Below are 144,179 nucleotides of genomic sequence, written 5' to 3' on the forward strand. Positions count from 1 at the left end.
AGCAGTATCCACCTGAGAGTTAAGCTGACTCTGCCATCAACTCAAGTCAACACCGGCTTATGCTATTCAGAGAAACGAAATGAAACAAACGAAACGAAACGAAACGAAACGAAACGAAACGAAACAGGGAGGTGAACCAGTCCTGGCTGGACTTACTTTTTCAGTTTTAATCTTACTATTTTTAGTTTTTGTTCTAACTTTATTATTGATTTACTGGCATTCAGGTATTTGCTGAAAACAAATGCATAAAAGACAATGTTACCAGTTGAGTCAAATGCTTAGTTACATGGCTAATACCCACATGGCTATTACTATTTGGCGAAACGAAACGAAACGAAGAAAAAAATGCTGACTAGTTGGCTGTGTTCCTACCTGTTCATTGGACATGTTGGCAAAATGATTTACGTTATTGAATTTCACTTCTAGTAAACAAAAACACTATTTATTTGATTATGAGTCAAAACCTGTGTACAAGTATATGGCACCCACTATCAGCACATTGTGAAAAATTAGTTACATCATGTAAAAGCAACTTCCAGGGACAAACCCATGACATGTTCCCGACTTTGATCACAGGGGAAGAAAAAAGTCCCCTGGGGTGGGGAGGGAGGGTTTTTTGGTGCAACGGTTTACCTTATTGATTTTATGATTAATTTTGACTGTGATATTTCAAATAAAGAGTTCAACTCCACACCGTCTGACTGCTTTATAAATTAATAGTCTAGATTCTATTCGTCCGCTTGCCTCCGTACCTCCGACCGGTCGGAGGTAGGGAGGCAAGCGAACAAATAGAATCTAGGCTATATATTACCGACAAGTCCTCATCTCCTCTCCAACTTGTGCATACCACCACTATAATTGCTCTAGACTTGGTTCAAGTCTGTGATTTATGAATGTTCAATTGAGTGGAGTGAACGCAATGATTTGTATTTTGCTTTCATGTGAAACGCGCGCGTGATTGGAGTGGACGCGATGAGTCTGGTGAACACCTTTACAGGTGAGTTTCACCCGGAATCCGGCAGAAACTAACTCACAACACTGCGCAGACTCGAAGGTAATACATTCAATGGTGGGGAAAACCTCGCATGGGCTGCCAAATTCCGAATATGTTTGTACGAAATAGGAGCGACACAAGAGAAACTATTATAAATGATTTTTTTTTAATTCACCGACTTGAACCAAGTCTATAATTGCTCCGAAAACATTGCCAACTTGCTAATCCGCTGTTACTACGTGTGTGACCTGTGGTGTTGACTTAATCAATTAATCCGCTGATACGGACAGATACTTTCCCGAAATTTGGCTTATTTTATAACAAGAGTAGAGCAAAACCAAATGTGTTGAAGATAATCTTCAGATGCTTGAATCGCAAGTTTGCTAAAGATAGATTATACTTACAGAAAATAGTCGCTGTACTCTTCTGTTCAAAGACATGTGTTTTACAACACCACGTTTCTAATGATCGGTGATGTTACATTTTATAATTATTTCTGTAAATAAGCTTATAGATTAATGTACCACGGTGTTAATTTCGGATTTATTCAACGATTTCAAACCGTAATTATTTTTTTAGTGAGAGGGTTTTTAGTAGTTCTAGGTCTATAGACGAAACGATCGGAAATAGCAGAGTATCTATCTTGGCAATGGCAGGACGTCTACGCTACGCTATCGTTTAGCTGCAACGATTGTACAGTTGCAGCCCGCGCCCGGGCCCCGGGTAGGCCTAATTCGGAACGTAATAATGCCGTCAGTTGCAGCGGCGTCGTGCTGTACCTTTGTCATTACTGTTGAAAGACACCTGTTATTGCTACAAGCACCGCGGACCGCTTCATGAAACGTTTCTCAGTGTACTGGTGTCGCCGTTATATTCAGTTACGTATAATCTGTTGTTTGCATGTCAACACATTGGCCTGTTTACAACCTCCTGTGCACACTAATCATGACCGTAATTTACAAAGACATAAATATTCGATCCCGCCCGTGAATGTCAAAGGTGAACGGGATTAAGAAGTCGCGTCAAGAAACCTTGGGTACCAGTGCCTACCGGTGCCCTTATGCTGGAACCTTTACTCTCGTCTGAGGGACTGGTCAGTTTCTTCAGCCTGGGGCCGATGGATCCATGGGGGTCACCCTGGTTTTGACTTTGGTGATGGGGGATCACCATGTATTTCAAATGCTCAATGAGGGGGGATGAGGGTGTCGATCAGTGTTTTTATAAAATGCATTATACCAACCACAAATTCAGAGGGCTCTGATGTAAATTACAATTTGATTTGTAACGCAGATTACCCTCTTTAAATAAAGTCTAATAATAGTAATAATAATAATAAATTGCATCATTCAGTTACATACAGTTTTCTGGTGCATAACTTTATATGCAGAGATATCTGGATTTGTGCGAAAGTCTCTTTTGCAAGGCATCAAGCTAGCCACGAAAGTACATCATCATTTTAGTTAAAGTTTTCGGCGTGCCCTTTCGGCGCGTAAATTATATATATATATATATATATATATATATATATATATATATATATATATATATATATATATATATATATTATATATATATACATACATAAAAGGGATATCCAGATGTTTGCAAATTGAAAGTATATTGCAATGAAGGTAAAAAATTCCATACATTGTTCATATCTTGGATGTTTGCGTTCAGTTTATTTTTGGTGTATTTTGTAAGTGTCTTTTCTGTTTCCCTGTTTTGTTTTTAGAACTGCTTGGCCTGCTTATGTATAGGCAAAAGGGAATTTTCAGTGAAGACCAAAATAACTGTATTTGCAATTTATTTATCCCGACCGATACTGATTATTTGACATGTCTTGGTGTCTATTTTATACATATGTAAGCTATATTGAAAAACTGAAGTCTGGACATTTCTATCGTTAAGATACAGAATATAAATGATGACAAATTGTCAAATTATAGTTTTTGTCCCGTAAGTATGTTAAGCTTTACCTACAAATGAGCAAAAACCAGTGTGCAAAGCATTGGTTCATTGACACGTAACGTGATGGCTGGTAACATTCTGATTACCCACTTAAGTTTTTGATTTACTGGTTTCTCCTTGATATTCTTGATTGGTATCAATATAGGCCTGTGTACAATAGTTCTGGACATCTGGTTGTATTCTTCAATTTGAGGCTTGAAGGACTTTGTGTGCATTACTCGTGTGTCCGTTGAAAACAGAGACAGAAAGAGACTACTTCCTAATCAGTGCCAAAAATTTGTTAGCCATTCATTCGAGCAAGTCTTTCGTAAAAATGATAAACTCGGTCTTTATCAAGCGACGCGTTTTCTATGAGAGTCACCCCCGGGGAATAAGCGTCTATCAACCGGACCTCTGGACTGTCCCTTCAAGTTCACACATGGAAGGGACGAACTCGCTATTTTCTGGACCCCATAGTGGCAACTTCCCTCCAATCACGAACAATTGGCAAACGACTCAACAATTGGCATTTCATAAACAAATCAGTGTCTGTTGACAATACAAGAGGTGTGTTCCAGATTACGGGGTCTGTCAACCTAGCAAGCAAAAACACAACAATAGATTGAAACAGAGTTGAGCGCCGGTCGGGCGATTGGGAAGGGGATGGAGCTGTAGGTAAGGTTCAGCTCTATTGGAGAAGTAAAAAACAAGAAAGATTGAAAGATTGTCAGTAGTCGACCATCGAGCCATTCGGTGAAAATACTTTAAATATTTCACACTTTTGTTAAATAGCCATCAACCAATGTTGTCGTAGTGTCCGAATCATGCAAGGCAGGCAGCCGTGAGTTAGCCCACGGATCTCTGCACTGAAAGTTCGCAGGTGTTCTGCGAACTCGTTTGAACAAAGGCAAAACAAACCGAAAATCTGTAATGTAGTTTGTAGTGTGAAGAAAGAACTTGGTGGAATGAAATCTAAAACAAATTCAAATCGCCTGTAACTTTCTGTCAACAGAGGGGCTCTACCAAGTATTGACCTGCGTGAAGTGTAAACACAATCACGTTCATAGCCTTTTACAATGATGAAGCGGGCTTCCCCGTGATTAAGAAGTTGCTGGTTCATCCCCGACATGTCCATTCTGAAAATCAGGTGAGGAGGCCTCTCTGTCGAAAAAAAACAATGTCATTCTTTACAATAATGATGACAATCAAGAAAAACTCTGTTTATAAAAAGGTATTAGTAAGGAGAAATTGTTAAAATTACACCTTCAGATTCATGTTACGCTAGTGCCACCCAAACATAACGGACACCACCCCTATTGTAATTGGTTTAGTCCAGTACTTCCGGATTATCATTTCCTGAACTGCATGTGCAAATTTGTTGCAACATGACGTCGCCAAAAAAAGCGAAAATGGCGTCTGCTTTGGACCAGCTGAAAACCTTTACGACTGTAGTAGCCGATACTGGTGACTTCGCGGGTAAGATCGACCGATTTGTTTTAGATTTCATTCCACCAAAACAGGCATCGACAATGTGCGACCACATGGGTCACTGCCGACCGCCATTTTTGATAAGCAGGGGGTCCAGTTTTCGACAAACTTTGGTAACCGGTACATTCGGACGTACGCTGAAAATGACACAGTAATACGCTATTGATTCATGTTTGGATGGGTTTCGTCGCATAACACCATATAGCTTGTTACATTTCGCGGATAAAAGCTAGTTTTTATTGATCGACAATTCTTTTACCAGTACCATGTGCATATTCAAGAACACTTTTCTCGTCGAGGAAGTCCCCGGGAACTTGGGAACATAAATAACCGACGGTGCAAGGACACTTTTGCTCGACCGAAAATGACTCCACAGCCAGTGAAAGTTAAAATACAATCACGTGAACACGCCTATTTTCATAGCACGGTGTCCGAACATGGTCTCTATATGATGTTATCGCTCTCCGTTTGAACTAAGCTCAGAATGAAATGATTTTACTAGTATGCACCTCGAAAGTGAAAGTCTTAAACTTTTGCTCAAACTTTCCTGAATGATACTTTCAGCCATCCTCTTATAAAATCCGGAGTAAAAAATCAGGGGTCACCCTGTAAATTTGGTACTAATCGCCCAACATTTATCGATATTTGAAATTCTACCTGGCTGCCATCCTTGTGTTAAAGTCTATGTGAAAAATAAAATTTTCGGTTTTCGAAAAACTAAGATGGTAAAAATATTTCTTCCTCCAAGAGCTTTAAAATGAACCTCCACAAGTGGTACTGGTAGATCAGAAAAGAATTGTAAAAGTTTGGGAGTCTTGACTATCTGTCCTTGTTGAACATTTTTATAGGCTTAATTGAGTTGAACTGCTCAAGGCCAAATTGCTGCAGTGCCATCAAATGTCGTTTTCAATTGAAGGGGTACCTCGCAGCAGGAGACAATTTGCCCTCCTGGCGTCTGGCAAATTGTCACCTGCTCTTGGTACATAAATCCATGTATTCAGGCTTGCTAACTCCCCAAATGTTCAATCAATGCACTGATTTGCACTCACATCGTGGCATGTCTTGCTGCAATTTCCTCAGCCCTTTGATTTTTTCTGGTAGGGAGTGTGTTTATGGGATATCTCTGACCCTGACTTTGCAAGCAATAATGCCGGACTTGCCAATAGGTTATCTTTAGCCATATATTCTTAGGTTATCTTTGGAAAAAAAACCCACTTATGTTTTCTGTATACGAAAATGCTGTTCTCCACTGAAAAATCAGTATCAGCTGTACTATTTACAAACATGTACTGGAGTGACTAATACCTCTGAGAAGAAAACCTAGGCGTAATTTGAAAATTTTGAGAATTGTCAAACAAGTTGCAGTGTTTCATCCAGACAGGGGGATGGGGATTCCCCCTCTGTTGACATGTTGGTACCCCCAGTGATTTGTCATGGGGGGGGGGACCAAATGGTGTCAATCACACCTTAGTGATACAAGTAGAATATATGAACTGGTGAAATCCCCCTAAATTTTCTGGTAAAGGAGGAAAATCCCCGTGTTGATGCAATTCTAGATGAAACACTGAGTTGAGAACAGACAGAACCACTAACCACTAATGAGCTTTTGCTGCTCATCATTGATTAATGTCGAAAATGATAAAAAGCCATAGTCATGGATAAGCTGATAGTAATACAGTGTTTATATTTCCTAAAAAATCTGTAGACTTGAATAAAATAACTCTCTGATATTTAGGATTGAGTATGGAGGCATGGTACAACATTGATGTTGTGAAGATATGCACAATTGGAGAGAAGTAATCAGGGATTGAATTATCAGGGGACAACTTAAGTGTCACTGTAGTTTCCCCATTGTCTTCTTACTCTATAAAAAAATACTGAAATATCAAACGGTTGTGATGATGAGCATACGTCACACAAAGAAATAATTCTTATGATATAGCCAGGCTTTTAAAATCATCCTGTAATGGCCTGTGTCAATAATAACAATGTGTTGAATTTGTAATGAACATTATATTCTGACTATTTATATGTATTTTGTTTCCTAAACATGACTTGTAAATTATGTTAGAGCATCATGATATTAGATGATGCGAGTATGATAATGATGATATTCATTGGTTTGTTAGTAATGATATAATTAAAAATATGGGCTTGATAAAAACAGACTATCATATGTTTTTGTAGGACAACCAGTTTTCAGAAATGGTTGTCCACTTGGACTACCATGGAAAGAAGTTAATTTTAAACTGGTTTCTTGATTGGTGAATTTATGTTTTGAAAAAGTTTGCTGAAAGTTCCTTCATACAATCCAGGTGGCCTGCTAGAGCTTAAAGTGTATTAAATTGTTTAATTTTTGACAGTTTTCATACTTGCCTCTACTCATCTAGTACATTGTAATTTGTATAGATATAGATGCTACAAGATTTTGAGTAAAATTTGCCAGACGGAAGACTGTCACTGTGTACCAGAAAAGTCAGTGGCATGAACTCTTCATACAGGCTGTAAAGACTTTTTAGCACCAATTCTGTTCATTACTTCCAATCTGCAAAAAATAGAAACTGATTCAGAACAATTAGAGTCACTTTTTGTTGCCAGTAAATCATGTCAACAACCTGTCTACTGCATCGATCCTCTTCATCTCATGTGATCCTCTTGATGGTCCAAACCCATTGATATCAATGGTGACTGTGGATCTCTTTACAGGGAATGGAGGGTGAAAGATTAAGGTAGCTAAATACCTTTTAGACACTTTCAGGTTTTTATTTTTTTCTCAATTGAACACGTCCCAAACCCCAATAAAGTATACATTTTCTGAAAGCCCTGATATAGAGCTATCCGACCAAGCACAGTACACGGTCATTATTTGCATAAGAGTCACATGACAAGCGTTTTGCTGAAGCTTAAAAAAAAGGTTTTTTCCCGCCTTATGCAAACATGCTGCAAGATTTCCGGTTAGAATTTCTTCATTGACAAGCCTTGACAATATCCTTCAAAACCGTGTCTTGGATTTTTTCCCGGAGGCTCCATTCAAATTATATGGCGTGATAATTAAAATTCCTTGAAAAGCACCTTCATCTAACACCTTTAAGAGCCCATTACAAAAAAAACAAAGGCATATAAAGAATCCCAGAACGGTTTTGAAGAGATATAATCAAGGCTTGTCTGAAAGTGTCTAAAGGTATGTAGCTACCTTAAAAGGATTTCATTAGCATCCTCCCTCTACAGACCTTACTGAACAATACACAACAGGTCATAGGTGAATTTACCTCCCCAGGAAAATATTCACAAAAAATGTTTGAAATACTGTATTGGTATGGCTTATAATTGCCTTGACAGTTTTACTTTTTTTTTTTTTTCACACAGCTATTGAGAAATACAAGCCCACTGATGCCACTACTAATCCATCTCTGCTGCTTGCAGCCAGTAAGATGCCACAGTATGAACACCTCTTAAAAGATGCAGTCAAATATGGAAAGAGCCAAAAAAGGTTAGCTTTGTCTGTTGTGTCTAGTTTTTACTGTCCAGCAGAAAGCCACAAACCAATGCAAGGTTGCTATTCTTGTAGTCAATTGAACTACAGTGTCATTGAGTGTGAACACCTTAGCAGCTTACAGCAAATCTTACTTTGTACGGTTCCCAGTTTGTTAGATGATCTTCTAGCTCATCATCCTCCATTTCTTGTAGATACCAGATAGTATTTTTCTTGATCCATGATGATCATATGTGGGATTGAGTGTGTTTTGATGTCACACTTCCTTTGCATTTGAAAGATCCAGACATGATGTGCGACTGACTTCTCAAATAATAACGCTTCCAGACACATACCAAAAGATATCCACAGACAGTGATCTGTAAAATCCAAAGTAATATTCTACTGTATGAATTCTTTATTAGAGAAACTCATCATAGTTTTATGTGAATTAAGTTTCTATTTTCTCATAAGTAAGGACGATTGCAGTTTTTAGGAACACTAGGGAACAAAAGGGCAAGGTGGGCATTTTTGTAAAAATTTTGTAATATTTATGTAAAACTATTTTCTTCTGAGGAGTTAAAAATTGGCAATATCCAAGGTGAATTGAGATACAAGTATGTCCAATTTTCACGCTATTTGTTATCTAATTTACTGAGCTGAGAGGTCAGAATCCTAAAAGATTTCTAGATTATAAACTGAATTGTAACCTGAACTGTGCAGTAAGAACAGAGGCCAGATGGCGATGTGTTAAAGTAAGGTTATTTACGCAAGCAGTGATATTTTTGGTTAGCTACACTATAATCCTTGATCTGCAGGCCTTGGGAGATTTTGCGTAACCTCTGTGATGAGTTTATGAGTGACAGAAGGCAAAGTGAGATGCCGAATTTAAGTTGCAAGTTGTTCAATGATGTTGTACAACAATCAGCATCAAAGGAACAGAGCATGTATGACTGTTTGCTAGCTTTTCTTATGAACGTCTGTCCTAGAAATCCAAAACCACTTTCCTTTGATCTGGCAGACTATATTTATTTCTGTGACCTTTTCACCCATGACCTTTTCATATATGACCTTTTCACCCATGACCTTTTCACCTATGACCCTTTCACCCATGACCAAAACAGTCGCAATACTCCTTCTCTTCTCTCTGATGTCATCATGATATCAAAATGGAAACGACCGTACTCTGTCAAACAACAACCATGTATGACTTTGCAAATATGGAAATTGTTAACTACTGAATGACATGCAATTCATAGCAGCCAACTGATCTCTTCATAGGCATTGAAATTTAGTGTCAGCTGTGCTATTTCCTTCAACAATGTGAAAATGCAATTGTGTTTCAAAGACTTGAAAATTCAGCATTGATTGTGTATATGGAAAAAGTGACTGTTTAAAAATCTTTGCATAGAATACATAAGTTGACCTAGGTTACAAAGATCACATGTCTTATCATGTCAGTATTTACATAAGTATGATACATATCTATTGAGAGAAGTCTGTATTACTAAATGGCATGTAACGTGACTTAACACCTCAAGTGAAAAAATAATAATGTCAATTTACGATTACTTGTCATTTTAATAATTATTTCAACAAGCTCTGGTATTAGTGAACAATGTAATTGTACATATACAATATGAATATCATTTTTCACATTGTTCCCAATCAGAGCTTTCCTCTTATGATTGTTCTCACTGCAAAGAATTACAATATCCTTTATGCATTGTATTTGAATCCCTGGCAGGTCATGCTTGTGTTTTTGTACAAGACTGTCAGCCTATAAATATAACTAGGGTTTCCCAGTCATTTTACCATGGCTATGTTTGTACCAGTGTATTAAACCCTCTATCTGTGTGCAGCAACAATGATACCAACTTGTGGTTTTCACAAGGCACAGTGAAACAAAAATAAAGCATGATCTTGTGAGAATAGTTTGCAAGTCCTAGCAGTCATCCCGGAAACAACACTGGATTTCTCTGGTCACTTGACCATAATCCCAACCCTGGCAAAAATACTGACAATGAAGTGGTTCAAGTTGTGCAGTTTTATTCATGATAGCAGAGTCGGAGAATAAATATGTATAGATATATTTGCCTGTCCAGTGTTGTTGGTATTCATACTGTGAGTTAGGAATTCTTTGTGTTTGATGCAAAGACGTGTAACAAATTATTTATAATGTGATTTCCACTTTGTTTTCTTTGTTTATAGTGATATTGATGAACAGGTAGAGGCGGCTATGGACAAACTGTTTGTGTTGTTTGGTACTGAAATCCTGAAGATTGTACCTGGTAGAGTGTCAACAGAAGTTGATGCTAGGTAAGCTTGCCATTAAATCTATCACATCACAGTTTCTGAACTGTGAGTGCAGGTTACTAATAATTGTAAATTTATGTAAAGTTACAGTGCATGAAGTGTTTGACAAGATGATATCAACTTGATTTTAAGTTTTTCCATTCCTCAGTCTGCATTGAACAACTCCTACTTGATGTACTCTTCATTTGATGTATTGTACAGTACACGTATATGTCATGTGTAAATAAATTTGTGTGTGTGTGTGCAAACCCATTGATACATGCATGCCAAAGATACTGATACATGAACTACACGGTGACATATGTACCATGTGTGTGTCTCTTTTAGTGAACATTTTTTCTATCCTCTAGCAAAAAGTTATGCCTGTACATGTAATTATAAAGAAGTGTAACATGAATTTCCTCAGTATTTTACACATGAGGTAAGTTGCATATAGAAACACTGTGCAATTCACTTTACCGTGAAAGTTATCTTTTAACAAACATGAATAGCTTCAGGTATGAAGATGAATTGTATTGATGCTTAGATTGAGCCATGGTGCAATGCTGTTAATCCCAAAGGTTGTCCTTTGACAAGGATGCAATGGTGAAGAAGGCAATACAGTTCATTGACCTCTACAAGGAAGTTGGAATTGGTAAAGATCGCATTCTTATTAAACTGAGTACAACCTGGGAAGGTGTTCAGGCTGCAAAGTAAGTACTAATAGCTATGTTGGATGTGCTGAAAACTCAGAATACATAGCAGTATAGGAATGTGTACTTTGATAGAATGAAAGTAATCAATTTTTTGTCAGTCATTTGCTACTGTTGTGGCATAGAATAAACTGATTAGTGATATAGGATTTACCCACAGTTGCTTCATTGTACCTCTGCACATCCCCCCTCCACCCACACAGTATGCTTCATCGTACCTCTGCACATCCCCCCTCCACCCACACAGTATGCTTCATCGTACCTCTGCACATCCCCCTCCACCCACACAGTATGCTTCATTGTACCTCTGCACATCCCCCCTCCACCCACACAGTTGCTTCATTGTACCTCTGCACATCCCCCCTCCACCCACACAGTATGCTTCATTGTACCTCTGCACATCCCCCTCCACCCACACAGTATGCTTCATTGTACCTCTGCACATCCGCCCTCCACCCACAGTTGCTTCATTGTACCCCTGCACATCCCCCTCCACCCACACAGTATGCTTCATCGTACCTCTGCACATCCCCCCTCCACCCACACAGTATGCTTCATTGTACCTCTGCACATCCTCCCTCCACCCACACAGTATGCTTCATTGTACCTCTGCACATCCCCCTCCACCCACACAGTATGCTTCATCGTACCTCTGCACATTCCCCTCCACCCACACAGTATGCTTCATTGTACCTCTGCACATCCGCCCTCCACCCACAGTTGCTTCATTGTACCCTGCACATCCCCCCTCCACCCACACAGTTGCTTCATTGTACCTCTGCACATCACCTCCATCCACACAGTTAATCCTTTAAAAGTGCCTCTTTTCTGAAAACTACTAATGGAGAAGTTTAAGTAAAATCGCACACTAATTGACGCATACCAGGTGCATGTGTTTCTGATTGTAAGCAGAAAAAATCTTGATTGGCTGGCCAAGCATTTACTATGTAAGGTTACATAAAATATTGGTCATTTTGATTGGAATGCTATCCAGGGTCCAGCTAAGATGGGGATTCAAGTCATTAGAAACAAAATGCCCAAAGCAAGACACACTGTAGCGTGGATTTAACAAAGGCATATGACAAGTACATATCTTATCAGTGAATCACAAATACCAATAAATCAATTTCTTCTAAGTCAATACACTTGTAGATTAAGTCCAATCAATGGAATTTATCTTTGACTAGAGTAATTTCTCAAAAATGCCTTCATGCACTTCTCAAGAGTTCAGCACAAAATCAATATTGAAAAAAATGATCTGTGTGAGATACTTGGACACGATGTTACAGCTGAAATACAACAATTTTCAAGGCAAAACTAAATGAAGCTTCCTACTATGTCAAGTTCTGGTTAAAATGTTATCAAGTTTTATTTGCTCACGTGTGAACACGTGAGCATATGTCGCAGCGATGTCTGTCTGTCTGTGTGTCTGTCTGTCTGTCTGTTGGTCCATTTTCTCAAAAACGGCTGAACGTATTTCAGTCAAATTGGTAGACACTTCAGAATTCAAATGGCTAGAACTGAAAAGGTTTTGGTGGGCGTGGCTTGGATATTAATGAAGTTATGAAAGTTTTAATTTTCTGTTACGCCGCGTATGACAAGTGAAAACAATCGACTGTTTGAGGGCGCTGTGAAATGTGCTTGTCCAGGTTGGCTACAGCTGGATAGCACTGGTTTCAACCACGGTCCCTCCGTGTTTCAACCTCGTATTGAACATTAAAAATATGATATTTTATTACTCATTCAACTCACTATTCAAGATAAAATATCGTTTAGCAAATTAGCTTTATCCTTGGTAATTGATTGTTTCCCTCGCTGCTCGATCGCCAGAAATGAGTACATACGTTCTTAGCCCTGCGTACGATGCTGTGTGTTCCGCTACAGCTAATAGCCCCGCTCACCACAGCCCTGCAAAGACCCGTACGTAGAGTTGGTGACTTCAAATCCATTTTTTGACTTGACGTAAAAAGCCAAATTACTGCCGAAATTCAGCGTTCTTGGGCCCAAGTCGTATCCCTGCCTACCTCAGCTACTCGATCGCTTCCAAAATGCCAGTCTTTTATTCTTTTTTCGTAAATAACCGTCGATGTCGGCAACTCTCTCGCTAGCCCTGCGTACGTACGCAGTGTACGCTGTGTGTTAGGAACGCACACAGGGAATGCACAGCGTACACTGCGTACGTACGCAGGGCTAGTGAGAGAGTTGCCGACATCGACGGTTATTTACGAAAAAAGAATAAAAGACTGGCATTTTGGAAGCGATCGAGTAGCTGAGGTAGGCAGGGATACGACTTGGGCCCAAGAACGCTGAATTTCGGCAGTAATTTGGCTTTTTACGTCAAGTCCAAAATGGATTTGAAGTCACCAACTCTACGTACGGGTCTTTGCAGGGCTGTGGTGAGCGGGGCTATTAGCTGCAGCGGAACACACAGCATCGTACGCAGGGCTAATACGTTCTCTACCTAGCCTCATGGCATGGAAGTGCTGATGAATAATAACTTTGGGTCAAAGGTATTGAAGTGTCCAATCAGGTTCGTGCTCAGAGTCCAAGGCCATGACCTACTTCATGTACTTCTGCACTGTTTTGATTTTGCTTCGCCAAGAAACGTATTCGTCATTGTCCATAGAAGTATGTTTGCTCTCCTTTGAGGTTGTTTGTGAAACAAATTCCGGGATAGGCCTTGGAATGCATACGATCGGCATCGCGGCAGTGCATGTAGCTAGCCCTACGAGTATGGCGAGAGTGTCCGGCTTTGGCTACGCCGCCTCCCACCTCCGGTAGGCGGCGTAGCCCCCGGCGTAGCCAAAGCCGGACACTGTCGCCATACTCGTAGGGCTATGCATGTAGCGTACCATGCTTGTGTAACTGCCGAGCTCAACGTGCATTCACGGTTGATACTCGTGTACAATCATGATGTGTTCAATTCTGATGAAGATTCATAAGTCTTACTTTTGCAGTCTTTTTTTCCGTACGATAATCCCGACAATACGTGTTACTGTTAGACGAGGTGGCCATTTTATGATAAGTTTCAATACTGCACAGCTACATAGCGTCACTATCGTGTGATCGAGGTACAGCGTTGTTGAACGGGATACAGAAACTCTGCAGAGGGAGAAACGATCGTTGACATGAACAGTCAATGTACTTCAGCACGTAGTCCGCAGATAGCGGATCGAGAAAATAAACGTGTCCCAGTAAATAACGGAATATTTATGTACATTAACTCGATATTAATCAAATTTCCAGCTCATCGCAAAAAAATGTATTGCAAAGATTAATTTGTCACTGACAAATACTGCACTGTATGGAAAAAACAGTCTGTAGAATTCTTGACCGCGGACATCCGGGAACTGGCGGATTTTTTACGTCATTTTTGCGTCACACTGCCGAGAGAACAAAATATTGAAGTGTGGATTTTTCAACATTTACAGCAGTATTCAAAGTTTCAACATCATGTCAATGATAAACACTAAGTTCTGTACTTTGTCACATAATTTCTGCATTGTTCATTGTCCTGTGAAGTCAAATCCCATTTCACCTCAATCGCGTGCGTGAGGTGAAAGTGACGTCACTCCGCGGTCAAGAATAGTTCAACTTCAAGTGGTATTACCCGAGACAAACACTTGTGTTGTCAATTTTGATTTCATTTCATAAACTTCATACTTCATCGAGTATCGTGTATTTCAGCCTTTGTGAAGCCATTTTATTGATATTTTCAATTTTTGTCTTGGCTTTGTTGTGGAACATGTTGAATCGTCTCCGTGGATATGTAGGCAAAAGTGTGACGGGGTCGAAGTGACTTGGGTACCTGGGGCCGACCAAAACCAGTGTGAATTACTGGGGTCAAAGCGGACAGCGGCCGGGATGACGTGTTCCCCAAGCGAGCTACCTTCAGAAGTCTGTTTCATCGCAAAAAACGTCAACTTTTAAAACCCGTCATTTATTTACTGATGTTATTCTCAGCATCACAAACATATACGCCTCTGCTATGTATCACAGCAAATAGTTATATTTGAGCGCCCCGTAAATGGGATCCTCGTTTTTTTGCGAACCCGGAAGTGTGTCTTGCTCAATGCATTTCCTACCCATAGCGAGGGAAACTGCCCGCGTTCCCATGCTCCCATGCACCCTTTTTCAATGCCAGTGCAACGCCATCTGTGCAAAATTTGTGGTGGTATGCTCCCGTGTGATGGAAAACCTCTCTTATTCTAACAATGACGTAGTTGACTTTGGCCTTCGATTTCGTAAATGTGATGTCCATGCAGTGAGTTTGGGTTGGCGCGCTTATAATGCAATCTTCGCCCGCCTGCGGTCCGATATCCCGCATTTATTAGCGATATTTATCTGTTTTGACTTGACCAAAGTTGGCAAAACTTGCTATGTACATTAAAGATACTATGATACAAGATTATTGAAAGTCATTTGACATTTTTTTCAGCCAATTCCCAATATGCATATTTAATGAACCTTCCAAATTAGGGATATACTGGCATTTACTTGATAAAATTTGGCGAAACATGCTGTGTACATTGATCATTATACCAGGTTATAACAGTATTGAAAGTCATTTTGCATTTTCATGTCAGCTAATTCATAATTTGCATAAATAGCTAACAAGCTTTCACGGTTTGGCATATAGAGCTTGAAGGACTTGACCAAAGGTAATTACACATGCTATATTGTGATACAATGACAGTACTCAAAGAAATTAATTATTTTATTTCAGCTAATTACATATTTGAATACTTAATGACCTTTAGAATTGATCTGTGGTGAAATTCATTGTGTTGATCATAACACTTTAAATGTAGCAAAGCATGTAGCAAAGGTTCAAACTTGCACATAAATGCAATATTATGAAACACGTGAGCATTTTCAGTTCATATCTGGTTTTAAAATTGATTAAACAGATAATGTATGCTGTCAAGTTCTCACATTTTTACTCATCATACTCATAAAAACCAATATTTTTATGAAAAGTTTTCTCAGTTTTGTTCATTCAACTCACACATGTCTATTTTGTCAATGCATGCTTTGCAGTCACTGCTATGATGTACTACACAGAGCCATTTCCTAGAAATGGAGTTTCACCTGAGGACATAAAATTTGAACCATGAGAATTGCACCCATTCCAAACTGATAAATATAGTCCTATGGTTGCCATTTTCACTGGATTTGCTTTTTGGAGACAGTAGTCTTCAAAACAGTTTGAAGAGTCCTCCTTCCATATTTTGAAATGTTCCATTTTCCAACCAGCATATTCAGTGTCAAGTACAAATGAAAGAGTGGTTCTGATTGGTCTATTCATGGGTAGCGAAAGACAGCCAAATTATTCAAATAAAGTTGGTACTGCGGCATGTCCTAGGGTAGTATACAAACACTGGCAGTGAATGGAGCAACATGTGCAAACTGACAGCATTTGCAGAAAATTGCTATTTCTGCTGCAAATATAAAAGAGAATTTTGCTGCGTGGCTCAGTGGCCTGGAAAAAACAAATGGCTCGTGTCATTTTTGCTTTTTATGCAAGAATGATTGGCACAGCAGAACGCTGCTCTTGAATTCATTTGAGCAAATTCTTGTCACAGTAAAACTCTAAAATAAAAGTACAAGCAAAGCAACAGTATTCTGTATTATGCGAATTCACATCCACAAGCTCTACCTTGTCAAGATTCTTTACTATTTTTATTTTGAAATTAATAATATTATATAGGGCTCAGCCCTTGGTGTCGCGCCAGGGGTATTAAAGATTGGCAATGTTATTTGTATTGATTCATGATAAACTGTAATTGTTACTTCATAAACGTTTATATGACAACTATGCCCAGTTTCTCTCTGATGAAAGCAGTTCACGGCCGTACACGACCATCAAACCTGCAGCAGGGCAGGTATAGATTTTCTGTAGCGTGTAAAAATTTTGGACAAAAATTTGCAATTTTTACAATGATAACAGCCTATTGCGATAAACAAGGGACGTATTATGCAATAATTATCATTGCAACGGTAACCGCACTGCCCACCTTCCACTTGCAAGCTGAAAACTATAGCGTTCCGTCTAAAAACTGGCAATTTTTGAATCTAATTATTGACACAGGGGGCGCTCTTCTATAATTCAATCCCAGCATTCTTTGCGTATGCCCCCGTTCATATGCACGACAGTTTTCTCCCTTTATCTATATTAACGATATTTTGTATCAGCGACAAGGTGCATAATAACATTTACTGGCTAATAAAAGAGGTATATTTTATAAAAGGCATGTTATATAATAGTAATTTGTTTCGTTTTTGTTTATTTACGAGTACTCAAAAAAAAAACATGGCGGCGCCCATGAAAGAAGGGTACACTTCCGGTTACTCGCATAGTATATTATGAATAAGCGCATGCGTAGTCAGTAAGCCGCTGGCGCAACTATTAACAGGCAGTTGTTCTTCTGCTTCCCAAAGCATGTTGAGATACAAAGTATTCAGTTTGTCAACTCAACCTTTTATGTGTAAACTGCATTGTTATTGTCGATAAAGTGAATTTTGGCTGGGATTAAAAATCTCATGTAAACCAAATAGCATTTTACAAGTATAGACGCCCTGTTGACAAGTTAAATAGTTGGTTTACACATGCTATAGGGAGCAAAACAAGAAACTGTAGTTGACTTTGAAAAAGGTGAAAAATCTTCAAATGTTAGAGCTACTGATGTAATTATGAAAGGAGGTAAATTTCCAAGTTACCCTCATAAACCCTCCATGATCAGCAAGTCACCCTCATAAACCCTCCATGATCAGCAAGTCACCCTCATAAACCCTCCATGATCAGCAAGTCACCCTCATAAACCCTCCAATTAACAATCTTGATGATTTAGTGGTAGTCTAGTCAATTATTCACAATCATTTCTGAAGTTTGAAATGTTTTTTGTGACCTTTCAAACATTTTTACGTATTTGGTTAAAATTCCAGGTAAATATCTTCATGATTGCAGGTCGTTGATTGGTCAATGACTGCCTGTTTTGACAAGATTTATCTTAACCTACCCAACCTCATGTAATGATGATTGTATCTTTGAAGAGATGCACTATAGATAACTCCGGTGCTTCTATCTTCATTTTTTTAGTGATAAGATGATCTGTTCAGACCTACTTACCTCCATGTCTATTTTTGGTGTTTCAGAATTCTTGAAGAAGAGCATGGTATTCACTGTAACATGACTCTGTTGTTCTCGTTTGCCCAGGTAAAGTTTATTTGCTGATAGCTTTCCTGTGTGGGGCATGTTATCGTTACTTTAGTGTGCCAAAAAGTGTTTTTACACACCGTGGGCTGGTGGTGTAAACTGTGTCCTATGTGGCCACGATGTCTGATCGTATGCGACTGTATATGTATAAGTGTGTGTATTTGAGTGTATGTCCAACCGTCTCTCATAAGGGTGATTTTGTTCCAGTCATAACGTAAAACCATTGGTCAGAATGTCATGCTACATACAATCAACGAGGGATGATCTACATCTGAGTAGATTTTTAGCTCACATTTGCTATACCAATGTGAGGTTATCATATAAGCTGAAGTCGGTGGCGTCTGTATGTATGTGTGTACAGTGTGTCCGTCAACATCAAAAACTCGCAAACCGCTGCACTTTTCAGCTTGGAATTTGGTGTGTTGATGCACCTGGGCTATAGATGGGATTTTGTTCAAATGAAGTCTGCATTGCCAAAATTATGCAAATGAGCTTATAAAATGTGAAAATGGTCAAGAATTAATGTTTTGATTGCTTTGAAAATTTGTGTGCAAGTACCTTAGGTGAACCTTATACAGTTTTATGAATATTGTGAAGAAATCCGTAATTTTGTATTTTTGCTGAATTTTTTGGTGATTTTTTTCATTTTCAGTAAAAATTCTTCTCAGAAACTGCCAGCCCAATCACTTTCAAATTTGGGTTGGATCTTTGCGCAGTTGTTACTCTTCTAATTTGTTGAAATTATGACAAAATTGGGAAAATTACTATTTTGGGGCAATTTTTGTCATTTTTGGTCAAAAAATCTTAAAAAGTATTTTCTTTTTAAAGCCCCTGGACAGAAAGCTTTTATATTTGGTACACAGATGTCAAGAGATGACAATAGTTAGATATGTGGAAATTGTCCTGAAATATACAAATTTGTATTTTTAAGACAATTTTGTCATTTTTGGTCAAGAAAACTTGTTCTCAAAATTACTTGTCTGATAGCTTTGTAATTTGGTATAAAAGTCCTGAGGGATGTTATTAGATAAATTTTCTGCTCAAAGTGTTGGGAAACTCCCAAATTTTTATATTTTAGGTAATTTTCTCAGTTTGTGACCTTAAATGACTTACACCAACCCAGGATATGTTGTGAGACATATTTGGTATCAATTTGTTGGAAAATTTAATCCAGAAAACAAAGCTGAGGTGAATTTTTTCATTGCGGACCAATTTTTGCAACTTTTCTATGTAAGACGTACAAGAACTGATGAGAAATTTGGATCCAGGATAATTCCAGATGTTGTAATCACCACCCACAGTGGAAGGCATTTCACTATCTGTAACTAACTTAAGTGCTGTTTACATTAGAATGATAACACTCATCGCATTAATTAAAAAGTTCCCAAGGTTGTAAATACATTTCCTGTCATTTGGCATTATGTAATACCAAGGGGTGGAACATTTGATATTCAGGAAAGGGTAATGTCTAGAAGATTGATGAGACAGAATGCAGCAAATTTGTCTGTACCTCTTCTGTACGTAGGTCATACATACCGTGTTTGTGATGCATTTGTCTTGGTAGACGCCGGCCATTGAACTCTTACTTTGATTTACTGGGTGAGTTACATAGGTAACAATCAAACACTCGGTGCACATGCGTCGAAAATTTATTTTTGAAGTCACTGATAGGCAAGTGGATATTCAGTTTCACATGTCCTGAAGAGAAAATGACTTGCCCCCGATTTCCCGTGACTCTGTGAGTAATGTGTTCCTTTTTAGTTTTCATGTTTTACACACGTGAGAGTTCGAGTTACAGGCACTATGTTCAAATAGCACACGTGACATGTGTGTTATATGATAATCATATCGTGTAGACCTGTACGAGGAATTTAACCCTTCGTAGCTCGTTTGTCTTACACGTGAGAGGTTAAATCACACATAATGACGGTTAAACTGTACACGTGACATCTTTGTCACATGATAATGAGAATTTCATTTAGCACAGCATAAATTCAAGTCTTTCACTTTTCCAGGCATATACTACATTAAATCTAACTAATTGTAGTTTACACCAAGTCCAATTGTGGTACCTGTAGGCTGTACTTTCCACAAATGATAAAAAGATTGTAATCTCTGTCTGGTTTGAGTGAACTCTTCATAATAGGTGTGTAGAAAAAAACCAAACTATTTGAAGGGCCAGTAGCAGTAACTTTTGACTTTCTTTACAAATTTTGTTATGTATGTCAACTTCAATTTCTTGTTCTATTTCACAAAGCGTGTTTAGATAAACAGTGTTGAGCTTGTCAACTTAGCCTGTACGTGTAATTACTGCAGTGTTGTTGACAAGTGAATTCTAGTTGGGGCTGGAATTTAGAGGTGAAAAATAACAGTGCATTTTACACACATAGACACTGTCTGCTGTCTCAACACAATAAATAGTATGTGTTTCAACATGTTTTGAAGAGTAGTACAAGATCTCGCAAGTGTCATGCAAAACAAAAATAGTGAAAAGGTTATCAAAAGTGATAGCTAGGGGCTGTTTAAGGATATGTTCATAGAATGGTCATAACACAGAGAAATTAGTTTTATAGAAAATCAAAAGAGTTTTGCATGTTTCCTAATGAGTCTGTTGCCAAAATCATCTGAAACACACAACTCAACAGCAAAGTCCATATATTATTAAGGATAAGTATATGCAATTATGCTACCACCAGACTAACACATAATTACATGTAACGAAACCTCTTTTGTTGTATCAATGTCCATCAGTCTTTCTGCCGTATGTGTGTGTGTGTGTTGCCTCATCACGTCCAAATCAAATCTGGTACATAGAGTTTGTTTGGCAATGACAAGAACTGATTAGTCTTTTGTTGGTGGGGCTTGCATATTTTAGGGTAATTCATGGTATCAGAAAATTGGATATAAAGCAAGAACAGTTACACAAAATTTGATGAGACTTGTTGCAAATATTGATCACACAAGGATGTAACAGCAGTGCAAGATATCATCAGGTGACATGAAAGTTAATTGACAGTGTGCATTTTTAATAAACTTTTGCAATTAGCATTTGAAATCAAGAATGACTGCATAGACCCAAGTAAAACCTAGTGCAAAGATTATGTTTTAAAATGGCAAGAACTGCTTACCCTTTGTTTGGCATTTCTTGAGTAATTAATGATAATTTGCATAATTACACATTCAGAAGTCAGATGGCTGCATCTGATTGGATGAATCTTGGTACAAGACTGATTACACTGAGACACATCAACGCAAAATGTTAATGACAATATTGGGAAATTAAACTCAGAAAATTACACACTTGTGAAACAAGCACAGGAGAAAGTTAGGTCGCTATGCCTTTTTTGCCTTACCTAAAGATCCTCTACCCACTGACAGCAGAGGAAATCAAAGGCTGAGAGACAAGCCTGCCTCAGGACCAAAAATATGTTATTGCACATGTCTAGCCTTTAGTATTGTCATACAGACTATGACAGAAAAACTGTGAGTAATGGTACTGTGCATCACTGATATGTGCACAGAGTATGGGATCCAAAAAGGCTCTACATTGTGCATTTCAACACTAGAGGGAGCAATTCAAGGGAACAATTCAAACACATTGTTCTAAAAGCTGATGTGCGCCACTTCGGCACTCTGTTTCAGTTATTGATACTATTTTTCTATTACGGCCATGGGAATCCACTGAACTTTGATGTGCTGTGCACCCAACCATGATGCAGATAGTTTCAATGGGTTAATCCAGGACTTTGAATGGGCCACGTTGCCAAAAAAATCCATGTGCACAAGTGCTCATAAAAATGCATGTATTTCTAGGTGTGTTTGTACACATGGGCTTGTTTGTGCAGCCATCAGGTGTTTTTTTTTGCGTGCTTAGTCTGGAGAAGACCATGCATTCTTTTCATTCCTGAGTAAAACCATTGTAATGAAATGGAAAAACGGAAGCACACCATGTTCACATCTGGCATTAATTAATATTGATTCACTTCTGCTGTGAAGAAATATGTATCCAGGTACATTTACACAGATATAAATGTGGTTTGAAGACCCACATTTTACGAAATTTTACTTGTAATTGTGCTTTTCCAGTTTGTAGCTGTCTTCTTTTTAAAATTTTGTATACACTATATACAGCACACTGAGACGTTTGTGGAGTGCGTTTCTTAAGAATTAAATATTATTATTTTTTGCTCACGTGTTCACATACGTAAGCATATGTCGCAGTGATATCTGTCTGTCTGTCTCTGTTGTGTGTCTCTGTCTGTCTGTTTGTGTGTCTGTCTGTCTGTGTGCTTGATATCTCAAAAACTGCTCATCAGATCAGAATCAAATCTGGTACATAGATTCAGTTAGCAAATGGCAAGAACTGATTAGTTTTTGGTGGGTGTGGCTTGCTTACTTTTTGCTCATTTGCATAAATAATGATTTTAGAAAAAAAACGGATATATATTGACAACGACTGCACACAATTTGATGATATTTGCTACAAATGTTGATCTTAGCAAGATATATCAGCTGTGAAACCAAATTTGACAAAACTTGCTATGTACATAAAAGATACTATGATACAACATTGAAAGTCATTGAGCATTTTTGCTTCAGCCAATTCCTTATTTGCAAATTTAATTAGCTTTCCTAATTAAGGATATTTATCTGTCTTGACTAGACCAAAGTTGACAAATTGCTTTGTACATTAAAGATGCTATGATACGATATTATTGAAAGTCATTTAACATTTTTACTTCAGCCAATTCCTAATTTGCATATTTAATGAGAACATTTCAGTCAATTCCTAATTTGCATATTTTAATGAACTTTCCTGATTGGGGATATATACTTGGATTTAGAATTAATCTGTGGTGAATATTATTCATTATGTTGATCATAACACTTTCAATGAAGTTGCAAACATGTGGCAAAGGTTCAAATTTACACATAACTGCAATAAATAATGAAACACGTGAGCATTTTCAGTTCATATCTGGTTATTAGAAGAGGGAAAGAGCCAGATGCAAATGAGCTAACAGTATTACACATATTTAGTTAATGTTCATTGATACATCATGGGTCTAATACACAGAGTTATGGCAATACAGTGAAGAAGGTTCTAAACTTTCCTATTCAACCAAGGGAATTGAATCTCAATATCTTTAAGTTTTCAGATGTGTCCCTCATCAGTGTTATTCCTCACAGTTTTCAGATAAAACTTTTCTCTAAAGTTGATAAGTTTCTCTGATATTGTAAACTTTTTCATGCATACTTTTGATATTTGCACCGCATTTTCATTTATCTCTTTTTCTTGTCCTGTTCAGGCTGCATTGAATCGTGTATTTTGGTTGATAGGGGAAGAGAGGGGTCAAACTGTGATATGGAGAAGGGGTTAAAAGTTGGTGAATGGGGATTTACAAGCCCAAGATGCATTTGGAAAAGAATGACACTCACTAAAGACATATTGTGGCTATGTTGTTCATATTAAATATTTCAGTGCATTCATCATACAGACACCAAACAACAATTTGTAATTGGTGCTTGGTTACTTGGAGTTTCACAATACAGTGCTTCTTTGATCTCTCAGGACAACTTCATATCTGCATTTAGTGTGTAGGATTTAGTTGTAGTAAGAGAATTTCAAATCAATTGCAAAGTGTCTTTTGTATGGAAGGTGGTAGGGGAGAATGGATGAATAACCTGTCTTTTTGTCTGACATCCAGCTGTACATAAATACACTGCATAATCCATTCATTGAAATATTAAATTTTTAAAAAAAGTAACACATATTGACTTAAAAGTATCAGCACCAAGCAGAATTAATTTGCATGTGTGAATGTTTTCTTTTCCAGGCAGTAGCATGTGCTGAAGCTGGTGTCACTTTGATTTCTCCTTTCGTTGGTCGTATCTATGATTGGTATGTGAAAAGTACCGGACAGAAGACATTTGAACCTTTAGAAGACCCTGGTATGTTGTATTTTGAGATGAAATTTACTGGCTCCCAAAGGTAGTAATTGCGCCTCATAAGTGAAAGACTTAAACTTTTGATCAAACTTTCCTCAAGGACTCTTTCAACCATTCGCTTTTCAAAATCAGATTTACAGATATTTGAATTCAAAATGGCAGCCATCCTTGTGTTAACTCTACGGAGAAAAATAAAAGTTCTCTTTTTCAAAAAACTAAGTGAAAGTTTTTTCTTACTCCAAGGGCTTTAAAATGAGGCCCCCCCCCCCAAGTAGTACTTCAGAAAAAAATTGGAAAAGTTTGGGAGTCCAAATATCTCTGCCGGAGGTGCATTCTACCTTTTAAGGCAATCTGATTAAAATGAGATTTAGAGATGGCGATGTTCTACATTTGTGTGTTTGTTGCTTTCTGTTCTGGTTAGGTGCTAGTCACTACACTACATCTAACCCACTGTCATAGGAGATTGTTTTCAAATCTTGCATATCAGCAAGAACAGCTGACCAATTGCAAAGTGGTTTACAACAACCACTTATTATGAATTGCATCATTATATTTAAAACACAACCTGATTGACTCCTGCAAAGCCGATATAAGAAGTATTTTCATGTCAATGATAATGAACTGGATGTGCCCGCTGGTGACCTCAACCGTGCATGATCACGTGTTCTAAGTTCGACCTCATCTTGACCTCAGGCGTTCAATGTTCTTTTCCTACAAATTACGGTCATTTTGCCAGCTGTCGATTGATTAGGCTATGGTCAAATTCAAAGGCCATATGATCCAGTGCATGCAAGCCAAGCCAGTCAAGTAGTATTTCAAAGTTTAGATGCGTACTTGTCCCATTAGCGGATACTGTCTGAGCTTCGATCTATATAATTTATTGGAAAGAGGCGGACATACAAGTGCCAAAAAGAGAACGACAGTTCCCTCAGTTTTTGAAATAAAGACACCTTTATAAATCAATACTTTTATTTTGAAGTAAATTTGAAAATTTTGTGTGTAATATTACTTTTATTTCATTATAAGTTTAAAAATGATGCAAATATTCCTCAATGTGCCATGAAATTTTGCACAGGTTGGTTGATGATATGTAATAATATGTACCGCACAGTCTCGGCTCTATGATGGTGCAAAAATTGCAAAATTAGAAAAACATTGATCTTCAAAATAACATCATGTAAAAAATGAAGAAACACACTCAAATGATGTGTATTATTTATTTTTATTTCATCTGGGACTTTTTACCTGAAAAGGAAAGTGTAAAACTGCACAATAAATCAGCTGCCAGCTTCATTCCGTGAGGAAAAGTGCAAGGAAAATTTTTTGAATTCCCCATACGCAATATATCATTGGAAAGGAAATTTCATACACTTTAAAGTAATTCCAGGTTGCTGTAGTCAGTTTTGAGCTACTTTTTTACAAATTTGGAATAAAAAATACACTGTTAATGATTACAGAAGATTTTAATTGTGAAGCGGGGAGTTCTGGTCGCCACTGTGCATTGTTATGCAAATGAGCTGGGCTGCAAAGGGTGAAGCAGATTAAAGCATTGATATGATGTTACATGACAGGCAGCAAGCATAGTAGGCATTGCCAAAATCAATACTCTGTCTACACTGATATCTCATGTGTTTGTGCTTACTTTAGGAAAGACTTTGTCTTAGTCAGAATTAACATAATTACACATTCCAGAGAAAATACTGCTCTAATATGGAGACATGATATGTTTATATTTCAAGTAATATTGTGTTTATGTCACAGAGTGTGTTTATTGCCAGCTATTGTGTTGATTCAAAAAGGGAACGATAAGTTTGTATTTTTCAGTTGTTTCTTCCCAACACTTAAAATAATGACATTTTTGTGTGTTTATAGTGTACCTGGAAAACATTGCATTGTGACAAAATTTTATTTTTCAGGAGTGAAGAGTGTTACCAAGATTTACAATTACTACAAGAAGTATGGCTACAAAACTGTTGTCATGGGTGCTAGTTTCAGAAATCCAGATCAAATCACAGCTTTATCTGGATGTGATCTTCTGACTATCAGGTAAAAAACCCTCCCAGTTCAGAAGGGAATAAAGCATGTGATTTTCAAAGTTATTTATTTCCTTGTTTGTCTTACTAATATATAACTTATCCCCCCACTAGAATCTGTGAAATTGTTTTCTATAGTAGTTCAATCTTTATGACAAGATTATTAGTCCCCGTGGACACCGTCCGGGGGGACTTATAGGTTTGGTCATCTGTGTGTGCGTGCATCCGTTCACACAGATATCTCAGAGTATCTCAGACATATTTCCACAAGTATCATTCAAAGTTGGTACAAGGACATTGACCTATTTCATACATATGCTCGTCAATTTGTTTCACAGCATGTAGCAGTATCATGTCAATCACTGAAGTTTCGAAATTAGTCTGATATGTCAAGAAATACTGCATCAAATTTCATGAAACTTGGTACAGATGTGAAGCTCACATTGCTTTAACAGTAAAAAAGACATTTATCAGTGTCGTTTTAATTAATTTGTCATTGCATATGTAATGAACTTTCCTAATTAGAATGATATATCCACAAATACAATGTCAAATTTGATGAAACTTGATACAGATGTTGATCTCATAGTGTTGTAAATACTGCATCAAACTTTATGAAATATGGTACCGGTGATAATCTATTAGTGTTAGGATAGTATGCAAAAATGTTTGGCAACATCCTGTTGATTAATTCCTAATTGACTCATTTAATGACCTTTTGTAATTAGGATGACGGCCTACATTGGTTTTATGTTTTCATCACCATGGAACTCATTCTTGGCCATTGAGTGCCATCTGTATCAAAGTATTTTTATCACAAACCTAATTAATGAAGAGGACTCTATCCTCTCTGAGGACTTGTAATCAAAGTACCCATTAACAAGTGGGGACTGTGTCATCAACGATGACTTGTTTGACTGTATAATATCTTTCTTGTAGCAGCCAAATTGTTAGTTTGTTGCACTCAAGTGTCTCAAGAAGGGATAGTTGCATATATTTGCCGTGATGACTGTTTGTTCAGTTGTGCAAAATCTAACAACTGTGGTTGAATGCCGCCAAGTTTTTGATCGATACACTCATTCTATATTCACAAAAATCATATTGACATTTGAATGCGGGCTAACTCTCCACCATGTGATTCATAAGACAGTTGTCCATCAAATCAAAATAGTAGGAAACATTACCAAACCCATCATGAAGCCATCAATATTTGTTAAAACTTGAAAATATCTGAGGACATGGTCAGTAGCATTTAGACAGACAGACAGACTGGCTAGAGTTGTGAAAATAAATTGAGCTAGGATGAACAGGTTAACTAGAACTGTATATATATTTGCAATGTATGTGGCAAGTTTATTTTTACTTTATCTCTTTCAAACTATTGCTAATTTTAGTACTTTAAGCCAAAGTAAGTAATTAAAGTTTTTGTTTTGCATATGAATTACACATAGCTTTCAAAGTTTTTAAAAAACCCCAAAACTTTCCTGACAGAATCTATCGGTATTGGTGATATTCTGTCAGAGAACAGAGCCATTGCTAGAAACTTCTTAATAGCAGTCATATTAAAATCATTGAACTGTCAGGTTCTGTAATACTGTAGCCTCAAGATGCGTATACTTACAATATTAATGTGAAGGTTTTTTGAGAAATCTGTCTTGTAAAGGCAATTTGATTTTTTTATTTTTAAGTGTGGCTTTTAACTGCTCACACGTCCATCTTTCAGAAGTGAGAGTGACCACAGAACAAAGAATTAATTTGCTTTGACCTTATCAATATGTTTTGAATTTTTGTAGGAAGAGAACATTCTGCTGTAACCACAGAATAGAAAGTGAAAGCATCTATGAACTTTACAACAGCATATCATTCTGTATAAGAACTGCTTGGACAACCAAGACACAGCCTCACATCCAAACTGTGGCTGCTCTGTTCAACTTGGTAGTTATGGCAACAGCATGTTCTCTGAAAATATTTGGTGAGGGAGTCAACAACTTCAGTGCATCTTGATTTTGTCATCCATTTTTTTCTTGTCTTTCTTCCACAGTCCTGGTCTTCTTGACAAACTGCAGACATCTTCAGACAGTGTCACTAAACATTTATCAGTTGAATCAGGTAAGAGTATCTCTGCTTGAAAATTTTTTATGACATTGTGATTTATTCTTGTTTCCCTTGTAGTATCAAACAAATGAAATAAAAAAATTCACTTGGAGGCTTGTATTTGAGTCTGAAAGAATTCCTCCATTCCATGAAAATGTTCCACTCAAACACCACACAGCTCATTGTATCTTGCAGGCAAGAACAGGTTATTTATGTGACGTCCAATCATGTGCCATTATGTTCTTGATCATGCAAAAATCTTTTTAGTTGTCAACAGCGCCCTCTACGGGTATGCAAAAGCAAATGACTATTTTGTAGTGTTGGCCATCAGGATGTACAATGTAGTCTTGCATGCCACGATATGTGTTATTCATTGACACACACATATTGACTATTTGTCTGTTCTTTAGCCAAGAATAGTGATGCAGAGAAGATTCACTTGGATGAAAAGACATTCCGTTGGATGCACAATGAAGATGCCATGGCAGTAGAGAAGTTAGCTGAAGGCATCCGGAAGTTTGCTGTAGATGCAGTCAAGCTGGAGAGTATGATCAGAGAGCATATCAAGTTAGATTAGATTCCAAAGTTAAGTTACATAGCAAAGTTAACTTAGATTGCAATTGCAAAGAAAAGTTAGATAGCCCCTACAAGTTATAATACTGAGCAATACCATGCATATGCATCATTCTTGCAAGGAAAATTTTCCTTTCTGTATTTTCGTAGCCACACTTGACGGTAAAACTTGGTTTGGGAATCATGTTATCTTATATTCATTGTTAATGTTCATTGTTAAAGGACAGTAGCTGTAACTTTTCAAAACATTTTCTCGTATTATTGACATGTAATTAATGAGATACCAAATGATACCATCTGTATGGAATGAACATGCCATTTTCTGGCACATAGAAATGAAGGAAGATACAAGTTGTGTAAATTTTCATATGATTTTAAATGACAAAGTAATTGGTAGCATATTCTTGAACAATTCAATCAACCAGATTTAGTTCTTTGAGTGACACTTCCCCAAAGTTTTACATTTTATCAGGAAAAAACTGCTGAACATTTCACACCTTAAAAACCAAGTGACTGACAAGTTGTACTTCATAGTTAGAAATTCAGAACAGCAATTCTGCTAAAGTCATTTTCTGAGTGACTGTTGTCTGTCTTAATCATACAGCTGTCATTTATGTGCTCTCTACTTGTACCAAAGTAACAGGCTTATAGCTGTCATGGTGATAGAAATTTATGTCAGTGTATTGAAACATAGACCTCCACCTATTTTATAAATTTGACAGGGTATGATAGCCATGTCCTGTAAGTATCGGTGTTGGTATTTCAACCAATTGTCTGAAATTTCTGAAAAGTTATCAGAGCTTGAGGATGCTACCTTGACAGGTTATGATTTAGACATGGTAAATGTGTTTGAAAGTTAAGTTGACCAAATTTGTAAGTTTTCCAATGTTATTTCTGTTGGTTTGTTTCATTTGCTCCTGTTTAAATTTTTCACATTGTCAGGTGAAGATCCTAGGTCAGCTTGATACTTTACAGTAACCACAGCAAAGTAGTCAAAATTCAAACTATTGTGAAATGACCATAGAAAGTGTTATAGTTATGGCAAATGTTATGATAAAATTTTTGTGTTCATATGTTCATTGACCATGATCGACAACAAATTGTTCTTTGAATTCAATTATTTCTTCAACATAATATTAGTATTGTAAAATCACTGTAAGCTTATCTGTGGTCTTGATTTTATGATTGTGCCGTATTTCTGTTGTAACATTTATTTACAAAAGAAAGAAGTTGGTCAGGTTGTGATAAACAACACACAACAGGCAGTTGCAGAGTACTTGATATTTCAAAGTACTGGATGAAATTCAAAGAGACCTGTATAACATGGCATTCTTTGGAAAGCAAGGTGTAACAATAAACCTGCTAGGGTCTATAGTGGTAGATTTTTGAAAGTCAATATCAATCCATGGTAGTAACATGATATTTGGTTTTCATTATGGTGAAATTGAAGTGAAGTGATTTCATCTCCAATAAAAACAAATGGTTATTACAAATGATCGTGAAGTTCATGATTTATTTTGAAGAATCAGATGCTCCTTTACAATGACAGCATGTCTTTCATTGCTGTTTCAGCTGCTAAACATTAACAAGCAACCTAGCGGGGGACATAGCTCCACTGTGTTATGCAGAGAAAAACTGTTTTTAACACGTGTTGCTCATTTCAGTAGCAGACACAAAATGGAAAAAATAACTGCAAAAATACACAATTGAAGATTTCAACATCATTATCATATGAACATATCGCATTAAGATTATCCCTAACCAAAGCTGTCAACCAAAGCTATCAGACGAGTAGTTTTTTGAGAATCAAATTTTTTGACCGAAAATGGCAAAAATTGCCCCCAAAAATCAAAATTGCAGATTTCATCATAACTTCAATATATCATATGAAAATAACCCCTTGGAACCTGTATACCAAATATCAAAGCTATCAGATGAGCAGTTTTTGAGAGAAATATTTTTGGACCAAAAATGGCAAAACTACCATGCACGAAAGTTGCCTATGACTGATGTAAACACTGTATCTAGGTTATGTTAGCGTTGACGAAAGTTAAAACATGTTTGTTAACAACTAATAGCGTAAATTTAAATGTTGCAGCTATGTTGATGTTGTGCATCTAGATATCGTGCGTAAAATACAATGTAAACAATGAAGTCGCACTTGCGCAGATCCGACGACCCTGTCCCTGTAACATTAGGAAGACTGTGCCTGAGTGCTCTTCAGATTTGCCTTATTTGAAAAAACTGAAAATATGGTTAAGTTTAGGGAAGCAATATGACATGTCATTCTTTTTATATGTGTGGCATTGCACATATCTCTACTCCAGTTCCAGTGTCATTGTGTGTCTGTACCATGAATGATGTCAGGATAAACAAATGCTAAGTCATGGAAGGGTTAGTTGTTGTAGTTCATCTGTAATGAACTATTGCTATCCGTCTGAAAACTCTTTGAAGGCTCTATGCGCAGTGTCCTACAATATGACGTTTCATTTTATTTCAGTTACATCCAAGCAGAAACCGCCATTTCAAACACTGAAAGCCAATAAATACTCAAAATGAAATGTACACCGCAAAACAGTTCTTGAATTAATTCACAAATTGACCATACTACAGAACACAAAATTGAATAGCCCATCTGTGGATCCGAGCCACTTCCCCTTTTTTGGCAGAGTATTCATGGAAACATTTGTGCCATACATTAATTATCTTCAATAGATTTACAGGTCAATCCAACTGAAATCTCTATCTTTCACAGCTTGTTGAAATCTGAAATCTGTTCATCACTCCTTGTTGGAAGTAGTTTTTTCTGTCAGTTATTGCTCTTAACATATTGCTGGTTATTATATCTCAAATTTTGATAATCTGCTTTGATGTTCCAAGTGTACCTAAGTTTATGTAAGCGGTTTAGCTTTTGCCATCACAACACTATTGGAATTACATGCACTCTACCCATTCAACACAGTCTGTTCAATCCTTTATTCAAGGAAGACAACATTAGTGATGTAGTCCTTCCATTTCGCAACATACTTTTGGAGCAGGTCTGGCTGTTGATTGGTCTTTTTCCTATCTCTATGATCTCATGCATATTGAGTTGAATACTCTGAACTACCTTTTCATATTGTTTTCATTATTTTAACAATGGAGGAATAAAGTATTATCATTCTTAATTATCCCATTTGATTTTCCTTAAAACAATTAATTTCCAACAACATTATGCAGCTTTTCTCCTGGATGCTAAAATACTAGAAAGCAACTGAACAACATGTTATACCTGACCTTCATTAGTGCATTGACACCAGCAGTACCACAGGGAAGCCTGGATAAACAAACAAACAATTAAATAAGAAAATGAATTGATTAAGAATTGGAATAATTGACTGAACAACACATGCAACATATTCAAGATGTGACGTCAATATTTAATGTCGTTCAATCAATTATTTAAATTCTTATTTAATTTATTGTTTTCTTTTGTTTATTTGTTTGTTTGTTTATCCTGGTTCCCTGTGGTTGAATATGAGGCCCCCCCCAGCTGTATAAAACTGAAAGAGAAATGCTATCACAGTGGTGACTGTAACTCTATAATGTGTTTTATTTTCACAACCTCTACTTTCCAATTATGACGACAAGCAAGGTCAATTTGTGACCAAAAAATGTGTTGCAGAAACAATATGAATCTGTATGCCGACCCAGCCAGCTGGCACCAGACCGAGCGCTTCCGATGAGGGATGAGTGAGACGCCCCCTGTGAAGACGGCCCACTCGACTCGGGCCTCATTGAGCACAGCGCATCCAACGGCAGGGTATCCGGGTATTGAGAAACACCTTAGTGCGCATGCTCTCTGCCATCGAAACTGAAACAACATGGCGGCCCGTGACATGTACGATATGAGAGAAAGAGAGTCTCGTCAGTGGTATGGCGATCAGAGGCAGAGCAGGGACGAAATGCACGGTTACACACAAGGTAGTGTTACAAGAAAAGTGTTTTCTTTTACCTCCACGGTCTAACTTCAACAACTGATCCCACCATTTGCATTGTTTTGAGTCGACTGTTGAACGGCTCGGCATAATGCATGCAGTCACTAGTCAGCAGAGTGGCTTTATTGAGGACGCGACGCGGTGGACTTTGTAATGTGTTGGCTATCATACTATCAAACCGACCTGCAATAACGACAGATGAATTTCCTGATCATTATTTTGTCAGTGCGGATGGTTTTGTATGGCGTTTGATGGTCACGCGTGTTAGAATGTGTAAGGGTGTATGAAAAATCTCAGAGGCGAAGGGTACCGTCGACATGTGTTTTCGCTGTGTCTCCTATGACGTTTGCTGCGAATCCGTAGCCTTTGCCACTCGGGTAGCTTGGTCATTGGAGTGGTAGGGCTACGACGTGTAATACTCAAATATCGCACAGGATACGACCTTCGCCAGAAATTTTCAAAGACACAAATTTGACATAACTTTTCAAAAAGGACCGTGTCCGGTGTTCATATAACCTACCCGCTCAACAATTACTCGGTATTTGTAATTTTTTGTGAAGGAGTGGCAGGGCTCGTTTTTTGCAGCAACTATGACGTTAGCACTGACTCCCACTGAGACTTGTTTAATAAAGCCAACGTTCAACCATGGACGTAACATCACATCCCTCGATTACCCCAAAAATAATGGTGCAGTCTGTATCTCTGTGGCTAGCTGAAAAATTGTAGCGCTACGGTGAGGCGGTCGGTGATTTTTGGTTTTTGCGACTTCGCTTACCAGTAGCGCTACAATGCCAATGGCCCTGGGGAGTATAAAATAGGCGCATCCCACTGGACTAGGTGTGTTGATGTGAAATGCTACATATTTACTGCATTTGGTCGTACCGATTTATCACTACTGAAGACTAAACACTATACTACACTTAACCTTGTCGTTTATGGGGTTTTGAATTTGTTCAAAGACGTCGATCGCGTTCCATAAACATTGAGCGGGAGCATCCGTGTTTCTGGAAGTGGAGCCGCCATTACCGGAAGTTGGTAGCATTTCACCTCAACACGCCTCGCCTAGTGGGATGCGCTTATTTTGACCTCTACTGGGCCATCGGCATCGTAGCGCTACTGGTAAGCGAAGTCGCAAAAACCAAAAATCACCGACCGCCTCACCGTAGCGCTACAATTTTGCAGCTACTCTGTGGCATGACATTTGACAAGGTCCATCATTAACCTATATTTGCAGGTCTAAATAGGGTTGATCAGGTAAACAGTTAACTTTAATAGTTTGTCACCATGGTTCAAACAGAGGGTCTGAATTCCCAATCCATGTTTTCAGTGAAAAAGGACAAGGCAGTCAAATGGAAAGACCTTTGAGTCCAGCTGTTGTACATGCCATAAATTGAAAGACCCGACTGTATGCTGATGAATAACAGAAACTGAAAACTTTAAACATTGTAAAATGAGTGTACAGAAAATGGGGAAAACATTTATTGGTTGCAATATTGTATGCAGGTAGTCTTTGTGTGATATCATATGTAAATATTTCATACGCCTGACCATAATTTTTTCAAGATTTCATGACAAACAGTGTTTCATCCAGGATGGTATCAACAGGAGGGATTTTCCCCCTTCTCCAGAAAATATAGGGGGGATTTCACCAGTTCATGTGTTCTACTTGTATCTTTAAGGTGTGACTGGTGCCATTTCATGGGGGCTGGTCCCCCCTTGACAAACTACTAGGGGGTGCCAACATGTCTACAGAGGGGGAATCCCCATCCCCCTGTCTAGATGAAACACTGGACAAAGCTTATTTTACAGTGAATTGCTTTGAAGCATTGATATCAGACAAACTAGACATATTGTTTAAATCAAGGTATTGCCAACACTGCCAGGTGCAATTAACACCTAAGCGGTGACATGAGTCGATCATAAAAAATTCAACTCTGCAAAAGTTGAAACTTTGTCTAGCAGGAGGTCAGATGTAGTCAAAACAACACCACCTGATCCACACGCATCACGTCTGCTTAGAACTTGTTGTTGCTTGTTGTTGCTTAGTTCAACAAAATATAATACTTTGACGAATTACAAATACAGCATTGCAATTTTTATCCGGCACACAAAAATTCAAAAGTTCAAAAATTTGTAAATGCGAAAGGCATTTTAACTAGCATACATCCTGGACAGTTAGTGGGCTGTGCAGTGTGTGGATATGTGGTGTGCAGTTGTTTTGACTAAGTCTGACCTCCCGCTAGACAATGTTTCAACTTTTGCAGAGTTGATTTTGTTATGATTGACTCATATTACTGCTTAGCTGTTAATTGCACCTGACAGCATTGCCAACACCTCGATTTAGACAATATGTCTAGTTTGTCTAGTGCCAATGCTTTAAACCAGTTCACTGTATTACCACATTGTTTACGAAATTCATGTTGTTTACGGGTACAGCAATTTCAAGTTTGAGAGTTCCGTACATTATACATTTTTTTATGTTGCCTAATCTATTATTAACCCTTTTCCTGCCAGACAGTATCACTTCCCCTTCAGCCAAGTCAGTAAAAAGCGGTATTGAGCCAAAACATGACGTATTTTCACCCACTTGGCTTGGTCTGTTATAGCATCTTTAGTCCGAAAAAATCAAGTTTACAGTATTTATGTTTTCAACAGCTTTCAAATGTACAGTATTAGGTTAAAATACACCATATGGAATATGTTGTGTTTCATTAATTTTAACCATCTTTACCTGATGTTGAAATATGGAGTTGGCAAGAAAAGGGTTATGGTTAAAGTTACATACATGCATTGGAATAACTTAATGAGAGATATTCAGGATTGCATTTTGATAAAAAAGTCAACAAAGTCAGCAAAATCTATGATTTATGGATAACAGTTCATATTGACCTGTTTTTGTCTGCCAGGCTGAGCACCAAGTAAGACATGGCTACTGGTAGTGGCCTGAATGAATTTGGGAGTAGAACAAGAGACTGTATTCAAAATAGATTATTCTCGCGAGCCATAGCATAATTTCCGCTCCGCTGACGTACACAAAAATCAAGCTCTGGTATATTATGCTGGGAAACCGCGGTAGTATGAATTGGGGTAAATTAATTATTCATGAGAACAGGTCATCGGAGTTAGCAATCATGAATCTGTTTTACAAAGTCATGTCAGGCCATACACCACAGACGGGACCTTACTGTCTGTATGTACAGGATCAAACTTTAATGCTCTGAGATCCTCTAGTTCCATTGCATCTCTTCCGATATATGTAGCATTAAATCCGACAGCTTTCAAAATTTTGACACTTTTCTGTCATGATGGAGAGCAGCGGCAACACCACGTGAATACTATGGCTTCAGTATGAACACAAGAGACCACGGCCTACAAACCCGGCCCGGTCCCACTTCAACGTCGTCCAAATACGCACATACGTGTTCGCACCCGGCTGAACTGCAAACCCATGGAGCAAACTAAACTTCTTCGTTTGATTCCGTTGTTAGCGTAACTTTTGTGATGAATTAATGAAACATAATTGGACTTGAACAACTGTGCAATTTGCTTAGGACTGTGATTTTGGCTGTAGAGACGATTGGAGCCTAACGTAAAGTGGAGCAATGCACGAGGCTTTATCGAGAGAAAGGGCCCCAATCTGTACCATTCATATGTTTCTAGCTCCATGATTATACCTACAGCACGACAAGAAAGCTGTCAATGTGAACATAAATGAAGTGATTGATACATAAATGTTTTTACCAATGTACATAACTTGTAGTAAAGGAAATTTATGATCATTAGTTTTGACCAACGGGTTTTACACAGCGGTGTTGTTCTAGGCCTGGTTCGGCAACTGTGCACAGCGAGACGTGAGGCCGGCTGCTCCAGTTATGCGATACCCTTCGATATAACGCTCTTGAAACACGATGGGGACGGCCTGCCTTGTAGCATACACACTTGCCACTGCTGGTCCTTGTGCAAAGAAACCCGTCTTTTCCTTATAATAAAATTATCAGTGATGTCTATTTGGTGTAGATAGAGTGGTTGAGTCCAAAAACATATACACATTTACACATTGCGCATTCTTCATCGACAGTGTGCGTGGTGCGGTGGTGAGCACCAAGATCAGCCATGTCGGTGTGTATTGCCAATTGTAATAATTTATACGGCTTTATGTGACGCACTTTCTGGTTGGCTCCGTTCAGCCAGTGCTGGAAACCAGCAATAGATCCGCGAATCTCTGCGTTGTCAACCACAGTTTCTTAATGGGTAGCGCTAAGCTGTTACCTTAAAGAGGCGCGTGGTTTACGACGATGAAACACAACAGATTAAACTAAATTTACAGTGGTAGTAAGTATCATATAACTTTTTTCAAACACACAGTTTACCTAACCCAGTGTCTGATAAAGACCTTGAATTCTTAGAGTACCCTATATGAATCTAAGAAAAAGTTAATAAACTAGGAAATGAATTTGATAGCCATTCAACTTTTCCATGTTTTCTGCTTTGTCATAAGAGTAAGTCATGATCTCTGAGTAGAAGGTCATGATAAATACAGGTAAATCTAACAACACTGCCTTTTATTGCTTGATGCCGACTGCAATTCATGCTCATGATATCATGAGAACTTTGAGTTTTGTCTCTAAAATGCAGGCCGTCACTCATTGTCAGTGTTTGACTGTCCTACAATGTACATGTAAACAAGAACTTTCTTTTATTTTCTCAGGATGGTAGGCAGCGTTTTCTGAAAATAAAGTTTGGCGTAGTGATCCGTTGTGACAGCCTTGAGGGCATATGTCTGGCGAGATCACCAGGGCATCACCATAGTGTAACTGTTTACAGTGTGATGGAAGCACCCCTAGCCTGGTGACCTTTTTTCAAAGTCACTGGCTTCTCATGCATGTTTCCACTTCTGGACTTAGGATTAACCCAGAAAAGCTGTTTGGTGTACTTTTGTCAGACATGATTTTCGGTAATACTGCCAAACAATACCAGGGTACCATTGTAATATTTTGAGTCTTGTTCTGTTCGAATTCCAACATGTATTGTTGGTGTATACAGAGCGTGTATGAAAGAGGAAGTATTACAAACTGACAAATGCAAGCGTTCAGTGTAAATGTGAAGAGCATTTTAAGATAATCCTCCGCACTCATGTGCATAAAATAACTTTTTCTTTTTGTGAAATTTTCAGGTCAACAAGATCGAGGAATGTATCGGGATGGCTCTGAAGGTAGGCCTTATGGGTCAATGAGGCATTCATATGACGATACATCTCGTGATTTGTCTCGAGAGTATGGTAGCCGTCAATCTGACCAGCCATCTTGGCATGGTGAAGGCAGACACAGCTCTGCTTCCCAGACACCATCAGTGCCAGTGCAGTCACAATCAACATCATCTGCCTGGCAACAAGAAAGCTCATACTCGCAGCAGCAGCAGCAACCGACACAGCAACAGCAGTTGCCGTTGGATTCATTGGTGGGTCCACAGCGAACCCAAGCCCAGCTTGAAGCCATCAGACAGCAGAAAGCTCTGATAGAGCAGTGCTTGGCAAGCGGTAACCTGGATCGAGTCAAGGCAGCTCAGATGAAAGAAATGTACACTGAGCTGACAGATCTCGAAAGAGAAGCACAGGCAGTCTTCTTTGATGTGAGTGGTCAGAACGTTCAGGGTTCTGGCAGCCAGCATCATGAGTCAATGGCCACATCTGGCTTGTCTCACACCGACCAACTTATACGTCAGAAGATGGAGCAAAACAAGCAGATGACGCAACAACTCCGTGATATGATGTTCAATACAAGCAGTATTGACCAAGAGGCAACATCCAACTACCGAGATGCATACCGGAGTGACGAACATGGCACTCTGCCAAAACCACGTGGTTACCGTGGTTATGAAACAGCACAAGATGTGGGTCAATCCCAGATGGGTTCGTCTGGTGGTTACGAAGAACCTGGAATGCGCTACCGGGACACTGGATCTAGTTTGCAGAGAGATTTGCCAATGCAAATGAATTCCCAGGTTTCACAAATGGGAAACGTTAGCATGGTAGTGCAGGGCCAGGGCAGACAACATGCCCTTATGCAAACCTCCTTAGGTAGCGAGGCAGGAAATATGGGCTATGGAAGGGAAGGCAATGTCCCGAATGTAAATCCGGGATCATTTGGTCAAGGTAGAGGAATGTATGAGGATTCCTTGAGCCAGCAACAATACCTGGGTGTTCAAGACCAGATGGCATCTTTCAGGAATGCACAACTACGAAGGCAGGAGAATGAAATGTTGAGTCGCATGCAGGATTCTGCAGGCATATACGGCATGGATTCTATGGGAAGAATGAACACCATGGGATCATTCATGCGTCCCAGTGCCAGAGTCTCTGCAAACAGATTTGGCCAAATGGATAGTCCAGGGGGGCGAAAAAGAAGAAATGACAGGGTATAGTATGATTATATTTCTTACGGCAGTGTTTTCTGCTTCCATTTCAACAGCTTGTTGCAAATTCCATTAATCTTGCTTTCAACTTGAACCTGATGTTTCTCACATGCTTCCAGCATAGTATCAAATGCATCACCATAATATTATGGCTTTTGTATTTGTATATTTTGTCATTCCTGTGGATGTCACAGATCATTGTGACAGTAAAGATTTGTGGTTTTTTGTCTTATACACAACCAGCGAGTCTGAATACAGTATGCCAAGTCAAATACTACAGCTACATGAGTATTCAGCAAAGCTTTGTGCTTGACAGTTTTTCTGAACTCTTTGAGTCAATTTCAGAATTTCTTGAAATTTTCTCTGCAAAAGCCGTGTATTAGTACATGTTATATGTAAGATTATCTTGCATTGGAGAGATCTCATTGAGTCAGTGACTGGTCAGTTTAGTTGATTCTGCATAGTAAGGGCAGGAAAAATCAATGGCTCAAATAAAATGGAAAAATTGCATTAGACTGTTCAAAACTAAGTGTAGAGTATATGTATATACAAGGCTCAGTTGTGTAGACAATAATTGTATACAATATGGTTTACATACACAGTGATCTTGAAGTTTGTTAGGTGATAATCGCTGTACACATTAGAAATACGACATTTACGTATACCGTACATCCATGTACATTGTGTCACATGGTGTGGCATACACTTGCAACACATCAATGTTTGTGTGTTGGAGTCTGACCTATAAAACAGCAGGGACTGTTATGTTATGGTAGTGTAAGAGTTCGCGGTTACGCAAAAAAGTGCGTATTATACGCACTGGAATTTTTTCGTACGCATTTTTCTGGAGGCAATGCGTTTGACTGTACGCAAAACATTGGAGTCCGTTGTGGGCGCTATTTGGTCAACGACGTGTTGTCTTGTCCATTGACTCACCCACCATATTGCAACAGTTATTCTCATGGCTTGAAATTGTAACACGTTGAGCTTAAATTATTTCCCCACAACTTTGCTTTGTTATTTCCGAGATTGCAACCCACCGACAACACGTGGTGTCGCCTGACATTGCAACATTTTGAGCGAATCAGTTTACAAAGGCGATGCCCTAACGCACGCAGCTGCCAATCATCATATTGATGGTTATGCAAATACGAGGCGTGAATGCATTACTCATTTGATCGAACGCACGTTTTCCTAGGGAATGTACCCTGGGGAATGTACCGATCTACTAACTTGCCTCGATAAAGTTCTCAACGCCACCAAATATCCAGATCACGATTTGGATATCCGTGATTACGGCACAGAGTCTTGGACGACACTCATCGCCCATTTTGGTGCTGATCGCGTTGAAGCTGGCCGGCGACGGAAGCCCCTCGACTGCGGAGTGACGTCAGTAGGTGTAACGCATACAAGCAAGGTGAATGAGAAATCCGACGATACAGAAGACCGAATGATACAAAAGTTTTTTGAAAAAGCAGAACTAAAACTTATATCATATATGTATATTGAAACTTTGAATATGGCGCTGTGACGCAAAAATGACTTAAATACCCACAAGTACCCGGATGACCCGCGGTCGGACGTGATTTGCAAGCAGGGTTTACTCAAATTAAACTGACTTTGCGTGCCAACGGACGTCCCAATTTCTGCGAATCTTGCCGTATTCTGATAAATGAATATGGAGAGCTATTTCTCATGTTCCGATTGTTATCCTGCATAGCTCTAGTGATTCCGGTTTCTTACGTGCCCTGCGAACGGGGATTCAGTTTCCAAAACAGTGTTGAGTGTACTCACCGCACGACGTAATCAACTGGGCGATGAGAATGCCGATAATCTCAGACTGATGCGTCACACTATGGAAGGGCCATCGGTTGCAGACTTTCGTTTTGACCGAGCAATAAAAATTTTCACTGTGCGAGACGATAGAAACCCCGTTATATTCTAGAGATACCTGTTTGAATTTTCACTTCCATGCAAATAGAAACTTCTCTTTATATGATTTTCAAGTTTTACGACTGTTAGTTACGGTGTCACCGGTAGTTACAATACAAGAACTACGCGCTTTCACTGCAGTGTATGACGACGTGTGATGTGTTATCACAGTTTACTGTTTTGTGTATTCTTCATTCAGACTTGTTTCTCTGTATGATCAAGATTTCATTATGTTACATTTATTAAAAACGTCTCAATTATCGTGAAAAAAGTATTTCCTGTGTTCAACCAAAATTAATTTGCCTCATTTTCGCCCTGGGTTGAATGCGGAAGTGGCGGCTGTTACGCATTCACATGACGACAATACGCATTTTTGCCAACCCTTTGCGTACGTGAAACGCATTGAAAAAAAATTGACCGCGAACACTGCATACTCACGAGTCTGGTTGATTACACACTGGTGATCTACCAGTTTGCCATACAAAACTGTAAATGTTTGTGGAAGGCCAACTTTCCCAAACAGGCAGCAATATATCAAAGACAGTAATTGCTATATTGCGTCAAACTACATGTACACTTGCACTTCACAACATATGGTTGCAGCTAACTTATCATCAGTGCTCAAAAAAGAAGCCACCCCCTCACTCTTTCTGTCTGCAACAGTAATCCAGTGTTCTCCCCAGCACACAATTAGCCTGGCGGTGCCGCCACGCTTACAGCTTTGCCCGCCATGCTATCATGAAGGCCGCCAGCTGATGTCAGGGTCCCAATCTTTATAAAATCTTTCTATTTTCACCGACATCCATTGTTTCAACGTCATTTGTATTGTCCTCATTTTGTTTATGTTCTATAATGCAGCACATTTACACCTCATTTTTATCTACAGTAGTAACAGTAGTGCAATTTCAGAGGATCTGAACTTCGAAGGTGTTAATATATAGACGCAATTTTGTTGGTGCACAACAAAGTTTCTACAGCGGACATGAAACACTCTAATTGTCACACTGCAAACCTCCTGTGCATGATCGATCACAAGTTATCACTGGGTCTTGCTTTGGCTCTAGCAGTCCCTCCTAAATGGAATCTTCCAGTCTTTGCCAATCAGCAATCTTGTACTACCGGTATACGTAAATATCTGTCTATACTCATAATGCAAAGCTTTCGTTGCTGAGTCTACTCTCGCTATGAAATCCACATTTCTATGGACAAAGGTACTCTCCCTTTATGCCGTACAGAGACGTACAAATTTAATGGCGGAGGTTTCAAGCTAGCTGCCATCGCGGCTTTCAATAGCGGTCCCATCCACAGAAATTTTGTAGCACTAGAAATTAAGCTTACACAGACTAGGTAGGAGAAAGTGTGGTTTGACCTGCTAATGCTTGCAAAACTGTGAAATCATGGTAAACTTTACTGAATGGCCATGCCTCGGGCAGGACTGAGGAGATATGGTTTGCATGTTGGAAAGTTGTTCACAGCTCCGTAAGAACGTTCACCGGTACCATAATTCAACTCTTACACGGTACTAGCATGACACTACCAAGTAGCTCTATGGTACTAGCTATACCGGTATGATACAGGGACAAGAATTGTATGAAGAGGGTTTTAGCTTTACATTTAGCCCTTTCCATTACTCTTTCCTACTGTTTGCAAACCGGCTGATGATGGGATACATGCGTTTTTCTAGACCGTATGTCCACGCTCAGACTTTGGAGATCAGAAGGTTCAATTGGCTGTGATTACAGTCAAGCGGAAGACTGATTTCCTTTAATGTTTCAAAGTGTTATTTGTTAAAACTATAAGTACTTGAAATGGAGGGTCAGCAACTTCACAGCAAGATACATGTATGTCTTTGTTCAATAGTTCAACAATACATTTTCTGAAGAAACAGAAGACGATTGTTTAGAAGTAATTTGCAGTCCTCATTCATCCTGATAACAACCCCTGAATAATCTTACCAGCATTGGTTCTGGTGATGGGTCCCTTTTTACCTGATTTTTTCTGACAGAAAGGCAACTACTTTATTAACGAGATTCCATCGATCTTGTCTTTAGTCTATGGATATGTTGACAGCTGTTGCATGTTACATTTCTCATAACACTGTATTATGCTGCATTTTGAATATATTGACAGTAATCTTTTAAACCATCACAGGTCATAGGTTAAATTATGTAAATGAGTATGCAAATCATTATGCTAATTAGATGCATCTCTGGCAAAAATTTCTAGGGAGAACACTGTAATCACATAGAGTATGCTGACACATACATATGTCTACACTGTATACAATGAGCAAAGCTGCAAGGCTACACATTTGCCAATTTGTGGGTAACCCAGAGATAACTGTACACTCTCCTAAGAATTTGTATTGTTGGTGTATGAGCCATAAACACACTATATGTGCACACAGCTATTGATGTGTTTCCATATTCTCAATCTGTGCCAAAATATACCATCCATTTCTGAACGGTCAATTTGTTAAGCCATGCTGTATAGCAAGTGTAGCATGGGAATTCATACACTACCATAACCAGTGTTCGCGGTCAATTTTTTTTCAATGCGTTTCACGTACGCAAGGGGTTGGCAAAAATGCGTATTGTCGTCATGTGAATGCGTAACAGCCGCCACTTCCGCATTCAACCCAGGGCGAAAATGAGGCAAATTAATTTTGGTTGACACAGGAAATAATTTTCACGATAATTGAGACGTTTTTAATAAATGTAACATCATGAAATCTTGATCATACAGAGAAACAAATCTGAATGAAAAATACACAAAACAGTGAACTGTGATAACACATCACACGTCGTCATACACTGCAGTGAAAGCGCGTAGTTCTTGTATTGTAACTACCGGTGACACCGTAACTAACAGTCGTAAAACTTGAAAATCATATTAAAGAGAAGTTTCTATTTGCATGGGAAGTGAAAATTCAAACAGGTATCTCTAGAATATAACGGGGTTTCTATCGTCTCGCACAGTGAAAATTTTTATTGCACGGTCAAAACGAAAGTCTGCAACCGATGGCCCTTCCATAGTGTGACGCATCAGTCTGAGATTATCGGCATTCTCATCGCCCAGTTGATTACGTCGTGCGGTGAGTACACTCAACACTGTTTTGGAAACTGAATCCCCGTTCGCAGGGCACGTAAGAAACCGGAATCAATAGAGCTATGCAGGATAACAATCGGAACATGAGAAATAGCTCTCCATATTCATTTATCAGAATACGGCAAGATTCGCAGAAATTGGGACGTCTGTTGGCACGCAAAGTCAGTTTAATTTGAGTAAACCCTGCTTGCAAATCACGTCCGACCGCGGGTCATCCGGGTACTTGTGGGTATTTAAGTCATTTTTGCGTCACAGCGCCATATTCAAAGTTTCAATATACATATATGATATAAGTTTTAGTTCTGCTTTTTCCAAAAAACTTTTGTATCATTCGGTCTTCTGTATCGTCGGATTTCTCATTCACCTTGCTTGTATGCGTTACACCTACTGACGTCACTCCGCAGTCGAGGGGCTTCCGTCGGCCGCCAGCTTCAACGCGATCAGCACCAAAATGGGCGATGAGTGTCGTCCAAGACTCTGTGCCGTAATCACGGATATCCAAATCGTGATCTGGATATTTGGTGGCGTTGAGAACTTTATCGAGGCAAGTTAGTAGATCGGTACATTCCCCAGGGTACATTCCCTAGGAAAACGTGCGTTCGATCAAATGAGTAATGCATTCACGCCTCGTATTTGCATAACCATCAATATGATGATTGGCAGCTGCGTGCGTTAGGGCATCGCCTTTGTAAACTGATTCGCTCAAAATGTTGCAATGTCAGGCGACACCACGTGTTGTCGGTGGGTTGCAATCTCGGAAATAACAAAGCAAAGTTGTGGGGAAATAATTTAAGCTCAACGTGTTACAATTTCAAGCCATGAGAATAACTGTTGCAATATGGTGGGTGAGTCAATGGACAAGACAACACGTCGTTGACCAAATAGCGCCCACAACGGACTCCAATATTTTGCGTACAGTCAAACGCATTGCCTCTAGAAAAATGCGTACGAAAAAATTCCAGTGCGTATAATACGCAATTTTTTGCGTAACCGCGGACTCTGTATGTTTTCGTGTGGATACAAGTACAGATATTGTACATGTATCATTGTTTGTGCTTTAATATTAGCCACTAACATGGCATAACTCATGGTATCCAAAACAAATGTATGCAGACAACTCATCCAACAGCTGAAATGTTTATGATCAGCACAAACCAATTATTTATTCTATAACCAAAAGTATGTTCCTAGGCCATAGATTATGCATCGTGTGTCCGTGTGTCCATTCACACCAAGATCTCAGGTATGGTCAGGCTGATTTCTTTCAAACTTGGCACATGGATAACCTATTGCCATGTTTGAAGTGATCAAATATGCACAGTACAATAAATTACCCACAATTCTCTTTGATTTGTATCCATAAAGGTTACTTTTCTAAAAACTTTTTCAGTTCTGCATGTAAGCACAAATGTTCAGCATCAGAATAATTGTTAAATAATATCCAGTTAGCAGTAAAAGTACGTTTAGAAATTTCAGCAAAAGTTTCAAAATAACCATTAAACAACCATGGAAGTCATGTTCTGTAGGTACTACAAATGCCATACTTTTTAGGCAGCAAGTTATGACGAACTGAAGGGGTCATTCTCTGAGAAAACTTTGAATGCAAATTTCTTTTGTCATTTCCATTGGAAAAAATCAACATCCTTTTGTTTCAAAAAACAGGTGCAACTGGTCTCCCTACTTTCCATCGCATTATTCTGTATGGCTGAAGACACAATCAGGGGAAAATTTTACAAAAATGCTATCTCCTCTCTCAATCTTGCATAATTTTCCAAATCATTTAAAATGAGAATTGAGAAGAATGGTGTTCTTAAAAGTACGTTTTCAGAATTTTTACAACTAGCCTACGAATTTATCTACACATGGGAGACCTGGTAGACTTCTCTGGGGAATCTCTGAGGATACAAATCGCAATGAATTATGGGAAATTTACTGTACTGTGATATGGGGCAGCCATTTTTTTTTTGTATGAATGTACGTTTGAACGTTCATGCTGCCATCTCAGGCGTGCCTAAACTGATTTGTACGGACATTTGGCAATTGTAATTTATCTTTACCAGTATGTCCATTCATACTGTGGTAATCCTGAAATCCAAACATGAAACTAAATCCTCTTGATCACCCTATGTTGTGTGAGGATTTTTGCAGCTGTACTAACGAAGCTAATGATTGCATCCTCTTCAAGAGATGTAGTTTTACAACAAAAATCATTATATTTGTAATGAAATCTGGTGTCAGAGGGCTTGGCTTGCTTACCCTGTATGTGTGCAGAAAATAATGATGTTGTATTTTACAACAGCAGCTATATCTATCATTGATAATTTATTGAAGACATTGGTTGAACTGTAAGCATTCACTGACTGAAGTGTTGTGGCTGCAAGGATTTGATCTAAATCTTCTTCGGATATTATGAAGATATTTTCCTCTGTTGGTTGCAGCTGCAAAATGTTTAACATACTGAATTATAGTTTTCTTTGGTTTTTTTGACAGTTCAAGCATGTGTTTTCCCTTTGCCCTGCAAAGGCAAATTTAGTTCCCCAAAGTATTTTTTTCACCAATTTTTGCTATAATTCTGACAAAAATATTCTCTCTGCGGATGTCTATTGTATGTAATCTTAGTTTGTTTAATAAGTGACATTGCAAATGGGTAGCTGCAGCTCTACAGTACACATCACATCTATTGTTGTCTGTTGGTTTTGTAAGTTGACTTCATTTGAGTTCAGAGATATTTTTTTTTAACCTCATGATTACCACTGTATGGTAAAATTACTGTATCACATATACTGTGATTATGTATTGGATTCTCCCTGGCTTTTTCTGACATTCAAGGTAACTAGTAATTCATTATCGCACTAGATATTTCTGGCAGTCAAGGTAGTAAAAGGGTTTACAAACAGTTTAGACGGAAATGTGAAGTAAAATTCTAACTACGTTAGGAATTTTGCAAAAACTTAGTGGTGCGTCCAAATACTGGAATTAGTCATATCTTTCCATTAAAAGGTGTTTGATACACAGTTACTTTTAGTTACATGTAGATAATGTGCTTCTTTGTGTGCATGTAACTATTTTCTGGTACAGAGATCAGACATCAGTCCACGTCAGAGCAGTGCGGCCAAACTGCCACGTCTCTTAGACTTGCCACCAAGAGATTTTGACAGACGTGGCAACAGAGGGAGAAACAGAAGGGCAAGCGAAGGTGACCAATTCCAACGAGGTGGACAACAAAATAGAAGTGGACGACTGAATCGCTCGTTTGGAAATGATCAGGTTAGGTCAAGTTGAATTCATAGTACATGTGCTTGATGTTAAGTCTAAGTGTCTTTACCATATGCTGGTTGCAGGGATGTATTACACTAGGGAGTGCAATGCTGTTCTTGATCTCATCCCATTGTCATTAGAACTCACAAAGTTAAGGTAGAACACGCCTCGGGGACACAAATTTGGACTCTCAAACTTTTACAATTCTTTTCTGATATATCACTTGTGGGTGTTCATTTAAAAGCTCTCGGTGTAAGAAAACTTTTCACTGGCTTAGTTTTTCGAAATTTGAAAATTTTATTTTTTCTCCATAGAGTTAACATAGCGACAGCGGCCATTTTGAATTTTAAATATCGGGGTCATTTCCTTCTGTAGTACCAATATTTACACAGTGACGCCCGATTTTTATCCTTGATTTTGAAAGAGAATGGTAGAAATATTCCTTGAGGAAAGTTTGAGCACAAGTTTAAGTCTTTCACTCTCGAGGCGCAAACTACCTTAAGTTGTAAAACCTGTGACTGGATTGTTAGCTTTCATTTGCCCTGTCCAGTTATCAAGTTACTAGTAGAGATGTATGTTTAAGCCTTAAGAAGCAGAAGGAGCAGAGATGAAAACAGTGTAGTCTACACATGTACAGGCTGAGGGGAAAACTGCAGTCTACACATGTACAGACTGAAGTGAAAACTGTGCAGTCTACACATGTACAGACTGAGATGACAACCTGAATACTGTTTATCTCAACATGCTTTGAGGAGTACAAGAAACTGTTGTTGACATTGGTGAAAAAAACATCAAAAAGTACAGGACTGACCCTTAAACCTGTTCAACAAAATTCTCATTAACCTCCTTGTAACTTTCCAGAACTTACCCTATATGTATGGATAGATTTAGGTTTGTGCCTAATCATGGTGGTGAAATTGTTGAAGTGACCCTCTGTCCAAAGGATGAAATAATATCTGGGGGCAGTATAAAATTGATGTTCTTTTGCTATCAGATCAACATATAGAAATACAGATAATTATATTTGTGTGCGTGTGTCAAACATTTGCCACACTACTTTGATAGGCTTAACTACTGTACTCAACAGTTCCACTGAGAGTATATTAATATACCTGGTACCTTGTGACATGACAGAGTAACCCACACACATGATAGTACAGTGGTAGTCTAGACTGAATAAATGATCCAGCTTATGTACATACAGAGTTAATGCAACAATTGGAAAGATACAGCTTGCACAGACGGTGCATTTCCATTCAAAAAACCTATGGTCAACTGAAACATATTTTGTCACCAGTGTACAGATTTAGGCTTCAAAACTGCATTTATACTTTCCAATTAATCTTTCTTCTTTTACCTGAGCAGAATCCCAGACATAAATACATCAAGTTGAAACATGCTCCGGTGAGTGGTATAATCGTTTGTTGATGTTGTATTACAGACTGATATTCATTCTATTAACCCTTTGAGCACCAAAGTCAAATTTCGTCACCTTTATAGTAATTATACCCCTGTCATATTTTGTCAGATTTATGCCAAAATTTTGATAAAAATCTGTAGCCTATGAAATGTTATGTCCGTTTGGTCCAAAGTTATCAAAAAATTTACAGAAAAATTCATACAAACTGGTAAAATTTAATTTTGTTGGGAAAAATTTCAGCACCCAAAGGGTTAAACAAAGTACATGAAGACAGGTTCCACTTGGCATCATTGACTTAACAAAATGAACATTAATTGAAGATGTTTTCGCAAACATGTAGAAATAATTTTTTTCTGTAAGCATCACTAAATTTGTACTTTGTTATTACCAGTGCCACATTGGAAACTACATATATGTTATCAAATCAAAGGTGTAGTATGAACCCTTCAAACACAATGCAAATACCGGTGGAAAACCGACGAAATATGTCACCTTTCTGTCAGAAGCAACAATTGTGTGTTGAAGACATTAAGTTATATTTTGTCAGAAACCAATTGATGTGACTTAGTATTTTCCTTTTCTGTTGTTGAGGCCATAAATATTTTAATTCTGTTGAATTTTATATGGATTTGTCACAATGTTAGAATAAACCATTCAGCAGTTTATTTTCATTGCGTAAGTTCCGTCTGTGGTTGTCTGTGTTAACAAATTTCAACTCTACTCAATGAATCATGTACCTTTCTTTCACATTGCATATTTTACTCTGCAGAAAAGTATTACCCAGCGCTTGAAGTATGAAGCATATACACTTGGTAAAAATGAATGGTTCTGCTCGGTGTGTTTAAGGCAATTCGGCAGCACAAATGTAAGTCAGTCTGTAAAGCACTGATACAGTAGTACTTTTGGTTTCATGTGTTTTGCAATGTTAAGTTCTTTCATCCGCAAGGTGATAGGTTCCACCACATCATAGAAAAGCCTCATAATGATGGATTCAACCAAAACTCTTATAATTTCTTGAGCCTACCTGTTCTATGACATGACCATCAACCATAACTGCCCAAAAGTCAAAGAGGCTGTCTTTTGCCCACTAATGTGATGTATTCTTTGGTCTGATAAAATTTGTGTGCGATGTGTGATAGCAAATATGTGAGTGTAAGCGTTTCATGAACTCTACAGTGAGTGGAGGGGTCGCAGTCAGAAATATTGTAACAACTTAGCTCTGTTATTGAACCACTCTTTTTTAACGTTGAGGATTTGGCCAAACAGTTTTGACTGTGATGTCTTCGATAGGTGACTAGGTACCTTAGAGTTTGAATCCGATCAAAAACCTACTGTATTTGTATTACTTACCATGGCTATGCAATCTCCAGGTGCATTTTGAGAAGACAAGAATTCCTTTGCCTTTTAGCAAGTCACAAAATTGTATTATGTATTGAAGTTGACATTTTACTGTTGATTCGTCTCACACTTTGCATAGAGGGCGCACTTCCTGTTCCTATCCTAGAATCCTTCTCAGTACACTTAAGTAGCTAAATACCTTTTAGCCACTTTCAGATTTTTATTTTTTTCTCAATTGAACACGTCCCAAACCCCATAAAGTATACATTTTCTGAAAGCCCTGATATAAGCTATCTGACCAAGCACAGTACACGGTCATTATTTGCATAAGAGTCACGTGACAAGCGTTTTGCTGAACCTTCCAAAAACGGTTTTTCCCGCCTTACGCAAACACGCTGCAAGATTTCCGGTTGGAATTTCTTCATTGACAAGCCTTGACAATATCCTTCAAAACCGTGTCTGCGATTTTTTCCCGGAGGCTCCATTCAAATTATCGGGCGTGATAATTAAAATTCCTTGAAAAGCACCTTCATCTAACACCTTTAACACCTTTAACAGCGCATTAAAAAGAAACAAAGGCATATAAAAAAAATCCCAGACACGGTTTTGAAGGATATTGTCAAGGCTTGTCAATGAAGAAATTCCAACCGGAAATCTTGCAGCGTGTTTGCATAAGGCGGGAAAAACCGGTTTTGGAAGGTTCAGCAAAACGCTTGTCACGTGACTCTTATGCAAATAATGACCCTGTACAGTGCTTGGTCAGATAGCTCTATATCAGGGCTTTCAGAAAATGTATACTTTATTGGGGTTTGGGACGTGTTCAATTGAGAAAAATATAAAAATCTGAAAGTGTCTAAAAGGTATTTAGCTACCTTAAATGTAAAGTGGTATGCACCTTGAAAGTGAAAGATTTAAAAGTTTTGCTCAAACTCTCCTGTTTAGGGATCTTTCAACCCTGTTCTTTCGAAATCATTAAAAATTCAGGGGTCACTGTGCAATTTTTAGTACTAGACAACTTATTGATATTTGAAATTCAAATTGCTGCCATCGCTGTGATAACTCTATGGGGAGAAATAAAATTTTCAATTTTTGAAAAATTAAGACAGCTAAAATTTTCCTTACACCAAGAGCTTTAGAATGAGTCTTCACATGTGGTAGATCAGGAAAGAATTGTAAAAGTTTGAGAGTTAGATAATCCTTGAGGCGCATTCTACCACAGTATTAACTTACAGAGTGACAACATGAATGCAGAGAATGTGTTAGCCATTGCTAACAGGCATTTAATGAAAGCCTTTGACAAAACGTACTGTGTAAAATAACGTGACAAATGGCTTGTTGAATCATTAACATTTGCTGTGTGTTCAGTTCATCCAGGTACATCATCTCACTTTTTTTGATAACTTTTTCTTTTTTCCTGTTTTTTAGGCCATTGACTCACATCTTGGCAGTTACCATCACTCGAAACAACGTGAAGACCTGCAGAAGGAACAGAAAGAAAAGGAAAAACTCAAAACTTCTGAAGTAAGTGTAATATCACAGTTAAAATTCAAAATTCTATCAGAAAGTACTGATGAAGTACTGACATTAGGTCAACATAAGGGATTTATGTGTTCTACAATCAGTGTGCCTGCTAAGCCAATTTGACGCGTCATGACGTGGGGCAAACCTGCCTTCCGCAATTAAAATTGCAAGTAATCTGACGCGTCACTGGCGCAGCTGTAAAAAGCCTACCAATGACTAGAAATGCTTACCAGATTCATAATTTACACAGAAAACATGTTTTCCTGTAGTTTTGGGTCAAAAAGATATCTAAAAATGTCATTTCTGTTAGTCTCTGCATTTATACTAGGTACAGATAGTAAACTTATCTTGCCGATCGTTCGATGGGCAAGGAGGCAGCCATTGTTGTTTTCACTGTCTTCTCTCACTGACTCACGCGAGGGTTCAGGAATCGAGAAAGATATACGACCATAGAGGGCGCTATAGTACTTCTTGCTGCTGACTTTTTAGTTATAACCTGTTCATATATGCAGTGACGCACAGCATGTCAACTTTTCTTCAATTTAACTCAAAAAATTTTTCCACCTGCCCTTAGAAGGCACACTGTCTACAATGACATTCAATCCCTCTGAATTTAACCCATTTCCTGCCGAGCGCCCTTGTCATTCACCGACTTGGCAGGAAAAGGGTTAAACTCTATTGAGTGTAACATATTAACCACTATGTGATTAATGTCATGGTGTAACATAATCAGTACATGATAATGGATATTTCTTCATCAAGCCACTTTGATTTAATGGCAAGGTTGAATCTTACAGATCGTTGAAGCTAGCTTTTCATGTGTACTGTGAATGTGCTGTGACAGCAACAACTAAAAGTCCATGCACCAGCCTGATTTGTTCAGAATTATTGTAGCAACTGCAAATTCCCTGGCACAACCATTACAGGATGTATGCCTACCTGCATATTTGACTGGGAGATATCCAAACACTTCAATGTTACAGTAGTTTTGCAAAGGATACATCAAATTATATTTCAAGAGACATAGATAAATATAAAAAGCACTAACCAGAATCCCCCTTAGCTTACTGCCAGGTTCTGCCAGACTATCTTTATATGTTATTGGAAACTTTTGCAACTGATGACTAAAGTAACAGGATGTGTGATGAAACGGGAGAATTAAGTATATTTCATCAGCAAATGCTACAAAAAGATAGCCACACATTCATCCAGTAGTGTGAGTTACTATCATGCCTCTGAAATCCTACTTTGATATCTGGTACTGGTATAGTAATTGAAAGGCAATAGTGTACCCACTGCCAGCCCATAATACTCCAAAGCAAATTTTGAATGACGTCATCAACGAGGTGTAGCCAAGTATATGTTTGGCAATACCAGTGAGTTTGCAGATGTTGAAAATATCTTGTGCCACAATGCTGGATATATTATCAGTAATAATCTAGAGGATAAGATCACAAAATCCAATGGTATTGACAAAGCTAGGATATAATTGTGTACAAAGCTACGGTCACCTGTATCACATATGTTAAACTGGAAGAAGAATAAGTTTGACACAGTTAATTTTAAATGATTCTGCATAGCCCAAGATATTTATAGATTGACTAAAGGATGTATGCCTATGTTTCAATGTTTTTTATGTTTTAATATTGTTGCCTTTTCTGATGGCAGTCTGATGGTACCGGCAAAGGCAAGACAGAAATTGGAAAGAAGCAAAGTGAGAATAAAGGAGAAAAATCCAAACCTGTTGAAGCAGAGAAGATTGATCCTGAAAAGTTGAAATTGTATCGCAAAAAGATCTTTGAAGTCCAAGTAAGTTGACAGAGTAGTTGACAGGAATTTTAGATAGGATGTTTTGAATTAAAAATTCACTTTGTCAGTGCACAAAGGTTGTTTCTGCAAATGAAATTTCTATCATTTGTCAGATTTACAAAAACTTATCTCTTTATTAATTGCAGACATAACATACATGAGAAATTTGTATTGAAATATTCAACAGTAGTCTTACATAAAGATGTTCTTTGTTTAAATTATGCATCATGTTACTCATGGTTATTTTCATAATAGTTATTCCAACAAAAAGACTAGTAACAAGCTGTTTGTATGGATGAGTCAAAATGTCATATCTGAATTCTGAAAGATTTCATAACAATTCATTGTGGCTGTACAAAGCCTACAGCTTGATGTCCAAGTGAATACTTCAGGGCAAAGAAAACACACACTATTGAAATATAACCTAGGGCAGTTTCTCAACTTGCAGTTTATCAAGCTCTTCATGACCTAAGTCAAGCCATAATTGTAGTCAAGTAGTTCTTTCATCTAACCTATCAACTTCAATCTCTTGATGGGTAAAAGAGCGAGATTGAAATCTCTTTTGGTTTTACTCTGTGTCAGTTTTTATCTGCAAAGTCCCTGCCTTAATGGGAACATGATAAAGTGATATAATTTGCATTTTTTCAAAATTATTATCATGTTCAAAAAGTTTTGCTCCTAAATTGCCTGTTTGGTAAGTTTGAAAACATGCAAATATTTTGTTTGCTCCATGAACAACTTAACTGGATAACAGTTGATGAGTTGGATCAGTAAACTACTTTGCTGATACTATGACTTGAATTGAATGATCTTGCTCCAACTTCTGTTTTAAATTTATGTAAGTCTAGAGCTTGCCCTAACTGCTGTTTCCAAAAAATGTCAGCTCTCTGTCACTGGTAAATTTTATATTTAACAATGCTTTAGAATCATTATCATAATTACTTTCTGCCCCAAACAATCAAACTTCTTTTTCCCATCTTCTTATCCTAAGATCCAACATTGCCATGACAACAGCAGAATCGTAGAAAACTTGCTGATTGTTGGATAGCAATCAATGTCTTCATAATAAGCTTACATAAATTTATGATATGTGCACCTGTAATATTTCTTTTGTTGCATGTTGAAAAGTGAAAGCTGTTAAGTGCGGATACCAAAATACCTAATTTACATGTTGGCAACTGACTTACAGGTCTGGTGAAATGATCCTGTTCTTGAGACTGAATATCTTCCAGGGGGGCAATACTATTACACTCGCAACAGAATTGCTACCTAAAAGTACGTGCGTGTGTTAATGTTTTTGATATTTCTATGCACGGCTTTCATCGGGTCATTTTGCGACACTCAGGTCACGCCGACAGCGGGGATCATGGGTTCGCCAACTGTGACATCACAAAATGTTCATTTACATCGAATAACGGTCCCACGCCGCCTTATCTCTGCCAATATCCGCTAACAAAACACCGGTGTTCGCGCTGGCCCATTCGCCACGTTCGTCAATGCGAATCGAAATCCGAAGTGGCGAAAAAAAAATGATCCGAATTCGCCACAGGGGCGAAACTAATTCTGGTTTAAAAAAATATGGCAAAATAAAGAAAAAACGTGGCTGTTGTTAGTCTTTGTTGATCTGCACTTCTCTCTCGGCGATTTGTTCGATTCGCTAAAACTGTAACTTCTTCCGTATTATTGCGTTCTTTCTACGTACGCATTTGCAATCCGAGCGAAACATAAAAAATAATGTGTTTAGTCTTGAATTTCTTATGTCTTCTTCAATTATACTTTCAAGGAAATTCAATCTTTGTCAGCGAGTGAAAGACTGAAGAGGAAGTATGGCCATGATTTCTGTTTGATATGCTTCACTCATGAAGACATGTTTCTGGTGAGTTATTTGACTCCTTGAAGATTGTGGTTTGCAGCCATGCTGTCAGTAGTAGTAGTGTTTGTATGGAGTAGTAGATGTTGATTGATGTTGCTAAGTTGATGCAGGGATGCTGTAGATGCTGGTTGATGTTGCAAAGTTGATGCAGGGATGCTGTAGATGCTGATTGATGTTGCAAAGTTGATGCAGGGATGCTGTAGATGTTGATTGATGTTGCAAAGTTGATGCAGGGATGCTGTAGATGCTGATCGATGTTGCAAAGTTGATGCAGGGATGCTGTAGATGTTGATCGATGTTGCAAAGTTGATGCAGGGATGCTGTAGATGTTGATCGATGTTGCAAAGTTGATGCAGGGATGCTGTAGATGCTGATTGATGTTGCAAAGTTGGGAATTGTAGATGTAGAAAACATTTGGGGTCACAATACTGGATAATCAGCTAAATTATTAGTAAGAGTCTTGGGAGATGACGTCACAAAATTCACTTGTATTGACTTCGCCAAGAAAGTGTGAAGTGCTTGCATCACTGACATGTATTATGCTATGTGTGTATATCACTGCTGCTAAGAAATCCATGTCCTGTGACATTTACTGTGGGCATTTGTCAGCAATAAAATCAATCTTTTTGGTTGGGGTTTGTGGCATGCAATTGTCTTGAGAGCAAAAGTAAACGTGTGATGACAAAAATTCAAACTGCAAGTTAGACTTCTTGCAGTGTGATCTCTAGCCCTGAAACAGAGACTTCAGTCTTACAATTGATATCGTTCAACTGCATAAAATCCAGCAAATCTGAGATGCATGGCAACCATTTTTGTTGACCTTAGAGCATTCACCTGTCATTACTATCAACTGTATTTAGGTTTTGTCATAGTTGATCAATAGACACTTGTTTTGTCGTAGTTGATCAATAGACACTTGTTTTGTCATAGTTGATCAATAGACACTTGTTTTGTCATAGTTGATCAATATACACTTGTTTTGTCATAGTTGATCAATAGACACTTGAAGTGAGATGAAGAGGTCAATCATTGCCATAGAAAGCAATGGGATCGGGCTAAACCATTGCAGTTAAAAGGGTCAAGGTTATTTCAGTTAACCTCTTGCGCAAGTTTGTTTTGAGTATGATCCGACAGCTTACTGATATTGAAATTTTATAGCAAAAATTGCGACAGATATTGTGGAGGCTAATGCAATGCAAGGCACAAGTTAGCTGTGATATTGCAGCGGTGCTTGTGGCATCTATCGGTCATGCTGAGGTCAAGGGTCATTGCCACAGAACCACTCGAGCCAACCTATAGGCTTTTTTGGTAGTTACTATGACACCAGTCGGTGTCGCTGATTTAGCTCGCTAAATAATGAAATATGTTAATCTTTGAATAAATCAACCTGTACCTACTGTATCACTGACTATTTACGACTCATCTCTTACTCCTGCTGTCTTGACTGTGACAACATGTATTATCGACCGTATTTTGGTGAGCAGTCGACAGTTTCTGCTTGAATTTGAACTTTTGACGTCCAACGTGTTCAGTGCGTTGTACGCGTGAGTGGGCAAACATCGCAGAAACTGTCAACGGGTCACAGGGAAATGGTTGAAAACACATTCTTATTGTTGATATAGTTAGCAGGGTTAGGAGTGAGTCTTATATAGTCAATGATAAAGATGATACAAGTTTATTTATTCAAAGACTAATATTTCATTATTTTGCGACATAAATCAGCGTCACCGATCTGTGTCGTAGTAAACTACCAAAAAAATCTATGGGTTGGCTTGCAGCAATTCTGTGCCGACGAACCTTGACCTGAGTGCAATCGAAGACGCCACAAGCACTGCTGCAATATCACAGCTAGGCATAAGTGTGGTCGCAACCGTGAAAAAATTTAGATGTGCAAATATTTATGAACAAGAGCAAAAAATTGAATTTCTGTGAGAGTTTTTAAGTTTTGATCCTTACGCAAGTGACCCAAAATACTTATAAAACTTATCACTTATTATTGCAGAGATTGGTAACCATACCAATATCTAACATTCTTTGTTCATTATTTTTAAACTTTGTATCATTACAGCCAGACAAGTCTCATGAGACTATTGCTGTACATACTTCAATTGTGAGGCTCTTTGAAGAAATTGAAGGCCTCTGTAAGATGATGAATGAAATGGGAGATGAAGAATCTAAGGACAAGGCATTTTCTGAAGTTGTAAGTATTCTATTGATATTATAGTTCTCATTGTAAAAGCTTCAAAGTCCTTGTAAAAATCCAATTTCATAAATGTGTTAAACAAGAAACAATGAGGGGAGAGTTTATATCATAAGACTGAAAAAGTGTACCATGAGTTTGTATACTACCGCGCTCGTCATTTGGGTTTGGGGTTTCAGTATTCGGTACACAGGGATTTTTGACTGCAATGTACAGTTGTTTTACTCTGATACACAACATCAAAAGAATGAGATATTTGCTGTATGTTATCTTACACCATGTGGAATGAGACAAACAACAACAGTGTAGCAGAACTTTAACCACTCAAAAGTGATAGTTACAGGAGGTTTTTCTGATTCAGGTGCAGTGTTCTCCCTAGGATTTTTTATAAAGAAGGGTGTCAATTAAATTTGCATTAAATCTACATAAATTTGCATATTAATTGGCATAAAATATGAATATTTAATATGAATATGTTTGCAACCCAAGCTGGGGAGGTCTTTTGGTTATTAGAAGTTCTTGTCAAGGCTTGCCTTATTTGATGGCGGTGCACGTCACAGAGATCCAGAGAGAGGACCCACTTTGAAGTTGATATTGAAGCACTCACAAATTTTACAGAGCATATGTGAAAATAGCATTGAGAAAACTTGTTAAATTGAACTGAGGGGAAAACAAAATTTGCCGGTCCCATGGCCTAGATTTATGCACATGGTTTCCAAAGCCAAACAAATGCAAGGAAAATAAAGCTGTCAAGGGATAACTGTATCATAAAGTTGTTGAAATTTGGCATGCAGGAAAACAAAAAGTTCAGGTTTACTTAATGATATGACAGAAATGGCAAGGCTGCTGATGTGTATAGCTATGTTTGATAGGACAGAAATGGCAAGGCTGCTGATGTGTATATCTATGTTTGATACGACAGAAATGGCAAGGCTGCTGATGTGTATAGCTATGTTTGATATGACAGAAATGGCAAGGCTGCTGATGTGTATAGCTATGTTTGATACGACAGAAATGGCAAGGCTGCTGATGTGTATAGCTATGTTTGATACGACAGAAATGGCAAGGCTGCTGATGTGTATAGCTATGTTTGATACGACAGAAATGGCAAGGCTGCTGATGTGTATAGCTATGTTTGATACGACAGAAATGGCAAGGCTGCTGATGTGTATAGCTATGTTTGATACGACAGAAATGGCAAGGCTGCTGATGTGTATAGCCATGTTTTAGATCTGCAAGGTCTATTCAATGTCAGCCAGCTTCCCTCAGCTGATGGAGTAATTGCATGTAAACAAATGTGACTTATTGTTGCAACTTTTGCATTGAAACAAGTGTTTTTCTATTGAGTTGATGAGAAACACTGAAAATTTACCCCATTTTAAAAATCTTACATTATGCATTCTTTTGATGACAAGAAATAGTATTTATCAACCAACATTATATGACTTCGTATAACCAGACTTTAAGTAAGCAATGCATGACTCGTATTCGTTTCTGTTTATCTGCAATCTTGGATGTAAATGTATACATAGATGCCAGTCATGATAAAGTAGAAGGGAAATTGTTATAGTTTTCGTTTTAATAACGATGTTTCAAATTTGATCTTGTCCCTATCTGTAAAATGTAAATGTTATTCAGAGAGACTGCTCCTTCAGGAATTCACAGTTCCTTATCAAGCTTTCTTCACTGTACAGTCTTTAAAGACATTTTCTTGCTAAAAGAAATATTAATTTTGTTACAATAGCTTGGATGTGTTAGTTTCTTTGGAGAAGATTGATTGTTAATGACATAACAAGAAAATTGCATAAAAATATATTTACTCGTTATGTTCATTTATTTGTCATTATTTTTATTTTGAAATTAACCAGCGCAAGATTGAGGAGAGATTAAAAGATGGCTTTGAGGAGTGTGGAAAATTTGTGAAGTGTCTGCTTTGTGGAGGAATCAAGATAAGGTCCAGGAAACCCAGAGTAAGTTTTGGTGACTTTGTCCATTGAATGCATGGGAAGATCAATGAATGAGTTATTACTTAGTTATCACTGGATTTCACTAGTGACCTATCACTAGTGACTCCCTGTAAAAACTTTCCATACTAGAGAGATGTCAAAAGTGTCAAGAAAATGAAAATAACATTGTCTAGCATAGACAGATGAAATAGACAAATTTGTCTAGAGTTGATAAAACTTTGTAGAATAGAGAGATAAAATTGGCTAGAATAGACAGATGAAATTGGATAGACGGACAAATTTGTCTAGGATCCATAAAATTTTGTAGAACAGAGAGATAAAATTGTTTAGGATAGACAGATGAAATTGGATAGACAGAAAATTTGTCTAGAATCCATAAAATTTTGTAGAACAGAGAGATAAAATTGTCTAGAATAGACTGATGAAATCGGATAGATGAACAAAATTAGCCATAATCGATAAAATTTTGTAGAATAGAGAGATAAAATTGTCTAGAATAGACTGGTGAAATTTCAATTTCTACTGAAAGCACCTTTGGTGCTGTTATTCTGAAAGTTTGTTTGTTTGCATTAACATTAAAACTTGTTAACACTTTTGTGTGAGCTCTAAGATAAAGTCACCTTATTTTATAATCTCATCGTTGTATTTTTATTAGAAAAGTTTGTGAAGATACTCTGTAATAATGTAATAAATTGTTTCAGGTTGAATAGTACGGCAGATTGAATGAAATGTTTTGATACTAGTTTATAAATTACAGTGTTCATTTAGTGTGAGACAAGGACAGCGATGAAACAAGGACAGCGACTTGAGTGTAGAGTTGTGAGAACCCAGACAGAATTTGTGTCACACAATGACTTCTGATGTGTCAGAAACATACCTAGCAGTGATATGAAATGATGGGCCTAGGGTTTTATGTGTCTCACTATTGATAACTTATACTGACATCATTTCGAAATCCTTCATAATATATTATGACATTTGTTGCAGCTACTTGAAGCACACAAAACATCCAACAACCATATGACAAGGAAAAATGTGTTTGAACTTATAGTACAAACTAAGAAAGCACTGGAATCCGATGATATGAACGTTGTCAAAGAATTGTTGCAGGTATGTACCCAGACTCGCCATTGATCCTTTCACTACTAGACTTTCACTTTCATATTGCTTTTCAAAAAACTATGAATATGGCACATATGACGAAGGAGATAGGGGTCAAGGGTTTAAACCATAGTAAACACCTATTACGTGGTTATGAGGGCTATAGTGCCTGTTTATCACCCAGAGGGGCCATGTGTTACCAGAAATACCTTGCTATTCACATGAGACCACTTTGACTCGCTGAAACACGTTGACACTTCGTTTGATGAGCGCGTTCGATACACGCCACAAGTACTGTTGCGATATCACAGCTACATATTATGGTCTAGATAGTGACAATTTGTATGATTGACATGCGGATTTTGTGAGACAAGGAAAACAATGGGAGCCATAACGTAAACCGCGACTTAGCCAAAATCGAGACTTATTTAGGTGCGACTTATTGAGGGTCCACTGTATTGTTATAGCAGATTCTTCACCATTAAAGTGACATGTGTTTTTCTGACCAAAGTCAGCCGTTCTTTCCTGTGGTGGACAAAGTTTTCAACATTCATAGTTCTAGTATTTTGTGATACAGGGTCGGATGTCAGGCTGGCTTTGCTTTTGAAGTAGATTCTTAAGAGATGTCCAAAGCAGAGATAAGATGTGAGAGGTTTTTTCAGGAAATTGTAAATGAGTGAAAATTCTCACAACCTCAATGGAACATGACAAATAATATTTCATCTCTGTAAAATGACCTATATATTGTGTTCTCCATAACAGGATCGTCAAGACATGTTAGCTTATAAGCCCAGTGCAGAAAACCAGTGGTTCTGTTACATCTGTGAACAAGTCTGTAATGATAAAGAAGTGAGTATTATTGATCACTTTTGTAATACAGAACTCCTATTCATAATCTTTGTTAATGATAAGTTCTTCAAGTTCTTGTGTTGATGGGATACAAAATCATACTCTTATGCACCGGGGCTCATTACTTATCTTCAGCTGACCACCATGTCATTTCAAAGCAAAGCACATAACAGACTATTTATGGTCACATTGAAAAACACAACATGACATAACTTTTTTCCAGCCAATAGGCATCAGCGATATCCACCTCCTTGTCATGTGACTTGCCCTGGCAAATCACAGCACAGAATGATCATGTAGCCCATTGGTTCGTCAAGTCAGTTAAAACCTGTGAAGCACTATTTGTCCCGTACAATATACATATGATTACTGATCAGACATTTTATGCTTTATAAATACCTCATTCAGCATGTGAAATAATTGTTCCAAGGTCAAATGTTTATTGATTACTTAGCTTGGCTGTTGTTTCCTTTAAGACTATATTCATGAACATTCTCTTCTGATCAAAACACATGTAATCACAATTTCTGTGAGTTCCGCTTTTGCGATTTTTCCTGTATTTCATAAGTGAAACCTGTCATGGATTATATATTGAACAACTGGTACCTGGTCATGAGGGCTACAGTACATGGTCACATGACTAGCCTCTCTATCAAAGACTAGGGAGTCTTGGAAACAACACTCACTGACAGCATTTTTTTGAGCCAGTGGGCATTAGATATATCTATTTTGTCACAATTTTATGCAAATTTCATCTCAGAATTAGCATTTGACTGGTTTTAACTAAAAATAAGCACAATAATCATGGTGTCTCCATGGGAAAACATTTTATTGTAAGGTTGTTTATTTTCATTCAGACTTATGAAGAGCATTCCTCTAGGAGAAACCATCTTGCAAGAAAGGTGAGTTACAGAGATGTCGTCACCCAGATCAAACAGCTGTACAACCGGAAACTTGGGATTGTAGAAACTGAAGATAAAGCAGAGGAGCCAAAGGAAGATGAGATGATAGACACCTCTGAATCTACAGCTGTTGCCACTGGAAACGATGAAAAGGATGCTGACAAAGATAAAGTGGAGGAAGACACAGCTGGTACTGGCAAGATACCTGGTCCAGAGGAGGTGGCGGCAAGTGAGGCACCAGCCAACACTACTGCAGCTACTCCCAAAGATACAGTAACTGGAGATGATAAAGCCATACCAGAGGGAGAAGTGAAAAGTGAGATAACAGCCAGCAAAGAGGAAGACATGGAATGTGAAACAGCAGGCGATGATGATGGAAAAACTGGTGTCGCAGAAATGAAAGTTGATGTGACAGGTGAAGAAAAGGATAAGACAGAGGATGGTAAAACTGGTGATGAGAAAGAAGGAGATGAAGATGTAGAGATGATTAAAGATGGGAGTGCTGCTACAAAGGAGGACAGCACTAAACAAGACCAGGAAGATGTCAAAGATGGGAGTGCTGCTACAAAGGAGGACAGCACTGAACAAGACCAGAAAGACATCAAAGATGGGAGTGCTGCTACAAAGGAGGACAGCACTGAACAAGACCAGAAAGACGTCAAAGATGGGAGTGCTGCTACAAAGGAGGACAGCACTGAACAAGACCAGAAAGACGTCAAAGATGGGAGTGCTGCTACAAAGGAGGACAGCACTGAACAAGATCAGAAAGACGTCAAAGATGGCGCTGAAAAATCTGATACGTCGAATGATAATAACAAAAGCAAATATACACCTGTAGGTAAGGAAATATAATATTTGCTGTGTTTTGTGAAGGCCAAAGTGTAGTGTGTTGACTTCTCAATCAGCAATCTTAATTGTTTTCAGAGCAGAAATATCTGTTTGTTTGTGAAACAAGCTAAACCCATGCATCTGTTGAGGCATTTCTAGTATGAAATTCCTCTATCACTTCAAACTTTAGTTTGGCTTTTGTAATCTTATGTGTTTATGTGTAGAAATCCACCACATTGAAAGTATGGTCCACTGCCTTAGACTTTTATGACTCACTTTATGGATGGCAAAGTTGTATTTAACCCTTTGAGCACTGTAATTTTTCCAACCAAGATTTTAGTGCAACATTTTTACCAATTTTTATAAACTTTTCTGCAATGTTTTTGTAATTTTGGACCAAATGGACATCAAATTTCATTGCCTACAGTTTGTTATGAAAATTTTGTCGAAAACCTGAAAAAAATTGACTGGAGTATAATTTCTAAAGGTGACAAAAATTGACTTTGGCGCTCAAAGGGGCTGAGAATTCTGTTCATGGTCCTGTCACATGCAACCAATAATGAACTGCTTGAAATCCATGTTTTCTGATCACTCTCAGTAACACATCTTGTTTTCTTGTCAAATACTACAGGACAGGAATTCATAGAGCCGGTATTGTACTGTCTTGTCTGTGAGGTGACTATCATGGATCCTGATGAAGCGTACGGTGAACACTGCATGACACAGCTACATTGCCAGAGATCAGGGGTTTGTAATCTTTCCATATATGGTAAAATGTTTAATCCTTATGCTGCCAAGTTCATGTGCCACTATCAGGTCAAGTTGGTTGGTGCATAACACATCCCATATGTTCATTTTAACAAACACATGAACGTTTGAAGGCCCCTGAAAACATGATTACTGTAAACATGATTTTCACGCGCGAAATCTGTGTAGCTGCTTTGACATACAATTCAAATAAAAATGCATATGGTGTTTGTGTTGTTTGTTTGAGCTACAACTGTCATTTTAGTCCTGTACTCACAGAAAGCTAAGCCTTTTATTTGTGGTATAGTAATCAGAAGTAGGGTATATTATTATACATCTACCATCGAGAACAATAGAATTTTGTGTTCGCTAAAAAAGCCCGTTCCGTAACATGTACGGTTTCAAGGCGCCCCATTCCCTGCGCGTTCACCGTAGAACGGTTTAAAGGGACGAGTGTTAGAACAAGTCTCGTGCACACTCTGTACGTCCATGTGAAGTGTACAGACTCCAAAACTTGCAGAAGTGCGTCCGAGATAGCGTTCAACACTGGCGCGATAAAATCGGAAAAAAAAATTGTTGATATTGCACGAAAACAGTAACTACTCTGACATTTTGATGCCCCGTCACGAATGTAAGATGTATAATAATAAGGTTATCACCAAAATAGCGCAAAGGATGCACTCGGACATTGGCGCTGCACATCGCTCTCCGCTTCACGTCGGGCGATAGGCTGTGCCAATGTCCTTGTGCATCCTTTGCGCTATTTTCAAAATAACCTCTAATATTCAACTCCATCTGCAGCTATTGTATCACGGCAAATAGAATATCTGTTTAAAGGTTACATTTCCATGATTATACACAGGCTTGGTACTTTTTGCTTGGCACAGAACATTGAATTCTGTGATTTGCATCAACTTTGTCATGTAGTGTCCTTTCAGAGGTTATGGCATTTGTCCACTGTGGTATTCTATGACTCAATGTCCATTATATAAATCTAGAATGTTTGATATCTTTATAATATGCATTTTTCTATTTAATGTAAATTTGCAGGAACAGAAGAAAATGGATAACAGGAAGTTTGTCAAGCCCAGAGATAACAGATTCCGTCGCCCAAGGAAGTTCAATACAGGTTCCAAACAGAATCAACCCCAGAAAAAACAATGATTTAGAATAACAGTGTGTCTGTGGTATAGTTTTAGAAAGTCTTGTAGTTATATTTCTGCTTGATTCAGAGACAGTAGATCAATATTTTCTCATGAGGATTAAGGTTTTTGTGTTAATACAGTCTAAATGGTGACTATGCAGTCACTGAAATGCTTCAAGAATCTTTTATAAGCTGATGTTTTATGTTATTGAAAATTTACAGAATCATATGTGAAATGCAGGGATGATTAATCCTTTGAGCACCAAAGTCAATTTTGCCACCTGTAAAAATTTACCTCAGTCAATTTTTTTTCAGATATTTGCCAAAATTTTGATAAAAAACTGTAGCCAATGAAATTTGATGTCTGTTTGGTTCAAAAGTATCAAAAACATTTCAGAAAAAATCATAAAATTGGTAAAATGTTGCACTAAAATTTTGGTTGGAAAATACAGCACTCAAAGGGTTAAAGTCTATTGGACAGTTGACAGATATTAGCTTTCATATCCTTGATCCTAAACAACCCTTTTTTCATGCTGGGCCTATCACATGCAGGCATTCTGCGAAGTTGGTGAAAATCTAGATGAAGCTGAAACTATTTTCATGTACTTGATATATTTCAGACATAAAAATATCACATTCTTTTGCTCAGCATGGTAGTTTGAGCTCCAAAATAATCCACTTGATATGGATGGTGTGTATGTCATAGGTGTTATGTATATGTATGGACATCACTGAATTTCTCTAACTTGGCAAGATAGTGGGCTCTTGAATGCCAGCTTATTAGCATCCTGAAAATCAATGTAACTTCCACAGACTTTGAGAGACTAGTTTTTAGATAAATTCTCAGTACACTCTACCTGTTGAATAATTATTATTATCACATGCACAAGCCAAGTTTGTCGTCTCCGAACAAAAAATACGGGATTTATTCTCTGGTCGTTCTACGTCACGACAACCCGCGTCTATGTCATCAATTTTGGTGCGTCGGACCTTTTTTTTTGTCGATCTTCGGTGTGCTCGTAAATATGTAAACAAACAACATGGTGGCCGATGTTTCTCCCACGATCAAAAGTCATGTAATGAAATCGATATTTTCATAGACTACGACATTACTAATCCGTACAATGTAAACACAAGAGTGTACGCCTGTATATTCCGAAGGAATTACGTGAATAATTTGCGGAAACAACGAACTCGAAGCTGGTCGCGTATACCGTGGGTTCCGTACGCATAGCAAACAGGGTCAGGCGCGACGTCTACAGTGTTCGCGCCGTCGAGATTCAGTCGATATTTGTTCCCGAAAAACAGCGTATCTTCGTCTGTGATAAATTTCTAGGACTATGCTATCTTTGAAATAGAGTATAACTTTGTGGAAGGTAGCCTACATGTAGACCGAGAGCTGTCATTTGCTCCACACACGAACGAACGTGAGCGCAAATGCACACGACGGACGACTGGAAATGATTGACAACTTGTGCACGGCGTACTGATATTTATTCCTAAAGTAGTTCAAAAGTTTAAACGCGGAATCCTCATGGAAAACTTATTTTATTTTGCAAAAAATAACGAATTCTTGGCTTGTGCATGTGATAAGTATATTATTCCCTAATATTTTTCTTCATTCAGCTCGGAAAATACGAGTGACGTAATGACCGTGTCACCACTCGTCTTCGACTCGTGGTGATACGGTCATTACGTCACTCGTATTTTCCTTCCCTGAACGAAGAAAAATATTAGGGAATAATATCTAATTGTTCCATACATTGTCGTATACAGTAGTATTTTCTTGTTTATTTTATCAATCGAGACTTGTTAATTCACTTTTCTGAGCTACAAAAAATGGTGTAGTAGGATGTTAGAGTGTTTCTTTTTTCCCCGTCAGGTCTCTTTCTATCAGTTTTGTATATCACTGTCAGATCAAGTCAGTTATGCTGAATGTAGACCATATGTCCAATACAATTTTTACATACTAAACTAGTGGACGACCTCAAAAACATTCATTGAATGTTAATATCTCACCAAGGCACACCAAAACATTGTGATTCTCACTGACCTGACCCGATAGTAATTGTGCATACCACAGCAATGTGTATCAAAGGGATCTTTCAGGTGCCTACATTTTATGTCAAATAACCTTGATTGTTATAGAGTAAAAGATAGTGATTCCGTTGTCATTCATTGTTGTCATCTGGTCAAATTCATCTCAGAAATATTTTAGTAAAACAGAAGTCATGGTCATTCAGCATACAATATATACACAGAATATCCTGATTCTCATGTACACCATGTACTATTGATATCTGAAGTAATATTTATGTATTTCTTTTTAAACATTGAGAGCAATGACTGCTGCAGATAGCCTAGAGAGCACAATTAGGATGAACTTTTTTGAATACAATAATCTCTTACCTGCGATGTTTTTTACCATTTGTACTTGTGTTAACTGATGATTTTTTTCTTACATTCAATATAGAGCATTTGACTTTGTTTTTTATCCTTTTTGCGATTATTTTTCATTCATCTCGGTTTGATGTAAAAGTGTGGTTGAATGACTGTAACAAGATATTTTTTAGGAGGGAAGAGGGTTTGTACGAATGAAGACTTTGTATCCATGGGAATGTAAGTCTGTTCACAGCAAGGTCTGTAAATCATTGCCATATTTTAACTCAAACAACACAGCTTAATTACAATATTGACATAGATACGGCAGAATTTTATTTCAATGTGAGTCAAATATTTTGAATATATCTGAGCTGAATGGTCAAATTGAAAGTTACTGTTCAGCATTGGTCCATCAGTTTGTAGAAAGTATAGTTAATGATGTTATTTCTTACTTCACAATTGTTTCTGAGGATCAATTGTCACTGTTGTCACTTATCCCATTGCTTTGCTAATGCTTAAAGGGGCAGTTTTAACAGCTTTATCTCTGAGCAAATTTACCGACTGCACAAATTCCAAAGGAAAACAAAGGACTAAAATCACATAAACAGTCTATGTCAACAACCACTAATGTGAGAACCAGGGATTGGAGACTGCCCCTTTAAGTGCAATCCAGTGTAAATGTAGAATGGAGAAAAAGTGTCTATTAGCCACAGACATAGCCATAGACATCAGTTATGTCTACTTAAGGTAATATGCACCTCGAAAGTGAAAGACGTAAACTTTTGCTCTAACTTTCCTCAAGGAATCTTTCAATCATTCTCTTTCAAAATCAAGAATAAAAATAGGGGGTCACCGTGCAAATTTTGGTACTAGAGAAACAAATTGCCCAAGATTTACGGATATTAGAAATTCAAAATGGCCGCCATCCCTGTTTTACCTCTATAGCGAAAAATAAGAAAATTCGAATTTCAAAAAACTAAGCCGATGAAAAGTTTTCTTTCTCCAAGAGCTTTAAAATGAACCCCCACATGTGGTATAACAGAAGTGAACTGTAAAAGTTTGAGAGTCCGAATGTCTGTCCCCGAGGTGCGTTCTACCTTAAGAGACTTCACTATATTGCAACAATAGCAAAGTACTGTGTATATCAAGTTCATGTAAAGCAGAGGCTACAAAGTTGTTGAGTTCTGCAGTTGATAATTAAGCATTTCTTGATTACGGTAACAAATCAACTGCATTCTTACAAACACAACCACATAACACTGATAGTGATGCCAGCTTTGCTCAAGTGGTTGTAAACACACTTCTATCATCACTTCTTTGTCCAGATCTAATAATTATAATTGTCAAATTTGTGGGAATCTCTTCAATTTTCTATCAATAGGGACTGGGATATACAGGCAAGAAAAGTAATATGTAACTTTTTACAGCATTTTTTTGAGAAGTTTTGTGTTTTAGTAAGGTAAATAACCATTGTCAGTTATCCAAGTTATCCTACCAAATCAAATAAATGTTACCAATGTTAAACTATCTGTCTACTTGTCTTTGTTTCTAATAAACATCTGCCCTGTAATGGCTGTTGCAGCTCTGGCCAACTGTGGATAAGTGTTTGATCTACTCTGCCTTCAGATTAAAACAGACTGACTCTGACTGGCTTGATAATTATTTCATATTGTCTTATAATGTTGCAGACAGGGCTGGCATCTAGAAATTGTGTCATCTGCCTTTTCATACCCTGCATATCAGCTCCCTACAATTCACACGACAGCATGGTTGTAGTTTGGTGTTAAAGCAGTACTTGCCTCGAAATTAAAAGACTAAAACTTTTGCTGAAATGTCCCTTAACCCAACTTGCACCTACTCTCTTATCAAATCAAGAATAAAAATCAGAGGTGACTATGCACTGTGACAGTTTGCCACTTGAGGAACATAGTAAACATTTAGTGATGTTTGAAATTCAAATTGGCTACCTTCTCTGTCAATGCGGTCAAAAAATTAAAATATACGATTTTCACGACTGACAAAAAATGACTACAGCAACAAAAGAGAGAAAAGTAAGATACACACACATGCACACGTTTGTATGTAAATGTATATATCTGAAATAAATGTTTTAAGTGAGAATTAAATAATTTTCATTCAATTGCCTTAAATTAAACATGAATTTTCCTAATAGTGTGTGCTAGAACAGCCGTTTATTTACAAAGTCCTCTGTGTCCCTGAATGTGTTATTGTCCATGTTTATCTTACAAAGAAAACTATGTTTACAGTTTGTCAATGAAATTTCGTGTAACCCCCCCCTCCCCCCACTAAGCAATGAATACAGTTTGTGTAAGGGAGCATTCAGTCATTCAGGCCGGGTTGGGCCGGTAAAATCCAGGGGGGGTCACCTTAAATTTGAAAACTGCAAAGGGGGTCATGTATTTTTCAAACAGCCCAGAGGGGGGGTCACTTAATTTTCATAAGTATCCATCCTGTCAAAAAGCAGTTTCTGTGTTCAGAAATATTATGGGAGATAAAAATGATTTGCTGCATGATTTCATTCTCTGAAGTCATTTAACTGTAAATCTGAACAAAAGTATAATTAACTGTCACATGAACATCATGACTTGGCAACACTGAGGCTTTTCTTATTGTAAATCGAGCTCACTGTGGGCAATGAACAATGCTATTACTTACATATTAGCGATATAGCAAGTTTTCCAGGGAAATTATTTAAGTTACCTGTAGACTACTAGTAACATGAAAAGTGAAATTATACTTTTAGGTGAAATTCCAATATCATAATTGCTGTAAACATCTGAACTTTCAAATACTCTATTTGAATCAAGTACATTTGTACCAATTATCAAACACCTATAAAAGCACAAATTAATTTAGTCTAGCATTGTAAAAACATTATTCATAGTTTTCTCATAGACTCTAATGTATTGTGAATTAACATTTTGGTGAAATTCCAAAATCCAATTCCTTGCACACATATCCATTTGTAACCACCCTAGTCTAATCAAGTACATTAATATTAATAATCAAGAGTACATAAACACACAGATTTACCTATTTTCGTATTTGAAAAAAATTATTCATAGTTTCTTCATAGACTCCCATGTAGAGTGGATGGACATTTTCAAAATCAGATTTCTTGTACACATAATATGCACCTTTAACCATCATATTCTAATCAAGTACAATTATGTTAATTATTCAACATCTGTATATGCACAAGTATAGCAAGTTTTTCAGTGGAAAAAAATTATTCAAAATTTCATCATAGACTCCATATAGTTGCTGAACATTTTTGGTGAAATTCTAAAGTCAAATTTTTTGTCCACATACCAGTTGTAACAACCCTATTCAAATCAAGTACTTTTATGTCAATTATCAAATATCTATAAATGCATAGATATAGTTTTGTATTGATAAAGTATAACACAGTTTTCTCTTACACTACCATTTATAGTGAATCAACATTATCAACAGCTGATTATCAATTAAATCCAAATATCAAAATTTTGTACACACATTCTTGTGCAAAAATATTGCGATCCACCTGTAATTTCTGTCCAATTCCTTTGTGGGGTAATTTCAAAATTATAGCAAGTCAGAAGGGGAAATTTGAACATTAACACCTTATGAGTTTGTAAGGAGGTCATTTGAAAAAATCTGAGAATCTTGTTTTTGAGAATATATCCCCCTCCAGAGGTGTATGTGTGTGCAACTTTACACAAGTAATGTGGGAGGGGGGGGGGGGGGGGTCATGAAATTTTTGTCATCTTAAAAGGGGGGGGGTCATCAGTTTTTGGTGCAATGGGTAGGGGGGTTCACTTATTTTTACTGATGTGCAGAAAGAATTTGCCAGCCCACCCCCGGCCATAATAACTAAACGCTCCCTAAATCTACAGTTTGAGAAGTCTGCAGTCCGTGAAAAAGCGGTAGTTTGCCATCAGAAAACATCTCAAGGTCTTTCTCGGGTTTCTTCTCTGTCGCAGTGTCAGTTTGTTTCAGAATTCTGAACATATTACTATGCTTCTCGCATGGTGAGAAAAAGACGAAAACAACACCCAAAGATGGACAGTCATGTTGACTTCGACTGTTGTCATGGCACGAGCAGAAAACAAAAACAACGTTTGAGCAGTCAGTCTATTCAGTATTCAGATCGGTGCTTAAAAATACCCAGTGGAGCTTTATTGTGAAGGGCGGGAAAGGCATTGTGAGTAAACGCGTCTACAGCTCTGGTACAGCATGGATGTAATCTATTTTTTACATCCATGGGTACAGGAACTTGACATCAGTCGTTTACGACAAGGACGCAACCCGCAAACCAATAATTATTATCAATATCCCAGGCCTCGCGTATGGCAGTGCATTGTTGTAACTACTAGCACTGTTGTGGCCCTGTACTAGTCAAGTTCAACGCCTGCGGCATCATCAACGAAAAAGTCATCGTCAATCAGAAACACGGTTTGGTGGAGGCCTCGTCTATCAGTGACCCCCTCCTTTGGTCGTTGACCCTGCGTCACTTTTGCCCCTTTTGTGTTGTGAGTCACAACAAAGGCCCCTAACTTTCTGCTCCATTGTCATGTATGGTAAATGAGTTTACTGCTTAGACTTTGAAGACTAAGTCATAAAAAGTGTGAATTATGTCTGACTATCGTATTTTATTTATTTTTATCGAAAAAAGTTTACTTTCTAACGTTTGATACATCTCGAGAAAACACGCCGAGGAACTGCAAATTTGCAATATTTTACTAACTTAAGGAGACTGTAGTAAAAATGGCGACCTTCTGGACACAGTTGACACAAAATATTTTTCATGTCCCGTCAGAAACCGTGAGTAATCAATCTCTCATTTCAGTAAACTCGAGCAAAGGTTAGGTTTGTTGATGGGTATTATGTTGTGGCTTTCATTATACTGAACACATCACTTTTGAAAGTATTAGTAAGTATCCGAGAAGTACTGCGGGGTTATTGTAAGTCCGCTTTGTTCTGCGACCTCTGAGTTCGATGCCGTCATGACCACTATTCACACTTACAGATGTTCTCAAATCAATCGACGTACATGTATCATCAACAGTGTTTGATAAAGAGATGTTTTGTCGAGCTGATCATTCACTATGTGATTCGACCACCTGCAATAATCACGGATTAAACAGAGATAGTCATGATCATGTTTATTAGGAAACCACTGGCCTCTACAAGTTGGTCTGTTTCGCCCGCAACGTCATCGGCAACCAGCTTTGCAGTCAAAGCAACATTTTTCTGGCTCATTTTCGTCCCAGAGTGCAAGCCACCACATCCGAACCCAATCCAATGAAAAACAACGTGTCCTAAACTTAAGCATGAACCGTAAATCAAAATGATCTTCTATAAGTTTTGGAGATTTCGTGCAAAGTTTTATCTGAAACCCATTGACCAACACAGCGATGGTCTTGATTCAACGTCATGGCAAAAGCCTACACGATCAATGTCTTCGCTAGACAAGACAATTAGCAGTGATATAGTCCACGGCTTTCCCCAACACATGAGAATTTCATATTTAGTACAATGTCAGACGTGAGCTGAGCACAATCACTGAAGTTTTCTAGCCAAAGCATATAGTTTAATCAGTTCCGATTGAAATGGATGTTATTGACATTGGAGTGAACAGCAGAGTTGAAGCACTTTAGGAAGTGAAGTGGTGGCAAATGTAATTAAATATAAAAGAGGCTCCCCATCTTACCATCCAAAGTTTGTGTTGCGTTCGTATTTGTTTTGTTTTGGATATGTGTGAAATAGGATCCCTACATTACTACAACAACATGAAATTCATCAAAAACCTATAATCGCACAAACTAACAAACACCGAAATAATAGCGCTAGGTTAAGGCGTAAAATATATTCTGGCACCACAGAAAACAACTACTTCATGATTTCAACAAATACAGTTGGATAATCAGGGGTTTAATTAAGAACCGGCAGCTAGCGAAATTGACCAGTTACTCTCAGGATTTCACTGGCTTCTTTTTTGGAAAATTGGGACTCCTTCATCGCTAAAATATTTTTTACCTTCTTAAATAGTTTGGACAAGTATCACAAGCCGTGCTATCAAACTATTCAACGGGTTTTATGTGAAACAAAGTTTAGTAGACGAGCACTGTGATCGCCATGTAAATAACACGTTTAGCTTGTATTGCCTAAGTAAAAATCAGAATTGCAATGGACAATTCTATTGGCTACTGCAATCGCTGATACCTGTGTGGTGACCATTATATCCGCTAATGAAAATGCGTGTACTATACCTGTCGGCCTTCATAAGCTCAATTCAAAATGACCAAAACAGAGAGAAGCGATCGCGAGGTCAAGCTTCCCTGTACGATCTTGGGTTTTAAAGCGCACCAAGGAACAAGAGAAGAGTAATTACGTGGGTTTTAACTGTTTTCGAAGGTAATGGCCTGATTTTTTCTTACAAAAAATCTTCTTGATTTATTACAGTTTGAATTTGAGTAGGCCGACGTGCATTGCACTGCCATAGGCATCAATGTGTACGTACAGCTGGAGGTATGATATTTACTGCTTTTCAGTCTATCCACGCCAATAAGAAAAGCCCTGAGTGGTTTAAAATACGAGTAGACCTTCGACCTAGCTTCGAAAACGATTGTCAGGTTAAATCCATTATGTGAGCTTCTGAACGTACAAATTTTCATTTCCCATAGCAAGGTTCTTACTTTGTTTCTATTTGTGAAATATGGTTACCATAATCATTTTTACCTCCCAAATGGTATTTAATGTTCATCATTTACCTACTTTCATACCCAACATCAGGGTTCTTAATTTAAAGTGCAACATAGTACAATAATGAAAAGTTTATCGTTTTCTGTGTTTAAAATATCACAGTGTTTCATCCAGGATGGCATCAACAGGGGGATTTTCTCCCTGTACCAGAAAATATAGGGGGGATTTCACCAGTTCATGTGTTCTACTTGAATCTCTAAGGTGTGACTGGTGCCATTTCATGGGAATGGGGGCTGGTCCCCCTTGACAAACTACTTGGGGGTGCCAACATGTCAACAGAGGGGGAATCCCCATCCCCCTGTCTAGATGAGACACTGTATAATATCGTCTACAATATCAAATTTATATCATTACTAATAATGAATTATTATAGTTTACCTCCTAAAAGCAAATAGAGGTTCTTTACATACCAATTTTCATACCATACATAAAGGTACTTTGCTAAGCAATATTGTCAAATTATTCCTAGATTTTAGTTTTCTTTCTTCAAAATATATTCAACATTACCAATTTTTATCATTTTTAATTATGAATTATCATATTTAACCTCCCAGGAAAATGGTTTTTATGATATGAACACAAATTGTCCTGAAACACTGACTGCTGACAATACTCCTGAAAATACTATAATTTCAAGTGACTATGAGCTGTAAAAAGTGAATCTTTTAGCTGATTTTCCAGGGCTTCCGGCCTTTGGCCGGGACAGGGGACACCCCCCTCCAGCACCCTCCCCCAATGACCGCTTCACAGTCATGGCATGTAACTGGAAGCCGCCTACATTTTTATTTTAGCCCCCTACTTCAAAACTAAGTGAAACCCTGATAATGAAACTATGATACATCATGAGACACAAACAATCGCAACAACACCCAGTTAAAGAAAAATCAAACAGGACTCGCCAAACAACAGAAAACACAAAACTTGAAAGTTATCAGGAAGCTGCTAAACTGGCACTTCTAGAGATACCCTTTCATGAAAGGAAAGAAAACATATCACGTGCCCCCAAAATTGGGATAAACAAACTTGCAAACAATAGACAAATTACCATAAAACCCTTCGACAGGCTTTGTCATTGTCAACACAGAAGATTACGTACATGAATGCAAAAGACAGTTACGCAACACTCAATATTATACAAAACTATAAACAGCGACGACACTGACTAAAAAAAGTTGCATTGTTCATAAGCAAACTACTCGACAGAGAATACAAAAACAACGAAATCACTTAAATAACAGTGGAAATAGACTACAGTATCCGAAATACGCTAACAAACCGTACAGTAACACGAAAAGAAACAACGAACATACCCATTTTCAGCACAACATACAGCCCACATGTTGAAATGAAAGATCTCAAGGGAAGTCTTTTGAAACACTGGGCAGAGCTGAAGAAAGAAACAACTCTGAGGAATCTATTCCCAGAATCACAAATCATTGCTCACAAGAGAAACGAAAATTTAAAAGACACATAAGTCAAAACGAAATTTACAGAAGTAAAGAAACATAAAACAAACAAACTAAATCGCCAAACGGATTTACAACATGATCCAAACTTTGATATAGTTGCTTCGCTACTTGAAGAGCAAGAACACTAAATACAGACAAAAATCACAAACACAAACTGAGGAAAGAATCTACACTGTGAGTGATGAGAAACCACACTTGAGTTTCGGAATGCTAGTGTCAAATGGCCACTCTATCAACTTTTGTAACACCATAGGTCAGGCTGCGTCTCGGCATAAGCTTTCCCCACACAAACAAATCATTATCGTATACAATAATGTACACTTCCAAACACAAATCCGAAATGAAACAAACACTCTTGTAACACAAACAATCGTAGTATTTTTGCAGGGTGTTTTATTTCCTCATGAGCAAAAAAAAAGTTGACGTGGTGGGTCTTAATCGGCACACGCGAGGATGAGAAACAAACTTTTTATTTTTTTTGGCCTTACCAAACATTTGCATGTTGGAATAGAAAAGATTAATTGATGTTGTAATTCCATTTTTCACACATTGAGTCTTTTCATTATTATTCTAAATCATCTCTGACATTAACCAATGAAATCTCTTGTCAGACCAACTACCACATTGAATGATGTGCAAAGTATAATAAGTAGGTAATAATATCTTTTAGTAATTCAGCATGTTAGGCATTTGATATGAAACGTACCTATAACAGTACATGTTTTTGATTTTCTTTCAGGTGACTGATAATGAATCCATAGCTGCATGCAAGGTACAAGCATTCTAGAACTGGTGTTGTCATTATCCTCATATCACCAACGATGTCTGTCAGGAAAAAATCAGACAAAAGAAAGAATTCCAAAAGACAGCGTGGCGCAGACCTTTCAGCCTCAAACAGTGATGAAAAAAGTCCAGTATTACTCATGTCACCGCCACAAATGCCAGCAGACTTGGAGAATTACAGCCACCTCACAAGTATACTTCAGATCTTAAGACACTGTGAACATTTCCAGAAACTCATTCAGACATGTCATATACACAACAGCCATGTCATTGCATGTAAGAGAGATCATTGTATCCTGTGCAGTGTGCTCAAGTTCATGACCATCTCCAAAGAGCATCAACCATCCCTCTTTGATTTGACTGTTCTGTCAGTGAAGGCAAAATGGCTGGCCCTTCATGGGAGATGCAAGACGGGAAGACATCAGTATGATCCAGTGTACTTCTACACACATATATTGGATTTGTTGAAGGAAGTGTGTGATCCTGACATATTTGATGAGGTGTTCTCCCTGCATCCACAAGACATTTGTGAACACCAAGACATTGAACTTGACACTCACAATGTCACACAAGTGCCATTTCCACTGCCGCCAAGATCAACATTAGAACAAGTATTTCAAGAGAAAGTGTCTGCTTCTAATTTAATCTGCAGGAAAATAATCCAGGAGTTTTACCAAAAACCCTCACTGTTTGTTTTGATATTTTCAAAGGGAAGACAAAAAGATTCTGTGGGCACAAAGCTGAAGTGCCATATGCGTTGAAGCTTAGAGTATCAAAGCAAGAAGACGCACAGACATATAACTACAGACTCTTTGCAGCGATTTCACATGATGGGGCTGAGATAGAAGAAGGCTGCAACACTGTGCATGTATATGTGCGCCAAGAGGATGGAAAAAAAGGAAAGTGGTATTTGATTAATGATACTGTGATGGTTAAACCATACATGTCTTTCAATTGTGTTCATGCATATCTGCTGTTTTATGAACAAATTGAATGTGATATTACTGGCCCTGAAATAGAAACAGCAAAAGTCAGCTCACTTACCAAACTGAAGGAGAAGATAAACAGTGAAACCACAGCGTCTGATGCACTCGGAAGACTTGCATCTCTTGTGAGATCAGAAACAGTTACGTCAAAGACTGGTGAGACAAGTGTTACTCTCAGAGAGAATGAAAGCAATCATGTGAATGACACTGAAAGTATGGATGTTGTCGGTGAAGCCAATAAACAACTGGCTGCGCTTGCTTCCCTTGTAAGAAAGAAAAATACGGATGATGAGGAAACCAAGGCAGGAGACACCAGTGAAATTTCCAACACTACAAGGTCATCTGGGGTGAGAAAAACTGTTATTGAATCAGAGTCACAAGGACATGAAATAACTGAGAGAATTTCAGAAGTAACAAGCAAAGCAAATTGTAGTCCTAGCCCTGTGATTCATGAAGCTGCTGGCACACTGGTTGAAAACCTCTCTCAATTGAATTCTGAAAAGGATGAACCACATGTCACTGGAGGACCTTTAATAAAGGAAGGAATACTGGAGAAAACTGTACAGACAAAACCCATGTCAACTGTATTCCACAGTTCCATGCTAAGTGGTGGTGACAGTCCAGAATATTTAGATGAGAACAGAGACATTGTTGGAGAGGCCAATCAACAACTTGCTGCCATCGTACGATTGGTGAAAGAAAGCCAAGGAAATGGACATTATGGACACATGTCAATAGACAATGACAGTGACTTGGATAATGATAGTCCACTCAGCCCTGACAGCAGATCTGGGACCGTGTCTTCAGCAAGACATGTCTCTCAGAACAAGAAAACAAAGAATGACCACAGACCACATCTTACAAGTCAACAACAAGGTCAAGATTTTCTGAGAAGTCTTTCGTTCAAAGACATGCTGTTGGATACTCACATGGAAGGAGAGAGTTCAACACGTTTGGATGGAAACACAGATATTGTTGGAGAAGCCAATAAACAGCTTGCCGCCATTGTTAGATTGGTTCAGGATGGTAATGACTTGCCAGGACATGAGAGTCAGTCCCGCTCCGATGGAGAATCCAGGAATGTATCTTCAGCAAGACATGACTCTCACAACAAGACACCATCTTCTTTGAGGGACAGTGAGAATAAGACTAGAGCCAGCTCACAGGAAAGACACAAACACAGTCAAAATGTTGGAAGACTTTTACTCAAGGACTTACTGTTAGGGAAAAGGATTGATGTCGGCAGTTCAGCGAGCTTTGATAAGAACAGAGATACTGTAGCCAAGACTGAACAGCCAGCTGGATGTGTCAGTCAAGATGAAATAAAGAACAGCTCACATGTAACATCACACTCTATATCTGAAGACTCGGTGACTGAAAATGGAGACAAAAATACCACTGTTAGGTCAGATGAAACCTTTGAAAACCAAATGTTCGGTGTACATTGGAAAAGTCTGTCACTGAAGGATTTGCTGTGTAAAGGACACCAACAAACTCCAAGTCAGACAACTAGAGAGACATCGGCCAATGAGACACTACAACAATTTGCAGCCTTAGCAAAAGTAACGTCTGCCGCATCAGGAAAGAGTATACATTGCCCTGCAATGGGAGGGTTGACTGATAGTATACCCAGCACTCCAACATCACAGACAGCTGAAAGTATCAGCAATGTCATCAATGCATTTGGTGAATACACCAAAGTCAGTGATGATGTGAAACAGAAAGACTTCAACCAAGAGAGCAGTGATAAAACTTTGGCTGCTGTCAAAAAAATGACTCATGCTGTGAAAAAGTCCAAAAATGACACTCAGTCTCCAAAACATCCGGAATATCGCTGCAAGGGAAATACATCATCGCTTGAGAGAGACAGTATTGAGACTCCAGCATGCACTCAGAATGGTGCTGCAAAAGATAATATTTTCTCTGCCAGTTTGCAGATGTTGCAGATTGCAAAACTAGGGTCTCAGACACAGCCATCTTCAGTGATAGCCAGCAATTGTACCTCACCAGCAGCTAACAACATCAATTTACAAGTAGATAACACGTCCATGCCATTAGTGGAAACCACTTCTGAAAGCATATCGGAGAGCTTCCAACTTACGATTCCAGATGATCTCCAAAGATGTATTCCTGGAAACTCCAGTGAAGATGTTGGCTGCTATGATAGTCTGAGTTCAGGTGGTGACAGACAGCCTGACAGCTATCATGTCAATTTTAATGCGTATGGGAAAGAGTCTGTAACTGCAGACAATGTAGGTCCAAATCAGCTGAAACTTCCTGTGAAGAGCGCCCTCACAGGTGAGTTCTCACTGCCAGCTTCATATGGTGAAATCAAGATATCAAATGTGAAGAGTCTGAGGGATAGTTTGTCCTGTGAGACAAACACTTCTAATAGACAGCATGTATCAAATAATACAACAATTTGTGACACTTCTGATAAGTTACCATCAATCAAGACTGAAAGAGATAACAGTGAATCAATGCTGTCTAATTATTCTTCCCCGTCCAGTTCTCTCACTAATGATTTCTCTGACCAGAGTAACAAAGTAAAGCAGAACTCTGTGAGTATATCTTCTGCCAGTCATCTAAGTGAAAAGGAACAAACACATAATGGGAGTAGGTTAGTGTACAACCAAAGACAAGTGTCAATACCAAATCCAGCCAACAGTGCATCAGGTCCTCAGGAAGCAGAAGTAATGGATAAAAGAAAGGAGGTACAAATCCTAGGAATTGATAGTTACCCCAATGCCAGCTTTGTAAATGCTGTATTGCAAGTGTTCAGACACTGTCCACCACTCTCAGACTATGTAATCCTTCTCAAAGAGAAACACAAAAGCTGTCAGAACTCACCGTGTATGTTGTGTCAACTCTATGATGTTGTCAATGCCGATTCTTTCAAATCACTGTCAAAATCTGCAGGTGCCCTTTTCAACAGCCTCAAGTCATCATCCACTCTTTTGAAATCCTCCATTGTAGACCTACTTGAAAATACTTATACAACCATTGTGCAATCTATTAGCAGTGAGATTGGTTCTTGTGGAGTTTGTGTTATGCGGGTAAAAAGGAAAACTTTCTGTAAGTCATACCAACACTTTGAAGAAAGTGATGATGAGATGTTCTGTATTCCACTGTCCACTGATGACTCTCAGTGCCTTCAAGATTCCTTGGATAAGTTCTTCACAAATCGTGATGTGAAAAGTCTGTGCAAACAGTGTCCTAGATCCAGAGCCAAGCGTTTTGTGTCAGTGTTAGAAGCACCAAAGTGTCTTGCAGTGTCAGTCAATAACAGTGATGGCATCACAGAACGACCAATACCAGCACAGGATTGTGTGTATTTGAAAGGGGAACAAAGTTTGATCCATTATGACCTCCGAGTTGTCATAGCAACATCTGATTATCACCACAATGCATACATTCGAGGTTCAAGCAGCTGGATGAAAGTTGATGATGGTAATGTTACTAAAATGTCATTTCAGCATTTCCAGGATGTCAATTGGACAACAAGTATGTTGTTCTATGTAAGGAACGAGGAGGAAACATATCGGGGAAAAAGGATCTCACAGAGTCAGGGAGTTGGACATGAGTTGAAGAAAATAAAAACAGAGCCTGCTGATTAAATATAACAACGGTGTTGTTCGGTTGGCAGGGTGTATGTACCAAAGTTGGACTATTCCATTCATAAAGAGGGGTGAAAGGGTGAGGATTGTAATTTGGAAGCAAGCAAAAGAGTTTTCACTGAAGGAGAAAATTGGTAATTTGTTCTTTACACAAATTACAGCACTTGGTCCTGATAGACTGGTAGATATTTATTTTTACAAGAGAACAAACACTATGTTAGCATAAAGTTATTGAAAATTGAATGACTAGCAATATAGTCCCCAGCTAGTGTATGATTAAGTGCTTCACACACATTGTCAGTACAGCTGAGCTGATGAAGATGTATTTCGGATATTAAGATCATAATTATTGTAGTTCTTGTGAAATAATCTCATCAAAACCATGGTATACTCCTCAATACTATATTGTAGTTATAATCAGTGTTGATTCAAAGTTATGTCAGGTTTACAGATACCATTTAGAGCTAAGTATGTGTATTTCAGGTAGTCCTCTTCAGGCAAAGTTAAAACAATATAGATTTTATGATTGACATGTATTTTCTAGATTTTGTGTATATTTGTCAAGAGTTTATCATGAAATATTATGAAAGAATTATCAGATCTTAGAGTATAATAACCCTTTCACTGCTGAATTTTTCTAAAAATGAATTTATTTCAGAACATTATCAAAATTCTCCAAAACATTACTAATTTTCAGGGTTTTTTGCCGTCAAAACTTTTATTTTTATACTGAAATTCAGTATTCCTGCAATCCTACTATCTCCACCACCAGTTTTGAATGTTTACTGTTTAGGATGTGATTTCCTCAAAACTGATTATCTACATGATAAACATCAGAAATAAAATGCATTTCCTGCAGCACAATAATAGTTGACTTTTTAAACAGTTACAGCCTTTATTGACATCACTGCTAAAGTGTAATCTTTGCTGTGAGCCAGATCAAATGGTCTGGTAGTATTTTAATGCCATTTATCATTTATAGGACTTATTGTTGATAGTTGTGATGGTTTCTTTCAAACACATCACAAAGCTGACTGCCCTCACCCTATTCACTGTACAACAAGTGGTTATAAATTTGGATAAAATGTTCTTCCGTCATTCAAGAATATTTGATAGAGGGTTGGGATAATAAGTCTAGTTTTAAAATTACTGGTTTTGCATCCAATTAATTTTGAAAGATGTGAGTGTAGTTAACCCTTTTAGGGTTAAATTGTGTTTACAGAAAATTGAACTTAAATCCATTTGCCTTCATTCAACAGTTTTTTCCCACAAAAAAAATTTTTTAAAACACTGTAACACACTGTAAGAAAATACATGTATGTACTTTTCTTAACAAAACATACCTGTACCAGTACAAAGTCCTCAGTAACCTTCAAGCAACATTTTGATGTTCTACTGTTGGCTTTTAATAGATCTGTCTTCTAAAAGTCCACTGTTCTGATGACAAACAGATTTCTTTCTTGATTCCTGCTACTGCACCTTCGTATACCATATATCAACTGCCCAATTCTTGATACAAGTAGCTTCGGAAAGTTCCTGCTTTTGTAACTTTGCTTCCAAAATTTGCTACAGATTGTTTCATCATTTTCTTTTCACAATGACTATTTCTCTGTGTTAATCCATATTTTCAGGAGCAAACAATTTATATTTTGAGAGAGATACACCCTGGCCACTTTTAGTGCTGATCAAGGCTACCTGATACAGACAGAAATTCTGCTTGTATAAAGGCAAAACTAGCTCTGTCTGGGGTTGTAAATGAGAATTTACGATTAGCACCCTGTGTTTAAGATTGAGATACAATTTAACATTACCAAGCACTGGTTCATGTAAAAGTCTTGTTTATTTCAATTTGCTCAGACATACTGTCTGTATGGGACATACAATTTTACTTGATGCTATAGCAGTGAGCTCATAACAGTGTGTTGTCTCAATAAACTAATTATCAAGTAGAGGCTTTCCTGAATGGAAGTGGTATCTTGTGTCTCAAGTTGTAACACATTGTAACAGTTGTTAGCTCTCACTTACAACCCTTGGCAGGGTCTGTTTTGTCTTTATACAAGCAGAATTTCTGTCTGTATAAAATAGGCTTGATCAAAACTAAAGTGGCCACGGGTGTACATCACCTCATGTTCAGTGGCTGATCTCTGACTGCCACTAACAAGTGTTACGGCACAAAATATAATTCATGGTGTAATTTGTGATAGAACATTGACCACAGAGAAAGTTTTGCAAGAAAAGTTTGTTTCTCCTGAAACCTCCAAAATGTGTGTGTGTCACAGATTGCATAGATATAAAACAAGATGTATTCACTTTGGCTCTGTCCACAATAATATCAAAATAACCAAACTGTCAGCCATTTTACGACACAGGTCGTAAAAAGATGTATTCTTGTTTCTCACAGACAGTGCAGTGAAAGGAACCATTCTATGCATGTACTGTTTTTAAGTGATTACAATGGGATGAATATAAGGAAGCAAAGAACAGCTTGACATGTACAAAGTTATACAAAATGAAAGCTTACTGATTTGTAGTTCATTTGTAAAGATGATTCATATTTATTTTTCAATAAATCTGCATTTCCTATCAGACAATGCAAGCTAATGATCAATTATTTACCAACAAAGTTTGAAACACTACTACCTCAATATGGCATATTTACAATCAATGTTGTGTGCCATAAAACAAACACTAGTTGTATTACTGTTGTGTATCTTTGTCTCACGTATCAACCTATCAGTGTATTTCTTCTGATTAACGCTATGAATAATGTCTTTGTAACAGTCAAACTTGGTTTGTAAGCATGTAGATTATCAATGGTCTGTAGCAGCTGAAGAATTGGGCAAACTTCACTCCTTATACCAGATTCACCTATGACCTGTCACTTTTGGCTACTGTACATTCATACTACAGAAATAAAGGGTGACACACCGACCATTAATGCCAATTTATGGGCAAGGGTGAGGCTGCCAAGCCCGTTAATTTTGACTTTTCTCTCACCCTTGCCCATAAATAAATGTTAATGGTTAGGAAGGAGTCTTTTATTTCCATTGTATTATCAACTAACCCAAGAAAACTCTCAAAATTTACGAAAATTTCCAATGCAAAAGACAACGGGGCCCCAGAACTGAGCAATACACGACACACTGTTACATGCGCTGTAAAAATTTTGCTAATTAGGAAATTCTTTTGGAAAAAAGTGTCTAAACTTGGCCCACTAGTGCTTCATTTTCATTTGTGATTGATTATGATCTTTGTACAGATCACAATTTAATTTAAGCTGTAAAGTAAGAATACTTTAGGCATGTAAACAATTCATTACTGTGTATTTTTGGTCAGTCACAAGGTTCAGCTTGACCAAATAAAATGCAACGGACAGGATGTGTATGATGAGCAGAAAATGGTTTATTGTCAAGATGTGTGCTGTCATGACAGCTGTAGAGAGTGTCTGTCTTGTTCCATAAAAGAGTACTCGGATATATGTAGAAAACTGCAAGCAGTGTGTGATGTGAAACTTGCAATGTGTCCTGTCATCAAATACTGCCTTTGGCAGTATGGCTTGTAGATATGGTAAAATGACAAACTTTTATAATAACCTTAGCATTGATTAGCAGATAATCTACATGTTTAAAAACCAATGTACAATGCACTGGGACACTGTTAACATGCTTTTATGCTTTGTTCTTATTCAGATTTGGATGGTAGAAGTTTATTTAATCAGTAAAATTCATGTTGATTAATAAATTCAGGCTTAGCATAATCATTTCATAATGTTGTTATTGATTTTGACATTGTCATTGATGTATGCTCCATAGTCAACCATAATACAAACTCACCATTCAAATACACTGAGTCTACCTTCAGATATACCGTCCCACCATACAATGTAGAGCATGTATACTCAAATTTAAACATTTTAAAAAAATATGTCCCTTGTCTCTTGAACCGTTATTTTAAGTTTGTCATGTAATATTTTACAATATCAGTTCCTTGTGGCTACAATGTATAATCTGTATTGTACCTGTCATTAGCCTGAATCAATATTTTGAAGTAAAAGCTTGATTATTCTTGTAAATACTGTGCCTGTCTATTTATTCACTATAACCCTTAAGCTATTGATTCCTCACTATGGCAAAGAGAATTAAAGTTATACAGTCACCTGTAATCTAAATATGCCCATATATGGTCAAAGGGGCGTTCCTTGGTATTCAAAATGTCCATGTGAGGGCACTGTTTTTAAAAAAGCGCCCCCCTTGCCTAAAATCTGTGATTGGTTAGATTTTCTCTTTCCATGGTAACTGTGGCAAAATAGGAACAGGTGACAGTATACCTTCAAGGGTTGGGTTCAAAAAAGGACCAGTGGAACAAGAAGTTGTGCAGACTTTGTAAATTTATTTTTTATCATCAAGGATAAAAACACTGAATGAACAAAATCACACAGTACATCTTCAATAAAAGAAAAAAAAAAATTTTCGGTAAACGATTTTATTTGTAATTATTAAAATTTTTTTTTAACACATTTTCTGTCTAATGCTTCTTTTTCCTACGCACAAATATTGAAATTTTGTGCTGCGAGCGGGCTACCCAACCCTTCCTTCATGCCAAACAGTGAAACAATCTGAAGGCAGGGAGGTAGGATTTGACCAATGCTCTGACCAGCAATAGGGTGTTTACTCACCCTTTAAAAAAGCCAAATAAAGAGAAATTTCAACACCATAAACTGTTGATAACAAAAGATAATCAATATTCATAATATCAAATGCAAATTCAAAATGTCGAAATTCCAAAAAAATATCTCCTGAGTTTATCCATGGCACTCCTTGTATTTTATTTTGGTCCAGGAATTGGGGTCAGAGGTTACCAGCACGTGACCCACCGCTGGGGAAGGTCTTTACCACCTTGCCCTTATATTTCTCCAATCACCATTTATCACGTTAATGTTCATCAGATTCCAATGATGTCACGATTAGGCTAACCTGTTGATGTAAAATAAAAATGCAAATTTATGGGGTCAGAGGTTACCAGCACGTGACCCACCGCTGGGGAAGGTCTTTACCACCTTGCCCTTATATTTCTCCAATCACCATTTATCACGTTAATGTTCATCAGATTCCAATGATGTCATAATTAGGCTAACCTGTTGATGTAAAATAAAAATGCAAATTTATGGGGTCAGAGGTTACCAGCACTTGACCCACCGTTGGGGTAGGCCTTTACCACCTTACCCTTTTATGTCTCCATGGACCACTTATCATGGTAATATTTATTATCATTTTAAATGATGTCATAATTTCCTATTTGTGTATAAAATATAATATGCAATTTTATGGGGTCAGAGGTTACCAGCACTTGACCCACCGATGGGGTAGGTCTTTACCACCATACCCTAACATAATAAAATCATGTTTGCCCTGGTGAGCATATTTGCTTTCTTTCTTTTTGTCAGATTCTCCAAATTCTCTGTTTACAGTTTCAGAATAAAGTCTCCTTTGACAAAATGCTTCTTATTTGATATTCATCAAAATAATCTTTCCCAGTCACAACATCACCTTTGATACACATCAACATCGAGGCATCCTCCAATTTACAGGCATTATTTATAGGCATTATCATACACATGATACATGCATGTCAACAAATCCTGTCAGGTACAACAATTCTTCTGTACCAGTCAGCATATTTGTGCCACATGGATGATCTTGTTACTCCACAATGTGAATTCATTCAAACTTCTTAACTCCATATATACCCACGCTGAACAGCTCAATACATTGAACGATTGGTTAGATCTGAGCTACCTCCATTTCTTCTTTGCAGATCTTTGGTTTGTCACCACATATTCCCTCCATAACAGCACAATCTTATACTTCAATATCACTGATTGGTGACACCACTCTTCAACTTCCATGTTCTAACCATGTGTGACATCTCAGTTGCATGATGAAAGAGAGAAATGTGGAACAATTGTGCGATAAAAGGGCCCTCAATATTAATTTTATTTGTGGTAAATGATTGAAAGGTGCTTGACAGTTCATTAAGCATAAGAAATTAAAAACTTTCTGGTGAAAACTACTTAGATTAAGGGTTTAAGGTGCTGTTAAAACGTTCCCTGCTTCAGCAAAACTGGTAATTTTCTCTCTTTATATATTGATGAATTTTTTCATCCAGTCATCAGATTCAAACTTCAGTATGAATAACTACCCTTCATTTTCCATTTTGATAGAATTTTATTCTTCAGCAAGAAGAGAAAATTTAGCTCTCCCCTAGAAATGGTCAGTCCCATTGGCAAGATTCTTAAAGAAGTTAGATTTACCAAGATCTGCCTTGATTTTAAAAATGGTGTAAGTTTAGGAAACTGTCAAATTTGCATAGCTTTTCAAAAATAAACAATTTGGACAATTTTATAAATTAAAATTTCACAAAGTGGTGTTCCTAAAAAGGAAAATAGCTGCAAATATTCACAAAGGGAATCTTACTGAAAAATATGCTTGTAAAAATAAAGCTGGACTACTTTGGGTGAGAGAAGTGTTGACAGGACATTGGGGAAATAATTTACTTTATGCTTTCTTTCAGTCAGAAATCATTTCACTAAGAGTCGGTTTAACACATTATCTATCTCACAAACTATGCATATGTGTGTCCATGTCTGTCAGCGTGATTCATTAAACTACAATCAAAAGAAATAGCACAAATACTGACACTGAATGTCACCAATATGATTACAAAATTCATATCATAAATATTTTCTGTGGTAATTCTTCATTTTTTTGCCAAATATAGTTTCTGAAAACTCATTTTTTACCACCAACAACTGTACACTTTTTATGTCACCTTAACATGTGCAGACAAACTAAAATTCTGAACCAGTTGCAACCTTTGGAAAGTTTTGCAATTAGATTCTAGAATCAAGCTGTATCAAGTGTTTTTGAAGTGCACCCTGAATTAAGCAATCTTTACTGTCTACCATTGGTACACTGTATAAACATCACCTGATTCACAGTGCACAGTGAATGCAAGTAATAGTGATGTATATGCATATTCTTAAAAAAGTGTCCATCTAACTTTACGAAATGCAAAGAAATTCTACTTTTTAAACTTTTTAGTTCTGTATATGCATAAGAATTTCATGGATCAATCCAATATTCCAATATGTAAAATTTATATTTGAAATTCCTGAAATAAAAAAAATGATTATAATTTTTTTTAATAAAGGTCTCATGAGGATGTTAATTTATATTTGAAATTCCTGAAATAGAAAAAATGATTATAATTTTTTTTAATAAAGGTCTCATGAGGATGTTAATTTTTCTCCCTTGTTTTTATAAACTTTCTCTCTTAATATTTTCCAATTAACATTTGCATGACTAAAGAGGATGTTTTCCATGTACCAAACTAAAACATGCTTAGTTATTAGAAAGAGGATATTGCGGTAGATGCAATCTAAGAAATTATAGATCACAAATTTAAGAAATCTAAAATGGGAAAAACACCAATTATGACCATCAAATGGAGTTCTTATATTGTTATTGGCAACTTAAAAATGTACTTATTGAATTGATACTAAATTTGGTTGTGTTTTAGCCACAGAAATGTGAATTTGACTTCTGGTTATTTCAAGGTTATGAAAGGTGGCCATTGTATAGTATCCTCTCTGTAATAACTTGGAGAAAACTACTTTTCAATCTTTTACTCACAAATGTCAAGACTTACAGAAACTTCAACATTACACCAAAGGTTTCCTGAAACAAATATATAAAAATACATGAATTTGTCAGAGTTTTTATACTTTGAAAACATTGTTATTTAGGTCATTTTCCCCTACACTCATGACCTGAGTTTAATTAATCTAGAACATTCTTAAGGTCACTGCCCTTCATGACCTTAAAGTCAATTAGTCATATTTACAACTTTCTAGAAATTCAATTAGTTACCAGTTGAGATATTTTTAGAGCAGTAATTAGCATATCAATAGAAGTTCAAGATTGTTCTCACATTCTCCTATATAACCATTTAAGTATAAATACTGGGACAGCACAGCACTCAGTCAGACATTTTACAGTTTTATCCCTTCACTTAGCGATTAGTTTTATTTTTTGTAATAAATTTCGTTTTAAAAGGAAATTGCTGAGTTCACCATTTTGTTCATTTTCTCTCACATAACAATATTATTCCATTTCAAAGAAAATTGGTGATATTTATTTTCAGTTTTATCTTTTTACTTCAGAACACTCTCTCATCTATGTGTTATTTTGCTAAATAATTGGAAACTTTCTGTGAAATTTACATTCTTGTTAAATGAGCTGCAGACATTAAAGGTATACTGTCACCTGTTCCAATTTTGCCACAGTTACCATGGAAAGAGAAAATCTAACCAATCACAGATTTTAAGCGGGTGGCCGCTTTTTAAAAACAGCGCCCTCACATGGGCATTTTGAATACCAAGGAACGCCCCTTTGACCATATATGGGCATAGCTAGATTACAGGTGACTGTATACCTTTAATGTTCAACTAGGGATTTGTAAAATGGTGTGAAACTATGATACAAAAAGCAGAATAATTTACTGTGTAGATTTTTAATACTTTCATAGGAATTAAGATTAAAATCAATACACTCACCATTTCTATATGTCTTGAGGACAGCAGACCCCCTAGGCCTGTGTAGGTTGACACAGCTGTATGGATGTCTGGATGCAAGTCCAGTGCATGGATTGTTGTATCCCTGGTGGTGGGTTCAGGGGAGTGGAACTTTACTCTGAAATTTCTGTAGGTTTGTTTTGAAGGTGCCTGTGCATTTTTGTTTTGACTTGCTCTGTTGCTATGGCAACAACATTTAAATTTGTAAATAATTTTACAGAGGCCACTTTAGGGTCTTCTTACAAATGTAAATGTAAATTAAAATTGTGTTATCATTTGTTGCGTTCTTACATTTCAATGCGCTTTGATCATTAGTTTAATTAAATTAAGTTTCTAAAAGAAACATAAATTTAATCAATAATTTATTTTCTCTTACCATCAGTTTGAAGCTTGCATAAATTCTGAGTAGATAATCTGGTTTAAATTTTTAACTAAAAATTTATCTGAATCACATGTCACCATTTAAACAAATTATGTTTGAAATGATCACGTGATTAGTCGACAAGAACATTGCAAAATTTTGATGCAATTATGTTACAACGATATTATAAAATGTTAAGAAAACTTTGTAATCTAATTATAGAAGTATATATCAAGATATTTGAAAGTTAATTGAAATTATACTTTAAAAACTTATTCTGCCAATTTTGTCTACAATATTCGACATTATAAACCTGTCATGCAGTAATTATTTAATGATTACAATTAAGACAAATTTTCATTAAAGACAATCAGCTAATTAAGTTGTCGAATGGAATGATGAATTACACGTAAAGGTTTAGGATCAAAAAGTAATAAAGATTTCACATCTAAAAACGAAGAGAATAATAGTTTACATTTCAAAAGACCCTAAAGTGACCATCTAGGTAAGAATTTCAAATGACATACATGATATTAAGAATTCAATAAAAACTTTCCGAGAGGCCTTTCATTTTTGGCTGTGAACAAAGAAAAAATACCGTATGTGAAACGAACGAAGTTTTGTCCGCATGTGTACTATAATTGTAGTAATAATATATCTCATGTGAACGAACTGTAAGTTATTACTAGGTGGCCAACAGACCGGACTATCGGTGGCCAAATAGTGCCAGTGACAACGTTCAAAAACTTACGGAAGATACCGGTATTCAGGACACAGTTTACAGAGGCCCAGCTTGAGAGTGCAGTATCCGAACGGAAAAAAATATTCCATGCTTTCAGAGCGTTTCTTCCGTCAACTGAACTGTTGTCAAATAAAGTTCCGTTTCTATATTTGTACTACGTACAGCCATCGTCAAATTATATATATTGTGATCTTCTTTTCAGCGCGGGGTATGTGTTCTCTAGAAAGCAGTCGTTTGGCTAAATAGAATAGGCCGCTTTCCCTAGATTCTTGCTATGCCGTACTTCAATGCAATCATGATTGACCGAACTTGATGATGCGTTTGCGTGCACTTTGCATGTGCGCGCATGCATGCATGTAACTAAAAGCGTGAAAGTTAAAACCAACCCGTGAAAGGCAGAAGTCCCGTCCGAAAACACCACAGCTATGGACCCACAGTTATACATGCACATAGAACTAGAACAGAAAGCGTTATCACGAGTTCGAAACGAACAGCGGACCGAAGAGAGGACTCACATTTCTCATTCGAATTCTGTGTACTGCACACACTTTGAAGACATCAACCTAACTCATGTACATGAACAAAAACCACGTAGAGAGTTGTAATTCATGATGATTATACAGGGTTGGATTTCATGACGCTTCCAAATGGAACCTAACATGGGTGATCCTGGCGGGTCTAACCGCTGACATTGTCAAGCCATGGCTAGCGAGTTGGAACAGTGTCTGCCGATGCAATTGTATTTTTCCCGCATACGCACAGAATAAGAAAAAACTTAACAAAAGAAAATACTGAGTATCGAGTACCCGATTACGTCTTCTGAAAACGGTTCATTTCACTTACCCTTGGCAAAAGGAATCACTGCCCGTAGATATACACCTCAGAAACTTGACGAACAGGCTGTTGATGTTACCGTGTCGCAAAGAGCAAGTGATCTGAAGTCACAACAATACACTGATACAGGTTGCGCATAACGACAAACTTTTTTGGCCAATCAGAAAAGGTGTACCGCCCACTTGTCTGACGTCACCCGTCGCAGCCAATCAGGATGCGCAATGGCATCAATGCCGGACGCATGCACAGGCGATACATGACGTCACTCTCGAACCAGAGTTCTTATCGCGCGTACGCATAAGTATCTCTGGCACAGGCAGATTAATATTCATGTGACCTCGAGGTCATTGGAACGTCAATGAACTACTTTTTTACCTGTCGCGCACTGTATCTATGGTATTGCCACAGTAACGCGCGGCAGTTGGAATTCGTTCCAGCATGCGCACAGTTATCTACAAATTCAAATAAAAACGCCATTTTCTCTTTTGGTGTTTATTTATTGTTCTTTCTTGAGTATTCATATATACGGCCATGATAAATAACTTCGAGTGCAGGAGGGGTCACAATTCAAGAAAATACATCACCAGCAGACGATACAGGGGATTCGCCCAAAGGTCAGAAAAGGTCAAAGCCTTGTTTCTTCCCGAATAATTACACTATTTAAAAGAAGTTCCAATGGTAATATATTTTCCAGTTCGTGTTTTGCTATAAACTTATAGTAATTAGTTTTCAAACCGATGAACATTTTTGCAGGGAGGATGGACTTTGTATTTTCAGCGACTTCGTCACAATGTCGGTTTCGAGCTGACTTCCGGTTTGCGGATCAGTATGTGGTGATTTACCCTGTAGACCAGTACGCGCGCACCCGGAGTATGTCATGTGGTTGCAAGCCTGTCACACGAGTACCAGTAGGACGTTCGCCCTCTATGGTCACCTCTCTCGTCCGAACATGTTATGCAGAGTTGCATTGAACTTACAAGTATTACTGGTGAGACGGCGTGTGTTTTGCCTGAAAAATTTCAATAATTTTTCTGTTTTGGTAGAGCAATTGGGTGTGAATTTATTAGAATCTTTTTTTTCTTTGATGGTGAAACAAGACAGGAACAACAGTGACACAGGATCATGTTTTACTTTCCAAGATTTTATTCATTTCAACAATTCAAGATTACAACAAGTAACAACACAATTTTACATAATCAAACTTTCTAAGGTTAACAAAGGATGAAGAGTGAATAAAATTAACGTTTTCCTGCGGTAAAAATCTTACTTAGGGAGTCGTAATTATTTACGACCTTGGGGGGGGGAAGTCTGGGGAATTTCATAGTACTCTGAAATTTCGAGTAAACCCCATGCCAACCCCAAAGCATTTGAGTAACCCAGTCTCTAACACAGAAATTTTGACTGATCCCTCCCCTCCCCCCCCCCACTTAGACCAGTTAAATACCAAGACATGTATTTGTAACATTTACAAAACTACAGCAATAGTACAGACCTTTCATATCCTGCTGGAATATCATCGGTTACCTCATGACAGTTGAAAAAGATGTGACCGGCAAAAAGAAATTCAAAGTCACAATAAAATGTAGATACAAAAGCTCATGCTGTAACCACTATCCAACCATATAGTATTGTTTACCATACAGTATTGTTTATTTTGGATGGGTATCATGACAAGGTTTCCACTAAGATATCTGACAGGGCAGAATTTGAAAGTACAGGAGAACAGTCAGGAGGCTGGGGGGGGGGCAGTGTCAGAGGAGTTGTACCCTCTCGTGTTGAAAATTTGAGAGATTGATGTGTGCAATAATGCAGTCTGGTGCAATATGAGAGATGTTATCAATTTGTGTAAAACTGTTAGAACACCCCACAGGGGAAAAGTGTGAGAGGCGTGTCCCCTCTGCCACGTCGGAAATTTTGAGAAATTAATGAGTTCAATGATGCAGTCTGGTGCAATATTAGGTGTTTTCTATTTGTTTTTACTAAGTAAAACTGTCAGAACACCCCAGGGGGAGAGGAAGTGACAGGGGGTCGCATTAAGAATTTTGAGAAATTGATGAAATGGTGCAATCTGAGAGGTATTTCAATTCATTTTGTACCAAAAATTGAGCAACCCCCTTCTTTCTTTCCAATTTTGAACAACCTCCTTGTAGCTTTCAATTTTTTGAGTGACTACCCTCACATTCCTCTGACCCCCCCAGGCCCTTATGTTAAATTACTCTAAAAGACCCATAAAAATATTCTTGATGGCCTTAGAACTAAATTTGTGAACAACATGTACAGTAAAAATGGTCAACTTTGATGCAGTCTTGCTGATGCATTTTATGGGGCTTGAACTCACAATATCTACATTACTAATTCGTACTAGCTTAGCAGTCATTAAAACCCCTACAAATAGGCGTTTCAATTAGCAGCGGCCTGGTATCTCATGTAGCTGTACTGTGATAATGTTCAAGAGAATCCATAGGATAGCTAGGTGTTGCCTCAATCAGGCAAAACACAGTTAGCAATAATAACAACAGTAATAAATATCAATTTCTGCAAGTCATTTAAGAATATACCACCAAGGGCACAGTATTGCTCCTATCTGACAAACAAAAAGAGGTATTCCTATTTCCACTTATTCACTCAAAATACTATTGTGTTTGCAAAGAGTTTGAACTTTCAATTTTCATGGGCAGAATTCCGTTTTAACAGCCACTTTTCAATTTTGTAGATCAACAATAAAAATTTGATGGTCCTTGCTTGAAATGTTAAGATTTACTCAGAGTTAAGTTATACACAAGTTTGTTTGTGTAAGTAAGTTTGTGTGGTGAAGTTACCTGATATTATCATTCATCACTCATCTTATTCAATCTACACATGATTTCACTCGGCTGCCTTCATCTTTGTGAAGATTTACTTAATTAAGTGATACCATGACAGGTTTTTTTGTTTATGTAACATAATGATTGGAACTGATACAAATAAACTGGAGTCTGTTTTATTGGTATGGTGCATCTTGCCATATGCCTTCTTGTGGATTGAAATCCTCATCAGTGTATGGGGTTTCCTCCATGAATATTTGCTAAAGTTGATCCACTACATAAAACATAAGCTCACAACTTTTTTCTAGATCATATTTCACTACAAATTGGCATCAAATAAAACTACATTATTTTCAGTGTCTTCAAAATTGATTTACAAGGTATTCAGGGTTGGAATAGGTCATTCAAGCTTGCGGACTAATATATTGGCTCCAAAAACAAAAAATCATTGGTTCCCCCAGTTTGAAAAATGATTTGGCTTAGGTAGTCTCCAGGGATTTTTATAAGAAAATGCAAAGCTATCAGATAAACACCAATTAGACAAAAGCACTTTTTGACCGAAATTGACAAAAATTGCTCCAAAAATACAAAATTTTGCATTTTCTCACTGTATAAAAATATCTGACTTAAGTCATCCTAAGGACCTGTATACTGAATATCAAAAAGTCTGACAAGGAGTTTTGAAGAAAAAAATAGATCTACAATGACAAAAATAATCTCAAAAATACAAAGTTGCATATCTTGGCACGTATTTACAAAATCTTATTGCTGTCATCCTAAGGGACATGTATAATCAGTATTAATGTGTCTGACCAGAACTTTTGAATGATACTTTTGGTTAAATATGACAATAATTGCCTTAAAATTTAAGTTTAAAATATTTCATAACAATATGAACAAATGTCAATAAGGTTATCCCTGCAGAACAGTATCTTTAGATTTCTGTGGCAATACTAGAGTTTATTTGCTTCTTCAAGCATAACCATTCTTTTCCTTGACATAAGGTAAACTTCAGCCTCCTCCAACAACACAATTGTGATGTAGTCTACAACAAACCTGAGTGAGAAAAATAGAAATATAGATATACTATTAATACATTTTTGTATATTTCAAATGCTATGCTGACAAGCTAAATATTGATTTTTTAGCAATCTTTTTGTAGTAAAATAACAACTTACAGTGGACAAATATAAATAATGAAAATAATATCAAAAGTAAGCATTACAGGCCCTCTAAATTTTTGAGAGTTGTAATATAATAACTTACACAATTATCCCAAAACCATTCACAGGATACAGCTCAAGTTGTAACTACAAAATGGTACACCAATGTGAGAAGCAACATATGAACATAATACCCTACTTACATTGACGTTTCTTTCACATTCCTCTTCCGAAACAAACAAATTTCCATCTGTTGTTAAGGCAGTGTCATATCATTCAAAGATACTGTCAAAACAAACAGAAATCCATTATTACATCAGAATGAATAAACACTGTTCACAGACGTTTCATATTAAAAATTATTCTTTTTTAATACTCTCTGTTTTCAACAGACATGCCATAAACCTTCAAAAGACACACTTATGTTTTACTTTGCATATAAAAAATGATATCAGTCTTGCAATGGTTATATATAAGTGGAGCTGACAACAGTTGCCCTAAATGGGCAGTGACACATATGATTTGAATAAAATATCACTTTTAACATGGTCGTCATTTCCTTCTTTTGGCAGGTTACATCTGAACATATTTTACAGTACATGATCCTCATACAAATTAAAATGCCTCTTATTCAAAATGTAAGAACTTTATTGCCAATCAAAAAAGTTTTGTTAACAACATTTAAAGAAAATAATGTGAAAATTTAAGAAAGTTTGACAAAGTCAGTATGGAGTTAAATTGTTTGGAAATCTTGAAATTTGAAGAATAGTGAAGCCAGGAAATTGGGTGATTTGCAAACATTTGCAAAAATTAACACTTCTTTATCAAGCAAGCCTACGACTGCTTGACAGCCTTGAAGATGAACCCAAATAATAATATTTTAATCTTGGGTTAACAATTTCATTAAATTAAATGAATGTCTACAAAAAAGTTATTTTGGTGCAAAATACCCTGTGTTGGGTGCAGCGCCCCTTAATTAGCAAGTTTTATACCACTGCAAAGTCTCTGTGCAACCAGTTGACACATTCTGACTCAGCATGATCTAACAGCAGATTCCTGCATAAAATTTTTATTTCAAAACTTGAATCACTTTTTAATAGCATAAAAGAGCAAAACCAAGGAGAAACTTAGATGACAAAGCCCTATACGGGAAAGAGAGATGTACCACATGACTCCGTGCAACCAGGTGACACATTGTGACTCAGCATACTCAAAATGCAGTTCCTGCAAAAAATTTAGATTAGACAACTTAAATCAATTAGTGATAGCATAAAAAGATGAAAACCAATGAGAAAACTTAGCAGTCACAGCCTCAGCACAGTAAGAGAGATGCGCCGGAGTGTCCGTGCAACCAGGTGACACATGGTGACTCAGCATATTCAAAATGCAGTTCCTGCAAAAAATTTAGATTAGACAACTTAAATCAATTAGTGATAGCATAAAAAGATGAAAACCAATGAGAAAACTTAGCAGTCACAGCCTTAGCACAGTAAGAGAGATGCACCAGAGTGTCCGTGCAACCAGGTGACACATGGTGACTCAGCATACTAAAAATGCAGATTCTGCAAAAATATTTGATTAGACAACTTAAATCAGTTGGCGATAGCATAGAAAGATGAAAACCACTGGGAAAACTTAGAAGTCACAGCCATAGCACACTAAGAGAGATGCGCCGGAGTGTCCGTGCAACCAGGTGACACATGGTGACTCAGCATACTCAAAATGCAGATTCTGCAAAAATATTTGATTAGACAACTTAAATCAGTTGGCGATAGCATAGAAAGATGAAAACCACTGGGAAAACTTAGAAGTCACAGCCATAGCACACTAAGAGAGATGCGCCGGAGTGTCCGTGCAACCAGGTGACACATGGTGACTCAGCATACTCAAAATGCAGTTCCTGCAAAAAATTTAGATTAGACAACTTAAATCAATTAGTGATAGCATAAAAAGATGAAAACCAATGAGAAAACTTAGCAGTCACAGCCTCAGCACAGTAAGAGAGATGCGCCGGAGATGTCCGTGCAACCAGGTGACACATCATGTGACTCAGCATACTAAAAATGCAGATTCTGCAAAATATTTGATTAGACAACTTAAATCAGTTGGCGATAGCATAGAAAGATGAAAACCACTGGGAAAACTTAGAAGTCACAGCCATAGCACAGTAAGAGAGATGCGCCGGAGTGTCCGTGCAACCAGGTGACACATGGTGACTCAGCATACTCAAAATGCAGTTCCTGCAAAAAATTTAGATTAGACAACTTAAATCAATTAGTGATAGCATAAAAAGATGAAAACCAATGAGAAAACTTAGCAGTCACAGCCTTAGCACAGTAAGAGAGATGCACCAGAGTGTCCGTGCAACCAGGTGACACATGGTGACTCAGCATACTAAAAATGCAGATTCTGCAAAAATATTTGATTAGACAACTTAAATCAGTTGGTGATAGCATAGAAAGATGAAAACCACTGGGAAAACTTAGAAGTCACAGCCATAGCACACTAAGAGAGATGCGCCGGAGTGTCCGTGCAACCAGGTGACACATGGTGACTCAGCATACTCAAAATGCAGTTCCTGCAAAAAATTTAGATTAGACAACTTAAATCAATTAGTGATAGCATAGAAAGATGAAAAACCACTGGGAAAACGTAGAAGTCACAGCCATAGCACACTAAGAGAGATGCGCAGGAGTGTCCATGCAACCAGGTGTATAATGCTTTGAGCATTTTCGACCGTTGTTACTGAAGCATGCATCCTATCAAGAGAAAAGTGATAATATAAAACAAGGCCAACCACCTTAATGTTTGTAAATAAGTAGACTTTGATGTGTTTCAAGACATCTCTTTGACTCTTTTGACACAACTGTGAAACATCTGGTGAATTTAAGAGACACGTACGCTAACAATCATTGCTCTTAACGATTGTAGAAGAGTGTATACTGCTGTTACACCCCTAAGGTTAAAGTGATCAGTCTAACACAGGCATTTTGTCTTACCTATGGTCCTTCGAACTGGTTTGTTTTTAAATTGGAAAAGTCAAACCTCCATTGGTTTCAATACGGATAAAAAATGTTGCTAAGAGATTTGCTATTGATATTTAGCAGTGCCATGAATACAAAAGCAAGCACAGTAGCTTTGTACGGCTTTGGACCATAACAATCAAACACTAAAGTGCTGAATCTGTCGAGGTCGATCATGATGACTGATGTATGTAGACACAGTCAGAGGCGGACTGTCATGTAGACCTGGTTTCGTCTGACCTCTGAATTTTAAAGACCTCTGAATTTTAAAACCGCCTGCATGCTAACACCAGAGATATATGAGAAATCGTATCCTTGTGTTACAAGCCTACGATCAAGAATCGAACAGACTACTATACTTGTACTCACTTGCTTCGAAATGGCACAAATGAAAACGTGCTTTGACAACCAGAGCTAGCACAAGGTATCAAGAATGCAAGGAATTACCCATGCTTGGACTTTCAACTCTGATCTTTGACATCGAAACATAACCAAATATGGGTGTGTCACAGCCAACAACCACATGACATATTTACAACCAGATGACAGACTTCCAAACGCGCGTACTCCCTCTATCGATTTACCACGTAAACAGGACACCTGTGGCAGAGTCACTTATCGCCGAATCGAACACATCAGGAATTGTGGGTAATACGCGATAAGATGACTCTGCCTGGAGATTGACATGACGTATGTTACATCATACTCTGTTGCTGAGGGACTGTGCAATGTTTAGTTAGGAGAGGGCTCATCGATATCGCGACCCCGGCTGATACTGATATTGAATACGGTGTGGGAGAGGGTATAGGGTAGGGGGATATTTGACATTAAGACCTGGGGTCTGCAACATCTCTCGACCAAAATTCTCTATGGTTATACACATTCCAACAAATAGGGCTGATCACAGTTTAGGCCTACGTCACTGTTCTCTCATTAATATGCAAAAATAAATATTTGTCCGCATTTTTAGATTACGCTTTTGAAAATTGCGCATGCAAAAACGACGAAAACACATCTTAGTAGGCGACTGCTAGTGTAACAATGAATACTAAAAGGCATATTCACGACTCAGAGTGCAAGCTGCAAAAAACGGCCGTGTATGCAACATTGATAAAATTTGTCCGCATTTCAAGCTGCGTGTCCGATGTCGCGCGCGTACAGTAACAAACCTGTAACCGTTAACAGCGCTATTGATAAGGACTTGTGTTTTCTTCGAACAGCACTCATAGTATTGGCACTTTACATACATCTGGTTCAAAATCTATAAGTGCTACAGTTAGTCGTATCCTGCGTAACACTCCGCATACCTCTTTTTATTTACATCAAATTGACAATATAAGGCTTCAGTATCTGTATTTTACAATGTCTGTTTGTTTTTGTCTCAATCTGTGTGAAATGAAAGAATAGAACACTCATTTTTGGAAATAAATGGGAAATGTTTCTTTTGTGTCTAAAGTTGTGACATTCAAAAGGAATGTGTGCGTAGAACACAGTCCGATATATTAAGTACAGAGTTGCACATTCCTATCTCCTTTACGTTGACTGTACTACTCACATAAAATCTATTATATCATACCATTAGGGACGGACCATTTGATCTTGGGAGGGGGTGGTCAAAAACAGAAAAAAAAAATTTTCAGAGCAGAAAGTTAGGAAAAAAATCTTCAAACTAGTTTGCAAAATAAAAAAAAATAAGAAGACAAATGCGTAAAAAAATCTGCAAAAGTCTTTAAAATCTTGAATTTTTCTAGATTTTACCGACAGGCAGAAACTTCCTGTATTTTTTAGTACATCCTCCAGGCACATTTTTAATTTTAATTTATACATTTAGAGTGACTGTATCCTTATACTTGAAGTTGTGATTATCTTATCTTTTCAGGACTTCAGTATTCTGATCACTTGAAAATTATAAATTATAGAGCCTGCTTTCTACTTGTTTCCTGCGTACAAACCAAGCAGATACACTAGGTAAAACATTGAAACTATGGTATGGTTGTCAAGACAGAAAGTTGTATTTGCCTTTTTGAGATCAAGGTAAACAGATGCAGGCCACATCAGGTTCATTTTTTTCACAGCATTTTATTGCAATGATGAATGCAAGAATGGGTGAACAAGTAGAAACACGTCAATAATGATAAAACAACATATCAAATCATTATGTATTATTTTGCTTTTAAAAAGGCATTTTCAATTTTGTTTCTCAAAAAACAGCCTCAAAAAACAACAGCAACACATTTTTTAACATTCAACAATACACTACGTAGAATGCCATCTATCCAACAAATCCCAACGCAAAAACACACAAAAGGGTTGAACTTTGAAAGTTTCTCGATAGCAAATACTGAATAAATCTGCATGAATAATCGTTTGTGTGTAGCAAATGCTCAGTGAATGACAATTATCTGAAGAATTTTTCCATCACAAAAAAGAGCATGATTTTAACAAATCTTAAGGGACTTGTGCAGCAAATTTCAAAGAAATTGGACAAGCCCTTTCAGAGAATACAGATTTCTTGACCATGAGTGGCATAAATTGCCTTAAAAAGACAAATATTGAAATTTCACCACATCTATACACATCCAATCAATTAAGACATGCTGCTACAGAGAAATAGATGTTTTGATCAAAAAAGGGCAACAATTGCTTTAAAAACACAAATATGCAAATTTCACTATATTTTGCAAACAGCTTCTCAGCTTGTCAAAATCAATTGTAAATCGTGAGAAATGCATGTCTGGTGGGGTTAATGTAGGCATTTCACCATGCAGTAGAAAGGGAAGCCAGGAAACCAAAATAGTCAATTTTCAAAACTATAGGAAGCTACTGAGGAGCAAGAAGACCATGTTTCAGAGGAAGATGTGTAATCTGAAAAAATGCTCCCCAAGTGCCACCAAATAACACCATTTTAATCTCTATTTTTCAAAAGCTCCAACGGCAGGAGGGGGGACACCCCCCCTCCTGACCCCCCCCCCCCCCGTGACCGCTTGCATGGCCGCTTGTCTTGTGGTGCTTTGCACCACATCTTTGCCCTCTTTATCTTCAGACAGCGACGAACTAAAAAAAATTATAAATCTGAAAATTTACTCTGAAAAAAAAAATTGCACAGCTAATCTCAATTGGAAAAAAAAATTTAGAAATTTACAATAGTTAAAAAAAAAATTTCACAATTTCATTGTGACCACCCCCCTCCCAAGGTCTAATGGTCCATCCCTTATTGATGGCGGCGCAAATAGTGCTATCTGATTGGTCGAGACGTGCAAGTATAACCGAACAGTGCTATATTCGCAATGTAGCTTAGTTGGAGCATGCAGGATCTCTCAGCCATAGAAAATTCCCTTTTGAACGTATCACGCCAGAATTTCAAGTTCAGTAGCAATCAACTACCCTTTAACGACGGGTATACCACTCGGTTTTGATCAGTTTACTCCATATGCACACTCTATCGTTTGTGCACATATGTTGAGAACTGGTGGTCAAAATATCGTCTTATTCAGTAAGGGGAGAACCATTTGATTTCTGGGGGGGTATGGAGGATTTTGAGAAAAAAAAAATTGTCGCCAGGTGAGATAGAAGAAAAAAAAATTGATCCTGTCATGGCCTGAGAAAAAAAAATTGTCATAACAGACAGAAGTGAAAAAAAAAAATTGTCACAATGCACCAGAAATTAGCAAAATTTGGAAACCCTATTCTCATGTATTCTTTGCCGGCGCGCCGAGGCGGCGCAAATGTTTTTACCACAAGTAATTCTTATGTTTTTTTCCCAGCATTTATGATATAAGCATGCACTACATAGGTCTACTTTACACCTCAGTACACTCAATGTTTTCCTTCCCTTTTCTGACCCAAGAAATCATATTTCAGGATTTCTGTTGCATAGGCATAGGCACTATCTAAAGGGGACTTTTTGACTTCTGTAAATTGTGAAAATTTTAAAACACAAGACAGGAGTCAATAAACTAGTGTTAAAATCAATATATTATTCTCTCAATATAAATATATTAGGAAGATGTACAAGTTGACAATGAAAAATTGAGGAACAACAAATATAATGAAATACAAGGGAGGGGGTCACTAAAAAAATTGAAAACTTCAGGGGGGCGTTACTCAAAATGTGGAGAGGAAGAAGGGGGTGGGGTTACTCAATTTTTTTTTGGCGAAATAAATTGAAACACATCTCAGATTACACCATTGCACACATCCAGAATTCTCAAAATTTTCAATGTGAGAGGAGGGCACCCCCTCTCGTGCTCTCCTCCCCCTTGGGTCTTCTAACAGTTTTACTGGTAAAAGACAAATTTAAAATACCTGTCGGATTGCACTACACACTGCACCGTGGCGCACATCAATTTCTCAAAATTTTCACAGGATCTAGGACAAAACTGAACTGTTGTGAATTCATCCTTTATTATCACAGAAACATGTTCTCATTTACCTCAGTTCAATGACCATTTTGACAGTTAAACATACCATATTCATGTTTTTTCATTAGAAGCTGGCAGCTGGAGAAATGACACAAGAAGGTCACAGATTTTCCGTTCCTGTATATTTATTATCTTCAGTCTCTGGAAAACAGAACTGTTTTTCACAAATTGTATTGTCATTGTTTGGTTGTTGAATATTGTGACACAAACACTGATCATGCAAAAAACGTAAAAAAATATTGCAGTGTTCAATGTCATTTTCAAACAGTTTTACAGAGTGCAAAATAACCTGAAAGTCCTCTCAGATTGCACCATTAAACACATCAATTTCCCAAAATTTCCAATACGAGAGGGGGAAACCCCCTCTCGTGTTGCTCCCCCTTGGGGTGTTCTAACAGTTTCACTTAGTAAAAAAATTAAAAAACACCTCTCAGATTGCATCAGACTGCATCATTGCACACATCAATATCTTAAAAATTTCCATGCAAGATAGGGAAAAGCCCCTGTGACACTTTCCCCCTCAGCCTCTCGCGTGTTCTCCCCCTGTACTTTCAAATTCTGCCCGATCAGATATCCTAGTGAAAACTCTGTCATTCAAAATTTCTGAGTTTCAGGCCGTAAATAATGACGGCTCCCTTATATACAACGCATCACAAACTTGATGACAAAGAAAAAAAATTTGCATTGCTACTCCATTTGAAAAAAAAAATTAATGCAGCTCTGACAGTAGAAAAAAAAATTGCTGTCACTGTGACAGGAAAAAAAAATTTGCTCCCATACCCATTTCCTCCATACCCCCCCCAAAATCAAATGGTTCTCCCCTGACTTACATGTAGGCCTACTGTCGCACGCAGGGACTAGCTTATTAGATCTTTATTTCTGAGTATTAATTCCCCTGATTCTTCACATAGTTAATTATCAAGAGAGAACTATGTACTTTGATGTTGTCATTGACCATCTTTTAAAAAACAAATTAATACTAACATATATAGGGAATTCTTTGTGAGACGCTTACTGCGGCTTAGGCAATTTATTGAAACGTGATTTATCTCCCACAAGGAAAAGAACATAACTTAACAAAACAACTTGAATTATAGAACCAAAAGGTACATGATAGACCATAACGCCTTTTTATATCAACTTTTAATTTTGAAATTCCAGTGTTTCGCCATTTTCTAGTTTTAAGTGGTGTACAATTCAATGTTTAAAAATATGGATATCATTTTCGAAGAGGATTTTACGTTGTTCAACTCAAGATTGTGAAACGCGTTCCTACATTCCTTTTGTCATATATTTTTATAAGGTTCTTTCGTTTAATCACGGCCCCTTAATCACTGGGACGGTGGTGTACTTCCCCAAATGGACTATTACAACAATTCCAATGTTCCTGACAACTAAGTCTTAAAGGGCATCTTTAGGGTCAAGCGGCAGCCGGTCGTAGGGTAATGGCATCAGCATGACCCAAAATTTACATAAGGTCACTGGAGCACAGAATGTGAATTTGCTGTCTACTAGTACTTCACTCTGCCGAGGGGCCACTCCAGCTCTGCCAAGTGCCTGTATTCCTCCTGTCCCTGTTTTTGCTTTCGAGGACTAGTGCAACCCTCGGATTGCAGCCCTAGCACACAGTAAATCGAGGTAAGAACTGTGGTTTGTCTTGAGCAAATGCCGAAGCGATATCCGTCACATCTGATTCGCGGAGGAATTCAACAACAATGATACAGCATCGAGTGCGACTCATGTCTTGCATGCATACGGTATGAATATAACCTGGGACCGCACAGTAGGTTGACTGTATAGACATACTATACCACGACAATGTGATCCAGCGACCGTAATCTGAGAAACGTGTCGCGATGCGGATGAGTCAGTAGCAATGTGTTGTCCAGGGATTGGCACTTTTTGAGTGCTGGTAACCTAGAGTATTTGAATCTTTAATGTAAATCAGTGTAAAATCTGTAGAAATTCCTGTGGGTTTCGTCCATGTTATATACTTTATCATCCTTCAAACTCGATCGTTTAACTCTTGTATGCGTTGTGTAAACCGCCGGGCGGACGTCGGCAGCATAATTTTGACAGTATCGAGTATGGCGATGAGTGTTCTGGCCGTGATCCATTCGGGGATTCATCGAGGCAAATATTATGAACGCGTACGGGATCTGACTTGAGCTCAAGAGAGTCGAGTGGATCAAGTCGTATAGCTTGTGCGGAGGCGCGTCGTTTATGTTCACATTGGATACGGTGTTATTATGTCAAGATATAAATATCAGGCCTCTTGCACTAAACGAATAACATACATATACACTGTTTACCCTCATTTGTGTGTGAAAACAGCGTACAAATGATGAGACCCAGACAGGCCTATCCTGACGTAACTATGGTTACCCAGTTGTCGGCATGTCATTGCTAGCATTGAGAATGAGAAAGAACAAGATCCCACTTCATTAGGCTCAATTCGTTAAATTATACAGGGCAACTCAGCATAACTGCAAGGTTAAAACGCTGCATACAAGGTATATTTTCAAGAGTCATCTGAAGGTCAATATAATGTCACCTTGACCTTCACATCTGACAAGGTTTACTGTTGAATATGTGAAAACCCTATGAATGAATAATTTGCGTGATAATTGCTTTTAATATGTTGTTTTATATGACGTTGCATATTATCTACATCTTTGTCAATACCAGTGGATTTTGTGATACCCGCCCATTGTTACTGTCAATGTATCCAATTACCAGATAACTAATATCCAGTATTGTGGCCCCAGATGTTTTTTGCATCTGCAAATTCACTGGCATTGCCAAAACTATATGAAATAATAGCAATAATGTTCATGATGGACTCAAACAAACTTTGCACTCCATAATGTTCTTGGTGAATTGTGCAAAGTTTCCTTTTGTCCAATATGTTCCTAGAGGGGCTACATTATTTGCTCACATTTGGTATACCAATGTGAGGTTATCGTATAAGCTGAATCAGTTCATTCGCATCCATTTGCATGTCTGTCTGTCTGTATGTATGTATGTATGTATGTATGTATGTATGTATGTATGTATGTATGTATGTATGTATGTATGTATGTATGTATGTATGTATGTATGTATGTATGTATGTATGTATGTCCGTTCATGTCAAAAACTCCTAAACCGCAGCACCTGCTGTCTTAGTATTTGCTGTAAAGGTGCAGCTAGGGGTGGCGATGTGAATTTGTTCAAATGAACTTGTCAGTGTCAAAAATATGCAAATGAGGGGAACAAAGGAAAAACCCTGCAAATTGCTAAAACTCTGTAACCGTTGGTTAGATAGGGTTGAAACTTGGCGGGCAGGTTCTGTAAGGTATTCTGAATTAGGTGTTTAATTATTGGGATGAAATTTCCATGTTTCTATTTTTGGGGTAATTTTTTCAGTTTTTAGTCAAAAAATCTCTTTCTCTGAAACCACTCATCTGATTGCTTTGAAAGTTGGTATACATGTTCCCCAGGATGACCTCAGTTACGTTTATACAAATTGAATTGAAATTTTCATATTTGTAATTTCTGGGCAATTTTCCAAAGTTTTGGTCAAATTTTTTTTCATCCAAAAACTACTAATCTGATATCTTTTATATTTGGTATACAAATGATCAAAACCAATTTTATGAATATCTGGAAGATATCTTGAATTTTGTATTTTTGCTGAATGTTTTAGTTATATTGTCACCAGTTCCAATTTACTGTCAACCAGTTCCAATTTTGCCACAGTTACCATGGCAAGAGAAAATCTAACCAATCACAGATTTTAAGTTGGTGGCCGCTTTTTAAAAACAGCACCCTCGCATGGTAATTTTGAATACCAAGGAACTCCCCTTTGACCATATATGGGCATATTTTAGATTACAGGTGACTGTATACCTTTAAGTAAAAATTCCTCTTCTCTGAAACTGCCGGCCCAGTTTCTCTCAAATTTGGGTTGGATGTTTGCAAGGGTGTTACCCTTCTAATTTGCTAAAATTACAACAAAATTTGAAATATTACTGTTTTTGGCAATTTTTGTCATTTTTGGTCAAAAAATCTTTAAAAATATTTCTTTTTATAGTAAAGCCCTTGGACAGAGAGCTTTTGTATTTGGTGTATAGATGTCCAGGGATGATAATAGTTAGATTTGTGGAAGTTGTCCTGAAAGATACAAATTTGTATTTTTAAGACAATTTTGTCATTTTTGGTCAAGAAAACTTGTTCTCAAAATTACTTGTCTGATATCTTTGTAATTTGGTACAAAAGTCCCGAGGGATGTTATTAGATAAATTTTCTGTTCAAAGTGTTGGGAAACCCCAAATTTTTATATTTTTGGTAATTTTCTCAGTTTGTGACCTCAAATGACCTGCACCAACCCAGGTTATGTTATGAGACAGTTTTGAAGGCTGTGAACAAAATTTTGTAATATTTGGTTCAATTTGTAGGAAAATTTTATCCAGAAAACAAAGCTGAGGTGTATTTTTTCATTGCAGACCAATTTTTGCAACTTTTCCATGTAAGACACTCAAAAGCTGTTGAGAATTTGCATCCAGGATAATTCCAAATGTTGTAATCACGCCAACAGTGGAAGGCATTTCACTATCTGTAACTGATTTAAGTGCTGTGTACATTCGAATGATAGCACTCATAGCATTAATTAATAAAATTCCCAAGGTTGTAAATACATTTCCTGCCATCTTGCCTTATGTAAACATGGTCAGGAGGGGGTAGGGTCTTGAAGATTGATGAGGTAGCATTACTTTTTACGAGATCCCTTGTACATTTTTCCCCCTGTTTATTTTTTCCCCACTCTTCCAACCTTTTCTTTTTGTCAAGCCTTCTCTGGCTAATTTTTTTGTTGACATTTGCTTATGTATGTATGATCTGCTTGTCTCATTGCTATAGAAGTAGGGATTTTAGGTCACGTGACATTTGTGTTGAACGTACGCGTTCGATGCAGGTTTAGTCCGAACTTTCGTGTTAATTCTTAAATAGACCAAATAATCAGAGAAAATGAAACTGTAATGTTGAAGATTATTATTTTAACTTCATTTTGGGAAATTTTCACTTTTGTACTACGATAAATGGCAAAGCAGCACGACTACAAACTCACGCGTACCGGCAATTTTGGCGTCCATTATGAGCGTTGTGCCGTGACCTCGAATGTCCCGCGAAGGAGATCGAACATATACCTCTTTGATAGGCTCTCCGCATGACTTATTCTGATCGCATCACTATTTTTTGGGTTGGTACGAAAGTAGAGATCATGGGCTTCATTTTGAGGGGGCAAACGTTAAAATCGGCCGAGAAAAAACTCAATCTGTGATCAAACTTTGTGTTTCGTTTTTGTTTTTTTGAAAGAAAATCTTGATTTCCTTAAACGTTCGGCCCCAAAATTAATTTTATGATAAATATTAATTGTAATTCTGCAATAATTACGAGTCTGACGATGCGAAAAAGATGCTTAAGGCCCTTTTTAGCGAGTATGGTTTCACCCCAACTTTACATCCGGGCACTCCCGGAATCACATACAAGTAATCGGCGCTTCGCCGCATGTTCTGTGTCAGGAGGTCTAAGCTGAGTTCCGACGTTCATGATTTTGCAGCTAGATTTGTCTGATTTCTTATCTAACGCAAGGAACTAGAGAAATATACTTTACCCTTTCAAACGTTATTTTGTTCGAAGTAGTTTGACTTCCGGGTGATATTTTTCGATAGACACTGAGAAGTTGTCAAGCCAGCACTGCACTGCAGTGTAGGCATACGCACGAGCACCACACTTTGCCGATACTATACTGAAATTTTAGTTTCTATCTTTAGTTCCCGAGAAGGGGACTATTTTGTTCTCTCTGAAGAACAAGGCCATAGATTATTAATTTGTTCTTTCCTCATTGATGGTGTCCCGGACTTTGAAAAAGTTGTATTTATACTGGTTTGTATTTCGGACCGCTGACTTCGACATGTTCGAGGGTCTATGTCATTTACGGGGCAGCTTAACTTTGCATCCAGTTTAATGCAGTTGTTCATTCTATAAATGCGTGTTGCTGTTTTACGGCATTGACAAAGGGTTGAGAACGAAGTTTTTTTGACTTTTTGGAAAAGTTCTTTGTTTTAACTTTAAATCGACATTAATCAGACATATTTCATAATCATTTAATAAAAGTTGTAATCACACAAAAAAATTTAAAAAAAAATTCGAAGTTCAAATTAAAAAAAATCTAAAAAAATATTTTGTTAAATTTAAATCAAGTTCTAAAATGTCACAGGTATCATTTGATTGTTTACAGGTATTGTTGTTTATTTGTTTACCTTGTAAATATAAATCTAAATAACTTTTTTCATATATGCAAAGTAAATATGATGGAATATGATTATCATATTTCTGTATATGTTCACGATACATAATGCATACAGCGATCAATGTCACAGGTATCATTTGATTTTTTACAGGTATTGTTTTTTTGTTTACCTTGTAAACAGCATTCTAAATAACCTTTTTCATTTATAAAAATTAAAAACCATTGAACATTTCGTCAGCAATATCCACAAAAAATTTCATCAATTTTCAATAAGAAATGCTGGAGTTATTGCAAAAAGCACAAGAAATTGCAATCCTAGTTTCCTCAAACAATGTTCAAAATGGGGTCACCTGGTGGTTATGATAACTACAGGTGTCTACCATGGCATAATTTCTAAATAGGAGAAAGTTTTTTTTCAAATTCAACAGGACATATCTCTGCATGTACTGAACCGATTTTCATCAAACAAAATGCAATCAATTGGTCTTTAAGAGAGCTTTCTTTTGATATATAATTTATTATTATTGTAGCTGTCTATCAATTTCATGTAAAATCCCTAATGCTAAGCAGACAAGAAGTTGATATGCATGTTCCTAAAGATGACCTCCAGTACCTAAGTTGACCTTATTTGCTTTTGTCATTCTTGTTTTTCTGGTTTAAATATTTCTTGATGGACCAATTTAAACCGAATGTGAGCACACTGTCCTTGATGGTATTTTTACTTAAATGTAGGTGTGTTTTTTCAAATTCTCCTTGCAACTCTCACGGCAATTTGATTCATGGTTCACGTACTAACTCATTCTACATACTTTGAATTCAGCCAGTACTATGAATATTTTGAATGATTATTGAAATTAATTTACAGCTTTCCTGTCTTCCATTAGTATCACCCGTTGAGGAAAAATGGAACCAAAATGCATCAAGGAACAGCTAATGCTGCAGACAGGTGAACTATGCATAGATTCACCAAACAAAGTTACTATTGTTGGTGTTGGACAAGTTGGTATGGCATGTGCTTTCAGCATTGTACAACAGGTTAGTTTCAACACATAATATGCATATCCCGGTAAATGGTTCTACTCCAGAATAAAAAAGTTTGCACTGTGTTGTGCAGGCTCAGTATGCAAAAGAGATCACCGGATGCCATTAAAAACTTACCTGTGTGCACAAAAACACACAAAGATATACACATATATTTGTGCAGTAGTGTACACGTGGTTTTGTTTGTGCCCTGGTTTGTGCAAATTCTTGGTTTAACCCAATCTGATTAAGGTAGCTACCACATACCTTATAGACATTTTCAGATTTTTATTTTATTTTCAGTTATAGAAGTTCCCAACTCAAATAAAGTGTATATTTTCCGAAAGCACTGATATTGGGAAATCCGACAGTACCCAGTCATTATTTGCATAATAGTCATGTTAAAAGTGTTTTGCTAAAATCGGTTTTTCCTCCCTTTAGCAAACACGATTTCCGGTTGATATTAATGCATTGAAAAAACAGCAAAATTTGATGAAATCACGCTCTAGTTTTACAAATACAATGTATGAAAAAATTAAGAGTCGGATGGTCTCAACTAGGGCAGGTCGGGTGGCTAGAAATGTGTTTTTATTTGGCCTTGAAGTCATGACATGTAATGTATTTTATGTCAGCTACATTTTGTAACTACATTTTTGTCTGTGAATTTTTGAAAATGAAAGCAGAAGTTTCTGTTCAATCATTTTCTTGATGCAGAGAGAGAGTTCATGACATTAGCAACAAGAATTTTTCTGGTAAATGTTTGAATTATGTGTAAAGGTCATGTGAAAGTTAGAATTTCTATGACATGATTTCAAAAAAGTCTAATCTTGCTATGTAGAGCCTAATTACAGAATTGATTATGCAAATGAGCATATAATCTGTAAGTGACACCCTCCCAAATTTTATCATATTAAGACTAGAACGGTTTGAGTGTCTGCATAGTTACATCAATTTGTTTGAGTCATTCTTGTGATATAGCCAAATGCACAAATTCATTAATTATACAAATGACTGTTTATTTTGCAGAGAACATCCACCAAAATCTGATCAGATCTAGCTCCTTGCATGTTGATGCTATGTACCAAAGTGCATGACATTTATACTAACGGTTTTTAAGTTCTGACTGGAACAAAATCTGTCTATACAGACAGACAGACAGACAGACGCATGGACAGACATTGTGGCAACATTGGACACTGTTTGGACCTTTGGACGACAATGTCCAAAAATTTGGTGTCACTGCACAAATTTTGGTACAGGAGAAATGAATTACCCAACATTAACCAATATTTAAAATTCAAAATGGCTGCTATTCCTGTTTTAACTCTATGGAGAAAAATGAAATTTTTGATTTTAAAAAAAACTGAGACAGTCAAAATTGTTCTTTGGTGCTCAAAGGGATTTATTAACAAGCATGATAAATATGTCTTTGTATTGTAAAAAAATTGATAACTTGTAGAAACTCATATCACACAAGACTTTGTGGGAAGTGTATACTGTACTTGAGAAATGAAGCTAGACATAGTTGGCATCTTTAGAATAGTTTTTATCCGTGAAAAACTATCTTGTAATATACTCATGGGTAAATGCCATAGTAGGTCAGTTTTATGAGGTAGAATTGAGAACAACTGTTGATAGTGATGACACAATAACATTTCATTACTTAATTATGCATAACTAGCAAATTCTCATCAGCTTTGGTTGATTTTAAAATGATCTGGGACTTGGTTTTTTTGTCAATTTATTGAAGTCCGTTTTCACATCATACTGGAATTCTTTATTCTTAATTTTTCAAGTCTTGATTTAATACCAGGGCCTGCAGGTTGCGTGGTTATCAATTTGGATGTGGATTCAGTGTAGAATTGAATAATGCAATAAATTAATTCAACCGTTTTCACATTCACAAGATGTACTGGTATGTCTGTATCAATGACCTCTGATTGACCTCGGCTTTTTAACCCATTGTCCAAGTCTGAGCAGCTGTGTGGATCATCACAGTGGAGTCTATATTTACAAAATTTAACCCGGTGTCACTTTGAGTGGCTGCAAACCAGGATTGATTACTACCAACAAAAGATCTGACCGGATGAATCACCGCAGTAGTATAATGTCATCTTTGCTTTTCCTCACCAGTGTCTGATGGTACCACTCTAGGTGTGGCCTTAATGGTGTCACATTGTTGATAGAAATTTTCATCAAATAACTCAGGAAACATTGTCCAGTACTGATTAGTTCATGGGATGTGTGCATGTGTCCGATCAGTTGTGTTGTTGTTGAGGCTAGTCACCGACCAGTCCTGACATGCAGACTGATGGATGGATTGCCACTGTTAAGAAGTATTGCACTTCTGACCCAAACTTACCGCAAGTCTCTGATTAATAAAAAAGGATAATAATTTATTTGTAGAATCAGGTGTGCATTTTCATAAACAAGACATACTGAAGTTTGCAGCTTTAAGTGTAAGATAAGCAAGTAAATATACCTGTAATAGAATGTATCCATACATATAGCTTGCAGCCAAATATTATATAGTCTCAATATTAGTTTAAAATCAAGGCCTACATACCCATGAGTGAGTCAGTGTATTTAGTTTTGCTAGCTTACCAGTTACATTATACTGTAAATGCACTCCAGTTGTCCTGTAAGTTGTCAAAGCTGTGAAATAGACTTGAAAAGATGATTTATACATGCAGACAGTTTAGTAAAAACAAGCTGGATAATATTACAGTAGAAGACCATTGTGAACATTTTCTAATTTCCTGCTAATAAGTTAACTATAAATACTAAATACTGTCTAGTCTATACTTTATATATATATATATATATATATATATATATATATATATATATATATATATATATATATTCAGATTGTTTTGGTTTTTATTTAGAAATAAACTGACAACATTACAGAGTCAATAATTTTAAATAAAGACAGTGGATATTGTCTGCTAAATGATTTATTTAACATACAGTAGTGAAGGTATGCAGCTATGTCTGTCTTTACCCTTGGTGGTTTTATGCATTGCTAATGCAGTAAGGTCAAATTTTCCAATCTTCTACTTTACCTCTTATGGTAAAGTGACATTGAACATGTCAATTTCCATCTAACAGCAATTATGCAGAGGTCAAGTAACAACATGGCTGCAATGTCACCAGGGCTGACTAATTTGCCATAGCTCAGCATGATCTCTCTCTAGCCACACCAAGAGATAATAGTAGAATTGAAACCATACTCAACTCATGCACTGTGTTTTATATTGGCAGAAAAAATGAAAGAAATTTTTTACACTGTTTTATTGTAGAAAATAATATGAATTACATTTACCCAGTAATTATATTTTCATTATATTCAAAATTAATTATCGTTCAAAATGTTAGAGTATTGTTGCAATGAGGAAAGCAATAAAATGCATAAAATTTTGGATTTGAACCAAGTTCTGCCATTCATAGTCAGAGAGATTTCTTTTCGATCATTGCTGGTATTGTTACAAAATTTAAGTAATCTACTATCCTGGTAAGCTAATCCACAGATCTGTTATTGTTAAATTTATGCATTGACACTGCAAAATAATTTTGTAATTTGATGTTCATTGTAAATTCAAAGTTGTAGTATTTTGACAGGACTGCTAGGTACTGGCAGACTGGAAAATTTCCATGTAAAGCAAAAGAATCAGTACTTGTTAGATCTTGGCAAAATGGAACACTCACCATTGTACAACAGAACCCAGACATCACCCAGCATGCAAAGTACCTGTAAAGCAGTCAACAGACAATAGTTATGCTATAAACATAGGCTGTATACTTTTGAAGTACTTTAACCCTTTCAGGCCTGACTTTCTGCTAACTTACCAGAGCAACCCCTATTAGGATCCCTGGTGAAGGGACTATGCCCCTATATATATGGGTTTAATGGGCCTGAGACGGTTAAGTGTCAGCATAGTGTCCTTTGTATTTTTATTTCCTCATAAATACTGAATTGTCCTGTCAGAGGTGACAGACTTATTTAGAGGGTAATTTTGATGTAATTGCAGTCATATTGGTGGACAACAAAAGCCATTGTTTGGTATTAGCGATGTCTATGCCTACAGTGTAAGTACTCCACAGTCAGGTCATAGGGTGACTAGGTCATATGAAATCTGTAAGTTTTATGGTCCTGTATGGTTTGTGTTGCCATGACTACAGTATCAAAGTTTTAGAGTATATATCATACTCTCCACATGCAGGTTACATTAAGAACTTTATTCCATGATTTAGTACAACATAACAATGGTTGATTGAACTATGATTTGGGTTTAGGAAAAAAGGTACATAAGTTATACAATCTTTCATTTCAAAAGAGCGGTTGATCAGCAATTATATTATAAAGAATTCAACAAGTTAACAACATTTATTTCCATTGCTCGCTTAGGAAAAAATTGACGTTGCGTGGAGGGATTCCCTATTTCGAAAAATTGCAAAATTCAGTTGTATAGTAATTGTTACTATAGTGTCAAATTAATTTATAACGGTCAGAAAATACACTGTAAATCTAGCCAGTGTAATGATTTCAACATTTCAATCGAGGAAAGATGTAACATGTCACCTTTTTATTCAACATATATCAAAACAGAAATAACCCTCCACTGACATTTGGCAATCATGTTGATGAATCTGTTATGTTGTTTCAGAACCATTATTCAGTATGCAGATGATCTGGTTCATGTGTTACTGAGACATCAGTTACAAAACTCCCGTGATAAATTAATGTGTTACTGTTGTTAAAATATTATAAAAATACTGTCTTTGTCTGAATTGATTTTCAAAGACGTCTGCTGTGAATTAATCCTCAAAATATTACTCCCCAAATATGAAGTATCCACTTGTAACATGAAAACGTTAATGAGCATTAAAATGTATGAACACAGGCAAATTTTTGAAAAAGTAAGCCACAAATATTGAGGAAAAGCCAGTATATTTGGTTCAAATACAAAATTCCTTAAACTACTGGGCAGTAGTATGGAAAACTGTTTTTATCACGTACCTTTACAACACAGTTTTCAAATAAGTTGTGAATACTACAGGAGGTATAATGTAACAAAAAAAGCAAAAAATAATTGAAATTCTAAATATATATAGAGAGTACAAAAAATTAAGAATGCAAATCATAAGCAGAATTTGCACAGTATTATTGAAAAGAATAACTCGTTTGAAAAGCTTGCAAATAAAATCAGTTTCTAAAAGGATGTTCTTTTATAGTTCAGGTCTTCAGGTTCATATTGAAACCAGGTCAGACTGCAATAGAATTTCACTGACACTAAATGTCTGGGATGTAAAATGTCACGCCATGTAGAGACAGCAGTCTGTAAAATATATGCTGGAATTCATCAACAATGTCACACCTCAATGGTATGACTGTCTGATAATGATACACTGTGCAGTTTTTCAAGCAAAACCAATCATACTTGATAATAGGACATATCTAAAAACAATATCAAATAAATGTTTAATTTTCTGAGTGGGAATTCACATTCAGTAAGAATGTAATGGTGCTCTCACATGCTAATATTACACAATTATACACCATCAGTGGATATACCCATGTAGTACGGTAAAACAATGATACACTTGTCACCTTTCATGCATTATTTAAGATGATATACCTGAGGAAAAATGATATTTTCTGTAAGATAGTCACATAAATACCACGTCGTCAGTGAATTTGTAATCTGTTCATTGTATTCTTAATAATTATGACTTTCCAATCATAATGAAATTCATTATTTTAAATTTAAAATTCAAGGTACATAAATAAAAAAAAATTCTCATTGAATTCGATGGAAAAGATCAAAAGGAATATGTCGGATCCAGACAAGAATGCCAGACATGGTTCGGAGAAATTCTGTTCAGTTAGCAAGACTTCTCAGACATTCAATCTATGCAGAGATACATCTGGAGCTGTAGCTGAGATACCAAGGGTATCTGATTGGCTACAGTCTGAAGTATGTCAGTATTTCAAGATATACAATGCATGCAATGCAAAGCTGTATGCTGTAGTGGCCCTCAGGTGGTGGCATCTGTGTGTTGGCCTTGGTCAACTCAAAATTTTGAAAGGAAGTATGTAAGCAGTTCAAAAACACGCATACAATTTTACGCAAGCAAGTTTTAGATTTTCTTGATTATTTACATGTAAAGTGAGTGCATGGCAATTCAAGAGTTAAAGCATGAACTTCTTTTTCAAATCCATAATTTTACACTATGACGTGAGATTCTGCAAGCATGCAGGTGTTTGAAGTACATTTTACAAAGTCTGTAAGCACAGATTTTTAATCTGGAAAGCTGTGTTGTACAGTCCAATTCAAATACCCGGTATACTGTGTATTTTTTATGAAAACATCCATAGCCATACGCACGCAGGGTTTTAAAACAAAGACTTTAATTATACTTTTGCCTAACTCGCTGGATTAGTGCAAAGGGGTATGAATATTTTTTTGGTCAAAGTAATATTTTTCCCAGTTTTAGTGACCATCTTACCATGGACAATGCAATGAAATTAAAAACCATCATACATGCATTGATGGCTCATCATGCAATATCAATGTAGAAATTAACATTATGCAAATTAATCATCATCTATGGGGTTTGTCTTTTTAGCTTTGTCTGTGAACTTTGGAAAATTTGACTTATGTCCCACTTGCAGTTGCTATAAAATCATTGCAATTGTACTATATGAGCTCTTGCTCAAATTTTGAAAGCTTTGAATATTTCTGATTTCTTTGACAGGGCTTGGCATCAGAAGTGGCCCTTGTTGATGTCATTGCTGATAAAATCAGGGGAGAAATGATGGACTTACAGCATGGCATGGCTTTTATGAAAAAGGTGAAAATTATCGCAGATACTGGTAAGTTCTGGTTGTGCTGTAGAATATATAGCTCGATTTCAACCTGATAGCAAATACCTACCCTTGCTATACCTACCCGTATACTCTCTGTGTGGCAGTGCTCATTGGCAACCCTTTATGTCACCCCAGAGTGGCAAGCTTTATACTGTCAGGCAAACTTATATCACAACCCATGTGTAAATTTTTGTTGTGACCATCTCATCAAATCTTCCACTTCAGAAGTAATTATATCAATGGCTATAGTTTAGCTTTGGTAGTTTAAGAGATGTATGCTATAATCTCCTCTGTATGAAATTACTGCAGGGTTGTAGAGGTTTCTATGAACAACTGGCAGACCAATCACAGCTATTGTTAATCTAGTGCTAAGGTTTACATTCAAATATTAAGAAAGGAAACAATGGCCGGTTTATTCCTATCCTTTGTAAATGTATTATTGAGCATAAAACCAAGATATGTGGTGATCAGGTTCCAGTCAATATGGTAGCTTGGAGGGTAAGATGAAAACGCGATGGCGCCAAAGCTTTAAAAACTAAAATATTTGTCTTTTCTATGAAATCTTTCTTCAGACTACAAAGTGACAAGTGGATCACGTATTTGCATTGTGACTGCCGGTGCTAGACAGAAGGAAGGAGAAAGTCGTCTGAATCTTGTGCAAAGAAATGTAGAAATATTTAAAGGTGAGAATCAAACTGAAATGTGATCTTCATGTATGGTGGCAGAATTTTTAAATGCCAGTAGCTGTAACTTTTGATAATTTTTTCACTATTTTTGTTTTGATCACACATTCTTGTTCTACTCCCATAAAAAATGTTGAAATACCCACTATTTAGCTTGTCAACACATCGTCTGTACATGTTAAATGCATTGTTATTTGAATTCAGGTGCAGACCAGAATTCACTTGTCAACAATTAAACAATACAGTTTACAAACATGTGTATAGACTAATTAAGCTGACAAGCTGAAGACTGTATATCAACGTGATTTGGGGAGTTGAACAAGAAATTATGATTGACATTAAAAAAAAAATAATGAAAAAAAAAATCAAAATTAGCATAACTGGACCTTTACTAGTGATGATCTAAAATTTATGCATCAAAAACACAAACAGAGTTTGGTGTGATATCTTGTAACATACAAACTCATGACACAACTGCAATATTTACAACATGCATCAGAAGCAGTTTGTCAGAAATAGTATCCTCATCTGTCAGTGAGTGATAATAGTTACAGAATCACACTCAGAAACACAGTTTTCAGAATTCATCATGAAAATAATTGCTACTTTATTTTGTAATCCATTATTTGGTTGAATTATTCTGAAAACCGTATGATATCAAAACATCCAAACTTTACAATGCTGTTTACAATAGATTGGGAATGGATATGTGTGTGTATCATCTTTATTTTCAAATATCATTTGAGAGTGATGGCTGTGACATTGAATAGTGTCACAAATTACTTGACTGCACTTGATCTCAGTCACTACATAGTAATATTTAATTTTAATTACACAAATTATAGATTGTTCAAAAGAAACAATCTGTGTATGTGTCAACATAAACCAATTTTCTTTCTCTGACTTTTATTAACAGGCATAATTCCAAAGCTGGTCAGGTACAGTCCAGATACCATTCTGTTGATTGTGTCCAACCCAGGTATGCCAATATGCTGCCATATTTGCTGAATTTTCAAGCAAGTACCCATATTTGAGCCAAGCTTGAGATCCCACAAAACACTATTTGTCAGTTTTGCTGGTTTTTCTCATACTAACTACATATTGGGAGACGTTTGATATTATCATGACAGAAAATTTTCCATAAAATAGTATAATGCATTGCTTCATCTGTGCAATAATGTCATGTGATATTTGTGTTGAAATCACCAACTTCTGTAAAATGGTGTACAACGATTTTTTATGCAGTATGATATTGTTACTGCTACTATTTCATAGTTCTTTTGGCACACCAGTCAATTTTAGTAATTTACAGATATGACCGTGCTCTAATGTAATGTGTATCATGGCAGATATGTATCCTACCTAATACACATTTTGTTTACGCTGTATAGTCACAAAAATGTTTTTCGACAATCATTCACATTGGATATCTTGGATCTCAGATAAAATATGAAAGTACACTTAAAGTGAATGACTTCACCTATAACAAGATTATGTAAAAAGCTGTAGTCATGTCGACCTCATTGCAGTATCCTTTGTAGAATTAGAAATTAAATGACATCACATTGAAATTCAGGCTCCACCAAAGAATAGTCTGTTGCCATAGTGACAGGTGTATGTCACTGCAGAATCTGTTAGCCTTTACGTCAATCACAATGCACACAATTGGCTCTTATTGTGTTCTCTGTCTCTGTTGTGTTCTCTGTCTCTTGTGAATAAAGTTTCACATTTAATTCTCACAACAACTCAGTACAAAAAATTAGACAGTGTTGTTGTCGAGGAATAGAATTTTAACCTTGATTATCTGTCCTCACACCAGCCAATGAATATCACTGCAGTAATTAAGACACAGAATTCATTGTGTCATCCCTATTTCATAGTAGACAGTCCCAATAAACAATAGGGTGAAATAAACAAATTAAACCATAGAGGAGTGTTGGATGATGGTATACACTGCCATGCAAGTGTAGGAGGGACTGTGGACATTGTGTGACATTTGAAGATGGGGCACATTGTTTGCTGTTATACAATGAATGACCTTACTCAAGGACAGCTCACTGTGTAACTGACCTTTGACCTATAGTGAAATGAAGCAATGTGTTCCAAACTATTCTATAGAAGATTGTTAGTTCAGTAATTCAGAGTAAACTACAGAGTTCATTATCATCATTCATGTTGCAAACTGATATTAACCCTGACACAGTCAAATTTAAAGTCCAAATTTGCTCATCGAAAATAAAAGTTGCATCAAAAATTGTTGTGGTGATTATTATAGCTTTAACATATTTAATTATCACAGTTGATCTGCTGACCTATGTTGCTTGGAAGATCAGTGGATTGCCAGCCCATCGTGTCATCGGCAGCGGAACAAACCTGGATTCTGCCAGATTCCGTTTCCTGATGGGTGAAAAACTGGGAATTGCTCCTTCCAGTTGCCATGGCTGGATCATCGGTGAACATGGAGATTCCAGTGGTAAGTATTTTCATAGAATTAATTTGACTCTTTCTCACAAAAAAAATTACTAATAACAATAGAGATAACAATTGTTACCAAATAAATTGCTATCACTGGTATATAAGTCCCTTGATGAGATACGTGCATGTAGAAAGACATGCTATACTTACGTTTCACACATGGATTTTCTCATTTTTGGGATTATCAAGTGTGTTTTTTTTGTGTTGTAGCTGCCTATGTATAGCTGTCAATAGAAAAGTTGACAATATCGCAACATGCCATTTCGTAACTGACAAATTCCCTTCAGGGATGGTGATGTAGATCAGTGGTTTGTCCTCTGAGTATGCAATGCTAACCAGCAGTGTTTGTGCTTGGTTCCTCTTAAGGTAGTATGCACCTCGAAAGTGAAAGACTTAAACTTTTGCTCTAACTTTCCTCAAAGGATCTTTCAATCATTCTCTATCAAAATCAAGAATAAAAATAGGGGGTCACCGTGCAAATTTTTGTACTAGAGAAACAAATTGCCCAAGATTTACCGATATTAGAAATTCAAAATGGACGCATGCATCCCTGTGTTCACTCTATGGAGAAAAATAAAAATTTTTGACTTTCGAAAAACTAAGCCGGTAAAAAGTTTTCTTTCATCAAGAGCTTTAAAATGAACGCCCCACATGTGGTATATCAGAAGAGAATTGTCAAAGTTTGAGAGTCCGAATGTCTGTCCCCGAGGTGCGTTCGACCTTAAAGGGAAGGGTATATTTGACTTCCAGAACTCGGTCACTTAATTCGCTCTTGTATAATAATCATAGAAAAGTGCACCACAAGCGTTGAGGAGTGTGACTTTGCATTGAGTCGCGGAAGCGACGAGAGTGAGACGGGAAGCAACGAGGTCTGGAGACTACCGATTTCCGCATTACAGGATATTTATACCCACCAATCAAATAGCTCCATTAACATTTGAGACAATAGGTGAAACTTTGTGCATATTCAACAGAAGGAGGAGCTTCTAAAAATAACTACAAAGAACAAGATGTAACTCACAGCGTCAATAAACTCGTAACCAGTGACTTACCCAATAAAATGACATATTGATCATACCATGGAGGTACCAAAAGACTTCATGATCACACTTAAAGACTTTTGGGGATTCCCTCAACTTACGGACGTACCACAAGACTGCTAACAAGACAGGCACCGTAGCTAGTTAAACTAAAAAAAATGGAGCTGACAGCAGAACTGAAGAAAGCTATCGATTGTGGCAGAGAAAAACTGTCGTATGGGTAGAGCATGGTCCTTTTTTAGTTTCACGTGTAGAGAGCATGGAGGTAGAAAGAAAGAAGGAAAGAAAGTAAGACTTTCTTTCTACCTCCATGGGTAGAGGAACTTTGGTTTGAAAGACAAGCAGGATGATGCGATTGCCGTTTTTTTATGGGGAAAAATGCATCAAATGCTGAATTTGTTTCACATTTGCTTGACATTGATCACCAATTTCTGGGAAGAGGCTATGGTGACAAGCAAGAAAGTTGTGCAGCCACAGACTGGACGACCCCCGTCCTTCTGATTTTAAAAAGAGAGTTCTGTAACTGATAGACGTCGATGGCTCAATGCATTGTTGGTAAACTCTTTGGATTATACCAATTTAATATTTGTGTATTATTCAGCACAAGGATTAAGGTAGAATGCGTCTCAGGGACAGATATTATTGGGACTCTCAGATTTCTACAATTCTTTTCTGATCTCTCACTTGTTGTTGCTCATTTTAAAGCTCTTGGAGAAAGAAAAAACTTTCTATGTCTTAGTTTTTCGAAAATCCAAAATTTAATTTTTCCCTCATAGAGTTAACACAGAAATGGCGGCCATTTTGAATTTCAAACATCGCAAAATGTTGGGTAATTTGTTTGGCTGGTTCCAGACTTTGCATGATGACCCCCGATTTTTATTGTCTATTTAGTAAGAGAGTGGTTGATAGTTTCATTCAGGAAAGTAAAAATTTAAGTCTTTCACTTTTGAGGTGCATACTTTCTTAATACGTGATTTCATCAGCAGGTGTAGTCACTGGCTCTCTCTGTATATAACATTCTGGTCAATTATTCATTTTGTAGTTCCTGTATGGAGTGGCGTGAATGTAGCCGGTACTTATTTGCAGAAACTGAATCCCAAGGTTGGAACTCCCGATGATCCTGAAGGATGGGAAAAAATTCACAGAGATGTTGTTGACAGGTAAACAATCTCAGTGACAATTGTACAACTTAAATAATAAATCTCAAACAGTGTTTGTAATTTTCTAGCTAAGAATCAATCACAAATTTTCCCGCTTTGTGTTTTTATTGTATTGTTAGTTGCATCATTGTTTTAATTGCTGTTAGTTTTTTTGGACCTGGTTTTTTACTGGTTTGTTGTTTGTATTTGTACTTGTTTTGTTTTGTTTTGTTTTCTTTTCTTTGTCCTTCTGTAAATTTTTAATGTCAACCTTGTGGAAGATCGGCCTTATTGGCCGAACATGTTATCAACAGTAAATAAAGTTAAATAAATGAATAAATAAATAAGTAAATAGATACATTTTAAACTGAGATTGTACGTCATCTTTACACAAGCCCTTGCACTTGTATTTTGAGTGCAGAGCTGATATGCAGTTACATATAAACAATATGTTAAAACCGGGAATTTGAATAGACCACCAGTACAAACAAAACAACGTATGCGTGTGCAAGTGCATATAGAAATATGTGTATTTCCATAGGCACTTTGTACACATGGGATTGTTTGTACTGCCATCACGCGATCGTTTGAGCACACTGAGTCTGTAGAACACATACGTTCTTTTTATTCCAGAGTTAGAACCATAGGGCTTCATCAACATAAGTCTGAACACATTTATCATTTCCTGTCGTAAAATCATGACTTGGACAGTGGCCGTATTACAGTCTATGGTTTCCAATGATGAAGTTTTTAGCGAGATCTTCACAAATACAAGACTGTATGTTTTTTGTAATCTGTGTTGCAGTGCATATGAAATAATCCGACTCAAGGGCTATACATCCTGGGCTATTGGTCTGAGTGTAGCCACACTGGTCACTGCATTGTTGAGAAATCAACATAATGTCTTTGCTGTGTCTACATTGGTCAAGGTATGTATGCAAATTAATTACGGTAACATTTTCATTCTGCTGCAGTGTCCCAACAGAAATATGACATCAGAATTTTCTCAAATTAATTTAAGAAAGTCTTAGATCAGGGATCACAAACTTTTTCAATCCAATGCCAGCTAGGTGCAAAGGTCGCACCAAAAGCAATGACAAGAATTTCTCCAATTGGTTTAAGAAAATATTAGATCAGGGATCAAATGCTTTCATCATTGTGTAGTTTTGGCATTGTTTTAATGCAAGAGTTGTTCTTTTGCATATGCCTCATCATAGTGTACATTATCTCATATAATATGATCTACGAATTCATAATTAAGACTCTTACAGTTACTGGACATGTACTCCTTACTTACGCTTCAACAATATCACTCACTCACTTTGCACACAGACACTGTAAACACACTGTGAACAATCCGCTAAAGTCTATGCAGAGAAAAATGTTGAATTGAAAGTTTGTCATTTTACTGTAAATTTCACAAAAATGGCAAGACATCAGACCATAATGGACTTGTCTCATTATGACATTTTATAATCCATCCTGTGTAATTTTTAATGAAGTAAGTATATACTTGTCAGGCAGTAAGTTTCCATGATGTACACTTTTATCTCTTGAAATTTGCCTTTTCGTAAATGATATATATTAACAGCCAGCTACTGGTTAATTTTCTTCACAATTGCTATACCAGGTTTAACCACATTCTCTTCTACTAAGGTCCCCTGTGTGTATATATATGTTTACCTTGATTCAATGGCAATTGAAGTGGTTTCCAGCTTTGAACCTGAGTCAATGAACTTTCACACTGCAGTATGACAGCCTGGCGGCCATTTTACTCATAATGTATGTGTTGATTTGTGATTTCATCCAGTGTTATCTTAGGACTACTACCATGTTGTCAATTAAAATAATGGATTCAAATGAAATGTCAAATAAAGAGATTTCAGCACAAGTCATCAACAAGTACTTGTAATTTTTCTTCAAAAATCTGACATATCTTTCTGTTTCTATCTACTTCATTTCACCATGTCTAACACACTTCTAGAACATGCATGGCATTAAGGAAGAGGTCTTTCTCAGTGTACCATGTGTTCTTGGTAGCCATGGCATTGAGTACAACCTTCAACAGGTTCTTGATGACAGTGAGCAAGCCAAGCTACAGAAGAGTGCTACTGCAATACATAAAATCCAGTCTGAAGTGAAGATCTAAAAGCTATAGGCTGTCTTCTCTATCGGTAGTAGTTATTTCTATCCAATAATGCATGTTTCTCTCCTAACAACACAACAACAATAGCAATAACATACTTGGTAGATCTCAATGATGGTGCAAATAATAACTATTAACACTGCTGTTTATCCAATAACAGCAAATGCTTGCCAACCACAATTTATATTGGTCAGTACAGATAAACTGTGTCAATGTAAATTTGTGGCTGACCTTTGACCCAGATAAATGTGCTGCACTCTCGCTATGTATAAATAGCTGCCTTAAAGTCAACTCTTATTATTTCGCTGCTTCCGTACACAATAATGGTGCTTTGTTTTGAAAATGATGCCATGATGATAGCACAGTGTGTTTGTTAAGGTTGAGATATACATCCGGGTAATTATCCTGGTCAATTTTACAAATCTACTTTTCTATCACAGCAATCATATTTAGTGTAATTGTTCCAAAACAATTTATCTATTTACTATAACCTTAGCGAACAAGGCTGTTGAACCACTGCAACGTAGACCTAGAAAACATCATGCCATATAAATGTTGTAAGCATTAACTGCAGGGCAGTGATGTTCTCCTTGTTCAATTAGATATCAGTGGTCTCTGAAAAAGTAAACATCACTGAGTACTGAATGGCTTCAAATTGAATGGCTTAGCAGCTGATATACAAACACTCAATCAGATTCTACCATCATTCCTAATGTGTAGTTAGTCTGGCTTTGCTGTTTCTGTTTCTTAACTTGTACTCATCTGTGTTTGTTTCATACATTCACATTGCTGCTATCCTTACAATTCTAACGTGACCCTCTCATCATTCAATCTCTTCTCTTTTTCAGAAAGTCATCTTTCTGTTCTCCATTTTACTCACACATCACCCTATCATGCATTATTTTACCTGTTCACAATAAAAAAATTTCAAATCTGTAAAGAGAAACAGTGTATCGTAATGATGATAGTGATATCACTGGCATTATTTTTCCCATCCATGCATACCATGTCCCTCATTGTTGTGAAAAGTACCAGCACCTGAACCTGTTTATTTGCAGTCAAACAGTAATTTAAAGAAAGTGAAAGCTGAAAATCCACCCTCTTGCTGTGACTTTCCAGTAGCAAGTTTATTTTTGTTTTTATTTATACCTACTTTATGCAATCTGTATTCAGAAAGTTAGGAAAATGTTTACTCAAAATAAGAGCCATGCTCTCACAGTTGCTTAACATATATTTGCTTCAAATATGCCAACATCACTATGTTAGGGTTTTCAAGGAAATTTTATTTGAAAAATTTTGTTGTCTGCTTTACTTTTGCCAATTCTCATTGCTATTTGTGCAAGCTTACATGTAGCATAGACCCTCAAGTGTCTGTGATGTAAGAAAGTTAAATTGTGTGCATAGATGCTTTTATCAAACATTTGTATGTCAATTTATGTGTAGAGTGATATAACTAGTTTGTGGTTGTGCTGTTGTTTAATCATTTATCATTGTCGTGCCTCAATATCTTGCCAGTATTTTTGGCAAGTCTTCTTTCAATAGCTACTGTGGACAAGATAACCTGAAATATTGATAAGTTGAAATATGTGTCATAGGCAGGGTGAATGCCATGGTCATAGCAATTCAAATCACTATGATAGACTTCTACAAACAGTAATGCCAGGATGTGTGGCAATGCCAGTGATCATGAAATTTGCTTAGAGTGTGCGTTTAAAAGATTTCATCTCCTTGGTTATTGAGATAACTAAGACTGTCATGATGTAAGGTAGAATGCGCCTTATGGACACATATTCAGACTCTGAAACTTGTCCAATATCCTTTTAGTTTACCATTTTTAGGGGCCCATTTTGAAACTCATGGCATGAATAAAAATTTCAGCAGCATATTTTGGTGAAAAAACTAACTTTCTCCCTGAAGAGTTAACACGTGATTGGCGTTCATTTTGAATTTCAAATGTTGGCAAATATTATGTTCTTTGTTTCTTTAGTCCCAACGTTTGTCCATTGATTTCCAATTTTTATTCTTGATTCAGAAAAGAAAAGGTGTAAAGTTTCCGTACAGAAAGTTTGAGTAAAATGTTAAAATCTTTCAATTTCCAGGCATGTACCACTTTTAACTGATCATGCTGTACCTAGTATGTGTACAACAATAAGAGATATACTTTAATAATTTTCCAGTTTGATTTTTCTCTCTAAAAATTATTTTTTTTACATACCGTCAAAATTTTCATGTTTTACTTTAAATTTTTGCATATTATGATGCTTAAATGTTATATAATTCATTGACTAAAAATTGATGTTAAAAATGCAAACTACCATCTGTATAATATGAAAAGCCTTCCCTGTAGTTTTTACATACAAGCAATTTGAACAATCGAAAACAATGCAGCCAGCATGTGTGATATGCATTGTAACGATGGACAAATCAATTCTTTGAAAGACGGACATGCAAGTGAAGGAAGACACCAAACACAGGCTCAGACACAAAGGTAGTTTCTACCTGTCTCCTAGAGTAACAATGTTATCTTTTTATTTCAGGGAATGTATGGTACTGAAGATGAGGTCTTCATCAGTTTGCCGTGTTCGCTAGGAAGTCTAGGAATTGTTCATGTTCTCCATCAACACTTAACAGAGGATGAAAAAGCCAAACTTCTTAACAGTATTAAAATATTGGCAGCTTTACAGAAAGACCTCAAACTACCAAATATTGCAGAAACTGTGATGTAACTACATGTATATATGTGTAGAAATAGTAGCGTTAGCACGATGTACCGTTCTACTCATACAGAAATACAAGCTCTGAAATATAATCCGCATTGATATTCATGCATTAGATCTTTTGACATTTGGACTCAGACACACAATTACATTTATTGATAAAGCCTTGATGCACAGATAGTGTGATTTTCACAACAAATCTGACATGTTACAGGGTGTGAAAAGATAAACATTGATTAATGTACAGTCATGTATGCCATACTTTGCAAGGTTGCCTATTAAATTCAGATATCACCATGCAAACTTGATATAAAATCAGACATCATAACTTTCATTTTTCAAGTTCAATTTGTATGTCTTTATTGGTTTTTAGTTCAAGTTCATGGAGGTGAGATACTACACTCCAGACATCATATGCCAATCCCATGATGCTCAGTGTGTAAGTAACAGGTCCTGATAAGTCTGCAACATTACAGTACATTGAATTTCAGATATCCTGTGTAGGAGAATGAAATCTTTTCAAATTAAAAATTGTGAGTGGAGTAGAGAACGCCTTTCGCTGGTTGAATAATTGTAACATATTTATTGTACCTATTGCATTGTTGAAGTACTGCATACAGTCATCTAAAAAGAATGCTAGCTTTCTTTTGAAAGGACAAGGTCAAGTATAGCTTGATAAGCCAACAATCAATTACTTCTTTTATACATTTTTTTGGTATATTCATCCTTTATACATGATGTATAAGACTGGGTCATCAATTGTCTTTTGTATATATACTTTGTACTAAACTACAAAAACTGGCATAATTGAACATCATTGCTTTGTGATATACTTCTGATTGCAAATAGTGATCTACAAGTATTCTTGCCATAGATATTGTACTGTAGTTCATGTTTCCTGAAATGTTTTTAACCAAAGAAGAATCCATCAATAATTGATCTTTTGAATTAATTTTTCATTGTGGTAAACATACCCTAGGGTACTGCTAGCCAAGAAAATTCAAATCTAAATGTTTGTGATCATGGCTGACATAAATCAATAATTTTTTTCTTATTCATAAGTGTGATAATTTGCAGTTTTCAATGGTTTGTTAGCAAACCTGTACATATATCACCTTAACATTTCCCAAACAAAAAGCAATGAATAAATGAATTGCTGACTTTTGAATGAACATACAGTTTGAATTTTGAAATATTTGTTTCTTAAATGAACTTATGTGAAAATTTCCCTGCTAATGATTCTGCAATTGTATTCTGTTACAAATGAATGGAAATGCTGCAGAATTCAACCACAGAGAGCATCAAGGTTTATCAACATAAATAATGACTGCTCTCCCACATCGCAACCAACATTGTATATTTTCAATCAGATTGAATATAGTATTGTAGATAATCACTGTTTCAGTTTACAATGAACTTGATTGCATCAAACAGTGGCATTACCCATATATACTGTAATAAATTGACAATGTAATTTACAACGAAATTGATTGCATCAAACAATGGCGTCACCCATATAAAATAATAAATTGACAATGTAATTTACAACGAAATTGATTGCATCAAACAATGGCGTCACCCATATAAAATAATAAATTGACAATGTAATTTACAATGAAATTGATTGCATCAAACAATGGCGTCACCCATATAAAATAATAAATTGACAATGTAATTTACAATGAAATTGATTGCATCAAACAATGGCTTCACCCATATATAGTAATAAATTGACAATGTAGATGACACATTTCAAAGACAAATACTCCAGGTACCTTGTCTGTACAGTACTCAGATATAGTAGACTTATAGTGCAAGAAAGCTATTTAATCGGAATGAATTGTCGTGTGACACCATCAAATGGTAAGAATATGAAAAAATGTTTTATATCTCCAAAATTAGTCAATGGGATGTTAATGTGACAATAGAACTTCATTTATTAAAACTGTAATCATATCAGAAGATTGTTTTATTGAATTTTATTTATGTGCTTAAAATGCTAGCCAATAAAAATGTGAATGTTTTCATATACCTTATCAGTGCCTCAAAAGTCATGGATTTTATGTGTACATTACTAGTACATTTGACTTGCATTGACAGCCTTGAGAAAATACCATCACAATGTCATTGACCACCCCCTCCCAGAAAAAACCCAAACAAACAAAATAACAGAAATGATGCTGAATGTATATGCAAAACAGCTTCTTCAAGTTTGAGTTAAGATTCTTGAAGGATTATGCTCTGTGTAAGAAACACTTCAGAAATGTTAACTATTTGGTAATTATTGAAGAGTGATTGAAAGTCTTGGAAGTGTTTGGTATCTGATACATTATTAAGTGAAATGAAGAAATCTGTTTGTGAAATTCATTTCATTGGAAATAAAAACCTGATATCTGGGTAAGCAGGTTACCTACCTCTGTGACTTTTTCCCAACCCTGAATATTACGTCCTGCACATTGTACGCCGATCATACCTTTCCCTGATCATTATGTCCTGTCACATTGTATGCCTATCATACCTTTTCCCTATACCTTTTTTCAGATCCCCCCTGAATACCCTAAAAGATTTTCAAATGCCCCCCTCTATATGATTAAAATTTTCAAGTCCCCCCCCCCTAAACTATCACAAGCACGGATATTTGTAAAGGATGTGTGCACAGACAAAATAAACACGTATTGGGCCATTCCGCTCGCAGATGTTCAACATTACCTGTTATTAGTACTTTGTAAAGTCATATTTCTAAGGCAAGTTCTTAAATTGATTCATTTTAAACGCATCAGTGAACTTTTTGGATTTATCAGTCTAAGCCAACTTGAGTTAATCCAAATCTGGCCAGGCCAATTGCTCCTGCCGAAGAGCACACAAAATGACAATCATGAGAGAGTATGCAAATTGTGAATTCTGGCTAATTGCCATATTGTAAAAAACTGAGCATAGTGACCCACCAAAATTTTGTTTCAAAAGTACAAGACATATATGAATTAGATGCTACTCAAAATTGACAATACTGGAAGGTTAAAATATTCCATCAAATAAATGTTTTAATCTCTGAAATTTTGGGTGTAATAATGGCAAATTTGGTTATAAAATAAATAATTCCATTTAGTCAGATATTTTTTCATTTAGTCTTTACTGTTGAAAGTTTTACTTCTGTATTATTTTATGATTTGACTATGCAAATTAGAAAATTGAATATGGTGACCCCCATCTTTTTTCCCTAACATTATTCTCCTATGCCAGAAAGTCTCCTGGTTCCATGTGTTGCTCTCTGGCCTAATCTTGTGTACAAGTATGTTTCACTGTCATGAGCATCAATTGACACAAAGCTCTTCTTAGCTACCATGTACATCAGAGTCAGAGCTATCTCTATCACTGTTCAGGTATGCAGTGACAGTGACACTGCAGTAGCAGAGCATTAATGATAGTGACACTACCCGTAGGCAGTAGCTGTATTAACTTTGATAATTTTGACAATATTTTTGTTCAGTTTATACAACTGCGTTCTTGTTCTACTCCCTACAGCATGTTGAACTGTCCAGTATTCAGCTTGCTATCACAGCCTATGTATGTGTACCATGCATTTGTATCACTGACAACTGACTGTCACTGATTAAATTATCACCTAATACATATTTATATATGCAGGCTTTGTCGACAAACTAATATTGTGTGTTTGATTATGCTGTAGGGAGACAGCAAGAAACTGTAGTTGATGTATTACATAGAAATATTGCAGAAATCATCAACAGTTGCAGCTTCTGCCCTGTTACTAGGCTCGTTTGTTTTTTTATGACAAATCACACGTTTAGATTTTTTCGAGATAAAAGTCATGAAATGTGACAAAATGGTTCTAGATTTTTTAAATAATTACTAACATTACAACAATTGGATGACATAAAAATGGTATTCATTTTCATTGAATCACCTACAAAAACTTGGAATTGGAAAATGTGAAACATAAAAGAGAACCCAAAAATATTCAAGTCCCCCCTACAAGCAGAGCAAAATTTTCAAGTCCCCCTCTACTGCCCTGAAAATTTTCTAATCCCCCCTGAATTCCTCCAGCCCCCCCCCCCCCCCCCCCAACCATTTTTTGTGAACGATACGATTTCTTGATAACTTTAGGCTGCGTTCACGCACATCTCTGGAGGGGGGACTTTATAAATTTTAGGTAACATTTAATTGAGGTAGATTTGAAAATAATGCAGGTCTGCAAGGGGACTTTAAGAAATGCTGCTGCGAACTGAATGTTTGATACACATTTATTTGTATAGCATATACTTTCTCACACATATAAGCTTAAAGGTGTGTACAAACCACATAAAAACTGCTCTAGCAACTTTGTTGTGTCAAGAGCACGTTAAATTGTTTAAGACCAGTGAAAATGCGGAATGGTCTAGATTACAGTGCCCCTCTCGTCTGGAGATAAATGTTTGAAAAGTGCGTGTCAAGTTACAAGACTTATTAGTACCTGCTTCTGACAGACCATTTGGGGACACCACTTCCCTTTCTACTGGCTATGAAGAATTAGCCGCACATATAGTTCTCTTCGGCCCTTTCTCACCACAATAATTCTTTGATATGATCTCAAGAAATAGACGATGTTTCTGAGACTCATGACAAGAATGAAATGCAATTTTCACAACAATAGAACTTATATGTATACCATTGTTCAATCGTTTCCACTAAACTGCCGTCAGGTGAGATCGCTGCCAACAGAAGTACCCATCGTTTCATTCCGTTTAATTCACAAAGTAGGCTGTCATCTGTCCAATGTGTCACATGATTGTATGTTTTTATAACCGATCTGTAATTTTGCAAGATTTCGAAGCTTCATTAAGGGTCTTGTCTACCAAAAATGTAATAAATCTATTTTGTCGTTGCTGTAACCTCCACAAATGTAATAATCTCCACAAATGTAATATAACCCATAAATGTAACAAAAATCAACCATAAATGTAATAAAAACACCAACCACAATTGTAATAAATAGTAACCATAAATATAATAAAAAAAATCACCCATAAATGTAATACTTGTCAACCATAAATGTAATCAATCTATTTTATCGTTGAAATTGAGGAATTAGCCCTTAAATATTCATCTTTGTAATAAGGAAAGCAACTCCACACATTATTCATATCTTAATTGTTTGCGTTTAGTGTGTTTTGTACTTTTGAAAGAGTATTTTACGTTTCCCTATTTGGTACAAAACTGATTGGCCATGGTGAGACACAGCTGTAATCTGAACATCAGTGCAGTCTCTACTCCACAGTGGAGGAGACTGTATAACACTACGATCCTTTAACGCTTTTTTATCGAAATTTGTTTTACTTTCTTAATCGGTCGCCTCAAATTCATCTTATGTGGATAAATTGTGTGGAATAATCGATAGATTTTCTGTATTCCTATGTTGTCCCACTTGTTTGTTCCTTCACTGGGGATGCTAAGATGTCTAATTTTGTCCTACTGTGTTCAAGGTAGAGTTCGTATTGTTTTTACTTGATATGGATACATGTTCTCGTCAACATGTTTTGTGTCGTAAGTTTCTGTCATAAGGTTGCAATAATTGTGGTTGAGATTATTACATTTGTGGAGGTTACAGTTGCAATTGCGGAATTAGCCCTTAAATATTGATCTATGTAATAAGGAAAGCAACTCCACACATTATTCATTTCTTAATTGTTTGCGTTTAGTGTGTTTTGTATATTTGAAAGTGTATTTTATGTTTCCCTGTTTTGTGTACAGAACTGATTGGCCATGGCGAGACACAGCTGTAATCTGAACGTCAGTGCAGTCTCTACTCCAGAGTGGAGGAGACTATATAACACTACGATCCTTTAACGCCTTTTTTTCGAAAATTGCCGTACTTTCTTAATCAGTCGCCTCAAATTCGTCTTCAGTGGATAAATTGTGTGGAATAATCGATAGATTGTCTGTATTCCTATGTTGTCCCACTTGAAGTTTGTTCCTTCACTGGAGATGCTAGGATGTCTAATTTTGTCCTACTGTGTTCAAGGTAGTGATCGTATTGTTTTTACTAGATTGAAATATAGATATATGTTCTCGTCAACATGTTTTGTGTCGTAAGTTTCTGTTATAAGGTTGTATATTTCTCTGTTATTTGTTCTGAGTCGTCTGTCATAAACTTTGTGTGGTATCACTGGTTGACGAGTTATTTTGACGCTTCCTTATTGTGTAATTATTAGTGTCTAGAACTGCTGTTCCACTGTCATTATCTAACGGTTTGATCAGTACCTCGCCGTTTTCTGATAGTGTTCTCAAAGTATTCTATTCTGTGTTTCGGAAAGGAAACCTAGTTTCGGGAAAGTATGCAATAACATTACACTAGTCTTATTAAAGTTTATTATTTACTCAGGGCATTGATAAACAAATGATCACATATGCAAGTTCAAGTTTATTACATTTATGGTTGAGTTTTATTACATTTATGGTTAATTTGTTTCTTACATTTGTGGTTGCGGGTCGTTACATTAATATTTGACTGTTTTATTACATTTGTGGTTGATTTATTACAATTGTGGTTGATATTACATTTGTGGAGAATATTACATTTATGGAGGTTACATCGCCAACTGGTAAAGTTGTCAATTTACAAAATCGTCACAAATCGTTTTTTCAAAGCTGATATACCAATTTGACATATTTTGACCTTGAACTAAAATTTTGAGGACAAAGTAGACCTGTTTTTATCTACCCTTCCACTGCCACGTGTTGAAAATATACCCTCCCACTGAATTCTGTTGCCCAGTGCCCTCCAGTATCTTTGGTCTGCCCACTCCCCACAACACCTCATGTTCCCCACTGCCCTTTCCCAACCACAGAACCAACTTATTTGCTAGATTACATATATATGTATTCTTTTTCCAAAAAGACAATAAAGCTAGTGTATATATACCTATGTAAATGTATTACTATAGGTCTACTAAGTGTCAATTGATTGACATAGACCCTTACCTAAATATTAACTGTCAAGTTTTCTTCAACACGATAGAGAGCGCGCTATGGTCTGTCCAGCTAGTGTCTATTTGCTCCCGGTCTTCGTAACGCTCTTGGACGTACGACGTAGGAAGTAGGTTACGTGAAATTTTTCGAAATTGGTCTGATTTTGGAAAAGGTGGAAGAAATCGTTCTTGGTTCACAGACTGGTCACAAATTGTGAAGGGCTTTCCCGATGAAAAATGCAAACTGCCGAATAGAATTACAACACTATGGAACACTACAATGGAAATATTCCCTTAAATATCACGGACTACATGCACATCAAATAACTCCACCGAAGTCAACCGAATCAATCATAAAGATAAGCATATCCCTTTGACTTCATGTAGTGGAGCGCGACTCTATAGAATCTGGTTAATTTAGAGTCATTTATAAATATTACAATCCCATTTATTTTCACTTTTATCGAGCGGGAGAGTTATTACACAAAAGTCTTCACCAGAGCTCATTTGGAAAAATCTTAACCACAGATCACAAAACTACGCACAAGAAGGGATAAACTACAGAGGAATATTCTTTCTGATCTAGCCTTTCAAGTTACATATTTGATATGCTTTTGACCTTGACCACTACCCTTTCCCTACCACGGAATCAACTTATTGCTAGATAATAGATATTTTATTCAAAAAAAGACAAAAAAGCTAGTGTTGATTTTGTAGTGAAACCTATTTTTCGGTACCAACCGCCAGAAATTTCCCCCCGGCTCATTGTAAAAGTGAAAATTTTCCTCTCAGCTAACATTTTAAATATTGACTTTTCTTTCCCGCCTGCTGATATCGATTTTTAATTTTGCCCATTTAGGCCCACTGAAAAAATGAGGACTAACAACTTTTTTACACGGACAGCTGTGTTGTCGGCACCTGACCTCCAGCTCATTTGTGGAACGATGTCGAACTTTGACCAGCCTGTGTTGACAACTTGTATAAGGGACTGGTCAGTTTCTTCGGCCTGGGGGGGGGGGGCCGGTGGATTATTTTTTGCTGACGTCAAAAAGTGGCTGACCCCCCTATTCCAAATTTTGAAAACAGGGTGACCCCCCCCTATTCCAAATTTCGAAAACAGGGTGACCCCCCCCCCCCGGCGCGCGACATAGGTAAAACAAAAGGTGGACATATATATATATATATATATATATATATATATATATATATATATATATATATATATATATATATATATATATATATATATATATATATATATATATATATATATACGAGCAGGACGTAGATTGATGTCTTCATCGGACTGGCAGAGTGCTCAATAGTTGAACTAGAGCTATAGGTCCAGCTCCGGACTTTCATCTACATATATATATATATATATATATATATATATATATATATATATATATATTATATTTTACATTTTACATATATTTATATTTTATATAGTCATTCTATGTTTTAATGACATTGTTGACATGTCAGTTGTAAGATAGGAATTTCAAAGTGTCAATCTTAAAGTCTGAATACAGTACATTTTGAATGAGCTGTATTTTGAATGAGCTGTGAATATATCACACTTTCTATGCTCAACCAGATGTCCTGAACTGTTGTACAGAAATGGATGTCAATCATTAATATCAAAGAGGAAAAAGCAGTGAATCAAAAACTTTGATGGGTGTTAAAACTTGCCAACCATCCAATTAAATCCTGAGGAGCCATAGAGAGCTTTTTTAGTCAAATTGATGTGTACAGTGTCTGAGAGGACCTTTTCTTGTAACATTGAAACCATAAAAGCACAGCTAATAATGACAAAACTGCTTTTTTTGACTGTTATTTTGTTCATAAAAAGCATCTTTCTACAGAAAACCTGTGAAACAAAGGAAAATAATTGCATCAATAATGACAAAAAGATATCTTGTCATTTTTCTATCTCTAAAATAAGTCACTGTATCAAATATATATTATGAAATATTTGTGCATGTTGCTTTCTCATACTGAATTCTCATAGAGAGAACAGAAAAGTATCAGGAATTTGTCATCCTTTTCATATGAAATGCAGATTTCATAATGGTACACTTTCACTTAGCAAACATAAAGATATCTCTGATTTATTAAAGTATGGCGCCCGAAGGGCGCGCCAAAAATATGAAACATCCTGATATCTCTGATATATATGCCTTGTATATTAAAGTCATGCACCTGAAGGGCATGCTGAAAAATGTCTGATATATTAAAGTATTGAGCTTGAAGAGCACGCTGAAAAATATTGAACATACAGATATCTCTGATGTATGTATGCTTGATATGTTAAAGTTAGGCGTGCTGAAAAATATGACTGATTAATAAAGTTACGCGCCCGAAGGGCGCGACGAAAAATACAACTGAATGATGAAATTTGTGGCTGACACTAGCATTTTAGGCAATGATGAGCCGGTGTCAAAATTCAAAAACACACTGACCCCCCCTATTGGGCATTTCAAAAACATGGTGACCCCCCCTATCACCAAAGTCAAAAACAGGGTGACCCCCCATGAATCCACCGGCCCCCCCCCCAGGCTGAAGAAACTGACCAGTCCCTAACACCTGTTTGGAGATTTGCATATACATTGTTCTGGTTGGGGTTGTGATTTAGTGAAACACGGGCTGGCTATGACGTGTACGTATTCATGACTCACGTTTACATCATATTCAATAAAAGTTTATAGAATTTGTAAAATAGGTTTTGACATAGAGAGTAGAGTTTTCTCCACTGTCTATAGTTTTGACGGCTACAAGAAATCGTTAAAGAAACGTGGAGCATACATAATATGTCACTTCTCCTCATACCTTTGATCCATTGCCAGAAATAAATATTATTTTCATTAGTATTGTTCTCATTATAATATGAATACACTATATGAAGGGAAATGAAACTGTGATATCTTATACGTAGGTCATATCTTATACAAAAATGACTTATTTTTTGCATCATTAGTCAGTATTTGGAAGACCAGAAGTTTGCATTTGATTGGCAAAGCTACCCCCAAGTAAACCGTTGGTGAATCTCCCTTAAAAGTGACCTGCTAACACTTTCTCTCCAAAACCCCTTTCACTGGTCAAATCGATGTCAATTTGACCGTTAGAGCAAAAGTGGGATGGATAGCGCTTTTCGTCTTCCTCCGCTGGATTTATAGCCTTAAGATAGGCAGAAAGGCTACCGATGCCTTTTGGTTTGCTTAATGTATAACCTGGTGACTTTTAGACGAGCTCTGGCGAGAGCCTGACGAGAAATTGGTGAAATTTGGTGATAATTTTCAAATATTTGACGGGCGTAATTCTTGACATTGAGGGCGGCCTTTCAGCAGCCCGAGACAAGGCACTGACTAGCAAATCAATGATACGGGAGGGTACAGAAAGTAAACCAGAAACTGTGTCATAAATGTAGGATTTCTGGTGGGAATTTCAGGGTAAATGTATCTCTATTTCTGATACATTTACAGGCATAGAACGCTGGTGAGGTTGATAAACAAGGACAAGTCCGGCAAATTTGTCGGGAACAGCGATCTCTTTTGCAGGCGCTGCTGCAAAATGTTATCATTGTATTGATAGAGTGCTTGATATTATTAGCACAAGAAGTTAGTAAAATTAGGAGACACGCGGCTGAACGTGCATGCAATGTTGCAACGATGTTCTGAAGAGTCTAACACGTTTGCTGAATGTTTGTGTTTATTTATAACAACGTACGTTCTATGTAAGTCAGGGTAGGTTATTTAAGGTGAGCAATGATAAACTGTAAATAATCAGAGGAAGTATAGATATCATCTTGTACAGTACAAATCAGTAAGGCTTAATCGAGAGTTGGGTGGTGAAGTACATAAAAGAGAAAATGGGCTTTTGGTAAAGCAGGTTATCATATATCTGCACTGGAGATATGCGTACACCGAAACTCGTATGACCTGTTTTGCTGTAAATTTGTACGATTTTGATGACTTTTCAGCAATATCAGAATGCCGCCATGTGTGCGATCATATCTGTATGTGCAATACTACCAACGATACAGCCAAATATCATCTTACACATCATCATACATGTGCATGTAGACCTATGTAACATGTAAATGTATTACTATTGATCTACTAAGTGTCAATTGATTGACATAGACCCTTACCTAAATATTAACTGTCAAGTTTCTTCAACACGATAGAGGGCGCTATGGTCTGTCCAGCTAGTGTCTTTTTGCTCCCGATCTTCGTTCGTATCGCACTTGGACGTACGACGTAGGAAGTAGGACGTGAAATTTTTCGAAATTGGTCTGATTTTGGAAAAACTGGAAGAAATCGTTCTTGGTTCACCGACTGCTCATCTCCCTTAAAAATTGTGAAAGGCTTTCCCGATGAAAAATGCAAACTGCCGAATAGAATTACAACACCATGGAACACTACAGTGGAAATATTCCCTTAAATATCACGGACTACATGCACATCAAATAACTCCACCGAAGTCAACCGAATCAATCATAAAGATAAGCACATCCCTTTGACTTCATGTAGTGGAGCGCGAGTTTATAGAATCTGGTTACTTTAGAGTCATTTATAAATATTACAATCCCATTTATTTTCATTTTTATCGAGCGGGAGAGTTATTACACAAAAGTTTTCACCAGAGCTCATTCGGAAAAATCTTAACCACAGATCACAAAAATACGCACAAGAAGGGATAAACTACAGAGGAATATTCTTTCTGATCTAGCCTTTCAAGTTACATATTTGACATGCTTTTGACCTTGACCACTACCACGGAACCAACTTATTAGCTAGATTATAGATATTTTGTTCAAAAAAGACAAAAAAAGCTAGTGTTGATTTTGTAGTGAAACCTATTTTCCGGTACCCACCGCCAGAAATTTTCCCGCGGCTCATTGTAAAAGCGAAATTTCTTCACCGCTAACTTTTAAATATTGACTTTTCCTTCCCGCCTGCTGTTATCGATTTTTAATTTTGCCCATTTAGGCCCACTGAAAAAATGAGGACAAACACTTTTTTACACGGACAGCTGTGTTGTCGGCACCTGATCTCCAGCTCATTTGTGGACCGATGTCGAACTTTGACCAGCCTGTGTTGACAACTTGTATAACACCTGTTTGGAGATTTGCATATACATTGTTCTGGTTGGGGTTGTGGCTGACTCGCAGCGTGTTTGCAAGGTTATATCTGATTGTCCGATTGTCACCATTCACAGCCACTTAGGGAGTCTATTTGTATTGTTTTCATTATATTGGTAAGATTAAGCCACCCAATTGGATAACACCTTCGAAATCGCTGCGAGTCGGCCCTGGGGTTGTGATTTCAGTGAAATACGGGCTGGCTATGACGTGTACGTATTCATGACTCACATTTACATCATATTCAATAAAAGTTTATCGAATTTGTAAAATAGGTTTTGACAGAGAGAGTAGAGTTTTCTCCACTGACTATATATAGTTTTGACGGCTACAAGAAATCGTTAAAGAAACCTAGAGCATATATAATATGTCCCTTCTCCTCATATCTTAGATCCGTTGCCAGAAATAAATATTATTTTGATAAGAATTGTTCTCATATAATATGAAGACACCATATGAAGGGAAATGAAACTGTGATATCTTATACGTAGGTCATATCTTATTCAAAAATGACTTATCTTTTTGCCTCATTAGTCAGTATTTGGAAGACCAGAAGTTTGCATTTGATTGGCAAAGCTACCCCCAGGTAAACCGTTGGTGAATCTCCCTTAAAAGTGACCTGCTAACACTTTCTCTCCAAAACCCCTTTCACTGGTCAAATCGATGTCAATTTTGACCGTTAGAGCAAAAGTGGGATGGATAGCGCTTTTCGTCTTCCTCCGCTGGATTTATAGCCTTAAGATAGGCAGAAAGGCTACCGATGCCTTTTGCTCTGCTTAATGTATAACCCTGGTGACTTTTAGACGAGCTCTGGCGTGAGCCTGACGAGAAATTGGTGAAATTTGGTGATAATTTTCAAATATTGGACGCGTAAATCTTGACATTGAGGGCGGCCTTTCAGCAGCCCCGAGACAAGGCACTGACTAGCAAATCAATACGGGAGGGTACAGAAAGTAAACCAGAAACTGTGTCATAAATGTAGGATTTCTGGTGGGAATTTCAGGGTAAATGTATCTCTTCTAGACGCAGATTGTATTTCTGATACATTTACAGGCATAGAACGCTGGTGAGGTTGATAAACAAGGACAAGTCCGGCAAATTTGTCGGGAACAGCGATCTCTTTTGCAGGCGCTGCTGCAAAATGTTATCATTGTATTGATAGAGTGCTTGATATTCAAAGCCAAATCACAAAGCGATATAATTACGCCAGGTGTTAAGGGCCATGAATATTCATCAAATGGAGAGAAGTATAAAAGAAAGAAGAAGTACCAAGACATGTGTCATTCCTCGCACAGACCGGGCCCTGTGCAACGCAGTCTTGGCATATTCACGATGGCTTCCACCTCTACACCCACTACTGCTACCATCTCCACTGAAACAACTTCAGTGGCTCATCCCCACGCTGTTGCTCAGACGGTTTCTGCGACGAATGATACTACAATGACTTCGAAATTCGTGGAAGCTCATCGCCTAGAATGGCGAGCCCATCACAGTCACTCGCCCAGTACTCGCCAGCGTTGCTCAAGGAGTGGCGGGAACCAGCAGTGCCGCGACCAACGCCCAGTCTACACCAAAAACAATGGGGCGCAATGAGGTATGTTGAGCAGATTCGTTTGTGCCATTCCCCTTGTGTACGTAAGGGACCGTCTCAGATTGTCGCAGAAGTTCAAAAAGCGAAATTTATTCGTTTAGGGGGGGAGGGGGTTTGACCTCCATTCAATTAGTGAACTTCACTTTCGCACTTTTATTTTGTGATCACAAGTTTTCGTGTGTTTATTTTAAATTAAAGAAAAACTGCACACTCGTGCCAACAAATTTCTAACTGTTTCCCTCTCGTTTGTGCCCCAAACACAATTTACCGATAGGAACATTGTATCCTAAACAATCCATTCATCAAATTATACAAAGACAAAAAGTATCATTTTTTTAAAAATGTGCTATTTATAAGCGTCTGCTCTAACCACTAGATGTCTTTATTCTCACTTGCATGGCACCTGGTCATAGTCGTTTTAATATGATTGAACATGCCTGGGCCCCCTTGTCAAAGTTTTTCGCTTATTTACCGCCCCTACCAAGTACAAATTGCGTGTTCACAAATACAAAGAACAGCACAAGAGATGCAAAAAGGGAAAGTAAAATAAAATGAAACTTTTATGCGGTAAAATGCCCTGTTACTACTCATATCTGATCGTTTACTTTAATTGTAATGTGGCAAGGGGAATACGTCTTTAGTAGCTATAGCAAAATGCAACATTGTACTCTCAGGCAGACATGAACATTTCGCACTTTTGAAGTTTCGTTTAGGGGGAGGGGGGGAGGGGGTTTTGATCTAAACGAAGAAATTTCGTTTCTTGAACTTCTGCGACAATCTGAGACGGTCCCTAACACATTTCCGTTTTCAATGGAAAAGTACGAATTCAAGCCCACTGCGTATGTAGCTCATCACTTTATTGTGAATGTATTTTTCACCTTTGCTGGCTAGTACTTTGGTAGTTTGATATTTTGTACTGTGTGTGCACGTTCAGTTTTGTGGAGGGCCGTGGTTCAGTCTACCAAATCGATAGTTTCACCGTTTCCATTTCTCGTGTTGATACTTTGCAAGTTACGTGTGATGCAGGGCATTTGAATTCGTTGTAAGTGTGCAGCACTGAAGCTATTCTGGGGAAATATGAGATACACATGGTATGCTGCTGTCGCTTGTGTTATTTTTCGAGGCAAACGAATTTGTTTTTCATCACTTTGTTTCATGTTTCGCTTCCGTCCGTGCTACTGTCCCGTATTTCATGTAGCCCTCCTAGGGGTTTTAGAGGAGTATTTAGCACAACGTTAAAGGCAGAGCCTCCCTTTAAAAGGGCGCCAACCTATGGCAGCGTTCATTGTGTAAGTGGACACCAAACAGGCAACATGAGGGCACACGCTCCAGAAAATGCGATACAAAATGAGCCTGGTTTGAACTGAAAAGCTGCCTTGTGCAAGTATATGTAGAGTAAAATTGACACTTCCTTTTTCACATTACGCCATGCCAGTCTATGGGCAACATCACTGGTAAACTTCATCTAAATTGTTTGAGACATTCCCTAGATTAAAGAAAGAAATTTATGAATTAATTTAATACGCAAATTACCAAGCTGACAGAAAACTGCAATACGACGTCTATAGGTTGTCATATAGAATATCTGTTTGTCAAATTTGATGCCGTTATCGTTGACATCACGAGAGAATCTACCGCTTAGTGATTTCTCAGGTTTACGCTGGGAGTTGGATACAAATTCTGCATCGCTATTGTTGGGAAATTTTCTTTCGATGTAAGACAGAGACCCTAATCACGGTGTACATCGGTGTAAAATATTTGCATCATTGTATACTTGAGAATCTTCCATAGCGCAGAATCTATCTGGCAGCATTTCTTGGCAATGTTTAGTTTCTAGAAAAATATTCAATGTTTGAGTGAGTAATTGATTGACATCGAATCACTAAACATATTCCATCACTGTCATCTCATTATATATTCAATATAGGTGACAGCTCTCATCAACTTTAGCCAAGACCTTCCAGACGTGTCTCCTTAAATTGTGAAAATCGTTTGATATGCAAATATTTTCTCTCATTATAATGATCCAGGAAAGGTGTCAAATGTTCGCATTACCAACGTTCGTATGGGGATTCGTCAGATAAGATGTGGTCATCTTTGGAATATATGAATTCTGGTTTATTAACTATGCTGATTATCATTAATTATGTAAACCACGCCCATATAAATGGTTCTTTCCATGCACGAGGTGCATTATGAATCGAATTTGATCACAATCCGGTAAACAGACGAGTGTACAAACAGACAGATCACAGTCCCTTCACTCACTGGACAAATAAACAGATAACAACACGGCCCGATAGCTCCATGTGTGAACATGCAAGTTAAAAATTGACCTCACTCATGACCTGACATGTGATTTTCCATGACAACGTCATATAAATCTCAGTGAGGTGACTTGTTATAAGATTCACTTACAGTTGGAGTAAGAGTTAACCATATCTTTGTCAAACACATGATAAATGTTAGTCGAGGTCTCTAGGTGTCTATCTGACACTAGCAAAAGATTCATCGTCGGTTACACATATCATTGTCATTCATTTTTACTATGTGTACGCCACGTATGACTTTTTATTCCGGGTTCCCATGATTTTTTTTTCGGCCTCACGAGTCGTTGATGAAATTAACAATCGCATTTTCTTCACAGAGATACAACGCAAACCTTCTAAATAACAAAGTCGGAGATGCAATACGCTTTTAATCCATTCCCATGATTTAAGGTAGCTTTCCACCTTTGCGACGACCTATTTTCAAACATGAATTTTGCCATCAAGATGTGTACTTTTACCCAAGTATTATATATCACCTGAAAGCTATTTCTATGAATTTTTTTGTTTATCGAGAAAATTAGTGTGCGATGAATTTTCTTGAAGATCTTAGTGAAAGTGTAAAGAAAATGGGTGGTCTCACATAAAAAAGTTTAAGTCTGAGCGGAGAGGGGCTATTG

The 144,179-nt window shown here is 37.1% G+C and overlaps 4 protein-coding genes and 1 long non-coding RNA gene across 7 annotated transcripts; 4 read left to right on the forward strand and 1 right to left on the reverse strand.

Annotated features, from left to right (window-relative positions):
• Positions 1 to 4,259: 4,259 nt before the first annotated feature.
• Positions 4,260 to 30,267, forward strand: LOC139151068 (transaldolase-like). The gene is made up of 9 exons (XM_070723600.1): positions 4,260 to 4,417; positions 7,796 to 7,919; positions 10,113 to 10,220; positions 10,778 to 10,909; positions 18,065 to 18,125; positions 23,963 to 24,077; positions 25,991 to 26,120; positions 28,149 to 28,216; positions 28,612 to 30,267. The coding sequence occupies exons 1-9, from the start codon at positions 4,327 to 4,329 to the stop codon at positions 28,776 to 28,778; spliced, it is 996 nt and encodes a 331-aa protein (XP_070579701.1). The 5' UTR covers positions 4,260 to 4,326; the 3' UTR covers positions 28,779 to 30,267.
• Positions 30,268 to 32,584: 2,317 nt separating this feature from the next.
• On the forward strand, positions 32,585 to 69,065 carry LOC139151076 (uncharacterized). The gene is made up of 17 exons (XM_070723611.1): positions 32,585 to 32,737; positions 37,925 to 39,165; positions 47,281 to 47,469; positions 48,826 to 48,864; positions 49,650 to 49,745; positions 51,644 to 51,739; positions 53,408 to 53,548; positions 55,332 to 55,424; positions 57,490 to 57,621; positions 59,490 to 59,591; positions 60,576 to 60,698; positions 61,452 to 61,538; positions 62,396 to 63,278; positions 63,900 to 64,015; positions 65,066 to 66,018; positions 66,897 to 68,288; positions 68,608 to 69,065. The coding sequence occupies exons 1-15, from the start codon at positions 32,638 to 32,640 to the stop codon at positions 65,177 to 65,179; spliced, it is 3,552 nt and encodes a 1,183-aa protein (XP_070579712.1). The 5' UTR covers positions 32,585 to 32,637; the 3' UTR covers positions 65,180 to 66,018; positions 66,897 to 68,288; positions 68,608 to 69,065.
• Positions 69,066 to 72,300: 3,235 nt separating this feature from the next.
• LOC139151082 (serine-rich adhesin for platelets-like) lies at positions 72,301 to 85,236 on the forward strand. Of its 2 annotated transcripts, XM_070723629.1 has the most exons (3): positions 72,305 to 72,368; positions 74,010 to 74,075; positions 76,518 to 85,236. In XM_070723629.1, exon 3 carries the CDS (start codon positions 77,490 to 77,492, stop codon positions 81,162 to 81,164), a length of 3,675 nt encoding a protein of 1,224 aa, XP_070579730.1. In that variant the 5' UTR covers positions 72,305 to 72,368; positions 74,010 to 74,075; positions 76,518 to 77,489; the 3' UTR covers positions 81,165 to 85,236. The 2 variants fall into 2 exon arrangements, with proteins under 2 accessions (XP_070579725.1, XP_070579730.1); XM_070723624.1 differs by lacking the exon at positions 74,010 to 74,075 and having other exon boundaries at positions 72,301 to 72,368.
• Positions 85,237 to 92,853: 7,617 nt separating this feature from the next.
• On the reverse strand, positions 92,854 to 99,232 carry LOC139151301 (uncharacterized). The gene is made up of 3 exons (XR_011556400.1): positions 99,093 to 99,232; positions 95,904 to 95,985; positions 92,854 to 95,593 (listed from the first exon to the last, which is right to left on the reverse strand). It is a non-coding gene; the product is annotated as an uncharacterized lncRNA (long non-coding RNA).
• A 5,392-nt stretch (positions 99,233 to 104,624) lies between these two features.
• Positions 104,625 to 129,566, forward strand: LOC139151308 (L-lactate dehydrogenase-like). 2 transcript variants are annotated; one of them, XM_070723995.1, is made up of 10 exons: positions 104,625 to 104,782; positions 110,321 to 110,471; positions 117,219 to 117,336; positions 117,903 to 118,013; positions 118,930 to 118,992; positions 120,313 to 120,486; positions 122,571 to 122,688; positions 123,473 to 123,596; positions 127,351 to 127,535; positions 127,904 to 129,566. In XM_070723995.1, the coding sequence occupies exons 2-10, from the start codon at positions 110,340 to 110,342 to the stop codon at positions 127,920 to 127,922; spliced, it is 1,044 nt and encodes a 347-aa protein (XP_070580096.1). In that variant the 5' UTR covers positions 104,625 to 104,782; positions 110,321 to 110,339; the 3' UTR covers positions 127,923 to 129,566. The 2 variants fall into 2 exon arrangements, with proteins under 2 accessions (XP_070580096.1, XP_070580105.1); XM_070724004.1 differs by lacking the exon at positions 127,904 to 129,566 and adding an exon at positions 124,652 to 124,841 and having other exon boundaries at positions 127,351 to 127,488.
• The last annotated feature ends 14,613 nt before the right edge of the window (positions 129,567 to 144,179 follow it).

Source organism: Ptychodera flava, chromosome 2 (genome assembly GCF_041260155.1).
Source record: "Ptychodera flava strain L36383 chromosome 2, AS_Pfla_20210202, whole genome shotgun sequence".
In the NCBI taxonomy this organism is placed as follows: domain Eukaryota; kingdom Metazoa; phylum Hemichordata; class Enteropneusta; family Ptychoderidae; genus Ptychodera; species Ptychodera flava.

Coding starts and splice junctions, on each gene's coding strand:
- LOC139151068 (XM_070723600.1), top strand. CDS start 4,327: ATGACGTCGCCAAAAAAAGCGAAAATGGCGTCTGCTTTGGACCAGCTG. Junction 7,920..10,112: donor TATGGAAAGAGCCAAAAAAG/GTTAGCTTTGTC, acceptor CTTTGTTTATAG/TGATATTGATGAACAGGTAG. Junction 28,217..28,611: donor ACATTTATCAGTTGAATCAG/GTAAGAGTATCT, acceptor TCTGTTCTTTAG/CCAAGAATAGTGATGCAGAG.
- LOC139151076 (XM_070723611.1), top strand. CDS start 32,638: ATGGCGGCCCGTGACATGTACGATATGAGAGAAAGAGAGTCTCGTCAG. Junction 59,592..60,575: donor TAAGGTCCAGGAAACCCAGA/GTAAGTTTTGGT, acceptor CATTTGTTGCAG/CTACTTGAAGCACACAAAAC. Junction 60,699..61,451: donor TTGTCAAAGAATTGTTGCAG/GTATGTACCCAG, acceptor TCTCCATAACAG/GATCGTCAAGACATGTTAGC.
- LOC139151082 (XM_070723624.1), top strand. CDS start 77,490: ATGGTTAAACCATACATGTCTTTCAATTGTGTTCATGCATATCTGCTG.
- LOC139151308 (XM_070723995.1), top strand. CDS start 110,340: ATGGAACCAAAATGCATCAAGGAACAGCTAATGCTGCAGACAGGTGAA. Junction 118,014..118,929: donor AAATGTAGAAATATTTAAAG/GTGAGAATCAAA, acceptor TTTTATTAACAG/GCATAATTCCAAAGCTGGTC. Junction 120,487..122,570: donor TGAACATGGAGATTCCAGTG/GTAAGTATTTTC, acceptor TTCATTTTGTAG/TTCCTGTATGGAGTGGCGTG.